Genomic DNA, 143,569 nt, shown 5'->3' with positions numbered 1-143,569 from the left:
GAAAGTTATTCTCACATCAGACCAAACTGACTGACAATACGATCCAGGAACGCTTTCTTAAACAGGATGTGTGATTGCTCAATTTTTGAAGGATGTCATGCATACTGAAAGTGGCAAAACTGAGACAATTGTGAATTTCATACTAAACTCAGGAGCCTGTTCATGTTCATGCATTCAGGGTGGTAAAGTATTCATCCTGGTGATGTAAAAATGTAAAATCCCAAATGGTTACACCACACTTTTGGTACTGTTTGAAGTCCAAAATCCTGACTCAGGAATATATTGCTTGCTAAGAGGTGGATTGTAAAATTTAAGTGCCCTCATGCAGCACCAGTGGTCTACGTACAGAATGATCCAAATGATCTGGAGAGGATCCAGACCTCAAATGACCACAATCCTTATAATGCTGAAGAATTTCACTCTGAGGCATCTTTAGGCACGATCAAACCTAACTTCAAGTCTTCTCAAGAATTGCAAAGCCTATATATGTGGTTTTATATACAAATCTAAAACAAAAGAAAAACACTCACATCCACCCAAGAAGAGTAAGACAAAGAGCACCCAACTAGCATCAAAGGCCAGCCTGTGCAAAAGAAAGACAGGGAAACACAAATTGCTGTGTTTGAAACAGATGTTACCACAAAAATTCAGGGTTGCAGTAAATGTAATTTCTTTTATCAATAATAAAAAAATTCAAATATTTACCTGAGGCTATGGTGTGGTTACTGTGTCTTATTGGAGACGAACATAATATTGTTATAGCCTAATATAAAGATATCAGGTGAGTGTATACTTGTTAGTAATCTGACCAGAATTTATTCAGTGAACATTTTGACCATTTCAAAATGAGGTCAATAACTTTGTCAAATAAAGCCCTAAAACCTTGCTGTTCCCTGATTTAAACTAAAACTATGTGAATTTGAATTAAAAGTTCTTCTAATATTTGGTGTGTGACGAACAGAGGAATCATGATCTGTTCTGCTTATTACGAACACAGGGCCTCCCTTCGTTTTATCTTTATTTTCTGAACGTTCTGGATCAGATGATGTGGAAGTATTCTGTAAGGGGTGGGGTGCAGAGATGGATCAATGCTGTGTTTTACAACATACTGGAGCATGCAGAAATAAATGTCCACATCATCTTCGAGAAATGTACTGAAGCCCGAACAGCTGAAAGGAGTTCTACAGCAGCTGGCAAAGGGATGTGGAAAGGAAAACAGCTGGCAAGGCAGGTGGAAAAAGGTGGACTTCTGAACATTCAACAGGTGTGTGGCAAACAAAGCTACAACTGATGCACTGAGTAGTACCTTGCTCCTTTTCCCTAATGTATAAATATATGACAGTATTGCCATCACTAACACATTTCTTCTTTTTCCGCAGGTCTTCCTGAATAAAAGCTGCTGTACATGTTGATCTGTCTTTCTTGTCCTTTCCAACCCAACCAGTGAAGGGAGACGGCTGTCCTCCCTGAGCCGGGTTCTGCTGGATGTTGTCTTCCTGTTAAAAGGGAGTTTTCCTTCCCAAGTCAAGATTCGATGCAGTCAGTTGGTTCCCATTAGCAAGGCTATTTATGAATTCACTTGAATTGATGTGTCTCTAAAGTGCTCTGAGACAACATTGTTGTGAAGTGGCGCTACACAAGTAAAGCTGAATTGAATTGAACTGTTTTTTATACTTTCTTTTTTAAAACTTTACTTAATTAGCCTGCAATTAACATTCTTTTTTCTGTAAAGAGAATTAGCTGAAATTTAAATATTGTTGTGCTGTCAAAATACAGTGGTGGCCATTCTAGTGCAAAACAAAAAGATAGCTAACCAGTTTTTGATTTTCACGGGTTCCAGTGTGGCGAGCATGATAAAGGCAGAATATTTTCTGTCAGGACAGTGAAGGAAAAAAATTAAATGTATCACCAGTCATCACAACCTCCCTGTGGTGTGTCTGAATGAACCAGTACGGTCTGAAAATAACTCTGGCCCTCTGTCAACAAAACTGGCACGATGGCGTGAATTTCTCTTCCTCCGTTATGTGACGCTCCATAAGCAAGTCTGATTTGTCCAAATGGCGCCGGTTTTGTGGTTATAACAAGTATGAAAGCGTGCCTGTAACTATAAAATGAATCACTGTGAATAACATGTTGGTTTTTAAAACATTGCAAAAAGTGTCAAAATCAGGCTATGAAAATTAAAAATTGTGTGAACTGCTAATTAAGTTGAAAAGCATGCAGTTCAAGAAGCTTCTGAGAACAGATACTTTTAAAAGAAACGAGTGGATAGCAGATATCATTAAAGATCCTCAGAAAGAGGATGAGGGAGATTTCGTTTCATTACATGTGGAAAAATAAAGCAATTTCATCTGCAAGTTGAACTTCCAACAGTAGTTCTGCAAAGCTTAGGATTAAAGCAGAACGTGAAGCATCCCTAGTAAGACCTGCAGCAATGATAAAAAGAACCTGCTTGGAATTAAAGAAAGAACAAATGAAGAACAAAGTTAAAACTGAACTTGCAGCTTTGACTATCAAATGAAAGTTTTAATGGAGAATTTGAAGATGCTTATGAGACTGGATGATTTTCTTCGGCCTCTACCAGGATCAAGAACAAAATCTGTGTCTCATAGACAGGGAAATTTCCCCAGATGTACATTATAATGATCATAATGGAGCTAGTAAGTCTACTTTAAACCCAAAGCCAACTGCTCATGTTGATGCCTGAGACAGAAGCAAACCTTTTGCAAGATTTGATGCTGCCAGCAGTGCACCACATCCAGTTTGGCATGGCCAAGTTGATTCTCTATCTGGAGCAAAGCCTGTATGGTAACCCAACACATCGAAATTAAGTCCCAGAGATGATCATCAAGCAATAGAGTTAGTCTCAACATGCCTCAAAGGAGCAGGGAAACATTTAAAGATCTACTGATTTACAGATATTTAATAAGGGCTTTTGAGTACACAGGCAGCCATCAAGATCAATTGTACCTTAAATAGTTCACGAGTGGCGAGCCACTTGATCCCATTTATAGGTCTGAGCATAGAAACAAGACTGCTTGGTTGTCGTTATGGTGATGAGTTGAACATGTATGAGAAACACCAAACCACAGATATACAGTTAAGAATATCCATGACACAGAACTACATTTACGGAGCTCAGAATGATATTTACTTCATATAGACGCAACACAACACTTGTAGTGAACAATGAAAGTTTTAAAAAATAGTAGCAAGCATAGCGCATACATCCTAATAAATTTGTATAATTGCATGTACAGAACAGATACAGACATTTGAAAATGAAAACTTTCAAATCTTAAGTCTATATTTGCAATTTTTATGTTTTAATACCGTGTGATATGTCAAGATTATTGCAGTGTAGTTTATTCTTCTTTCTAGAATCCATTGGGGACATGAGACAAGTATCAGATTGTGTACAACAGGGATTTGAACAAAGTTTCAACCATAAAGTGATACAAAAGTTCTCAGCAACTGTATGTATCAAATATTATGTCTGGCTTTATAGTGTTAAAGAAGATTTGACTTTCAGAATCTGTTTAAAGAGCACACAGATCTCTGCATTATATTGAAAAGTTAATAAAGGAGACAGACTATACGTCCTGTGCTGTTTTTATTACTGTGATGCAGCTGAATGAAAGCTTAGTTACCACAGATAAGTAATCCGACTATTGGCAGGATGACCCATGTCACGTAAGATTATATTCTACATCGAAACTACATTAACTGTGACATAGAAAAAAGTGTGATGCATCTTGCGCTCTCCCAGTTCATATGTTTTAAGTACATGAACAGTTTGAAAGTAAACTTGCAAGACTATGGTCTGTGGTAATTCCTCAAGTTCTTGTTTTTTTTCAATAAAGGGTGGGGGCTATTGAGGTTATCCAAAGCCACCAGGTATAAACAATTTTATTTCCTGTCTAACTCAGAAGTAGACTTGTGTCCTATCTACACATCCTTGTATAGCTTACAGAGGTCATCTCTCTTATTTTTTTAACAGTGACTAAAGTCAAGGGGTGAACAGCTGTTTTCTGTTCTCAGCCCCCGATGATTCCAAGCTTCTTTGAATGCTCGAAGATGATGCTGAATGTGATGCAAAAAGCGTCTGTGCTGTGCAGACAGATTAATTTCTTCCCCAGGATTTAGTAGTATCTGAATGTCCCAGACACAAATGTTTAAAAAGTCAAGGACATTTTTGTAAAGACATACATAATTAAACTAATTATTTTAAGTTTTATTATGATTACAAGTTAATTTTCAATAGTCCAGATTACATATTGGTACATTATCTCAGTGTGATGTACTGACAATGTTTTAGCGAACAAAACTTAATGCCTCATTAATTTGTGCCAGCTCCAAACATGATTGTCTGACACAAGGTGCAACATGGTCTGTAACACAAACAAGCAATGATGACCTTAACTGAGAAAGAGTGATATTTTAGGACTTCAACAGCTTCTTTTGAAATGAAAACATCAATGATGTTACGTCCAAATGATAGAGGAAGAATTAGTGACGCTGACCTGAATCGGCCTATTGGGATACTGTAAGGAGGAATGACACAGGCAAGTTTCAGCTGCCATTGGAACAGCACAAAGTATCATTTCCAGGGCGTTGCAAGAATGGAGTGGCCAGTGGTCCTCTGACCGCATCCCAGTTGAGCATGTTTGGGCTGAATTGCAGAATCGACTGAGTGCCTATCTGGCCCTCTAAGAACCCGATTTGAGCTGTGCACAGCTTTACTGGAAGAATGGCTAGTCATACGCTCCACACGGCATTTTCAGATGCATTTTCAGTGACATTGTTTGAATCACTAAAGCTCTGAATTCACCACTCTTTTTTTTTTTTTTTTTTGGTCTTTAGTATGGTGTGACAAGTCATTTTGCTCTTTGCTTCAAATAATTTTGTCCGGTGATCATTACAGTTACTGAAGCATGACAGTCTTGGTCAAAAACATTGCAGAGATATCAAGTTATTTAAATTTTATATTATATTTATATAGTAAATTTAGAACTAAAACATTATTAATAAACTATTTAGAAATAAAAATAAAATATTGTAGATATTTAAGAATAATGACCTATGTTTTACAATATTTCTTATTTTACATTTTCCTGGTGATGTATAAATATGTCTGTTATTAATAAAAAATAATAGCAGACAGGACACTTGTCAAAGTGTTTTTATTAACATCTCTCCATTTATTTTATCCAAACTTTCACTTTAAACTGGAACAAAAGTGGAGACGCAACTTTAATGACATTCAAGAAAGAAGATAAAGGGACACATTTTCAGATTTAGTGAAATTTGGTTACTATCTAGCAAGCTTTGCAAATTATTCACTGTTTGGAGATGTAATCAATTCAACTTCAGGTGGTCTAAAAAGTTTTTAAATGAAACACTGCAAGTTAAAGCAGAGTCTGAATGAAACAGTTTTGCTGTTGGTGTTTGTTTAAAAGAGAAGGACTCAAAGTTCGTGCTGCAGGTTACTGTTTTCATTTAAAAAAGCAGCCATAAAAATTCAATAATGAACTGGATATTAGTAAAGCAGAGAAGTACAGAGGAACAACTATGAAACTAGAAAAACACTTTTTTCTTCTCAAATTTTTTTTTTTGCAGCCTCTCATCTTTTTCTTCTCTCTCTCTCTCTCTCTCTCTCTCTCTCTATACATATATATATATATATATATATATATATATATATATATATATATATATATATATATATATATATATATATATATATATACTTATGACACAATTAAAGAATAAAATTTGACAAGCAAGCGGAGCCTCATATTCAAAGGCTCCTCTTGGAAGAGTAAATTTGCTCAGCAGAGCACAGCATTTAGACCATCATTCTGCTTGCTTCAGCACTGGACAAGACAAAAAAAAGAAAGAGGGCGGGGCTGCTGGGGACACTCCCATTTACCCAGCTTTTTATGGGGGAGGGGCCATGCTACATTTTCCTTTGTGATGTCATAGTGGGCAGGGCTAAACAGCTTTTAGAATATAAGAGTCAAGGTTCTATTTGGTCAAACAGATTTTGGAAACATGGCAGGTAAAGTAAAGAAAGATTGCTTTGTGATGGTTTTTCTTTCAGCCACAATGAGGAGCCTGGAAAAAGAAAGTGAATTTTACAAAGAAACTTTGCAACAGCTGGAAGAGAATAACACAGCATTGAAACAGCAAAACAATAAGCTTTCTACTGAGATGGCTTATCTTGAAAAAATATTTTTTAAAGCACAGGAAGAGAGCCACCACCACAAGACAAGAATTTATGATCTGAAGTGTCAACTGCAGAGTCCAAGTCAAAAGTCCAAAGACCAAGAGAGGATAGCAGAACTGGAGCATCGGTTCCCGAGTTCCGAGTCCCATAACAAGAACTTGATGTCGGAAATACTGGATTTACAAGAGGATGAGATTTTTCTGATCAATGAAAACAAGAAAATCAAAAGTGAACTAGCCTCAACTAAATCCAAATTGGATGTAAAAATGAAATACATAACGGAAATGACTGAAATTCAAGAAACAAACGAGGAGATTATGCAGGAACAAATCAAAAGCCTCACTGCTGAGGCAAAAGTAAACAACAATAAAGACCAGATGAAAAATGATATAAAATGGCTCCATTACCAACTGGAAGATGCATGAGAAATAAGCTTAAAGAAAGATGAGTTTATTGCAAAACAAAACCAGGAAATAGCTTACATGAAGAAAACAATAGATGAGCTGTACTTGATCAGGGACAGCTTAAAACAGCGAATTCAAGATAAAAATATTCAGCTGGAGAAAATGCAGGAAGAGCAGAGTTTATGGTGTATACAAAATCTCCAACAAAGTGAGACACACAAATATAATACTGCATCTCTATTTGTGGAAATAAATAATGCCGAAGCACAGACAAACATTTGTGATGACACTGTTACAACTCAGATCGGATTTTTGTGGCGTTCCTGTGCAAAATATCTTTTTAAAGTAGTTAAATATGCTGTAGTGGCTGGTGTTTCTTCTTATGTAACAATACAAGTTCCTATCCTGATGGAGACGCTTTGTGACACACAAGGGTTGAAACCATTTTGACATCAAATATATATTAATTAAAGCTGTGAGGATATGCTTTTTTCCTGATTCGATTCGATTCCGATTTTTTTGGGTGGCGATTCAATAGGGCTGGGCCATTAATCGATTTAATTGATTAATTCGAATTTGCTGTTTATGAAGATTTATTTTTATGAAAATCTGGATTTTTTTTGCCCCACCTGCGCCTTTTGGGCTTCCGTACCTTATAGTGAGAAGTGCTGGGAAACCAGCGGGAGTGCGCTGGTTTCCCAGAAATGCATAAACACAACATGGCAGCTAGCGACGAACAACAAGTGCTCCCTCTGCGTTTCCATTACATTTTTTTTTGCAAAATAAAAACGACATTTGTACATTTTGACAAACAAAAGTTGTGATTAGTGGGTTTTTCCATTGAACAGCGTTTTGCACATTAGCATCATGTTTCGTAATTGAGGTTTATGCAAAGTGGGAGAATTTGCTTCGGATTTTCAAAGCTTTCTCCCTCACTTTCTTTTCTAAAACTCTGAAATTTGCTGTTGTTTATTCCACACCATGCCATCTTTACCGGGAATTACCTGGTCACGACCCCCACGTCACGTCTGGGGACATGTAAACACAATAAAAGGGTTTCCATTACACTTTTGCAATATATTTCTATATCAAAATGTCTGAAAAACCACCTCTTGACATCGTAAAAACTTATATAGCAGCTGGTTTTTATGGCGATATTTAATTTTTGCGCAGTTCTAGGTGTAATGGAAATGCAGGGTTTTCAGTCTGGGAGGGGGCATTGTCACATGCCACAGGGGTCTGAAGCAAGAAGCAGTCAACGGTTTTCGTCTTACTGCAGATGGGTTGAGCCCACTCCACTTAAACGTGGATGCCATCCTGCGCCTACCTGAGCCCACCTCTGGCGCTGCACAACTGTCATCTTTCTTGGGCATGACCGCCTTCTACCTGCGTTTCCTCCCACATTACTCCAAAACCAATGCACCGCTCCGTGCCCTCATCAAGCAGGATGTACCCTGGTCTTGGACCACAGAATGATCTGCCTCAGTCCGTCAGCTTAAATCACAGGTTACTGCCCCACCAGTACTCACCCACTTCAACATACTGAGCCCCACGTTCGTGACCTTTGATGCCTCCAACACTGCGGTCGGTGCCATCCTTTCACAGCTCCAGCAGGGCACGGAGCGCCCAGTGGCCTTTGCCTCGAGGTCCCTCACCCCAACTGAACAGAAGTACTCGGTCGGGGAGAGGGAAGCGTTGGCATGTGTCTGGGCGTGTGAACGGTGGCATATGTACCTGTATGGGCGCCACTTCACACTGCGACCAGACCACCAGGCGCTCACAGCACTGCTGGCCACGACCGGATTTGGACACAAACCTCTGCGCCTTTATCGTTGGTCTGACAGGCTGCAGGTGTATAACTTTACCATGCAGTTCACGCCTGGCAGGGAGAACATTGTAGCAGACCTCCAATGAAAGGCCACAACCAGCTCTGCAACAGCAGTCGTTCAGGCCCCCTCAGAGCCAGAACTGGTCCTCATGCTACACGCTCCCCTCCAAGCAGCTATTTCCTTGCAGGAGCTCCGCGCGGAGTCGGCACAGGACTCTGTTTTCACACAGCTCTGTGCTTTCATTCGTGAGGGCTGGCACCTTTCCACCGGGTTAGAAATCACCTTTCATGTTGGAATGATGTCTGTGTGGCGAGGGGACTGTGCACAGTCGTTCCCATTGCCCTGAGAGCACGTGTCCTGGCAATGGCGCATGAAGGTCACCTGGGTGTAGTCAGGGTCAAGCAACGGTGCAGAGGTCTGGTCTGGTGGCCGGGCATCGACAGGGACATAGAAACCAGGGTAAAGGATTGCTCAGCCTGTCTGACAGGTGGAAAAACAGGTCCGCCACCAACCCATCCCTTACAGAACTCTGCCTTGGCCACCGGGACCCTGGACCTACATTCAGATCGACATCTGCGGTGAGCTTCATGGCGTCCCTCAACATCAGTGCTCCCTCCTGGTAGTCTATGACCTGCACTCCAAGTGGCCGGAGGTGCTGCCGGCCAGTACCATCAGGGTGGTCACTGATTTTCTCTCCTCCCTTTTTGCCCGTTGGGGCGTGCCGGACACCATCACCACCGACAATGGACCCCAGTTTGTCACGGCTGACTTTGCTGCCTTCATAGAGGGACGAGGAATCAAGCACATCAGAACTGCCTTGTATCATCCACAGGCTAACGGCGGCGTGGAACGGTTCAACCAAACCCTCAACAACGGACTCAGAGCGCATCTAACAGATAGTCTCCAGTTTGGGTCAGCATTGCAGAACACCCTCCTCCACTATAGAGCTACACCGCACGCCACAACAGGCAGCTCCCCAGCGCTCTTGATGCTGGGACGGGAACTGCAGCTTCCCCTGAACCAAAAACAAAGGCGTCCCTCTTTGCTGCCCTTATTCCATCCGCTGTCTGCAGCCAGAGTGCGGAAGTCTATGGCATAATCCATAACCCGGCGACTCCGCTATTTAAGATTCAACAGCAGCCGAGAAGCATCCTGGGAAGGAGAAGAATAATCAAACAGATGGGAGAGAACTTGGGAGAACGCTGTGACATTTCAGCAGACAATAGCTTCACGATCCCACACTGCTGTTGCCCAAGCTGCTGCTCATCCAGTAAGATGTGAGATCATGAAAGTGACCTTGGTTTGATCATACACAAAAGAACCAGGATCATGTTTGAAATGCAAATCACATTGAACCAGGAGTTGTGGTTGCTGAGGAAGGAAGCAGCTTATCCAGACGAGAAACCATTTGCTGCATCTGCAGAGCCAGGTGGTTGATTTGGGTTGTGACGGTGGATTGGTAACCCCTCTGTCTCTCGGTCAGGTCCTCCACTCCTCGACTAATGGATAAAAGATGCGCATCGTGTTGGGTAAGTTTGACCTCCGGAGAGGTTAAGGTTTCTCTAACCTTGTTGGCGTCTGCTAGGTCCATTTGGTCAGATTGGTCTGTTAGGTTCAGCTCAGGCAGTGGACCCAAATGCAGGACTTCAGACTCACTAGAAGTTTCAGACACGATTTATTCTTCCAGTTGTAAATCAGATCAGGCAGGAATACAAGATCTCACATGAGATGGTTGGTAACGATCTGACACTGGCTGATGACAAACACACAGACTAAATACAGACAAAGAGGAAATGAATACCAGGTGAAATCAATCTGGGCTGGAACAAAACACAAAGGCAGGAAGGACAAGGCACATGAAATGAGAGTGTGAAAACTTCAAAATAAAATAGAAATCCAAATCACGAACCAGACTAAACAGGAAACCTAACAGACATGACGGGACACAACAGATGCTTCACAAAGAGTTTTACATGGTAGCCTAATTATCTCCACCAAGGAGGTTATGTGTTTCCTGGCTTTATTTGTTTGTCTTCAAGATAACTTAAAAAGTTGTGGATGGATTTTCATTCAATTTTCAGGGCTTGTTGGAAATGTGAAAAGGAAGAGCTGATTTAATTTTCTCTCTGAGGCATCTGGCTGCGGTCCACACACACCCTTGACTCACCACCTCCTGGACTCTGTGTTGTCTATCGTGTGAATTCATGCTTATGTGTACATGAAGTGTTTTTTTTGTCTCTCCAGACTGCACCCCCACAAGACACAGTCCAGTGGTACCTGTTTTTTGCCATCTACCCTGAATCCTAATGTGCCACTGTTCTTATCTGTTTAAAGACACAATGAGGAGCCTGGGACCTGTGGGGTGGGATGCTGGCCCTCTGTGCAGCCCGCGCTTCGGTACCCGGCGCCCACCGGGCTGGCTTGCCATCGCCCTGTCCTTTCCGGTGCCCCTGCCTCGTCGTGCCGGGTGGCGCCTGCCTGGATGCTTCCACTGCTCTGGGCGCAGCGGACGGCGGCTCTCTCTGCTTTGCCTGCCTGGGCTCTGTGTGCAGTGGGCTTGCTGGGCTCTGGGGGCCTTGGGCTCCTCCCCAACTTCTCGGGTCGTGGTCGTGCTCCCCTACAAGCACTCACGCCCACAAAGCACTCATCTTCCCATCTGCTTCCTACTAAATGTTGCTGATGACTCTCTGTAGATGTGTTTGATAACGGTTGGTATTGTAATCGTTATTTTATTAATGCATTCACTTTTTTAAAAACTTTTTTTTGTCTGTTTTTGAATATTGTCACTATTCTACTTATGTCTTGTTGTATTTCTGTAGTAGTTTATATTGTTTTGCAAATACTGTAACGTTAGTGGCTTAGACACGCCTTTCTTTTCTCTCGCTCTTTTTCTCCCATCATCTTCCTCTTCCCCTGCCAGGTCCAGCTCAGCCATATCAAGACTGACGATGATTGCAAAATAAAAAAAGGAAAAAAAAAATAAAATAAATAAATAATATAAAATAATTATCATAATAATAAAAATATTCAGATTATCAAGGGCAGCTATATACATGAGATGTCTCCCTTGACAGAGCAAATCTGTCTGGCAAATATATGGCACGCAGATTGCTGTTCTGTATGCCGAGATGCTGGACAGGACAGGTTAAAAATAAATAAATAAACAAATAAATCAAAGTTTAATTACTGGCACCATTTTCTGTCATTTAAAAATATTTTTGTGTCTTTTTGTGGAAGAATGGGATCAGTACTTAGATGAACTTGTCATATGCAGTTGCCAGGCAACAGAGGACTGGAGCACTATGGGTAATTCTCGTCCACTAGAGAGGCCGTCTCATTTTACTGGCTGTAAGCGTACTTCGGTGTGTGCAGATCACGTACAACACTTCGTTGCCAACGCAGTCTGTGCACTTGGAAGTGAATTGAGAAACACCCTACGCTACCATGAACAATTCAGAGAGGGCGGCGTTACTGACTACACGCCCCTTTTACAAAGGGAGTTGGGGGAGGAGCCATGACACATTTGCCTTTGTGATCTCATAGTGGGCGGGGCTTCACATCAAAGCTTTTATAATATAAGATGTTAAGGTTCTATTTGGTCAAACTGATTTTGGAAACATGGCAGGTAAAATGAACAAAAATTGCTCTGTGATGGTTTTTCCTTCGGCCACAATGAGGAGCCTGGAAAAAAACATTGAATTTTACTCGGAAACTTTGGAACAACTGGAAGAAAATAACACAGCACTGGAACGGCAGAACAAGGAGATTTCTACTCAAATGAATCATCTTGAAAAAATATTTTTTAAAACACAGGAAGAGAATGACCACCTGAAAACAAGAATTTATGATCTAGAGGGGCAGCTGCAGGGTCCAATTCCAGAGTCCAAAGTCAAGAAGATAGCAGAACTGGAGGATCAGGCTAAAAAATTACAGTCCCATAGCAAGAACTTGAAGTTGGAAATACTGAATTCACAACAGAATGCACGTTTTCTGCTCAACGAAAATGAAAAAATCAAAAGTGAACTAGCCTCAGCTAAATCAGAATTGAATACAAAAACTAATTACACAACAGAAGTAAGTGAAATACATCAAACAAATGAGATTATGCAGGAGCAAATCAAAAGCTTCACCGCCAAGGCAAAAGTAGTCCAGATAAAAAATGATACAAAATGGCTTCATTACCAACTGGAAGATGTACAACAAATAGTTTTAGAGAAAGATAAGTTTATTGCAAAACAAAACCAGGAAATAGCTCAAATGAAGAAAACAATAGAAGAGCTTTACTTGATCAGCTCAAAAGAGCCAAATCAAGCTGAAAATATTCAGCTGGAGAAAATGCAGGAAGAGCAGAGTTTGTGTACACAAAATCTCCAACAAAGTGAGACACCTGAATATAATACTGAACCAGAAACTCCAGGTCAATATCTATTTGTAGAAATGAAAAATGCTGAAGCGCAGGCAGAGACTTGCGATGACACTGGTACTACTCACACCAGATTTTCACGGCATTCCTGTGCAAAAAATCTTTTTAAAGTAGCCAAATATGCTGCTGTTGCTGGTGTTTCTTCTTATCTAACAATGGAAGTTCCTAAGCTGATGGAGAAACTTTGTGATCCACAAGGGTTAAAGCCATTTTGACATCAAATATATATCTAAAATAAACACAACTAGCATGAACCAAAGTTTCCAACTTGGTGACTTTTTCACTAAATCTGGTCACTTTCCAAACCTCCTTGGCAACTTATTTTATTAAAAGAGACTAGCGGCGATTGCAAAGTTTTTCACTGTCACGCCAAAATAATTTACATTTGATGTGACTCACAGCCTCACTTTTTTTCATGTTTTACTTTAACAAAAAAAAAAAAACAAACAAACCTAAAAGTACAAATTAAAAAAAAAAAATTAAAATGAATAACTCTGCCAAAGTGTCTCTTTTTGGGTCACTTTGCCGGTCCCAAGCCCAGATAAAGGAGGAGGGTTGGACATGCAGCAATTCCACAAAACATAACAGTCCTTTGGTTAAATTTAATATTCTAACACTGAACAATGGAGGAAAAAATTTATGCAGTCTAAAGGTATTCAAAATCTCTTTTTCAAAGTGATAGCCTATTTGAGCCAGGTCATGATAATGCTCACGTCAGATGTAGATTAGTTCTTTTTTTTTATTTTAGATGCAGCCATCTATGTGTAAAGATAGAAGTCTGGCTGACAGACTGGCTCTGCCTAATAAAATTGTTTATACATATGGAAGAAAGATTGGAGAACAGACCTTGATTAGAAACTTGAGTATTAGCAGGCAGCTGGTCAGCATACTAACGCAACCTTTGGTCAAACCTTGAAAAAGAGAAAAAAAACAAAAATCACCTACTTACCAAACAGTAATTGGCACGCGCCAGAGTTAACAACTGTCCATCTGTGCTATTTGTGGGCAGAGATGGCAAGAGTACTGAAATTTTTAATGTAAAATACCCATGTAAAAAACGACTTAAAGTAAAAAGTACAGGTTCTGAAATGTACAAGTCAACTTTAAAGTAAAATATATATTGACTGCATGAATCACTGGCTGCAAAGCTATTAAACACAGGATCATTTATCTAGATTCTACTTTAGCAAAGTTACTGTTTGAACTACCACTACCTGTCTAGTATCGTAATGTATTTTATCATATAATCCTTTTGTATTATACACTTAATTTTAACACATCACACTTCTGAACATTAAACATCTGAAACAAAAACATCTTAGTGTTCATACAAACAAACACTCTGACAATAAATACACATTCACAGTTTTAAGTGTGCATTTAAAGCTTCTTTAATACATAAGTATCCCTATACTTGATGAGAGGCTGCCCTCAGGTACTACACGGAGGCTTTCCTAATCACACAACACTGCCCTTACTTACATTGTCTGGCCAGCCTGTGGAAATGGTTAGAGCGAGTTATAGCCTAAAATTATTGGCCACAACTAGCTCTGGTAGGTGCTCCTTCCAATTCCTCTTCTTTCCACAGGCAGTGTATGCAGCATTTTGTGCGGGGTACGGTTAATCCTTTCACACTGGCTATTTCCCTGAAGGTCATATGGCAATGTATGGCTTTTAGACACTGTACAAAGGCCAAATTTGTACAGTTTCGTGATTTTCCAGTTCTTTGATGATGTTGGTTTTCAAAATCGCAGACTTGGTTAGAGTGGAACTTGGGGAGGACATCTTTCACCAAGGCATCTTCAGACATGGAAGGCCAGAAATAGTCACGTTGCAACATGCCTAATGTGCTCCTTCCATGAAAGAGCCCACCATGACTCAAATACACAGTGCTGTAAGACTGTTCCACCAACTGATAGATCTCCTCACCATCACAATGGTTCTTTTCTGACCAAAGAGACATTCCCACTGTCTGTACAGTTTTTGTTGGGTTTTGTTCATTTGTTTTATCTGCTGCTTAGTAAGTTGAGCACTTTTTACCACTGATAATACCACTGCCTTGATTTTGGGATCCTCTCTTTGGAGTTCACACATCTCATCCCAGCTATGATCACAGATAGTGCTCTTCCTTCATTACATTTTTATGGGCCACAGTTTGCTCTGTCCACCAGAGCATGTAGTGGATGTTTTGCTTGCTTGTATGTAATGGGTAACAGTGGTGGTAAATCTATAATCATTATCAACAACAGAGAATATTGCATGATGTTTCTCCAAAAGTTGATCTAGCATTTGCACTTGAGTATCACCAAGACCATCAAGGTTAACTTTAACTTAGATTGCCAGATGGTCAGGAGTGAGCCGGCTATTCCGGCTGAGGACCATGGTCTCAGATTTGGAGGTGCTGATTCTCATCCCAGCCGCTTCACACTCAGCCACGAATCACTCAAGCGAGAGCTGGAGATCACGACCAGATGAAGTCAACAGGACCACGTCATCTGCAAAAAGCAGGGTTATGAACAGAATCGATGACAAAAAGGCAGCCTCGGAGGATGCAACCCTCACCGGAAACAAATCCAATTTACTACCGGTAATGCGAACCAAGCTCTGACACCTGTCGTACAGGGACCGGACAGCTCGTACAAGGGGGTCTGGTACCCCATACTCCTGGAGCACCCCCCACAGGAGCCCCCAGGGGACATGGTCAAACATCTTCTCCAGGTCCACAAAGCACAGGTAGACTGGTTGGGCAAACTCCCATGCCCCCTCCAGGACCCCAAAGAGGGTATAGAGCTGGTCCACTGTTCCGCGGCCAGGACGAAAACCGCACTGCTCCTCCTCAATCCGAGATTCAACTATCCACCGGACCCTCCTCTCCAGGACCCCTTATTAGACCTTACCAGGGAGGCTGAGGAGTGTGATTCCCCTGTAATTGGAACACACCCATCCAGTCCCCCTTCTTAAAAAGGGGGACCACCACCCCAGTCTGCCAATCCAGCGGCACTGTCCCCGATGTCCACACGATGCTGCAGAGGCATGTCAGCCAGGACAGCCCCACAGCATCCAGAGCCTTAAAGAACTCCGGGCGGATCTCATCCACCCCCCGGGGCCTTGCCGCCAAGGAGCTTTTTCATCACCTCAGCGACTTCAGCCTCAGAGATAGGAGAGTCCACCCCTGAGTCCCCCAGCTCTGCTTCTTCATCGGAAGACGTGTTGGTAGGATTGAGGAGGTCTTCGAAGTATTCCTTCCACCAACCCACAACGTCCCAAGTTGAGGTCAGCAGCTCCCAAATCTCCATTGTACAGTGTTGACGGAGCACTGCTTCCCCCTTCTGAGCCGCCGGATGGTGGACCAGAATCGCCTTGAAGCCGTCAGGAAGTCTTTCTCCATGGCCTCGCTGAACTCCTCCTATTACCGAGTTTTTGCCTTGGCAACAGCCGAAGTTGCATGCTGCTTAGCCTGTCGGTACCTATCAGCTGCCTCCAGAGTCCCACAGGCCAAGAAGGCCCAATAGTACTCCTTCTTCAGCTTGAGGGCATCCCTCACTGCTGATGTCCACCAACGAGTCCTGGGATTACCGCCACAACAGGCACCAACGACCTTACAGCCACAGCTCCGGCTGGTGGCCTCAACAATAAAGGCACGGAACACAGCCCATTTGGACTCAATGTCCCCCGCCTCACTCGGGACATGTTTGAAGCTCTGCTGAAGGTGGGAGTTGAAGCTCGCTCTGATGGGGGACTCAGCCAGACGTTCCCAGCAGACCCTCACAACAGGTTTGGGCCTGCTAGATCTGACCGGCTTCCTGCCCCACCTTCTGAGCCAACAGTTGACAGTTCCGCCCCCTCTTCACCCGAGTGTCCAAGACATGTGGCCGCAGGTCCAATGATACGACTACAAAATTGATTATCAAACTGCAGCCCAGGGAATTCTGATGCCAGGTGTACATATGGACACTCTTATATTGAAATGTGATGTTTGTTATGAACAATCCATGATGAGCGCAGAAGTCCAATAACAAAACACCATTTGGGTTCAGAGGGGGTGGACCATGCCTCCCAACCACTCCTCTCCAGGTCTCACTGTCGTTGCCCATGTGAGCATTGAAGTCCCCCAGCAGAACAATGGAGTCCCCATAAGGAGTACCCTCCAGCACTCCCTCCAAGGACTCCAGAAAGGGTGGGTACTCTGAACTGCTGTACGGTGCAAAGCACAAACAACAGTCAGAACCCGTCCCCCCACCTGAATGCGGAGGGAAACTACCCTTTCATCCACCGGGGTAAACCCCAACGTACAGGCACCAAGCTGGGGACTGATGAGAATGCCCACACCTGCTCGGCACCTCTCACCATGAGCAACTCAAGAGTGGAAAAAAGTCCAGTCCCTCTCGAGGGTACTGGTTCCAGAGCCCAAGCTATGCGTCAAGGTGAGTCCAACTATATCTAATCAGAACCGCTCAACCTCGCGCACAACCTCCTTTCCCACCAGAGAGGTGACGTTCCACGTCCCTAGAGCCAGTTTCTGCAGCTGGGGATTGGACTGCCACGGTCCCGGCCCCTTGCTGCCACCCAGCTCACACTGCACCCGACCCCTACGGCTCCTCCCGCAGATGGTGAGCCCACGGGAGGTGGAGTCCATGTAACCCTTTCGGGCTGGGCCCAACCGGGCCCCACGGGCAAAGGCCCGGCCACCAGATGCTCGCTCTCATACCCCACCCCCACCCCTGGCTCCAGAGGGGGGTCCGGGTAACCGTGCTTGGTCTGGTCCCTCCCCTAGACACCTGTTTGTCATGGGTGACCCTACCAGGGGCATAAAGCCCCAGACAATATAGCTGCTAGGACACACAAACCCCTCCACCACGACAAGGGGACGGCTCAGGGAGGGGCATTTCAAAGATTCCTGGGATAGAATTCTGTATCTGGGATGACATTGCAGAGGACAAAAGCCCATTTTCTAGTTAACTTTTTGCCAAAACACTCAACATCTATATCTTCTACTTCTTCTTTGGCCACTTGATTCCTTGTGGAACATAGTGCCGCAACAACACTACTCCAAGCACTCTGTTCTGGCTGGTCCTCCTTAGCTTCCGCAGAGTGTGGCCAATCCAGTTCCATTTTCGCTTTCTAATCTCGATCTCTGATGGAGTTTGGCTTGTTCTCTCCCACAGTTGTTCATTTGGGATCTTCTCTGACCATCTGATGTTTAAGATGTTCCTGAGGCATCTGTTGATGAAGGTCTGGAGCTTGTGGGTGCTGGTCTTGGTCACTCTCCATGTTTCTGAGCCATAGGGCCAGATTGATTTCACGTTGGTGTTGAAGATGCGGGTCTTGCTATGGAGTGAGTGGGAAGTTCATCTCCGGATAGGTCTCAAGGTGTTGAAGGCATGTCAACCTTTGTTTATGCAACACTGGATGTCATCGTCTGTTCCCCTGTCCTTACTAATGATACTGCTTAGGTAAACAAACTTATCAGCTTCTTTGATGTTTTCTTCACGTAGTCGCACTGGGTCTTGCTGCTTGTTATTCACCCTAATGACCACAGTCTTCCCGATGTTGATTTGGAGACCAGTCTTCTCATCTTCTGCTGCCACATGACATAGCTTCTCTTGCGCGTCTTGTTGCCTGTGGGAGAGAAGGCTAATGTCCTCTGCCAAGTCCAGGTCTTTCAGCTGTTTTGTGAGGGTCCACTGGATACCTGTCCTTCGGCCTGCTGTAGACTGCCTCATGATCCAGTCAACCACCATCAAGAAGATCGTCGGTAAGAGCAGACACCCCTGACGGACGCCGGTCGACATGGAAAAAGGTTCCATCAGTTTCCCATCGTGGATTATTTGACAGGTGGCATCTTCATACAGCTACTGTATGATGGTCACAAACTTTGGTGAAAATCCATAGTGATACATCAGTCCCCAGATGACCTTTCTGTCGACGTTGTTTAACGCCTTCTGGAAGTGAACAAAGACTGTGTATAGAGGGGTCTGCCACTCTAGGGACTGCTCGATAATAATGCGCATGGTTGCAATATGATCCGTGCATGACCTGTCTTGACGGAAACCTGCTTGTTCTTCCTGAAGGTTCTTGTCCAGAGCGGTCTACAGCATATCAAGGATAATTCTGCCAAGTATCTTGCCTGGTATGGATAGCACTATGATTCCTCGCCAGTTGCTGCAGGATGAGAGGCTGCCTTTCTTTGGCAGCTTTACCAGATATCCTCGCTTCCAGTCTTCTGGCACTCGCTCTTGCTCCCAGATCTTAGTGAGGAGGGGGTGTAGCATCTCAGTTGAGGTCTGGATGTCAAACTTGAGGGATTCGGGTGGTATTCCATCCGGACCTGCTGCCTCGCCAGACTTGAGGGACTTGATGGCCTGATGATTTCTGCCTTGCTGGGGGAGTTTGTGTTGATGTCCAGGAGCTGAGTTGGCATGGGGATATCTGGTAGGGCTGATGGTGCTGGTCTTTTGAGCATTTCTTTGCATTGCTCTGCCCATCTTGCTCTCTGCCCTTTGGATGAGATGGTGATCCAGTTTTTGTCTTTTACAGGGCAACTTGGGTTGCTGACTTTCTCAGAGAATGTCCTGGTGATCTCATACAACCGCTTTGTGTTGCGTTGTGCCTCTGCAGTCTCTGCCTCCTTTGTGAGCTCCTCCATGTGCTATCTCTCCTTGTGCTGCGCTTCACGTTTTTGTTTATCTCCCAGTATCGTGCCTATAGCTCCTTCTTCTCTGCTTGGTCTCGCATTTGGTTGATATGGTCCTTCTGGTGTCTTCTCTCGGTGATGAGTGTCCAGGTGTCTGGCGTCATGGACTCCGCTCGAGAGGACCCTTCCTGAACCAAGAAAGCTTTAGGTTCTGTTGTTGCGGTTTCTGTAACAGACTTTGTTTTGCAGAATTGAGTTGTTTGCTCTATTCAAACCCCCAACCTGGAGGACCAGTGAGTGCTCTTAGTCTGGCCTCTACCCTTCAACCTGTCTGGCATGGGTGGCCCTACCAGGAGATGGATCTCCATTTTGGCTCAGACCAGTGTTTCTTAATTCCAGTGCTCAGGCCCCCCTGCCCTTAAAATAGGCAACCCTACTTTAACACACCTTAATGAAATAAAGGGCTCGTTAACAGGCTACAAAGAACTTGATGAGGAAGTTCAATCATCTGAAGAAGGTGTTTTGGAGGAGGATTATGTCTAAAACATGTAGGGCAGGGCGGCCTGAGGACTGGAATTGAGCAACACTGGCTCAGACAATGGGAAATGGGTGAATTAGACTGTTGAATTGATGGATGTTTCCATATCAGATCAAGCCAAACTTATTTTATAAGCATTTTTCCGATGACAAAAATGTAACAGTGCTTACACAATGTAAAAGCACAACAAAGAAAATTATCTGCCCCACCCTTCTCACACACTCAAGCGTACACACGCACACTCACATCCACAGCCACCCAAGAGCCATTTCCAACACGTGTCTTAAACATCACGCATACACCTACCAAATTATATGTTGTACAGCACTGTCAAGCCCAGTAATGAAACACTATTGCATTAGACTGTTGCATTGATGGATGTTTGTATGGTGACATTGTGTCTCGTCCATGGGGTCACCTGTCATATACATTGTCTGCTGTGGCCTACGTTTTGTCTTTGTGCAATTATGACTGGTGTGACCAGGCTGGTTGCAGGTGTAGCATGTTAACCTCTCATCTACATCACGCAATGGATCTGTGGGAACCTCCAGAGGGAGCACTTTGCTGCATACTGCTGAGGTATCTGTGGGGGAGCTCTGATCTCTTTAAAGCTTGGAACAGCTTTTCTTGTCCTTTTGACAGATGTTTAACTGATTCCTGTAGGGCTTTTATGGCTGCTTGTATGGTGGTACTGGTTGTCACTAACGTGGAATTTTCAGCCACTGCTGCACAAATTGAACCACAGATAAGAACCTTAGGAGGAGTAACTGGAGTGACCTCTTCCTCCGACCAGTCAATTTCTGCTGGCAGAATGCTAAATGTCAGTATTGGTTGGAGTCATTCCTGAGGCCCAACACGCATTGCGCTTTCAGAATGTCCTCTGCTCCAGGATCACGAGCGGTCCTGCTGTTTAAGGTGACAGAATTTCCCTCTCAGATCTGATGAAATTTGTCCAATCCTCTGCCCATGTGCTTGGTGTCTCTTGTAAAATGTTTTGAGATGGGTGCCAATACGGACTTTATCTCCCTGTCTCTTCTAGGACCTTAAACACCACTTCTGCATCAGTAGCAGTTTGATCTGGGAGCAAGCAGGGTGAAAGTAAGCAGGGTGAAAGTAGCAAGGAGGCGTGGTAATGTATTGTGTGGTTTAAATGACAGTTTGTGAACTTTGTAAAGTTGGATGACCTTAAGTCTTTGTTCAGACTGTTGAAGCCAAGTCACTCACCCTGGTTGGTCTTGGGGAGGTTTCCCTTTTTTTGTATATACTCTTTTTATTGTGATTCTTTTATCACTTGTTTAAGTACTTTTTGTATTTTACTGTTTTATCTATTCTTTTAGTGTTCTCCTGCTACACTGAGTCACTTCTTCCTGCCTGTTGACTGAGTGATTTTAGACTGGACTGGATTTTAGTGTTTTTATTCCATCTACTTTTGGCATTTTTATTGCTTTTTTATTCGGTTTGCAGTGTTATGTACCAGTTAAATCATAATCATTCTTGGAATCAGTACAGATGGCTGTGTTACGGCTGATGGCCGGAAATCTCATCAACTCCATAATCACCATGGGAATTGGCTACACCTGGATTCCCTCTTGGCGCCGCCCTCAGAGTAAATTGCTGGTTGGTGATTGGTTGCAAACTCCTCCCCACCTACATGGGACTGGTTGGATCTCTGTAGAGTGCCAGCATGAAAACCTCCCTCAAGCTTCAATTGTCGCAGCTGTGTTTGGTTTGGACTTTGTGCCACAGCGTGCCACTCTGACTCAGCCTGCGACTGAGTTCTGGAGTGTTGTGACCTTCTGTGTTCAGTAACTGTTGGGTTTTGCTTCCTTTGGTGAATGCTCTGGTTTATGTTTTTGGTTGTTTGTTAAAACACCAAAAGTACCTGCCTTACTCCTGACTGCTTGTTGTGACCTGTGATCTATTGTTTAGTGTATGTGCTTTTGTGCAGTGTGTGTGTGTTCCACACTACCATTCACAACTCAGAGAGGGTGGGGTTACTGGAGACACCCATTTAGCAAAGGTAGTTGGGGGAGGAGCCATGACACATTTGCCTTTGATCTCATAATGGGCGGAGCTTCACATCAAAGCTTTTATAAGATGTGATGTCGAGGTTCTATTTAGTCAAACTGATTTTGGAAACATGGCAGGTAAAATTAACAAAGATTGCTTTGTGATGGTTTTTTCTTCAGTCACAATGAGGAGCCTGGAAAAAAACATTGAATTTTACAAAGAAACTTTGGAACAACTGGAAGAAAATAACACAGCACTGGAACGGCAGAAGAAGAAGCTTTCTTTTGAAATGAATCATCTTGAAAAAATATTTCTTAAAGCACAGGAAGAGAACAATCACCTGAAAACAAGAATTTATGATCTGGAGGGACAACTGCAGAGTCCAAGTCCAGAATCCAAAGCCGAAGAGAGGATAGCAGAACTGGAGTTTCAGGCTAAAAAATTACAGTCCCATAACAAGAACTTGAAGTTTGAATTGTTGGAATCAAAACAGTATCAGAGTTTTTTGATCAACGAAAACAGGGAAATCAAAAGTGAACTAGCCTCAGCTAATTCAGAATTGAATATGCAAACTAATTACACAACAGAAGTGAGTGAAATACATCTAACAAATGAGATTATGCAGGAGCAAATCAAAAGTTTCACCTCCAAGGCAAAAGTGGTCCAGATAAAAAATGATACACAATGGCTTCATTACCAACTAGAAGATGTACAACAAATAGTTTTAGAGAAAGATAAGTTTATTGCAAAACAAAACCAGGAAATGGCTCAAATGAAGAAAACAATAGAAGAGCTTTACTTGATCAGCTCAAAAGAGCCAAATCAAGCTGAAAATATTCAGCTGGAGAAAATGCAGGAAGAGCAGAGTTTGTGTACACAAAATCTCCAACAAAGTGAGACACCTGAATATAATACTGAACCAGAAACTCCAGGTCAATATCTATTTGTAGAAATGAAAAATGCTGAAGCGCAGGCAGAGACTTGCGATGATACTGGTACAACTCACACCAGATTTTCGCGGCATTCCTGTGCAAAAAATCTTTTTAAAGTAGCCAAATATGCTGCTGTTGCTGGTGTTTCTTCTTATCTAACAATGGAAGTTCCTAAGCTGATGGAGAAACTTTGTGATCCACAAGGGTTAAAGCCATTTTGACATCAAATATATATCTAAAATAAACACAAACTAACATGAACCAAAGTTTCCAACTTGGTGACTTTTTCACTAAATCTGGTCACTTTCCAAACCCCCTTGGCAACTTATTTTATTAAAAGAGACTAGCGGCGATTGCAAAGTTGTTTTTTTTTGTTTGTTTTTTTTTTTTGTTTTTTACTTTAACAAAAAAAACAAACCTAAAAGTACAAATTAAAAAAAAAATTAATAACTCTGCCAAGGTGTCTCTTTTTGGGTCACTTCACCGGTCCCAAGCCCGGATAAAGGAGGAGGGTTGGACATGCAGCAATTCCACAAAACATAACAGTCCTTTGGTTAAATTTAATATTCTAACATTGAACAATGGAGGAAAAAATTTATGCAGTCTAAAGGTATTCAAAATCTCTTTTTCAAAGTGATAGCCTATTTGAGCCAGGTCATGATAATGCTCACGTCAGATGTAGATTAGTTCTTTTTTTTTATTTTAGATGCAGCCATCTATGTGTAAAGATAGAAGTCTGGCTGACAGAATTTGGAATCACATAATTAAAGAAGAGAGGATTCTAGAATCTGAGTGTTCAAAACCTGGTTGTACCATCTTTGCTGATACTTAGATGCCTGTACCTGCATTTCCATTACCTTGATGGTGCAAAACCTGAATATCACAATAAAAACTGGTAATGGAAACAGACATTAAAAAACTTAAATATTGCTAACAGGTTTTAACACTCATGACATGCTTATCCAGAAGCATCGATATAGAAGTACATCACAATAGGGTGATGGAAACACATTTTCATGATGTAAGGCAGGCATCACCAATCCTGGTCCTCAAGGGCCTGTGTCCTGCAGGTTTTCTAAGTGACTGTGCTGGAAAATTCCTGTCTCAGACAAGCTCTGGTCATGTCTGCTAAATGCACATTTATTTGAATTAAGTTGGGACACCTAAAAAATCCAAAAATATGATCCTCACATACTTCCCTGGGGAGTCAAGGTGATGCAGGATGTACTGCAGATTTAGTGATAATAGTGAAGAGTTTTCAACGTGCAAGTCATTAAGGTAGACAAGGAAACCCACTAACACTTTTATTGTGTACCTGGGTGAACGGTCATAGTAGTCTACCGAAAAACTCACACATGAAAGCTCGTATTCAGTCTGCATTTCAGGATCCATTTTAACAACAGGCCTGTGTCGAATACACATCAACCCCACAAGTAAATCATCCTTCAAAGGCAAAAGGCATTACACTACAATAAGCAGTTTTGATCAATTTATTATATCCTCTAAGGCACTAGACTCAGTCCGATTGGGGACTTGGCTCAGTAGTAAGGGGGTGTATCCATTCAGGCCGAGATTGCATTCACGCTGCACTTTGGTCAAACGGGCCAAACCTTTACAATAATATATCCCCATTTCCACCAAAGGTGGCGCTGCAACGGTATTTAGCGCCACACGGGCGTGTAGAAGAAAACCCTGTCGCAAGTTAAACATAGAGCACAAAGCTATTGCTGTTTTGTGTTTTTCTATTTTGTCTTATGCAAGTATACTTCAGAAATACACTGCAACGATTACCTAGTATGAACAACAGAGGACTCTTAACGCGGTCGCTGTGTATTTACCCTCAATGCAATTCTACGTCAAATGCAGGAAGTGTCTTTTTTTTGGAAGGCCGCTTCCTGTATTTGGTCCACTTGAAACGGGCAGAGACATGCGTTTGTATGTGGGCCAAGTCTGCTTCTTTGGTCCAAATCAGAATTCATTTGGCACTTTCACAGCTCCCCAAACAAAGTGGACTTTCCAGGCAAATGGACTTGGATTCAAATCAAATTTCTGATGTGAATGTGTCCTTAGATTCCAGCACACCTGAATCAAAAAACTGAATTCCCTTTTCTGCATGTCATCCAGCTCTGCAGATGCCTGGTAAGCAGCCATTAATTTGTTTCAGATGTGTTGGACAAGGGTTGCATCTAAAAGTTTCAGATGGTAGCTCTCTGGGACCAAACTTGGGCACCCCTGCTTTAAGGATAAGCAGCAACACACATACTCCATGCAAGGTAACAGAGATCATAGGTTTTATATGCTTTCCTATGTCTCACTCAGGTTAAGTTCTTCAACCAGCCGTACAGCTTTAGATTTACACTTTGATAGACACTGCTTTGCAAAATTATTTTTACCATTGCATTTGCACACTTCTTGCCATAAGCAGGACACTTTATGGGCTCATGTTTACCACCACACCGTTTAAAGGAGTACATCACATTATCTGAATTTTTGTTTTGAGCCACATTTCTTTTTGTCTTGTTCTTTACAACAGCTACCTTTGCACTGTCATGGGCCGCTGCTACATTTAATTCAATGAATGTTTCAGCATGCGGCTGAGCTAACTCTTGTAGTAAAGTGTTCATGATTGATTCTGATATGTGATCAGTTTAAGGATTTAAATCACATATGAGAATGAATAAAAAGGGAAACTTCAGTCAAACCTATCAACAAAAATCATGTAGGCTACATTAAACCAGTTAGTGAAAGGAGATTTAAGACACAAAGAAGTGCATCTGGAGTTTCTTCCTGTGGGAAGAGGGGTGGATCTGTCACCCAGAATGTATATTCGGGGAGGATCAAAGCAGAGTTGCCGGGTCTCTCTCCTGGCGCCGTTGAGTCTTATCTGGAGGTGTAAAGGTGTCATTTTGACAAGAGCCAGTTGCTTAGTTCGATGTGACATTCCGTATCTATTGACCTAAGGGACTGTAAATTGTGTTAGAGGTTTTGTTCAGACCATCTGGTTTGGGGTCTGCAGGAGGTCCTGAAAGAGAAATCTGGAGGTAAATGTGAATTGTGTGTTTATCTGGGGGGAAAAAGAAAAGAAAACTAATACACCCGAAGCCGTCCTCCTCTTTCGGGTCACAAAAGGTCATTTTCTCCAGTCCTCTAGGATGACACCCCCTGACTGCAAGAGGAGATCAAGAGCCCATAATTTACTCCTGCCAAGGAGAAAAAGAAAAGGAAAATAAAAGTTGTTTTATTCCTCCTGGAAGAGCCTTGGAGGCTACACTCTGTAGCATGGCACATCCTCTCAGCCTCCTCCAGAGTTAGCTGCGCCTCCCTCAGCAGTCTCTCCCTTGTTCGCTGATCAATTATGCCGTACACAATCTGGTCACATATCATAGAGTCTTTCAACTGTCCAAACTCGCACGATTGTGCCTTTAGCTTTAAATCTGTGACAAAGTTATCAAAAGTCTCTTCAGGGAGTTGCACATGTGACTGAAACACATACCTCTCGTAGACGGTGTTCTTCTGCAGCCAACAGTGTGCATCAAACTTTTCAACAACTTTGTCATACTTTTGTTTGTCATCCTGGTGTTCAACCTCGAACGTGTTGAAGACTTCAATGGCTTGGGGACCAGCTACGGTGAGTAGTAAAGCAATCTTCCTGCCGTTGGGTTTCAACTCCAATCCCAAAGCGGCAAGATACAACTTGAACTGCTGCTTAAAAGACCGCCAGTTGCCATCCACAGTACCTACAAGCTTCAGTCCCTCCGGTGGCCTGAACGACTCCATCTCGAACAAGATACCGCACATGCCTGCCGTTTACCCCTGGTACCATGTTTTGCTCTGTGAATGAGAAGGCATCATTCCAGCGCAAACAAGCTTACGCTCCAAACTTTATTGTCTTTTCACTCATCAAAAAGAGCCCTACTTCCTCGTACCTTTCAACTTAAATAGACTCAGCAGCAGGTCAGCTACATAGCGCCCTCTGCCATCAGTCTCTAACACTACATACATACATCATATTATGACATGGTGTGATCAACAAAGCAAGCAAAAAACCTTAGAAAAAGACTAGATAGCGCCCGGCAACCAAAGCTCAAAAAGGTCAGTCTGCAGACAGTTTAGCCCAGACGCAAGATATGCTCAAAGTGAAAAGAAGTGTTTGAATGAGGCAGTGCCGTCTGCATGAGCTGTTTAAGGTAGGTGGCAGGATTGCCGTAGTGAAATTAATGCTTTTGAGGCGTGCAGCCCATAGTGAGACATCGAGCGAAATATTATAAAAGAGAACAAATGCTTTGACAAGTACAATATTTTGTTGCTTACAAAGAAAAAATACAGGAAAAAATAGGAAAAATACATCAATAATATGATTACATTTCACAGCTGGTTGCTTTTTGGTGAGATAAAAATAAAACTACACATATAATTTGATTATGGAACTCAGTATTTTTCTAATACTTTAGTAGTTCTAGTCTATTAATTTAAACAGTTTTTTTTTAAATTTATCCTGATGCATGGAAGGCAAAAGTAATAGTTTGTCTCTAAGTAAACGAACACTGTTCATGCAGATTATTTAATCTGTGAGGAACTCCCATCTGTCAACAACTGGAAGTGTGTTTGTTGAGCCTGATTATGGCTCAACTTGATCCTTTTTTCAACAACTCAAAGAGGAACAGGATGGAGGCGATAGATGCATAACAACCAGAAAATGGTCAGCCACTGTTCAAACCAGTTTGTTCAGCCTTTGTTTCTGTGACACTTTGGGTGTCACCAACAAATGCAAACAATTATTAACACCAGCCACTTCATTTCTTCTTCTTTTGTTCTTGCGGAGCCTGCTCACGGTTAATGTGTGAACCAAAAACAGTATTTTTTAAAGGATTGTAGCCCATATTTATGTTCTTTGTTATGAATATGTCATACGTCATGCACATGAATGGCAGATGATGTGGCGATTGCAGAATTTTTGAAGGATGCATTCACCATTGCTTTCTCAATTAGAGTCTTTGTTGTGGTAATCACACTCACGACATCTGGGCCTCGTATTACCCTCACTAGTCCTGATTTAGCTACATCACCTCATCATCTTTTCTTATCTCTCTTTAGTTGAGCTTGAGAACAGCAAGTACATAACACTGGGTAAAAGATGCTACCTTAAAAAACATCCCTCGTGTGCAAGACAGGATTCAAAATCAAACAACTATTGTATGATTTAGTCTGACAGTTCATGAAAAAAAACTGTCTTGTTTTTCTAATTCTTATTTCTATCTAGTCAGGATTTTGACCATTTTTTTTGCTAAAAAGTAGCTGTGTTGTGTTATAAAGTAATGCTCTATTTCAAAGTCAAGCAACAAATCAAAAAGGACTGCAGACTAGAAACAGTGCTTGGTAAAAATGTATTCGGATTCAGACAGCTTACATTATTGTTAAGCAAGAGCTAAACAGCTAGAAAAATGATAATAGCAATAAAACCATCTTGGATTTGCCTAACAGCAACCGATTACTGTTTAACTCTGGGATATGTCAAATTATTCCAGAAAGTGAAGATGGATTATAAACTTACTGGTCTGTCACTGCAACCCGCCAGTTGGAAACATTACACTGGATGATGAAATCACAGCAACAGGTGTTACAGAGTGTCTCGTGAAAGAAACAAAAAGGAAATAAATCAAAGAAAGGGTTGAAATAAGAGTTGAGGGTATGACTGCACTCCCTAAAACATGGTCATGTGTTGTATGTATATACACAGACATACAGAGGATCATTCTAGACAACATCCACTTCCTGGTGAATACAGATCTGCTGTTTGCATGTCAGCCATGAACTGGTGAGGAAGATACTCTCATCTACCTGTTGCAAAGGTAGGAACACTGTGAGGGTTATGTTTTTGTGTTGTTTTGCTTTGATGGGCCCCAGAACATAAGACCTCATAACTTTGAGTCTAATGTCATAGTTCTCAGTAAAATGTCCTCAGAGGAAATAGTCCTTTCTCTCTTTTCCTCTTGATATTGTACACATGGAATATTTGGTGAAATATAGACAACTGTCACCTCCAAAAAAATCTCTGATAGCACAGCTGTCTGCACGAGCATCTGATTGGACTGACCAGAAAAACAGGGGACTCATCGCAGCTTTGGTTGGCTGCAATGGGTGAAACCTGATCCGTCTAGACACCAGTACTCAATATCCAATGAGTGGATATATACATGGATGGGTAACATACCCTCATGTTCACCTCAAAAACAGATTGGACTTGGTCAAAAAATACTGAAATTAAAGAGAAGCAGATAGATCAGTTCAATGTGTTGATGTGTTGTACAAGTGTGACACGGGGACATTCTGTGGTAGATTGTGTAGCATCTGGGAGCGCCTTTTCTAATTCTGACAAAGCAGTTTTAACATCTAACAACTGGGGGGGGTTTACAATTTCAGGTCAGCCAGAAAATGAGTTATGATGTTAAGTGATGTGTTTAATGATGTTTATGTGACGGTGCCCCCAAGCAGGACTTCGGTTTGCGAGGAGCTGATTTCTTTAACCTTGAGGTTTTTTATTTTAATTTTGTTTTAACTTGTTTTATTTTCTTTTCAAAAGAAAAAGAAAGATATAATGTTATCCCTCTGTCCCAGGTAGTTTGGTCTGCTGATGAAGGGAGAGAAAAAACATTCCAGTGCTGGTTTAGCAACAGACAACCAAGCAGTGGACATGGGACCGCTGTTTCCACACAGCTTGTTGATAATGACGACCGAGGCAGGCCCAGCAGGTGTTTTTAGGCCTACAACAGGGGTGGGATTATGCAATTAGCTCCCCAGGATGATGAAATCCCGGGGGCAAATTTAAAAAAAAAAACGTGTTTGCGAGACTTAAGCCTTGTGGACAGTTTTGCTGCGAACAAAGCAACCAGACGGAAAAACTCGACTTTCTTCAAAAGAAAGGCTTCCAGGGATGTTAACACTTGGGTCAACGCCAATACAAACGTTTTATCTTGGAAAAAGTGCAATTTCCAGGTGATGACCCCTTTTAACATACTTGCATTTTGCCCTCAGTCATTTAGCATTTCATCTCTGAAATATTGCCCTCCTCATCTGAAATTCCAAAGTTATAGTAGTCAGTGTGCAACCACTCAGAAAACGGTTACAAACACTGAAACAGTAGTTGCAAAAACTAACAGCAGCTGTGCTAGTGTTGGTCAAAGGTGGTGATGGCTGCAACCTGAATCTGCCAATGTTCTGAACATGGTGGCATGTTTTATAAACTATTGTGAATGATGCAGAGATAAGTCCTATAGTTAGGGATGGTTAGCATCCCTTAGTTATGCTGCTATAGGTTTCGATTGCTGAGGGGCATTTCCTGATACACTGAGCTTCTATCTCTCTCTCTTAAAGTTGAATTGAATTGAATGTATAGCTCATCCTTAATGTGGTTGCAGCCAGTATCCCCTTTAATGATAATGGTCGGGAAAATGACTGTTCGCAACCAGTCCATAAATGGTGCGACGTGAATCCTACAAATTCAAAGTTGCGAGCACTCTGAATGTGGTAGTAGGATTTATACATTGTTCTAAAAGCTGCAGGCCCCTAAAAATCTGTAAGAGGCCATTTCACTAAGGCAAGCATAAATCAGGTAAGCATGCTATGATAATACCTTATTACATGAGCTATGGGTAATTTTACAAAACTGCTACAGCTCTCTTGTTTAAGTTATTAAACAGAAGTAAATTAAATTAAATTTACAATAGTCCGAATATTTACAGAGAAACCTGTTAACTGTGCCAGTCCACAAACTCATGCTTTAAAAAATATCCTGAGAAACAAAGAAAAATAGTGTCTTACAATTTCTGTTTTTTTTTTTGTTTTGTTTTGTTTTGTTTTGTTTTATTTCCTGTCTATTTGGGCCTTAAAAACACCTTACATTTTTCTTTTTTTAAAATATATTTATTTCATTTTCACAGCATATCCACTAGATGACAATGTGAAAATGGTACTGAATTTAAAAAATGAAGAAAAAGCAGATAATATCTTTAAAGTGATTTTAGTTCCAAGAAAGCATTCAATTAGATTTAAAAAAAACAACTCTATCATTCTTCTGTTACTTGTTTGCAAGGTCAAAATGTACGTATAAATACATTGCAATGTAATGTAAAACTTGTTTTCAAACTATAAGAGAAAAAACATTAATAGTTTTGCTTTCCTTCTTCCTCTATTAGCTGTGATAATCCTGGAAGCAAACATTTTCACTCTGGGATAGCCAAGGCAGGCAATGCTATGGCCAGTAGTGTTCAGTGACACTGCTGTAGTCTTTGATTTCTAAAAGCTTCTAGATCTTAAAAGATTTTGCTATCAATCTGCGTATACTGGTTAGCACTGTGGCTTCATAGCAAGAAAGTTGCTGGTTCGATCCTTGACTGGGGGGAGGTTCAAACAGTGGCCTTACTGTGTGGAGTTTTTCTCTGTGTATACGTGGGTTTTTCTCTGGGTACTCCAGCTCTCTCCTACTTTCCAAATACATTCGAGTTAGATTAATTGGTTACTATAAACTGTCCCTAGAAGGAGAGTGTGGATGGTTGTTTGTCTCTCTGTATTGGCGCTGCGATGGACTGGCGTCCTGTCCAGCGTGTACCCTGCTGCTTGTCCAGTTATGCTGGGATAGTCTCCAACTTCCCCCATGACGCTTAATCGGACTAAGCGGTTCTGAAATTGAATGAATGAATGTCCTGTGAAAAGTACTAGATTGGACTCCAGTATTCACAGATTTTAGGATCATCTTGACAGGCAGAATCTCAGGTAGCACAGGTGTGAATCTGTTATGATAGATGAAAAAACAAATAACTACAAGTTAATAACTTTAACAGTTAATAACAGTTAACTTTTTTAGGGTTAATGCAGTCATTTCAGTGTCATGGATGTGATATCACTCCCTATTGACCAGCTTTAAACGCATATTTATACTTCAATATATTTAACAGCAGACACACATAGTACAAATATTGCAATAATCTAACATGGTAATAACATGTAATACATGTAATTTTCTGCATCTTGTCCTTTTCCTTCATCATCATCATCTTCTACTATCAGAGGCTGATACTAATCCTCCTCATCCTTTTCCTCATCTGAAAGCTGAATCCCCGTCTATTTTGTGGTTTAGAATTCTGTCTCCTTCACTTTTTTCTCCTACAACAATGTGCAGTCATTAAATATATGAAAAAAGTCTTGGTGTCCACTAAACCACTAAACGACTGTTTTTTCAAACAGAAATACTGAGACTGATCTCAGATGTAAAAATATTTTTATTTACATGTTAGTGAGCAAGAATTAAAACAATAATCATAGTAAAAATAATAATAGATAAAGAAAATTTGACTTACCTCTCCTCTTTCCATAAAATGCGGTTGTTGGTATGGCAGCCATCTTGATAGAGAAAAAAGAGCAAAGTTCTCAGGATGCAAATGCATCATATGACACACACCACTGAAAAAAAACAGAATGTCCTCTACAGAATGTTATCAGGCTTAATAGGGTAACTTCAAATACTTAAGGAAGATACAGGTAAACATAATGTCCATTGTAAAGGACATAAAAGAATGGGCCGGGTCTCAGGAGGTTAAAACTGCTACTATGTATGATTTTCAGAAAAATATTTTAACAAATTGACATACACAGTTCTTCACCTGATACTTGAACAACAAGAAAAACAATGCTGCGAATCTTTGGTTTGAAAAACACAACTACCTACTCAGCCTGGAACACAGTGTCTTAATAAGCACCCTCCAGTGTTTCCATGAAAGCCATCTCTGCAGGAGCTTTCGTGTCAATTTAAAAACCCTCCTTTACTTGCTCATTAGAAGAGGTGACAGGCAGAATAAGGGGTACAAATCTGACATTTCCTGCAACACAAGCAATTAATAAGGTAATAAGGAGGAAAATATTAGAGAAGTAAATCCAATCAATCTAACTGGCTTCGGTAAGTCTTTTTATTCATAAGCTGCAAAATATATTGCAAGTATTATATTTTAAAGCCTGACCACAAAAGGAAGCTCAGCTGTTGCTGCTGTGGAGCTCTATTCACTAACACTCAGCGTTAAGATGTAGAATTAGGTTTTTGCAAATCTCTCTGGGTTAAGGTCACGTGATACACCATTAACAATGTTAATGATGAACAATTTATCGGGGAATGCCATGCAAAAAAAAGGATGACAGCTGCAGATTTTTTTTCCCATAATTTTCATGAATGAATAGCTCTTATGTAAACCATGAGACCTGGGATCAACACAGAAGCCAGCAGGGCAGTGAGCTAAATGAATGCATTAGATATTCACTGCATGAATCACAGAAAAAAAGAAACAGAAATGATGAGAGGAATATCATACAAAGGTACTAAGTAATAATTCAATTGGCAGGGTTGTTGCTGTTTTTCACCTCGATGAGATGGAAAAAGAAGAGTTTTAACAACGTCTGTGGATGAATCACTAAGGAGTCCAGTCAATGAAATGAGACATTATGAAACCATCTGAAATAGATTCATAAAATGTGTAAATGCCTCAGTGGGCTGCATTGATAAGTTGCCTCAAATGATGTCTCATGTAGAAAAAAACGAGTAAATACTGATGCTTGAAGCATGACATCAGCAGAGACGTGCAAAAAAAAAAAAAAAAAAAAAAAACATGCAATAAGTTATTTTACCCTTAATTTCAAATGTGGAAATGACATTGTCTCTAAGAAAAGTCTAAATGTCATGCAAGCAACTTTTCTGTTAGTTCAATGTTACATTTTTGGGACACAGACGCATTCACACTTGAGTCAAACTTCATATGAGCATTATATGTGACTGGAGTTATTGGTTAAAACTGTGAATGATTAACAACCAGAAGCTGGATGTTTAGAGTTGAAAAACATGGTGTGAGCTTTACATGGGACATGAGTAGCCATAGTTACTCTTGTACTTACAATTGGTGTTGACATTTTTTTAATATCAGCCTCAGCATGATAAATGTTTAATTGTTTTATCAATACACCATTTAATCTACAATGTAACACGGTTTTAGTTTTACTGCCATTTTATGAGGGGAAATGGGAAGTCAGGTGTCATCAGTTCAAGCTCATATAGATTTTTTTTAACCTTAATCCATAAGAACCCAGTGTGACATCTATGATACATACACTTAATGGTACAAACTGCTCAAAATCCTGTGGAACACAATCAGATCATTGTTTTCTGCCCCTTAATGGACACCAGAAATCAGAAAATTACACTATAAAAATGTTGACATATCACATGGTGATAAATGTGACACTGAAATGACTGCATTAACCCCCCCAAAAAAATGGTACTTTTGATTTTTACCTTTGTTTGAGTGACAAATAAAGACCTCATCTTCAAAGAACTGGAGTTATATGGTTATCTATGGGTGATATATATATATATATATATATATATATATATATATATATATATATATATATATATATATATATATATATATATATATATATATATATATATATTCTGAAAAAAAAAACATTTTGATTTTTATTACTTGAAGAAAGGTTAGGAGATACTTTCCAGAAGCATTTTTTAACAATATTGCTTAAAATCTAGTTCACACACTGATTTGAAGACAATTAATGAAATGCTCTAATGCATAAATAAAAGTATTTAGTCACTGTGAAACAGATTAGAGTCTGAAGAAAAGGATTTGGACTTTTTTGCATTGTCAGCCATTTCTGAGTAAATAAGTAGTTAAAATGTCTTTAAAACTGGCTGCGTGATCAGAGAGATTTTAATCTCACTCCTGGCATCATCCGTTTTTGTGAATAAAACAGAAGTGGAGTTGCCAGAAACTATCAGATATAAATATATGCTTAGAAACCTGCCAGGATTCCCTATTTCAAAGGTTTCTCTCACCCTTTAAATCTGCTAAAAAGATATTTTGTTACATTGAACCGTGCCAGATTTTGTCTAAATACAAAATATCCCTCTCACCTATGTAATCCGTTCCCACTTCTGCAGCTTCTTTATCTGACACCTGTTCATTTGAAAGCAAATTCTCTTTGATTTTATGGAGGCAGCTTGCTGATAAAGGGCTGGGATAACGCACTGAACTGGTTGGCCATCCTGCTCTTTCCCTGCGTCTCTAATTAAGATCCTGGTACTGCAGCACTAATGTTAATTCACAGGTGTCTGCTGCCTGACAGTCACCATGGCAACCTCAAGGTATGCTGTCTAATCCGTAACACACACACACATACACACACTCATACATTTTTATTCCTGTTCTCTTATCAGGGCTGATTAATCTGGACGACAAACACAGCTTGCTGTGGCGTGGGCAACCCACCACTGATTTCGGCGAAACAGGAAATTGAGGCTGTCTGGTAAAAGTCAGATCTTAAAGTGCATTCCGGTTAGTAAACAAACTGCTGAGGTTTTGTTCATGGAAAAACCATTAAAGACCCCTCAGCCCTATTGATTACCCAGCCCAGCTATATTTTGTTTAAATCCAATCATACCAGATCAGTGAGCACACCATCGTGGGAATTCAGGACTGATTGCCACTCACCTAAAGTTCATATCAGCACACACTTTTTCCAGTTTTATCTCCCTGAAGTGTAGCAGTGCATGTATTTGTTCCATGCACACAGAAGGGCTTGGTTCAGAGGTAGACTGCTCTATTAGATGTGCTCAGTGATCCAAGCAACTATGCAGAGGTCTGTTTATGTCTGTGTACTCACACTCAGAGTGGAAATTCAAAGGTTGATTGAGGCACATCATCTTGTATATGTCTACAGCCAGACTCTGAATTCAGTCTACTAAGAGACTAAATGACATTTACTAAAATATTCAAGTATTTCTTTTCTGCTACATCATGCTTGTAATTTCTTCTTCTTTTTTGTATGTTAAGTATGTTAATATAAATGCATTAAGCAGATACTGTAAATGATTTATGATGTCTAAATATCACTAGTAAGCTGATTAAAATGTGATTCATGTTGTTTTCTAGACAGAAATGATTTGATCCATACATCAGCTTTTGGCCCTGAAAACTCTTAAATCAAACACAAAGCGCCGTTTTAGTCTCCGCTTGTATGGTGATGAAAACGATTCATGCTCCTGGCTCAAAGTGTCAATCAAAAAGCCATGTTGATGTGACAGGGAGAGGTGGAGGTGTAAAGAAAAACATGCAGTGGGAAGTTGAAGAAAGCAGGAGTGATGGAAATGAAACTGTGTCGGGTGACATTGATGATGAGGGCATCATGTCAGGGTCCCGTCACTCTTATAAGAGATGATTTGCTGCTCTGAGAGAACAAACAGCTTCTATCAGTAGCATCATAATAAGATTATGGAAGAAAATTGCCCTGAAAGAGTAGTTAAGATTACTATTCTCACTTACCGTCACCCAGTTTTTTTCTTTTTTCTTTTTTAATGGCAAACAGTAGCATATTTTTATCCTATGACTAAAAGTAATATGTGTTTCCTTTCTTTGACAAATAAATAAGAATTGTTTTGCAACATATGTGTCATGGTTTATGCTTTCTATTTCCAGATTTTGTTTATATTATAGTAGTTGGGTTTGTCTTTCTTGCCTTTTTATTGATAATTAAATCCTGGTCAAATGCTTCTTAAAATATTTTGCAAAGATGCTTTTGGCACCGCAGACAAAAATGCTTTCTGTGAGCGACATGGAGTTTTCATCAATGCCACAACTTAGTGTGTGATTGATTACATCACATTCTGTCTAGAGAGTATTGTGTCCACAACAACAGTGAGGCGTTTTCTCAATAAAACCCAGTTTCCCGGTGATCTGGGAAAAAGCTGTTCAACATATAAAGAAAACCTTCAGGGCAAGGGAAAAGGAGTTATTGAAGGCATGAAAAAAACTGTTTAAAATGAAGATTAAAAGATACAAAGAGAGTCCAGGAAAAACGCTGAAGACATGCTTCAGCAGACGAAAGTGAAGGATGTGTGGTCAGAAATGAAAAAGATGTGAAGCATAGACTTCAAGGTGGAGGAGGATCACACTGACGGACCGAGAAAATGAGCTGAATTTCCAGGATGTAACAGCCATCATACTACAGAACCATAACTAATTAATGAACTTTATTGATAAGTTAATGGTTTATATCCTTTACAATTAAACAAAAACCTTCAGGGATTTATGAAGTTTTTTCATTCATTCATTTTTATTCTGTAGTTAGTTTTACTTTCTTTCTTGGTTTCTTTCTTGTTCTCCTTGTATTAATTTTCCGACTGCCACGTCTGTGTTGTGTTTCTCATTACCTACTCAGTACAACCAGTACCAGTCAAAAGTTTAGACACTGGTTCTTTTCTGTACTCTGCACTAATATCATGTTCACAGAAACACAGACATTTGAAGGTTTCATGTTTCTGACACTAACAAAAACATTTTGAGAACAGATAATTAAAGAATTTGTCCAGACATTTTTGGATGTAAACAGCTATGCTGGATGGCAATTTCAACAGGAATACTCTCACAAGACACACATGTACAGGCACACAATCTCTCGTTTCATTCCTTCAGTCAGAAAGCACTCTTATCTGTGGTTGCCATAGTAATCCCAAAGCCAATAACAGCCCTAAACCTTCCTCTCTCAAGTCAAGAAAGCAGAGGATGAAAACTGCCCCAATCAAATTTGCCCAAGAGAGTATAGGTTCTTACAATGTGTCACCAGGTCTCAGAACCATATACCCACTCCCAGATCCTCAGTGCCCACTTGTGTTTCAGCAACCCTCCCCCCTCAACTTTAGACGAGCCAGTATTATGAATCAATTTACAAGCTGCAAGAGACACTCTGCAGAGGATGGAAATGAACAATGGCAGATGGAGGATATTGGAAAACATTTTCTTCCCCGTCACATACAGAGGTAGCATCTTGTGCAGCTGGCAAAGGAAACCTAATAGTGTATTTGTGTGTGTGTGTGTGTCTGTGCATGTGGGTGATGAATTAGTGACGGTTGGGATAAAGCAGACAACAGGGTTTATGAGTCTGCTACTTGTGTCACATTCTAAATAATGAACAATATATTCAGCCACAACAGGCCAAGTTGTTTGAGGTACCTCTGGCTGAATGAGAGGGTGGAAGAGGAGACAAAGAGCTGGCACTTGAACCTCCTGGACTGACTGATGCTGACACCTTGTTTGACACCTCTACATAAAAAAATGGGATTTTTAATGAGGTTGTGTGCACATTCGAAACTTTAATTATTTATCATTACCGTTGACACTAACAGTGTGGCACACTTAGAGCAGTACTTATTGCATTTTGATATAAAATTATTACATTTCATAAATAAAAAACAGGGATGTCCCCCCTTTCAAACCGAATATTATTTGTAAAAAGGTAAAATACTGACAAAAGAGTTACTAAAAAAATTATCATTTGTTGCACACAAAATTTCAGGCAATTGCAACGTTATTCCTGGAAAGTTTGTTTAAAAGAATGTGACAGATGAAGGTGTCAGAATTTTTTTTGCAATAAATTAGGGATTTGCTTCATCACGTTTTGCCACATTCTGCTTGAGAATCATTGTAATCATAAGAAATTTTTTTTTAAAAACTAACGTACACAAAACAAAAGATTCACAGAGTCTTGATGTGCAACATTGAAAACCAGATGGATGAAGAAGACCTTCAGGCCAGCAGGCATTATTATCTGAGGATCTACCTTGATTAAAATGGTCACATGGGCTCAGCTCCACTCAGTTTTCCACTGCACCCAGAAATGTAACCTAACATCAGGAGGAAGACATCATATATTAATATACAAGTACAAGAACTGTGGAAACAGACAGGAGGAAAGTTGAGGATCTAAAATCATGTGTTCAATAAGAACGAACATTGATTCCTTCTGAAACAATGCAACAGTCAGGACCCCCACTGTTCAAATGAAAAGCATCATTAAAAGGTATATTGTAAAGTCAGGCAATGGTAAACTTTCGCCAGGTTCAACCTCACATCATGTTTAAATCCTGACACTCATTTCAGGCAATCACACATTGTGAAATTATGTTAATTTGTTGCATTTATCGTTTCTTCTTTTGAAAAGCTGATTCTCTTTGAGGTCAGTAACTGAGGGCTTTTGTGAAACAATGTTGTTCTAATATAATATCTACAGCCTTCGTTTGCCTGTGAAGCATTTTGGAATATTTATCCGAGGAAGTATTAATTTTACTTTACATTTTATTTATTACATTTTATTTTACTTCATTTTACTTACTTTTGTTTGGGTCTATTACACAAACATACTAGAAATTAATCTGAAAAAAAGATTAAAAATCTGAAAAACCTAATGGCCAAAAATCTATTAACCATCTATGTTTTTATAGTTGTTATATTATGGTTTACCCAGTTGAAATTATATTAGAATATATAATTTAGTCCACTCCATCTGTGATTAATGAAACCAATGAATAGTTGGGTGGTGTTACAGAGGGGACGAAGGACGCAAGCTGAGAAAGAGAACAAGCCTTCAAATTCTGCTAGGCATTGTATTTAAAGTGGGAGGATGTCATGAACAAGCTGCAGGATTAGTCTCAGGAAGGAAGAGTGTCACATTACTGTGGTGAATTTAGTAGTTATAAAAGAGAGCCTAGAAAAAAAAAAGGACAGCAGTGAGGATGCCCGTCTGAAAGAAAATCAGGAGAATTTATTCAAAGTCAGAGACAAGACTTGAAGGCCTTAAAAAAAGCATCCATCAGGTCAGTCACAAGCATTGTTTCATCACTTATTCAGGATCTTCAGATTTTCTGCTTCCCTGTGGAAGGAAAAAGCAAAACATGCTTAACCTTTACCAACCGTTAAACTTCAGCTGGAATTCAAGCTCATGGTGGTCCTAGTTATTCTGTTACAATACGGCTATCTAAGTCAATACATCGATCCAATGATCAACAAGCCTATAGAATCCATGCAAAGCATTAAAGAAGTAATTCCCCAGGGTGAATGTTTCGATCACTTATGGCTATATATAACAGGTACCCTCTCCAGGGTCTGAGGATGAGCTCGAGATAAACTCCCATGTAGGTGTGAGGGAGACCCAGAGCTCTATAGCGGTATTTCTGAACAACAAAACAGCAAACAGTGCTTCATATCTATAAACAGGCAGCTCTTTACCTGAACGCTGCTGATACTCCACTTGCACAACCACCAAATCCAATGCAACCCAGAAAAAACGAATGTTATATGAGTATATAATTATGATCAGTAACAGTATTACTTTCATCATGATGGTTACTTTTGTGAGTACCAGTACAAGCTTGTGATTATAGTTGTTTCTAATCATGGTGTGTGTTTATTGTATTTGTTGGTATCTTTTCACATTTTACAGCCCTATATTCATGTCTGAATTCTGAATGGAGTTATACTCACGGTATTACAACATATCCACACACACAAACAGATCATCTCACTGTGCTGTGTTATCGTAGTGATGCATGTGTGTGAAATCATCTATTGATCCTGGACCAAGTCCAATTGAAACCATATGGTTGAGGAATTTATAATAAAAATTGCTAGGTGGCACAAAGATCATCAGAGTACATGAAAAATAAAGATTAACGACATGGTTGGAGATTCCATTAACTTTTAATGAAAGCATTTCACCCATTAACACAGTAACTGGAGATTGAAGAAACATAGTATGAAAGTAATTACCTTCACAGAAGCACCACAACAACACGAAGGACATGAAAACCAATTTCAATTATTAATCTACATCTGGAGAAAAATGAAAGAGTCAAAAGTCAAGTATGAGATCGGCACTTTTCAGCTTCATTCGTCTGAGCACGCCTCTTAAGACGGGAGAAACACCAGCATATGTACAGTATATTTAAAAAGAAATATCAACATGACATTTGAATAACAATTGTCATTGAAATACAATATCTAAACAATTTCTCTCTCTCCCTCTTATTTCACACACACACACTCACAAACACAAAGGTATTGACTCTTTTCTTATTAAAATGCTATCAGTAAAGCCTCTTTGGCCTATATTTAATTAAACAGCTACTGAGTGCAGAAATATATGAAATGACTTGCACCACACCAGCAGACAGGATACTGGGAATATTAATTGTGGGAAGTTAATGCTGACAATACTGCTGCAGATCAAACAGCCAACAGAGGAATATCCTGACTGCTGTTGACTAAACTGTCAAAATGTTGCTGATTCACAGAAGGTCTTTCTAGATAACTTATTTCAGCTGTCTGAATAAATTATTGGCAGTTTTAGTTTTTGCAAAGCACTGATATAAATAATGATAATGTTTCTCATTCCCATCGTCTCACCGATTTTGTGTCGAATGGTTAAAGGTTGTATTTGCAACCAGAAAATGACTGTTTGCTCCTTTTAAACAAGTCATTTTGTTTCCCAAATGGTGACGGAAAAATAGATTGATATATAAGTAAAGTCTCTCTGGAACAGCTGTTTTCACTTCTTCACCATTCACATTCAGACATATGTTGCTTGCATTTTTAACACACAGGTTACCTCCCAGAGCATCATGTTTGGACATCCAAGGTTTCCAGAGTTGGTAACAGAACAGTCAGAGGCACATAGCCATGGCAATATCGAAAGTGTTAGTGTTTCTGCAATAACATGTCTGTCCTTATACATTTTTTACATCTAACCATCAGGCTTTCCAAACCTTAACCAAGCAGTCTGAATGCATAACGAAGTGCTGGACTACTAAAAAAAAAAAAAAAAAAAAAAAAAAAACCTTAAAAAAATAGACCAACAATCAAGATAAAGACTAAACGAAAAGGAAAAAAAAAAACAAAAGAAAAGAAAATCTTTCCCCTTCCTCCTTTCTGATCTCTTTCCTTTGTCTGTGTCAATTATTGAAAACCAAACACTATATAATGTCCGTTTTCTGTTTCTACTGTTGCCACAGTGTGTAAATCATTTATAGACATGAGGAGAGGAGTGATCATAGCACCTGTAGAGAAGGTCCCTATGCTTCAGAGAGTAAATCCAAATGTCTTGTCTACCTGTTGCCAACTGACCAGAAGAAGTGTCGATCTATTATCAATATTTAACAAGTTCCAGATAAGTGTGTTTCTAAAAGCTTTTGACTTCAACGTCTGCGGTGAAACTGATTTAACATACAGTCCTCTTAAACTTACTCCTCCATCATGCCTCCATCCACATTTGACAACATCTGTCACTCATTCATAAAGCCGACACTCCTGCATGTCATTTGCTGTGGATCAAAAATTGTTGCAATCGGTTTTCAGAAATATAAATACGCAACGTTTTACATTAGATTTCCAAGATGTCCAAAAACGTCTCTAATGCAGAAGATCAACAATTTCACTTTGTTGAGACTGGTAACAAAAATCAAAAAACCTTTCTCCCAACTACGTCCTAGCAGCACGACTGACTGACAGGTGAAAATAATCCAGAAAAAAATCAACAGAAAGACCTTTTATTTTCATACAGACTGATCTGGATCACCTCAAACAACTGCTGTATATTTCTGGAAAAGAAATATTACACATCCTCAGCTCTGTTTAGTCAACTACAAGAGGAATAAACTATTTCATTAAAACGTTATTGCTGCAGAAAAGGTATAAACTCTCCAATTAAGCTTCTTTATTTAAAATGATAAAGCTGTGACCAAGATAGGTTTTGTGTCAAACAGCCAGATAAATAACTATATAATCAAAATTGCATTTTGTTTTGATGATTTCTGTCAGGTACACAAGATCATTTTCAATAAGAAGAATCTGATTCAGCACAGACAAATGACTGAAAAAAGAAGTCTGCCAAATCAGAAAGTCAGATTTAGAAAAATTTAATGATTAGCCACCTAAAGCAAACTGGCAAAGCACTAATATGACAATATAAAAACAGGACACAACCTTTCCAGCACGTATACTATGTATTACTTATATTAATAGAAATATTTGTGACTGTAGCAAAGTTTCACCTTAGAGCACAAAGAAACCCACAGTCAGAAAGCACTGAAATTTTTGCACTGACAAAGCTGAAATATTTTACCCATGCTAGAAGAGACCTCACTGAGGGTTAACAGGTTCAAGTACAATGTTGGAAGTTGAGTAAAAATGACATTAAATATACAAGTACTTGTGCACAAGTATTGCAACTGATCACCAACAAAACAACCAGCAGTGCCACTGTGTAGTTAGTATACATCGAGCTTAGCAACAGCATTGCTAGAAGCAGGTGACCCTGCTTTGGTGAGAGTAACTCTTCATGACTCAGTGGAAGCTTTGGAGGTGTGTCAAAATGATATTTCAGTCATTTCCATCACTGTGACGTCTCTAAGTAGCTGATTTTGTTTCTGAAATCGCTCTCCGCTGAGCACTTGACGTTGTAATCATTTGCAATTTTTTCTAGTTCCTCAGAAGGACCAGAAGAGTGCACTAAAAACGGAGAGACCTGCTGCTCGTCTTAAAATGGATCCTATTATTTTCTTCCTTGCCTTGTTTTCTGTATTTCACGTCTGACATTTGTGCCTCCTCCCCCCGGGCTTCACAAAACGTGAAAGTGAGACGTTGCTCATCAGCGTTTCTTACATGTTGATGCATATGTAGCATTTCACTAACAGAGAAACGACAACTCCCAGGAGTTAAATACAGTACAAACCCAACATTTCAAGTCATTTCATTATTACAAAATATTAAATGTTATACATAGAAAATTAACTCGACCAAACCCCACCAGTTAGTGCACACACACACGCACACACACTCTCTATCTCACTTTACACACAAAGTAAGGCTTTAGGGCTTCATTAAACTTTAAGCATGTCACACAAACACCAGAGATGTTCATGCCATGCAGCTGGTACTCGTTGATCTAACCTGTTCTTAAAACAATAAAAACATTTAAATGCACGTTGCTTCACTACGACTGAAGCTGTCAGTGCAGCTGAACACTCACAGCTGAATTCTGTTTACATGTAATCTACACCCACAGTCAGAGTGGAAAGCTGACTAAATCATGTGACCAACTGACATATGAGAGCAAAAAAAGTTACTGTCCAACTGGTCTGGAGATGCCAACGATAATGGCTTACCTATTTGGCAAATGCCTGTTGCTTAGTTGCAGGAGATTCAATCAGCTAGCCTGCATGGGAGGGGGCATGTCGCCATGCTGCAGCTGGAACATCCACACAGTCCCCTCATGTGGCTCAAGAGACTTCAAGAACCAAATAAACATGTACATCAAATATACAAACTAAATTCTCACTCATTTCTGCTGCAAGCATCGCTTGTTGGTTATTCGTCAACTCAGAGCGGTTTCAAATGCAAAATGGATTCCACCGCAGTCAGATTATCTCTGGATATGATTTTTGTTTTAGTTTAAACCCTGATTTGTTCAGTGATGCATCACATAGCTGAACGACAGGGGTCATTTTAATAAAGTCGTCTGAATTTTTAAGTCTAAAGTGGTGCTTTTGCAAGAAAACATCTGAAAAATCCTTAAGATTTGACTGGTTAGACTGTTAGAGGAATTTCAACAAAATGGGCAATTTAGAGGTACAAAACACTAAATAACCTAAATGTATATTTCCTAATATGAAAAGTCCCTGCAAGCAGGTTTTTTTTTTTTTTGTTTCTTAGTTTTTTGTTTTGTATTTGTTATCATTTATAAATGCACTTCCTTTACTTTTACATTTGAGGCCATCATCCACATGCAAACTCTGTTTAGGACATTGAAACTAAACTTTAATGAAGATGCGTTTCAGGTGTTGATGTTAACTAACTCCGACTGAAGCATTAATGTGTAGACTGGAGTACATAAGTACATATGTACATAATTAAAGTACATGAATGAAAACCTTTGTTTTATGACTGTGTTTAGGTGTACTCGTTCTCAGCTAAATTTCTGCTAATCATGTCGGACACACAAGACGTACTGTATGTTGCTGCGTATCGTTCTGCAGAGAAAACAGACCTCTGCTGATATTTTTTCTCATTTTTGGGTTGCAGTAAACATGTTACATTTTCATTTTAACCATGATGAAACTATTAACCACGCCACCAAACTTTTTTTTTTTTTTCTCAAATTCCCTAAATTTGTCCCAGTAGGTCACTGGAATTATATACAGGTGAAATGCTCAAACATTATGTTTGCACTAAAAGTTATCTACATTTTTAAGTGACTTTTGATGTGAAGCAGCATTTTGAATTTCATGGCATAGTACATAAATATCACACTACTTTTGGCATGTTTTGTCTACAACTTCTTATTTGGGTCTTTTTAGTCACAATATGAGACCCAAACTGTGTCGGGTTAATATAAATATAGAAGGCAGGGTCTCAGATGTAAACTAAATGGTGCAAAAAAAATGTAAAAACAAAACAATTAGTAGAAACGTAGATGTTGTGACTTTAATTTAATGCTTGATGAAGCAAGAATGGTTTGTGTGGATTTATTTTGTTTAGTTTTACAATTATTTATACAATCTGTGGAAATAAAATTTCGCTGAGGGTTTTGCATGTTTTACTAACTGAAGATTTACAACATTTTGAATGAGAAGTTTTCAGGCAACTTGTAGCTCAAACCAGCATACAAATAATGTGTTTGTGGTGAATATATCTAAACTTATTTAAGCAATCATATTATAATTCTATTTTTGATGTGCATGTAAATGTGGCCACTCTTTTTGTCCCACACTGTCCCCTGTAGATCAAAGGGTCATTTGCACATCAGGATGTAGTGCCACTTCAAAGCTGGCACTCATTCACAAAAGCATCTCGCTGCCTTGCAGATGATGGAGAATCCTGTGCTGCTGTGGATTTCTGTCACATTACAATAATAAAACCACGCCACACAGGAAACCACTACAGGCAAAGACACAAGGCAGGCTGATGTACAGGTGTCGCCCAACCTTTGAACCAGGCCTGGCTCAGGAAGCTGGCTGGGAAATGTGTTCAGAATGAAAACCTTTTATCTGTCAAATCCATCTGTTGCTGTGGAGCCTGGGTTGGTTTAATGAGCAAACCTTACTAGGAGAGCATCCGTTGGTAATGAAGGAGGCTGCATTTTCTGTGCTTCATATTGTTTCACCCCTAAAGTTTAAAATCTAAAATATTTTTTGGATGTCATGTTTCCTCTGCCTTTTTTTTTCTTATTAATTGGCCGTTTTGAAAGTATGAATTAATAAATCATACAAAAACCAGTGCAAAAATCTAGTTTAACTAAGAATCTTTTTTTTTTTTTTTGCCTTCTTTAACCTTAAAGTCCTGCAGTTTCAGAGGCTTGAGAGCAGTTTGGTCAGAGGTACCTCCCTCTCACCCAGAAGAGTGTCCCTCTTCAGGCTGGTGCCTTTGTTCACCACCTTGAACTTCACAGAGAGGTTCTTGACTTGAATGGAGCTGATGGAGTCAAAGAAAAAGTCCTCGTTGAAGACTGGGTTGCGGCTGTTCTTGATGATGTTGCTCCTTTGCTTTTGCAGTTTTCCGGGGTTCAGGTACACGGACACGCAGCAGTTGATACTTTTGATATCAAAGTGCTTGTCATACAGACTTTCAGCTGCCAGGACGCGGATGAGCAGGCGCGAGGTGCCGGAGTCGTAGTTGGCGCAGATCCTCACCGTCCCACCTTTGTGCAGGTTGATGGTGTGCTCCCGCTGGAGGCTGTGGTGGTCGGACCCTCCCGCGCCGCCGTGGATGGAAGGGACGTGGAGTCGCCGCTGGATGTTGGGGCTGGGCTCGGCCGAGCTGCACTCGTCGGTGGAGAGGGAGCTGTGGCGCGCGAGCGTGCGCTTGGCTTTCACAACTTTGGCCTGCGTTTCGTGCGTAAAAATCTTGAGCAGGGATGCGGAGCGGGAGAGTAGAGGGGAACTGAAGGGAGAGGATTCAGCTGAAGAACAGGTGTCACTTTCTCCTCCACTGAAGTACCTATAAGGGTTCATGTGGGACGTATTGTAGTCAGCAGGGTTCAGGTGGTTTCCCGTTTCGCTGCTTTTGCCTGGAGTCTTCCTCTGCGTGTTTGGGGAAGTGATGGGACTGGTAATCTCGCAGTGGAACAGGGACTCTTTGCGGCGGGTGTGGGGGCTCTCCTTTAGAGTTGCAAAGCCATACGACGTTTGAGTCTTTGGAACATAAGGCAGGGACATTGCAGTCTGGGACTGGGGGTCCGCATTGGTGTCTCCAGCCACAACATCATCGGCACTCTCAATCTGGATGATGTGGCGGTTTGCAGCTTTCAACAGGTTCTTTGTGTCTCCAGCAATCTTGGCCACCAGACGCGGGCTCCTCGGGCTGCTGATCTTCCTCCCGCTGCCAATGGTTTGCTCAGAAGTGGACGGCTGCAGCCCCTCTTTGGGCTTTGTGTTTGGAATCTCTGGCTCTGTAGGACAGCTGACTAGTTTTGGAGGGATAAAAAAGTCTGGGATCTTGTCGGGAGTGAGAACATTACTGTAGGTGGGAACAACCCCCTTCTTGTCTCCTGCACTCTCCCCCTGTCGCAGAACACCAGTCTCCACCGACCCCCGGATCTTATCCAGAACCCACATGGTCCCACCAGACAGCAGGGTGGTGTGTGAAGAAGGCTCAGTCAGGTGCTTCTGCAATTAATAACACACATGGGTGGGGAGGGAGGAGGGAATGATCAGAGGAGAGTCACTCCAAAGAGGACGGAAAAAATGATCCCCCGAGGTGCTGAAGCGCAGAAACGCTCCCTGCAGTCATCAGGAAATATCTCACGTCTGCTAGACTGAATCTGAGCTCAACTTTCAGACAACTGTCATGGAGAAAGACACGTAAAGGCTACTTCAATTAAAAACGGAGGTTTCTTTGAGAAGCAACAGTTAATGTGACTGATCTCAACAAGGAAAATGTTCAATCCTTAAAGTTAAACGTCAACCGGGGGGGGGGGGGGAGGGGGGAGAAGACTCAAATAACCTGGAAATAAACATTTGTTTACCCCTCTATTAGCTATTTTCAACAAACAAAGAAGCTAAACTTGTTTACGAACATATACCTGCAACAGTCTCCTTTAGAATAACTGTATTTTAAAGGTGACTGTTTATGGCGATGCAGCCAAATGATAAGTTTTCCTAATTATGCCGTAGAAAATCTGTTAAAATTAGGCTAATTTTTAAAAAAAATATGAATGAATTCTTATGGTTTAATGGACTATAAAACTTTGAACAACGACAAAGTTAGAGGAAAATGCAGTTCAACAAGTGCCAGAGCGTGTCCTCCTTTTTGCGCAGCGTTTTCTAAAGTGCCTTCAGGTCCGCTGTGCTCCAGTCTAGTCTATACGCTGTTAAGAATGAATAATGTACTTACAGAGATAAATAAAAGGACCTCCTCTTCTTTTTGCGCTCCTTTGCATGTGATCCTCCAGTAACAGGTGTTTTCCTCTGATAAGTCTGCGCGCTCCGCGGCGCCACTGCTCTGCGCCCTCACACGTCTCCTCTCCGGAACTCATGTCGTGCATTTTATCGACGGCACAGAGCTGCAGCTGACCAATAAGATCAAACTATGCTATTCCCATCAGAGCCAGTTAGAAATACACTGGCTGCATCTGAAGTTACATTGGTTTCCCCAGCAGCTGCTTCAAATGACTCTAAAATGTGTTTAGGAGTAAATATGTTCACATCAAGCTCTTTGCCTCAGAAAAAAAACCCAGAAATATTAGTCTTGTCAGTCCGTTGCATCTTTATAATTTAACCTTTTATTATTCTTCCTCTGCTCCTGGATTTAATCTGACTCATGTTTCCCTGGAAACTTTGCTATGGCAACCAAACATCTGTCTAAAATAGGAAAGGCCCCATGACTTCATTGATTTGTAGGATAAAAAAAAAAACACTTTAGTTGTCCAGATTGCCTGGTTTTAGGTTTAGGTGCCATGAAACCTGCAGACAGAGTGGCACAGTCCGCTGTTTGCACACCAAGTGTAACATTTACTTGACAAACAAGAGCTTCGAAATGTGTGTTTTCAGTTACTGAGCATCTCATTGCCTGATAGCAGGAATAGACTGCAAACAAGTGCTCCAATAAAAGGGATCATGATTGGACTTGGTAGGTGCAGCTATTCATTACTTTGATGGAAATTAGCTGCATGTCTATTGTTGTGGAGGTTGTTGTTCTTCTAATTTGGAAATGGCTATTTGGGGCCAGCCAGACATAAATCCGGCTGCAGGCTCTAAAGACTTAATAGATTTAACATCCACTTTTATTGCCTCCATTATAATGAACCTGTCACTGTGTGCGATCTGTCATTCCATGTTCATCAGAACATTGAAGATAAAGATGTTCACATTTAGAGCATGTTAAGATAATATGAACCCTGTGGAGCCAACAGCACATCTTACATCAGAGGTCCTGCTGGATGTAATCAACCTGTGGAAGTACAGTCTGTAGAGGCCTATTTCAATCCTCCCCCACTGATGTCTGTCATCTGAGGCCTGCAATCAGGACTCACTCAGCAACCCACCATACTTGCCCTGTTACTTTAAGTTAAACATGGAAAAATCTGATGACTCAGAACGTCAGGTTAATCGGGTGCAAAAGGCATCATTTCTTTCATCCGGAAATAAAAAAATAAAAAAAAATTATATGGCAATCATTTTCCTGCAGAGCTTATAAGTGACATGTAAGTTTGCACTGAATTTAGATATAGAATTAGAGTACATATAGATAAATGTTTTATGTTTCTGCATATTTACATTTAACAAAAACAACAACAACAAAAACATATTGCAGCTGCCAAACTCAGTGAACATGAAAGAGAGGAAGAAGAAAAAAGGAATAACAGTGCTACAAATAGAGCAAAGTCTATATCGGTCCTTTAAACTTTCTATCTGACTCTGGCTTTAAAATACATTTTTAAGAACAAAAAAAACTTTTTTGCTAAAGTTTTTGGTATTAAAACACAATTAAGTTACAAAACACTTGATGTTTTTAGTACAATTGTTCTAAAATTGTATAAGCTGTAAAGAATGAAAGAATGACTAAATTAATAAATTGTTCAAAAAAAGAAAAAAAGACAAATTGAGCAATTTTACTTGAAAAGTAACAGATGATCACCAAGATTCTTGTTAGCTTACCAAATCAATTAAAAAAAAAAGTGGAAGTGTGAATAGAAGTTTATTAAAACTGAAAAGATCTACTGGGGAATACATGAATGTCACATCACGCTATGCAGGAACTCCAGGCTCACACTATTAACAGCTTCCTCTATAGAATAATAAGATCGATACCAGAGAATCAGAGCTTCTTCAGAGAAAAGGTTAATGTGTCTGTTCTGCTCTCATTAAAGGGCCAGCCCCAACAACTCTGTCTGAAAATGAGAGGAAAACCAGAGAAATTACAAACCAGAACTTACTAAAGTGCATTTGTTCTCTCTGGTCAACAGATCAGTCAAAGTCTCTGTACACATCAGAAATTACAGGAAGTTATTGTGCAGAAAGATAAAAATATTTTTTTTTAAAAAGATCATTTTAAGTATTACGTCTGGACTATAATTACATCACTTCTGAACATTTTCAATGCAGACATCTGCTTGGCTTCTTGGAAAGATGGGAAGAAACGAGGCTCAGCAGGAGCTTCACAAAAACACAGCAGGAGTTAAGAGTGTAGCAACTCCAGGTTGAAAATATGTTCCTTTAGCATATGTGTGCGTCTGCATGCACATTTAGTCTTCAACATTTGTGATCACTCTATAATTGAACAAGAGGTGTGGGGGAAAAAAAAAAAAAGATGTCTGATGCATTATAAGGTCCATTTTTACCCTACTCCCTCTAATTGTTGCCATTCATCTTTATTCCTGCCTGCCAACCTGCTCCAACCTTCATCGCAGCTTCTGTTGCCTTGGAGACATCTCCTACACTGACATATGGATCACCCCACCCCTTCCCACCCTCAATCTCACATTTCTACACCTCCTCAGTCTGTTGCAGTTCCCCCCGCTTGTTTTTTTTCTCCTGCTCTCCACAGCTAGGAAGGTTTGGATTCATCTGCCTTTTGGTGGGTTTGGGTCCGGTCATTTCTGCCAAACTGCCAGCTGGAGCAGAGGAACATCGAAACACGTGTAACTCGCGGTTAGTGGTGACAGCCACTGGTTGGATCCTGCCGTTGGTTTTCACATAGTGCAGAACATTATTAATTTAGAAAACACGCTGTAAAGTATGAACGAATCCAAAGAAGAGCAAAGTAATTCTGCAAATGCCAGCACCATTTGAGTGTCTTGCTTTCTCTGCTTTGCCAACTGGCATTTGGATTGGACACACGCAGGGCAAAAGGTCACACCTGTCGCCACAGGAAACAAATTTGATGGACTCTGCAGCAAATATGGTATATTCTTGTGAGGGGAGACTGGTGGGATGACTTCAGGGAGGGTTGGTAGAAGAATGAGTGGGAATAGCAACGATCACAGAGAGGACAGGGTACTTCTGTGTGCACTCATTGCTGGCCTGAAGCACCAAAATATGGTATATTGATCTTTAATTTTGTCAGATAAAATCACATTCAAGCCATTTCACAGATTAATGATTTTCATTTTCTGGAGACAGACTGTAGGCTGCCTTAGGTGGGCCAGCATCAGCGAGAAGGAATAAGAATATGGAGACATGAGCCGTACGATCCAGAGCAGCACTTAAAGGCACAGCACTTCTATACAGTCGCAGTGTGACACATACAGCCCATAATGATCTATATTTCTTTATTCTTCAGAGTACAGCTGGTAAGAGGTAAACATCCTCAGCTTCTGTTGCCGATAAAATCACAAAAGGGGGGGTGGGCAAACAGAAGACAGACACTTTAATGGTTTGTTAAAAGTGGAAAAATCAAAGTAGATAATAATTACATCCATATTCAAGCACATTTTCACTCAAATCCCCTGTATCGCCGTGGTTACCCAGGCTTGTGAGCGTCGGTGACAGAGAGCTTGGTGTACTAACAAGTTGTTGCTGCCCTCTACAGGTATCACACAGATACAAGCTGAAGTCCAAGTAGTAAAAGAGTGGGTCATGGCTGCAGAGGAAAGCCTTTAAGTCATGATCTACTATCCCTGTAACTTATAGATTCTGCCTTCTCCCAACACGCCTGAATCAAAAGAATAGTTTGTCACAATGCCTCTGCAGAGCTGAGTGACATCCAGATGAGGGAATTCAGCCATTTGATACAGGTGTGCTGCAGAAAGGAAGTATCTAAAAATAGTAGGGCAGCAGATCTCGAGGACCGGACTCAATTTTTTCTGACTGTTTCTGTCAAGTTACTTTGAACATACAAATTACAACAAGACATGGCAGGCTTTCCAAAACGTTCCTAAAGAAGTGGCTGAATGCAGGTGTCCTGATGGGAAATGCAATTTTATCTGTTAAAACTTAATCACCCATCAGACATATTCCCTTACCATAGTTGTTGTGCAAGCTGGATGGATAAAAGAAAATAAAAATTACATGAAACTTTTATTTCATTTTAAGTAACTAATAATGAGTTGAGTCAAAAACTAACTCAACTTCCTACTTTTATGTGTGAAGTGAAGCTGCACAGGCTGTTTGATTCAGATAAAGTAACTTACCTGTAAACCACCAAGCTGCATTTTGAAGATCCAGTGTGTATAAACCACTGACATCTAGTGGTAAAGGTGGGCATAGAAATCCCTTTAAATGCCGAGCGCTGTTGCGAATGGATGGTAGCTGTCAGCAGCCAAAACTCTTCCAGACATTATCATTGTCATCTGCTGTGGGTCGAGTGTCCTGAGGTGCAGCAACAACTGCGCTACATGTTTCTGCTACCAGAGGGTTCTGAGGGGTCCCACTTCATACGCAGTTGTTTAATCAGAAACCCCACAGAGAAAATAGAGGCACAAATATGGCATCCATGGCAATATGAATGGCTCAATCTAAAGAAACTTAAAAACATAACAGCTATTTTATTAAAGTGATCTTATCCCGATATAAAAGTTTTGCTTTGTTACACACTGCACCTTTAAGTACTTTGAACCGTCCTTCTCTTTCAGCGTCAACAGTAGCTTGTAGTCAAAGTGTCTATTAACTTCATCTCTCTATAGAAAAATGCAAAGAAAATAATGCACTGAATTAGAATTCTGTGTTCTGCATAAAAATCAAACAGAAAAATCCACTTGTAGCCGATTATCTTTGTATCAAAACTTCAAATATTTGAGTAGCTTAACAAGCATGACCATGTTAAGTTACTTTGTGCTTTACTGGTAGGCTGTTAGTATATCATACTGGCCTCTTCTGAGAAACAAAGCAGATTAGTTTCTTTGTTTACAATCAGACTAAAATCCATCTCTCTCTCTTCCCTAAAGTATAGTTTCAGAAAAGAAATGCAAACCAGGTTGTTTACCAAAAAGACCGCACATCAATGAATAACTCCTTCCTGTACTCTCGATATCATCCAAGCAAGTTGTATTTGATCTAAAATATAAAACAGATATGCGCAGTGCATTTTCCTAAAAGTAGGAAACTAGTCAGCAACAGTACTCTTTGGAAAGCTAAAATACTGTTAAATGTTGGACTGACTTATTTTACCAGTTTTAGGACATTCATACCACACATGGGAAAAGTAAAAAAAACATTTTTTATGATGACATGTACATAAAATCTACAAGACTTTCCAGAAGAAAACTGAACATCTAACTAAATAGTTGCTAAAACAATAACATTACCTCTGAAAACTTTAACCACACAGATATAACCTTTGTCTGGCTTAGTCGTTATCAATCTTTTAGAGCCATCACCCCCAACATAACACATGTTGGTGTTTGCGACCCCCCCCCAGCCCCACGTGTTGACAGTGAGTCATCACGTGGGCATGACCAAAGGGTCATCTTGCAGCCATCCTCTAAGTGTAAGGCTGAAATCTTCATAAATGAGGATAAAGGGGTTTTTCATGGATTTGGTTCACTGCTGTGACAAAGCATCTACATGTCCAAAGTTAGTTTTTCTGGCAGAGATGATGCCAGTTTCAGATTTTTTAATAACTACACTAAATTTGTTGCTTATGTGTTAAATGTGTTAAAAAAAATTATGGTACTAATTTCACCCCTCACGGGGGTCCTGACCCCTAATTTAAGAACCACTGGTCAAACACATGCACAACTGTGAGAACGGCTATGGGCCCACAAGACATGGTTAAAAATCCTGAGAAAGGATCAGACTCTAGATCAAAGTTGTCCAGGTCCAGATCTCTGGGGCCATGATCCCACAGGTTTTTCATGTTCCCCTGTTCCAACACACCTGACTAAATCTAATCAGTCTTTGTGCAGAACTTCATTGGCTATTTAACAGAAGCCAAGTATGTTGGAACAGGGATACGTGGAAAACCTGCAGGAAAGCGGTCCTCGAGGATAGACTTTGGACATCCCCGCTGTAGACTGTAAATATATTCTGCTACAAAATCTGTGAACAAAACTGAATGGAAGAACTAAACTTACACTGTACTTTTCTGTAGACAAGCTGACTAAAAAAAAAAAAAAAAAAAAAAAAAAAAAGGCCATGGAAAAGTTTTCTTTGTGTGTGCAGCCCAGGAAAAAGCAGATACTTCTCTCAATAAACTCAGTTAACTTTCTGTACAGATTACAAAACACATTCGTTTTTAAAAACAACTGTGTATAAATAAAAATGTGTGAAATAAAAAAGCCAGAGGCTTACCTCTTAGAGCACAACAGTTTCTTACACATTGCAATGTCTGAAAGAAAACAAAAAATAAAGATAAGAGCTTCAAATCTACTAAACAGACAAAATAAACTAAGAAATAAAAGGTAAAAAAGTCAGCCAATATCTAATAAAGAGCTTTATTTCAGATTTTAAATAGATTTACAAACCATAAGAAAAAAGAAAGAAAAAAAAAACAAAACAACTGATCGTCAAAATATCCACATGTGCATATCAAGGTAGAGATTGTAAACAGTCCTTTGAAGCCAACGTCCCCCCAGGGTCATGTTCACTTAGCTGGAAAAAGATTTGTTTGTTGGTTGGTGGTTTGTCTTATTTCTTTTTTTTTTTTTCCTGAGGTTCTTTTTGTTTTCTTTACTGCTGGGCGTTTCCTCAGTGCTGCTGCCACCAATCACAGCTCAAACAACTTGGGGGGGGGGGGGGGGGGTTAGAGGAACGTAGAAGGGAAAAACCGCAGTGACAAAAAAAAAAAAAAAAAAAAAAAAGAATCCCAAACTTAGACATAAAAGCGTGAGTGGGTTTACAGTCCACATAATGGATATAAATGATCCAGTATTGATAATTTCTCATGGAACATTCAGAGCCACATAATCATTACAGCAAAGTTTGGTTCAAACATTTTTCTTGTCAGGAAATCGTGTAAAATTGGTTCCACGCGTATTCTTCCATGAACAATCCTGGTTTCTGATTGATCAATTCAATATTCTTAATACATAAAAAATGAGTACATTGCAGCTCACACCACAATTTGCCAATCAAAAAATATGACGCCAACAAAGAGAAGCTGCCCCTCCCAAAAAAGGAAAAAAACAAAAAAACAAAACAACCCTCAGCCGAGTCACAATGCAACAGTTACACGTAAAATCGAGTTTGAGAACCTTTATCCTGCACACAATCCAAACCTTTATAGCAGATCTAAAAATCACAAAACACATATCGGCATGCTCATGCTCGGAGAACAACCCAAACCCAGAAACTTCCCATTTTACGCATCTTCTATACTCTTTTCAGTTCATCTTTTAAAATGATCAGTGAATATTCACAACAACGGAAACATGGCTTCAGTGATGTTGAGAATTTCTTTGCAAATACTGTTGGATGGTGGTAATGTGTTTAAAAGTGTGCAATAGAGCACTGCAGGCAGGAGAGGGCCTCAGAACGTGCACAGCACTGAAAAAACACCATTAGACTGCATATTTATCATGCCATTTTCCTTTCTTCTGCTTCACTCACTCTGCAACCTGATCTCCTCTGAGGTAACAGGGTTCATTGGCTCAGGTGAGTCAAGATGGCTGCAGTCTGGGAGAGCAATTCAGAGTTAAAGAAAAGTTGCACACACAGACACCAGTAGGAAAGATTAGTGTACAACATGACTCCTCTGATGAGGTTACTGGTGCTACTCTGTTTGGAAACCACAAACCTCTGATCAACATCGAGACAGATCCAGCTGCACATGTCCACCTCTAAGGGATGCCGGTCACTCTGAAGCCCTCACAGACACACAGAGAACTAAAGCTGGACTTCCTGTCAGACTGACTGCAAGGCTCAGCTTTGCTGCCACATTTAAAGCACTGCATATTAAGGAAGTTCAAGCACTGACTGCATAGTTTTTTTGTCCTTTTTTTTTTTTTTTTTTTAAAGTACAGTACATTGGATTACACGAGCAGCAGCAGGCTTTGCTAGATGTTTAGAACATCCAGGCCACTTGTAGCAAGTGCTTGTACGATGAAGGCTGGTGGCAGCGACTGGAGGCTGATTGCTCTACATTCCATTCTTTAGATCAGCTGTTGGATTCTACGTTTCTACTCACACGCCCGACTAATCTGACAGGTGCTACTATATATAAGTAAGTCTTTGCACCATCAAGATGATGCTGTACACACATATTGTGAGTTTCAAAAATTGCCCTCTGCCACCTTTGAATGTCTAGCTGGTAGGGTCTTGCTTCAACTGGTCACCCGGTTGCTCAAATATGGGGCATTGGGGATACAAGGAAGGCACAAGGGAGTGTGAGCAGCTTTCTGAAACTGATAACTTCCCCGTTTGGAGCAGCGCAAGCCCTGCGGCTTTAAAGGTCAGAGGTGAAGTGTGACAGGGCTTTAAACAGCCTGCTTACTGGAGGTCCTACACACTGCTCAGGCGGAAATTACCTGACTTGTTATAACTCAACTGTTAGCTTCTCCTGGAAATGCTTTCTTCTTGTTTTACGGTGATCTGATCTGTGGCCTGACATTCCTGCTGCATGACTGGAAAAGAAGTGAGCGCTCTAGCTTTAAAAGCTTTGTTACACTCAACACTGGTGAAAGAAACAAAGTGTTGCAGCTGAATATGCTTTTAGGCGATTTTAAACAAGTGAGGGGAGGGAGGGGGTAATCAGTGCAGATGAACATTAGAAGATGAAATATTGAAAGCATGTGACATGACATTATGAAGCTGTCTGCATGTCATGTGTAACTTCTATTCAGACAAGTGAAAAAATAAAATAAGAAAAGGCTCAAAGACAAAAACCAAAATCAAGTCTCCAGCTTTCTTTTCTTCAACAGATCAGGCTTCGTGTGCATATTGTGACTGCACATGTGACAGAGGACTGACGAGGCCGTGCTGTGAGGACTCGGAAGTAAAGGGGAAGAAGATAAAGTTCAGTCCACGTGTGGGTGAGAGCAAGAGCTGGTCTGGGGTGGTGGGGGGGAGGACATGGTAGGTGACATCACAGGGAGGCGTGGTCAGGAGTCCTCTGTGCCAGAGTCATCCTCGTCATAGCAACAGTCTTCATTGTCGTCCTCATCATCTTCCTCCAGCTCCTCGTCGTCGTAGTAGTCATCGTATAAGAGGTTTGAGCCATCATCTGTGGGTGGGACTTGGGTGCGGACACAGTATTCGTCCAACGTGACAGGAACCTTGACGCCGTCCCTCTCTGCATCAGCTTTGGTAGCTAGCACTTGCTTCCTGTGAGATTGAAGGGGAGGAGAAGAGCTTCAGTGCCAGAACTTTGTGTTTCCATTGTACTGACAAGATCCTTTACCAGGAGTGCTGTGTGTGCCCCTTGTGGTACCTGATGATCTCAATATATTCTCTGTCCTTGCCCTTGCTGTCCCTCCACTTGCGGTACATGACGGATGCGTCCACATTGGCTGGAGAAAACGTGTTGGGTTCGTTCAGCAAGGAGATGACACTGAGCAGGATGGTCCTGGGAGAGATGCATAGGAAAGAGTGGGGAGAGATTAAAATAGAGGAAGGCAATACAGGATGTGAAGGGGAAATAAAAAATGCAAAGAAGGTTGAGAAAGATGGAGGTAAGATGAGACAAGAGACATTGAAAGTGCAGATTTCTATCTATGTAGCAGAGGGCTACATAGATAGAAAGACACCAAGACAGAAACAGGGTCAGCAAAGCAGCCTTTCCAACTTTTAAATGTCCACTTTTATCATTGTTAACATCGGATTTTAGTTCCAGGAACTGATTTGTGTATTATATCTCTAAAATAAGGAAAGACAAGAAAATGAGAGAGCTGAAGTGAACAATTCCAGCTGTATCAAATAAATATCTAAATAGGAGAATAAATTTTAGATTATGTTCATATGGATTACACCTTTTAAAGACATTATATATATATATATATATATATATATATATATATATATATATATATATATAATATAACACATTTTACAGCTTGTAATTGGCTGCAAAGATTGGAACATCACAACAATATCTGACAAACTAAATATTACTGTTATAGTAAACTGCATGACAAAAAAAAACCCCAAAAAACAATTATGTATGTGTGTGTGTGTTTTTATATATATATATATATATGGAAATGGAATATGCAAATACAAATTTGCATATATATGCAAATGGAATAGACAACAGGTGGAAAGTATAGGCAATTGGCAAGACACACCCAATAAAGGAGTGGTTCTGCAGGTGGTGACCACAAAACACTTCTCAGTTCTGATGCTTTCTGGCTGATGTTTTGGTCACTTTTGAATGCTGGCGGTGCTTTCACTCTAGTGGTAGCATGAGACAGAGTCTACAACCCACACTAGTGGCTCAGGTAGTGCAGCTCATCCAGGATGGCACATTGATGCGAGCTGTGGCAAGAAGGTTTGCTGGGTCTGTCAGGGTAGTGTCCAGAGCATGGAGGCGCTACCAGGAGACAGGCCAGTACATCAGGAGACATGGAGGAGGCTGTGGGAGGGCAACAACCCAGCAGCAGGACCGCTACCTCCTTCATTGTACAAGGAGGAACAGGAGGAGCACTGCCAGAGTCCTGCAAAATGAGCTCCAGCAGGCCACAAATGTGCATGTGTCTGGTCAAACAGTCAGAAACAGACTCCATGAGGGTGGTATGAGGGCCTGACGTCCACAGGTGGGGGTTGTGCTTACAGCCCAACACCATGCAGGACGTTTGGCATTTGCCAGAGAACACCAAGATTGGCAAATTGGCTACTGGTGCCCGGTGCTCTTCACAGATGAAAGCAGGTTCACACTGAGCACATGTGACAGACGTGACAGAGTTTGGAGATGCCGGGGAGAATGTTCTACTGCCTGCAACATCCTCCAGCATGACCGGTTTGGCAGTGGGTCAGTAATGGTGTGGGGTGGCATTTCTTTGGAGGGCCGCACAGCCCTCCATGTGCTTGCCAGAGGTAGCCTGACTGCCATTAGGTACCGAGACGAGATCCTCAGACCCCTTGTGAGACCATATGCTGGTGTGGTTGGCCCCGAGCTCCTCCTAATGCAAGACAATGCTAGACCTCATGTGGCTGGAGTGTGTCAGCAGTTCCTGCAACATGAAGGCATTGATGTTATGGACTGGCCCGCCCATTCCCCAGACCTGAATCCAGTTGAGCACATCTGGGACATCATGTCTCGCTCCATCCACCAACGCCAAGTTGCACCACAGACTGTCCAGGAGTTGGTGGATGCTTCAGTCCAGGTCTGGGAGGAGATCCCTCAGGAAAACATCTGCCGCCTCATCAGGAGCATGCCCAGGCGTTGTAGGGAGGTCACCCAGGTACGGGGAGGCCACACACACTACTGAGCCTCTTTTTGACTTGTTTAAAGGACATTACATCAAAGTTGGATCAGCCTGTAGTGTGCTTTTCCACTTTAATTTTGAGTAAAACTCCAAATTCAGACCTCCATGGGTTGGAACATTTGATTTTCATTGATAATTTGAGTGATTTTGTTGTCAGCACATTCAGCTATGGAAAGAACAAAGTATTTAATAAAAATATTTCATTCATTTATCTACAATGTGTTACTTTAGTGTTCCCCTTTATTTTTTTGAGCAGTGTATATATCATCTATAGAACCACCTGGACAAACCAACCAAATAGCTAAAAGCTTTCTGTTGGATAATTACTGCATAACCCCAACTGATGCAATGAGCAGCTTTTCTTTTCTTTTAAACTACCACATTAAAAAAACATCCTGTGGTTGCAGAAAAGATGTTAAGATGGGTTCCAATCATTGGCAAGCATCAAGCAGAGAAGACATCTGTAGTGATTGCAGAAAGGACTCAAATTTGGTTATGGATTGTCCAACACAGGAAGATCTGGAAGAATAGTGGGGAACCATAGTCTTCCAGGAAGAAATGTGATCGGAAAAAAAATCCTGAATAATCGACAATCTTAAATGGTTGTTAAAAGTGAATTGAAGAAACACAAAAGTAGAACTCAGAGCTATGGTTAATAGTGAAAGTAAGCGCATCCCACAAACACAATGTGAAGGGACCTCAAAGGATTGGGAGAAAACAGCTCTGTAGCCCCAATTAGAAAACCAATAAGCAGAGAAGCTCAACGTTGGACTCTGGAGCAATGGAAGGTCATGTGGTTCTACTGTACAAGCCTTGTGGGGGCAGTCTATGATCTGGAGTTCCTACAGTAGGTTGGGTTTAGGTTTAGCAAAATTGAAATGGATCAGCTGAATACGATCAATAACCTGGTAATTCAATTAATGGATTTTTCCTTCACTGATATAACAATGCCCGTCTTAAGTTGTGGCCACCACAAAGCCCAGACCTTAACCCCATTAAGGGGAATCTTTGGGATTTGCTGGAGAGCGCCATGAGAGGTAATTAATAAAAAAAAAACTAACTTCAAAGAAGAAAAGCAGCAGTGATGATTTGAGTACAAGATTAATTATTGAGTACACTGTATCTAATAAGTACCTGACATTCTGTGTGGGGTTCCACCTCTCTGAAGGCAACTCGCCGCTCTGTGGGTCATCTACTGGTGGATGCAGGATAGAAATGCACACATCCCCATTCTAGGGATACAGAACAGATCATGTTCAAGACAAGCAATTTTATGGTAAAAATATCAGTACACAACTTAAAACTCTGTGCTTATGATCGTTTTATGGGCACAGTTACATTTATTATGGACGTTTTTGGAGCCATTGTTGCCCTAGTATCCTGAGGATTAAAAAACCGTACTTCACAATTTTTATTTCCGTCTCAGTACGTCACTTTACAGCAGCATTTGACTTTATTGCGCAGCATCCCAATCGAGCAACTGGATATCAACACAACAGTGGTTCTGAACGTGCACCATAGCTAATTCATTAAATAAACCCAAAAGGACATTATTGAAGGAAGAGAGAAAAACACAGAGCAAGATGTAATACAAGCATCAACATCAAACTGACTGTTACTAACTAGAGGAGCTCAGAGAGAATAAATATGCAAGACAGATGCCGCATTAGCTGTTGTTAGGGGATGCCTCAGTGAGAAATCTGCCAAAGTTCAGAAGTGGTTTGTCATTGAGATACTTAAACTTATTCCAAAAGAGCAAAATGTGAACTTTTCAATAAAATCCCAAACAGCTGGTCATGGGGTTGAAGGGAAGTGCATTACATAGCCACTGTATCAGAAGATTTAATAATTGATTGATCAGATTGCTTAATCTCTCTCTTTTAATGTTCAGCTATAAAACTAAACATGGTGGAAAGCTGGAACTTAGTTATTTTCACTTTGAAAAATGAAAAAAAATATTGGTTAAATTTCCCCCAAAATCTTCTGAATTTCTGCTCATTTAAATCTCAATGTAAATTTGTATGGATCATTAAGAGCTTTAGTTGTAACTTCAAAAATACACAGAACGTAAAATTAAAGTCTACTGAAGAGAGATTCACTAGATTTAAGAATTTTGTGTTTAAAAACAGTAATATGATGAAATAAATCCCTAAAAGAATAAAAAATACCAGGATAAGATACTGTGCACTGTCATCAACACAATCATTTCTTTTTTTTTTTTTTTATAAATTACCTCATAGATATTGGGGTGCCACATTTTGGTGAGAAAACGAAAAGCAGGTGGAGAGTACGGGTAGTCAACAGGAAACTTGATCCGAGCCTAAAGGGTGAGAGAAGACGTGTATTAACAACGTGGCAGGAAGTTTATTTACCACTCTCAGCAGCAAACTTGCAAGTCTCAACTACTTTCCATGAAGCCGTTTTGGAAACATTTTCACACATTACCCAGATGGATTCCTTTAACCAAAGTTAAACATCTGCATTTAATTAGAACCAACACCCTGTATCATTTTATTTTACACTTTAGAAATCAGCTTAGCTGGTGGCACAAGTACGACTGTGTTTGAGACAACTAGTTTCATGCAAAGACAGCCACGTGGCTACACAATGAGCACACACAGCTGACAAGAAAAAGGTGCTTCAATCTGAAAGCTGTATTTCCTCTGTAATTATTGAACCAGTGTCAACACACAGCTGCTGAATGAAGCGCTACAATCACAGATTAGTTCTGATAGCAATTTAAAGAAACATATAAATAGAAACTGTGGAGTCACAGCAAACCTTTCCGTGGTGGCTGAGCATGGTTCAGTGTAATGACAGTGTAATGTAATATGGTGTGGAGGAAGGGAGGGATGGAGGATCACAGTGCACTCAGCTGCAGTTTATGGAGCTCAGAAACACCGATGATCAGGAGGGGGTTGGTGGTATGAAGACACTGAGTATATCCTCTCCAGCAGTCACTTCAGCCTAAAACAATCCACTACTCACAACCGTGTTCTGCTATTGTATGTCCCAACACGGAAGCGCAACTGCATATACACTGTGTCAAGGATTCCTCCTCTCTTTTCCATTAGGCATGTCACAGAAGAGATGGGGATGGTGGGAGAGCATTCACCGACTGGGACTGATTACACACATGCACATCACTCACAGCAGGAAACCGCTTCATGATCCCCTTGTCATATACACACACACGCGCACAACGCACAAATGCACACTTGCTTGCATTTGCTGATTCGGCATGGTCAGCTGGTCTTTACTGAAGTGATGGGGGGGGGGGCAGCTGCATGTGAGCAGAAGGGTGGAATGGCAGCATAGGGGAAATAAAGGGGGTTGGGCTGTTTATGAGATTTTAATACTTCAGATGTCTTTGACAGCATTGTATCAGTAAACGTAAACAGATATTTGTCATAAAAAGGTGTAATGACCTCTGCAGCATATCGTGCACATTTAGTGTTTGGCATGATATATGTTATAAAGAGGGATTACATACCATCAAAACTGATCTGATCTCAACCCTGTAAAACCATATTGGGGAAGAAACACAGACAATATTGAGAAAAAGTCAGAAAAAAAAGGGTTTGACTGCTCCTGCCAAAAAGCTGGCAGACAGGCTGAGTGCAGAGTTCAAGCCAGCACTGTACACATTACAGTGCTGGCAACAGTACAGCACCCAGCAGGCAGCCAGGGGGTGGTGGAGTGGGAGGAAGGCCATGCAGCAACAGTGCCTGCTTGCTTTTTTCCCCAAAACAATAAAGCATTAACATTATATCTGTCCATTGACTGAGAATGATGAGAAAGAGCCACTGGAGGCTTCTTATTTTTTAAATAAAAACTCACACGCGCCTGCAAACAAGATATTTGCCAATAAATGTGTCCTAAATTGGGTTTGAATCAGCAGTCATTCAGCATGACTTAAAAAAAAAAAGCATTTGCTCAAATACACAGGAACATAGAAATGTAAAAAACAAGTCTTCTTCAAGTCTTCAGGTAAACCTGTGGCAACAATTATACAGGAAAAAAAGCTGTCTAAGCTTTTTTTTTTTTCTTTTTAATTAAATACCATGTTGGTGAAAATGTCGTTGAACAAGCGGAGCTACCTGACTCCTTAATGATATGGAGGGAAAAGAGAAAAAAAAAAGACAAACACATGGGTCCTGAAACAAAAAAAATGTTTCTCTTAAATAGTATGTCACATAACTGGTGGGTTGCTGGGTGTCCTATGAAACAACAGATCGCTCTATATGTCCAGTAAAAGCCCAACTCGTCAGTCTTGCTTGTCTGAATGCAAGCACACAGTGGCTACGGCTACATGATGTTTTTTAATTCAGAATTAATAATCTGGAATTAAATAATTCAGAATGAACGTATTCTCCTACAAATGTACATGAAAATAATAATTCTAAATGAAGGTTTACATTAAACAAAACCTTACCTAAATCCTCTTTAGAGCGGTGGGAGTCAAGGGTTCTGATTGGACAGAGGGTGCACGTGACGTATAACGCATACCGGAAATAAACAAAGTTCCCTCCCTGCTGCTTGTCTTTTCAGTCGTAACGTGTAAAAACTAAATTAAAAAAGATACCAGTTTTGTTGCTATCTTTATCATAATTTTGCACTACCAACTTGACAAGAGCATACTACTTCACTTTTTGCAGCAACTGAGAAGGAGAAGAAAGACAGACCACCGAACACGGGAACAACGCACATTATCAGGACAGGACAAAGCCCATGAGCATGTGCAGAACAGCCAGAATTAATTTAGAGTGGAATTAAGGTTTACATGACAGAGGAATTAAATAGTTCAGAATTACTAAACCAGCCACTTACATTGGAATTAAGTTTAATTCCAAAATAAATTTGCATTAGGAATTAAGTGTTTACATGGTCATTTTTTTATCAGTTTAAAGCGGAATTAACTTTTATTCGGAATTAAACAGGAATGAATACTGCCATGTAAACGTAGCAAGTGTAGCAGATAGGGATATGCATTAAAGGTGGAGTATGTAAGATTTTCAATATTTTCAAAATAAACTAAAAAATAACTACAATCATAATTAGCTATGAACCCTCTGCCTGTAGTAATAGTTTCATGCTTTAGCATTAGTTGAAGCTTAAAAAGGCTGCTCTGCAGTACACAGTAGTTTGTCTTCTGTCTCAGTACTGTGCACAAAGGAAGATGACAAGAGTAAAGAGGAAGAAGGGCAAGAACAAAGCAGTGGGGTCTTAAGTCAATATAAACTTTAATATATTTACTTCTTCAGTTCTGTTATCAAACCATTGCATTAACCTTTACAGTACAAGACTCATTCGTCTTTCCGTCTGTGTATACACATACAGCAGCTCAAACATTATCTCTACCTGTCACAAAAAAACCTCTGCGTGTTCATGTAACAGTCTGCCACTGCTACACGTCATGCCTCAGAACAGGACTGAGATCAGAAACAACAGAATCCACAGCGAGAGGGTGACTCACTCTGAACTTCTCATCTGAGCAGCAGAAACGACATTTTGCCAAGCATGCAAGATACACTTATGAAAGACTTGTCTTGTTAACCAAAAACAGAATGGAAGCTCACTTTCCTCATTCTACGAAAATCTTTCTGGACTGTGACCTAAAAAGCTGCCTTTGGGAGAGAAACAAGGAATGAGAGAGAACACGCCCACCCTGTGGAAAATGACAGCAAGCTGAAGTAAACCAGGTCAATGAAAAGACCCTGAAAGGAACAAATCATGCTGTTCTTTTGCACCTCTTTGGAATTTCTGGAGATTTTACAACTTTTACACACATGCACACACACACAGCTTAACTTGCACTTATCCAGAATGACAGGAAAAAAGACCTCGAGTAGAGCCTACAAAACAAATACACATGCCAGGGTTTATAGTTGTGCCCAATAAACCCTGTTCTCATAATCTCTAAAGTGAAATAAAAGAATAAAAACATAGTTATGTCAAACTGATTTTTGTTTTATCTTAGCTGTTGGAATAATAAAAAAACAAAGAAAAGCAAACAGGGCCTTGAACGAGGAATATGATTACCACACCGGTGGCCCGAACAGGAAAGAAAGAACACACTCCCAGTGCTTCAGGGGATGGTTGTAACTGTCTGCTTGGGCCTCACACTTGCCTCTGCTCCCAACAGACTCTCCTTTCAGAGAGGGACCACTGCAAAGAAGTACTGTCTGATCTTGATCTGGCTGTTTCAGTTTTCCCCCTTTTTTTTCCTGGGCCCTGCTCTTGTTTCTCTGTGACACAGCCGGAGGGGGAAACATGACTCTGGCAGCTCAGCTTGGCCCGGCCCAGTCGAGCCTTATTCAGCTAGGTTGGGTCCTCTGGCCTGTACCTTCTCCTTCTTTACAACTGGAACACTAAGGTTGAGTCTTTATGCATGAGAATGATATAAGTCAAACAAAGCATGAATATCGCTGCTTAACAGGACTGGGTCTCTGTCAACTTGCTGCCACGACATGACAGAAAGGTCCAGGCCAACCCCAAACTACAAAAAAAAGTCTTATCAGCTAAGAAAACCCCTTGATTGATATATGAATGGTACTTTTTCCATGGCATGAATTAAGGAGACTTTGACATCATAATGTCAAACATCAAAAAGCTGAAGCAGCCATCTTAAATTTTTGAGTCCACACAGGCGTCATTTCTGATGTACGTCACCATGGCAAACTCTCTGTGGGCCCTCACTTATCGCAAGGTTGTGTTTGAGCTTCACAATTCACACACATTTTTTACTCCTTATGTTCTGATGCATGACACGGGACAGAACAGGTCAAAGCACGTCAAATGTGAAGTGACAGTCTCTGGGGTCACAGAAGAAGCAATGTCAAAGTTCTGCAGAGTACCCAGACCTATACCAGTCCTTATGGCTGTCCTTGCTCCAACAACAGTATAAGTTAAGCAATGTGAAGAGCCAAGAGACACAGCAGATGTGGATGGCTTTGAGCTTTAGGAAATTTCAGTATACAAGTGATAAATTTATAAAATAAACTCGCAGATAAATTAGAAGAGTATAATGACAACCAAGTTACTGACTAGTAAGGAGTTATCAAATTAGTTACAGCTAAAGTTTAAAAGATTTCCTTTTTGTGAAACAAAGACTATTTATGAATCAGAAGCTAAGCTAAAACACTTGGTCCTTATGCTCTGTGGTTTTGTTCCAATCTCTGCGGTGCACCATCTCACATCGGTGTCAAACGAGAGGACAGTCTGCTTAACTGGATCTGTGAGATCACAAAATTATATCTATATGTTAACAAACTCACCTTCCACTCCCAAAACTGTTGATATCTCAGTCCATAATTTCATATTTCTATTGTTGTCATTTAATATCTTGTGATTGTCCACTTCCGGGATAAATATCTCAGGTGTCTTTCGTAGAGAAAAGAAGAAAAAAAAAAAACTGATCGACTGACTTTAACCTGGCGTCACTGTGTCACAGTGATCGCAAATCTACATGGGGTCTTTTATTTGGAAATTTAAAAGACGCTTTATGCTGCTCCCATGCCGGATTTTCTGCCTGATGCACATGGTTGAGCCTAACCATTGACTAAAATGACCATTTGACTAAACTGGCAACCCAGTGGAAATCTCCCTAGCATAAGGGAAAAGAGAAACAAAAAAATAGTAAGAAAAACATTTATTAATCTAAACATAAAAGGTAATACAACCTAACTTTGCGTAAAAATATAAGTCCAAAAGTGCTTGGTTAAAAATGTAAACACACACAAACAAACCACACCTAAATATCTAGAGAAAAGATCAAGCTGAGACAGCAGACCTCCACTAAGCTGAGAAAAGGGACATAAAGAGAAAAAAAAAATCCAGTTCAACATCAAACATCAGTCACTCTTAAGTTATACAATGCCCTACCTCTAAAAGTTGGCACAAACAGACAAAAAACGGTATCAACCCAGAGGACTGGAGTCTTAGAGTAGTCAGTTCTGTTGGCCTGCTTATATATCCCAAGCTGAAGCCAAACTGGCCCTCTGCCAGCAATCAGACACCCAGAACCAGAAGGGACACTTCACGTGACAAAGCAGGCAACAAGCACAACTTTGAGATGTCTTGGGGCCACCAAATGAACATGGAAGCTGCAAAAACTACAGCTTAGTTTATGGTCAGTTCTTATCTGATAGAACTGTTGTGCAGCATGTATCCAGGTCAGTTAACCAATGTGTCTGAGTGACGTTTCAATATGTCTCAATCTACTGTGTGCCTGCGGTCATGATGGGACTCTGAATACAACACCCATGTGACAAAAATACCTGACTCACCCAGGTTTCGTGCAACGTCAGTATCTGAACAGGCAGCTTCAGTATGTCGCAACTGTTTGGTTGAGGAATCTGGTAAAAGAAAGAATTCTTTTTCTTTTTGATCCTTCAAATAAGGCAAACTGGTTGGATAGAAACCTGGACCTGAACAATGACTCACAACCATGCAGTGGATTTCACAGCCGGGACGTGCATTCCTTCCTCGACAAAGGAATCCTGGACACAGCACCCACACTGACACACTGAGCACCATCCACACAGTGGCCAGGCGGAGATCCTCTGTTTGTGCTCACAGGTTTAAATAAAGACCAGAGACTAAATGAACTTGCTTCCCAGGAACTGGAATCACCACTGAAAGCTCCACACAGTTGAATAGATGTTTTAACAAACAGTGCCATAACTTTATCTTTAATATGAGAACAAAAACAGCTTAGTATTATGAACAACAGAACAAGCTGATTAGGAAATGAGCATTTTACTGTTTGTAACTATTGCTAATAACTGAAGTCTCCTTTTGAATCAATGACCCAGATTATTCCAGTTTTATTTCACCTCAGTGTAACCAGATAAGTCATTTTCATAAAATCTTTTTATCTTTTTATGTGATGTACAACAAATTGTCAATGCCAAGTTTCAAGCTGAATTTCCAAGAATTTTATTGCTTTGCCAGACAAAGTGATTAATTAAGGGTTCCAACAGGACAAATCACCACATTAGTAAAACAGCGTCTAACAACTCTCCTCATTGTTTGGCAACAACTCCAGTTTAAATCAGAGACAAGTCAACTGTAGGCTGTCTGCTATGGGAACATATGCAAGGGGACTGGGCAGTAAGGGTATGTAGCTTCAAGTGGGTCCTATCGTGAGACAGAATCTACAGTCTCGTATTTTAAGACAAAAAACAATGAACAGCACATAATCTAGAAGTAGAGAAAATACACAAACAAGTGCTAAAACAATATTTTTTGTAACAAAGACGTTAATTCTTATGATAAAATAGTCAAAGTGTCTAAAATTGGAGTGTTCGATACATGAATATTAAAACAGGCTCAACATATCTGAGAAACAAGCCTTACTCTCTAGGAGGAAATAAAGCAGGAAAAAAAACAAAAACAAATGATGTATAACTTACAGTAACAGACAAGCTTAGACTGGAGACATTTGCATTTCAAAAGCAATGTTACACTGCATCAGGGATTGGTTCCTTTGAGTAGATTTGAATATATAAACCAACAGCCTGTTCAACACAGGGCCGGCGATTTATAATGATGAACACAAAGGAAATGATTGAATTAGTTAGCCAGCTCATGAGTTTGTGTATTCAGAGTACAGAGTTGGGTAGTAACAGATTACTTGCAGATTACTTGTAATTGTAGTTACCTAATCAGATTTCAAGAAGTAAATAACCATCATCAAGCCTACTCACTTGGGGAAAATTTAATGTAGCTGCTTTGTCAAGGATAACTTGATTATACATACAAAGAGGACCATGAAAACATTAAGATTTTCAACAGTTCACATGGATGAACTACCCATGTGTTCATATAAGGGCAGCTTGATTTGCCCAATTCTCAAGCTTCCAGTTTTGTTAACACCTTATCTGACATTTGACTTTGCTTGGTAATAATTGTGTTGTTTTTTTGTTGTTGTTTTTTTTTTTTTTTTTTTTTTTTGTTATTACATGTATTCTAAGTATTTTAAGGAAGATGTTTATGGTAAACAATCTAACCCAACCCGTACCATGTTTGCGAAGACAAAAGAGAACATGACTATCTCAAGTTAATATTACGGTGGTTTTGTTTAATCTTTTGTTTGTTTCAAAGTAACATTAAAATATCCTATATGGATACGTTATCATTGCCACAAAATGGTAAATTTATCTATGTTTTACTAGAAAAATCGCCACAACACAAAGTTTCTGTGTGAACAGGCAGACAGGGCTAAAACTTATATAGTGACTGAGCAGAGTTGATTTAAAGTTGAACAAAGAGCTTTGTCTCGCACATAAATCATCAATAGGGAACTATTAGCAATTAGCTGAGTTAATGTTATCAACTTCTATCTGTCTATGAAGGCAAGAGTTAAAACACAGTTTAAATATACGGACAGGATTTCTTTTATGTGTTAAATGTAGGCTAAATTTACCCGCTAAAGAACAATAGATCTACTGCTAGCTAACATTAGCTACTCACCTTAAAATAACCACCCTCGTAGTGCGTGTTTGGGGGTCCGAAAATCGCTACTTCCCAGTTGTACATGTCTGATTCGTCCACCAAAGTTATCTTGAATCCTTCGACTGGCTCATCTTGGAGACTTTTCATCTCCAGCATTAGTGCTTTTTGGGAACTGGCTACATGGTGTCCATGCTGAGCCATATTCCACAACGGCTTGTATTAATATATCAGCAACCCAGCACAGCTGTGACTCCGAAGGACAAAGCTAGGTCGGTTCAAACAGTAGCTACCCAAATCAAACTCAGCCCTACGCTAAGGAACTCGGCGATGTTAGTTTCCGCTGGTAGGTCTTGAAAACAGGATCTGAAATCGCGACGGCTGGGCTTTATTTGGTCGGACCTGGTGCGCCTTCCTCTGTTGTTGTGAATAATCCCGTGGAGCTCCGTTTCTGCCGACCATCTAAACCTTTTCTTATCAAGTTTCAGACGAGCTTTAAGTAACTTCCGCCCTGGGACGACAAAATAAACTTTTAATGGATTTTATTTCCTTTTCCCCACACCATTTCTAATATAAAAATATATTTGATAGAATCTCTACGACAAAGTTTCAGTGACCTTTTATGTGAGACACCCTTATACCGCTTGATTTTTTATTTATTTATGCATTTTGGCTTATTTTTTACAATATATCGGTTAGCATAGTTTTAAATGGTTTCTTTTGGGTAATATTACCTATTAAGACGGCGGCTCAACCTGTTCAACTTTGAATAGCTCAGTTATATCGTGCTCCACTCCTTTCCACTTTTAAGGCTTTAGAAAAACTCTTGTTCTGAAAGTCTGTACAGGAAACGTCAATTTCCTGACGCTGTAGTGTAGATTCTGCCAAAAGCTACCCTGCCTGCTCATTTGGGTATAAGCTAAAAAAGACCGTCTGAACAACATTGGAGGTTAAATAAACTAGCAGTATAGAAAATATTTAAACCAAACTATGGAGTTTTGTTAGTTTAACTTTGCTCATCTAAATTTCTCGCTGTCATTCACAGCACAAGTCTCGTTTACTTGAGCTACACCGCACGGACTTGCGGGAACTGTAGTTGAGGAAATATCGCCGTCTCAGTGCAAATGGCAACTTTGCTGGTAATATCTTACATAGAAAATACTAAAGTCCACACATCTTCAAACGAGTTGATTTCTAATTTGCGTGATTACAATTATTAATATTTTCTGTAACACAAAGAAAGACTACAGGATCTTCATACAGTCTTTATTTCTAATTTGGGTTGACTTTCTTTAAAGGGAGTGTAGATAATTATGTTGTCCCCTTTAAATAATGACATTGTACATCGTAAGCATGGTAGCTGAATGTGGATCAAATAAAAGACATTAACAATAAAAAATATGCCATTTTGAGAGTATATTTCAATGTCACAAGCCAAACTTGGTCAAATAACTCACTACAACTGAACAGAGAATTAAGACAAAGTGGGTTGTCTCTCAGTACACTGCTTCATGGGACCTGCTGCACTTGTCCTTATCTTCTGAGCCCCACGCCCTCGGTTTCATGACACCAAACTTAAGCCCCTTTCCTTCCCCTGTGTTTAATAATTTAAAAACATTCAATGATAATCACTTCTTTTTAATTGTCTGAACTTAATATAGATAAAAACACAATACCATCAAAAATAGAGAAAGGTCAAGTAAACTTAATATAAAAAAAAAAGGACAATATGGAATGACAAGTTTTTCTTTAAGCATGTCCATGAAACCAACAGGGAAATAAAAAGTGAACATTCCTAATCATGCAATTTACAAATTTTAATCTAATATTATGCAAAGAATGATCAGAATAAGGACAATGAATGATTAAATGAGTTGTTTCTGGATTTACTGATATCACTCATTTTCAGGAACAAGGAATACATACAGAATCATCTATTGAAATTCCTGTTAAACAACTGATCACTTCTGTACTCAGACTCTACGACTAGACTGAATAGCGAGTGGAATGGCTGACCTGACCGTCTGGTCACAGACATTATTATCAGAGTTATCTCCAACTGCAGATACAGGTGAATGGGCCTCCAAGTCAGTTTTAATCTTCCTACAACGAGGTTAGCTGGACGGGGGCAGTGGCCTCAAACAAAAATGATGCAAATTAGAACTACCTCAGAGAGGCTTCTTAGAGGAGGCCAACTCATAAGAAAAAAGAAAAGCTTTTTTCACACTCCTCATGATACGCTAATGCACACACAAACACACACACACACACACACAAAAGGCAAGGCAGTTTCTGAAGGGCAAAGAAACATCAGGGGTCATCTGGGTTACACATCAGCTGGCGTGAAGCTACCGTTATGTTAAATGTTTCCCATGAAGACAGAGTATGCTTTCTTACAGAAAGCGCCAAACCAACTAATACCGATTCAGATGTAGCCTGAAGAGTCTGCTAACAGAAAACTTCTGTTTCAGCTGGTGGAGAGTAACTATAGTGCCCTTCATTTAGTCACAAGCTTACTTTTTCCAGAGAGCAAAGAAGACGGGTGCAGTATAGGCAACTCTCTTTATGCCTTTCTCAGTGTGTAATCCAATTAGAGTTTCCTTCTGTGTGATGTTGTAATAATACCTGCTATGCAATTTAGCCAGATGAGGTAAACAGAAGAGACATGACAATCAGAAATAATACTGTATGCTTACACTCCAGATCCAGTCGCACTATTACACTCCTGTCTTCAAATGATTTGATTTGTGTAGGATTAATATGTTGAAAATCTCTGGGGATAGCATGATCAGATCAGAGAGTTTTACAAGACTTATGGAGTGCTGGAGCAGGTCAGACTGTAAGGGCTAAGGCACAGAGCAAAATCACTGAACTTCTACACAAATCACCAGCAGTGGCAAACAACGAGTCTATTTAACACCAGCAGATCTGCTCTGAGCCTCCCCAAAAGGCAAAAGAAGGCGACAAACCCTGCCTTTTAGTGTGTTTAGCTTTGGTTTTCTATCTGCTCTATCATCAATGCAACAGTCCAGGATCTGGTCTACTCCAGGCACCAGGTCAGTAGTGAGTGTCGATGTTAGAGGGCTTTTCTTTCCCCAGCTAGGACCAGGCTGAAAAGGAGCCAGCCACATTCTTTTTCCAGGCCTAAGCAGATGAGCAGCACTGATGTTTAGTGAGCGGAAAGAAGAGGGTGAAGCAAAGGCGCAGACGGGCTTCAGAGAGAGAGAGAGAGAGAGACACAGACAGACAGACAGACACACAGACACACACACACACACACACACACACACACACACACACACACACACACAAAAGAAACTAAAGACAAAAACATAAAACATCAAACTGTAAAAATACAATTCAACCATCAACGGCAAATGTCTAGTTGTCAACGTTACATTACATGACTGCCACAGACTGAATGGCTGACAGTAAATGGAAGGGAAAGGAAACGAAGGGGAGAAGCAGAGGACGTGAGGCATCCAGAAACAGAAGCACAGTGGGTCAGGGAGGCTGAAAACCAGGAAGTAAAAATTAAAGTGCACTGAAGAGAAGACGGTGCATGTACACTGTAAGTCTGTAAAACAACATCAAGTACAAAACAGTGACCACAGAGCTCAGAGTGCAGAGGAGAAAAAATGTGGGGCACTGAAGTAGAAGTAAGAGGAAGGAATCTTGCAAATCTGAGGACTAATAAATAGGGCGATGCTGGAATTGCCAGCCGCAGTGTTTCGTAACATATTATGTTGTGTTTCAGTGAGGGAGCCGGTGGCATGGAGGGGTCAGGGGCACCCTGGGGCTGTCGGACACAATCAGCAATGAGAAAAGGTCTGCTTGATCTCATCCAGCACATTCCCAAGCAGCGTTGGTTCATCACATTTAGCGTCAATGGACACCGTCTGACCAGACTGGGAAAAGAAAGCAACAAAGTCAATATCTGAAATTTTTTTTTTGCTCATTATGAATCAGTTGTGACAACATGATTGATGTAAATGAGTCTAAATCCAGCAGTGTTCTGAACCAAAAAAAAAGAGGGCACGTCACTGCTTCACTTACAGTTTTGACCAGCAGACATACATGGTGACCCTGGATAGACCTGCTGTACATGGAGGCACAGGAGTCAATCCTCTCCACAACTAATCAGGAAAGACACAAAGAACATGAGTGTCAGCACAAACCTAATAACATCATGTGACTATTATTAGCCTTTTTGGAAATTACACTCAATAACAAATCACATGCTTGGAGTTAATCATACCGAGTCTCAAGAAACGTGAATTTTCTGGAAACACGGTATCACAGTGCCTGCATGTGAATTCATTTAATGTTTTAAGACAAACTTGTCACAGAAAGCAGAAAAAAATTGTACCAGAAAAGTGGTGGTGGAAACAGATCCTGGCCAGTAGATGATGGAAGGGCATGTTAACTCCTTCCAGTTTGATGGAGCTGCTCTTCAGGTCTCCCGACTCCAGCAGCTTTGCAAACGCATCACTGGCAGGAAAAAAACAACAAACATTCAAGAACAAAAGTTTTAGTAAATGTTGCCAGAGTTTTGGGGGTTCCCGCAGAACAACCTTTAAGTTAAAAGAAAAGAAATTTTCTAATAACATGAATTAAAAAAAAAACAAAAACAAAAACAAATGTAAACCTGATAAAAAAGGAAAAACCCTTTTCATCCTGGGCATTTCAAATATTTAACTTTTGTTCAAATGTTTCATAAATAAATGAGTTTTTAAAAAAAAAAAAAGAAAAATCACTACTAAATTGACTAGAATTCCCATAGTGAGTTTACAAGACACTAAAAAGACTAAACAGCTTAAAAAAAAAAACTAAAAAAAAAAAAAAAAAACAATAAAAAAGTTCCTTTCAATGAAATCACTCACCTGTAACAAGGAGTAGTGATTAGGTAGGAGGTGCAGCTAAAGTGCAGTTTGAAGTCCAGTTTCTCATGAGTAGAAGATTCTTCATTCTATTGAAACAAAGCATGCACAATTACAGGCCCATTTCCCTCCCAATTCCCTTAATCTCTTTTTTTTAAACCACAAATTACCTACATTACCAATTGCCTGTCAAAGCTTCTGCATAATGGAAGTGTAGCAACAGTGTTTTGGTACCAACCTTTACAATGAAGGTGAGCGTTCCCTTCAGTTTCTGTGGCATTATAATGCTTTGCACAGTGAAGACAAACCGTGCCTCATTGGACACTCCTAGAAAACAGAAGAGAAGATCAAAGTGAAGCAGACCAACTTTACTTTCAAGCTAGTTTTAAATCTCAAACTAAATATCAGTGTAGTCTAGACAGAAATCTTTTTTTTTTTTTACTCTCAACCTTAGCAAAATCAAAGATACAACTCTTTTAAGAAAAGTAAAACCAGTAAAAACTATCCAAAACATGAGAATATGGTATGTATGTAGTACTGACCAGGTGGAAGCTGAAAGGGGACAGTGAGGCCATCATGTGGACCTGAGCCTTCTGGCCTCTGCAGCTTGGAGTTCAGAGAATCCAGGACGTTAAACTCCATGGATTTGAGGAAGCTGTCACACTTGTTTTCAAATATAACAGACACCACAACCTGACTGCCATCCTGCAGGTTTCCCTGGATGTCATTCACCTTGAGAGGAAAAAAAAAATTGTAATAGAAATGACCAATCAAAGCTGTGATGTCTAATCTCTTTCCCATCCATTTTAAGACCAAAGCAGTTATTAGAAAAAGAAAGTATCCCAGAAAAGCAGCCAATATAACTTATTACACCCAACATTTACAACAGAAATGACTGTTTCATAGTATCAATCTGAACACGAGAGGATCAACACAGCAACAGAATCATTCTCAGAAACAGAGGCAGCACTGCTGCAGAGGCACTCATGTGTTCTGGTTCAGAGGACAGACTCAAGAAAAACAAGAGAGAAGCACATCTAGGAGAGAGCTTTAATATTCTGTTAAGACAGAATTTAAACCAATACCTGATCAGCATCCTCATTCATCTTTAAGACAGGGAGAGAAAGGAAGAAATCTAGATGTCTTTTATCAATATCAAAATTCTTTATAGCTTATGTTGTATTTGATCAATTCTACAATATAAAAAGCATAAACCACCACTATAATTGTTGAAAAATAATGAATAGATAATTCACTCTGTTTTCGGAAGAATTGCAGGTTGTCAAAAGTTGGATTTATTTTAATCTTTTGCATTTATCTTATCAGTTTTATTTTTAAGGAAAATGGATCTGCTGAGCTGCAGGAACACTAAAACAGCAAGACACGCAACAAAGGTTGAATATCAAGATCTCGATCAGCTGCAAAAGAATTTCAGATGATTAAATGATCACAATTATGCTTGAATAAATAGAGCTGTGTCATTCACAAGAGGAATAACCTTGTTGAAGAATCATGGGGACATATAAGAAATTAAATCAGCGAACTGATTGTTATAATCAAAATAAGGCAAATTGTGGACGCATTTATTAAAATGAAAGAAAAAGCTTCAGTATCAGTGCTACAGTCACTCTCACTCACCATCTTGATGTAGGAGTTCTCAGCCAGCAGGCAGTAATTGGACATGGGCTGAAAGAAGAGAAGAGCTCAGGTCAGAACAGCCATTCTGTTACTCAGTGTACTAACCCGGCAAGGAGCTCCCTCGACGTAGTGGACATACATGTATGTGTGTGTGTTTGAGTCACCCAGTCACTGGGTTTAAAACAGAGTTGTTAAGAAGAAACATGATTTAATGCCAGTGACCCATTTTTCTTCTGATGGAGTCAAAGCAGCACAAAGTGACACCAGGGTTCGATTACACTTAAGGCCCATTTATGCTCAACGCAGAACACTGATAGGCAGACGTACGGACAGTTTGGTCCGTGTCCTGCATCGGTTAAGCACGTAATTTGGTCTGTTTTGAAGGAGCTAAGCTATCCGTCACTTGATAATGAAACGAGGCAAAACCACAGGAAATTGCGGGGGCAGTATTGAGTTGCATAGCCTACAAGCAACTGGCAAAAGGAACAAACCAGAGAAGAAGAAAAGGAACAGGAAGAAGACGCCACAGAAACCGCCAAATAAAAAAGTACTCAAAAAAAAAAAAGACACAGAAGAAGATGACAATAGCAAGAGAAAAAACTGTGGTTTTATTCTTTTGGCGTTTTTGGACAATTATGAACGACTTTAAAGCAGTGTATTACTGTTACCAACCGGTGTCAAAACCATAGATTGTATATAAAAAATACAGAGTCTCCGTGATGTCACCAGTAGGTGTCAAAAGAGTTTAACTTAAGCTCAGTCACCAGGTGATGCTGCCAACTTGGCACCTGTGTCATCACACTGGGAAAATACAAAAATGGGCAAAGACGTGGAACTGAAAGGAGGGCTGCAAATACCTTACAAAATCCAAGTTGCCTGTAGCTAAGCACTAACCAAGCTAATAGGAGCTAATTAGCAAATGGAAGTAGATGGGCGAAAGCTACAGTGTGCTGTTGGCCAGATAAAAATGATGCTTGAGCGACCATCTGCCTTTTTACACATTGGATATCAGATGCCTGTGAATCAAAAGGACACGTCCCTTAAATATGGAGAATTTCAAGATTAAACAACATCTAAACTGTTTCAGTCACTAAATAAATCAATCCTCCCAGAGTTTTCATGAAAGTAAACTTGACCTTTTTTTTTTTATTTTTTTATCTGAACCAGGCTGTAAACATGTTTATTTCTGCTGTGAAATTAGTCTTTTTAAACACTGGAATCTAAGTGAATCGACTCCCATTTGGAGCCCCTAGTGGATTATGGAGGAACTGCAAATTTAGGCACTTCTGCAGAGGCTTAATTTTTAACCATCAGAGGTTCCCGTTTGGTTAAAAGTTTGTCATGAAATCCAAAATCTACACCACCCTTTAATGATTTACTGACTTGAAAACTCTCCAAACATAAAAGATGCATGGAAGTATGAGTGACAATGTATAAAAACGTTTGAAACTGACGTCCCTATTTACGTGCTTAAGGGAGCATCAATAGGGCTTTAAACTTCAGCATTGGAAAACAACACAAACCAAACTAAAAGAAAAAAAAAGAAAATATAGCACATAAGTAAAAGACACATTAATGACACTGAACTCTTAGTTCTTGGTCACATCTCTTACTACCTTTCGGTTATAAAACACTAACCGGAAGGGGCTCTTCCTCTTCAATGGTGCCATTCTGCACAGACTCATCTCCACCTCCGTCACTGTGATGATGATGGTGATGATGCTTCTTTTTCTTTTTCTTCTCCTTCTCTTCTTTCTCCTTTTTTTGCTTCTTCTTCTTGTGTTTGGAGGATTTCTTATAACCCATAAGAGACAAAATACCAGAAATTCACAGTATAAACAGGTAAATCAGTCAAAATGCACAATCAAGTAAACTAGTAAACTAGTAGGAATTTTCCACTAGAGTCCACTGTAGCTGGCAGGTTTATGGCACATAATTTACACAAATATGTCAAAATGAGCTGAAAACATGCTGCATCCTGTCAGAGCACAGAGAACTGGAATTTCAAGCACTGCAGCTAAACTTTTAACAATTATCACATTGGTGGCAACTCACAGTCTCCTCCACCTCGACATCTTTAGGCTCGTCAGGCTCAGATTCTGGTGCTGTACCGGAGGGTTCCCCAGGTGAGGGGGCTGCTTCTGCTGCTGCTACTGTTGCTGCTTCCTGCTCAGACACACAAAAAACACAACCAAATGAATTCATCAGCCAACATGGCACGCAACACATGTTGATATATTTACCATCTCTGCGTCAAAGGATCTAAGTCAAGTTAGGGAGATCGCTCAGTGCATCAAGAAAAGAAAAAAATCTACTGAACTTTGCTGTGCTATAAATATGATTTGGGTTAGCGAAAAAAAAATCTCACACTCAATAAAACTAACCAGGCTAAACAGCTTATCAGTTAACAAGCTTACGTGACACAAAAGTGTTCATTAGGTCTGCATTTACTTTTACATGTAGAAAAGCTTGTTTTGGGATAAGTGGACTGGCTGCACCAACCGGCTATACACACTGTGGCCTGCAAGTTAAAAAGCCTCGTGACAGCAAACATATATGCAACTGTAAGATCTGTCTTGTTAGAAGTGACAGCTGAAGCAAAAACAAGTCTTTCACTTTTGTGCTGAAGTTTGTTACTAGGTCAATGAGTCAACACCTCAACACCTGACAGGCCTGGCTTTACTGAACATATCTTCACATCTGAAGGTACAAAAGACAGAACAACTAGTTCGCATCAGTAATAAATGTCAGAGGTTTCTTTGTATGGTTGAATAGCATGATGATTTCTCGTTTACTGCCGACAGCCAGACTAGAAGGCCTTAGAAGCTGATTGTGTTGCATTTAAAAGGTCTAAATATTTTCATAGAATATATCAATCATAAAACAATAAGAGAATATGGAAAGGTAAAGGAGTTGTCTCTTAAAAATCTTGTTTATGCCATTTATTCTTCACTTGAAAACATTTATCAATTTATTTTTGGTGTTACATGAATTCCATATTATTTAAAAAAAAAAAAAAAAAAAGTATGAATTGTTTACATGCTTGTCCCATAGACTATCTAAAAGATGAACGGAACCTCTGTGACGTAACCTGTAGGTTAAACTGAATTGAAGCTCATCAAGTCACTCCCAACAACACAAAAATGGCAAAGAGGGAGAGCTGAGAGGGGGGATGTGAGCGTGGGGCTGGATGATTCACATCTGACCAACTCCAACCTGCCCGTAGACAAGACCTAACCTAGCTAACCAGGAGCTAAGCAGCTAAGGAAGGTAGGCAAGCTAAAGCTAAATTGCGCCGGCTAAACCGGCTAAAAACCATGGCTGTTCTATACTTTGCCTTTTTGCAGCGGGATATCAAGTACCTGTCAATCAAAAGGACACGCGATATTTATGCCAAATTTCAAGGTATTACTTCTAAATGGAGGAGTTAAAAAAAAATTCCCTCCCCCAGGAGTTGTCGTGAAGGTAAACACGACCTATAAGACATAAACTGGTTATTTGTACCAGGCTATAAACATGTTTATTTCTGTTGGGAAGTTGGCCTTTTTAACATGGGAGTCAATGGGAATTTGCTTTGAGCACCGCTTGCTTTGTATGCATGCACATACAAATAAATCATACACCCCCACTCCAAAGGCATGGTCCATCACAACGTTCTTGTCTTTTCAGTAACAAGGAATTAATTTGGGAGTTCATGACTAAGGGATTCTTTGTTTTTCTTTGCCATGTTCTGGCATTTGTAGGAAACAAAAATGAACACGAGTCCACATAACTGCTGAGGAAACAGCCAGTGGACAGGTCATAACACAGTAGGGAGGACAACAAAACAATCCAGACCATACTTCTGATCACTTGTCATCAATTCACACCCACGTTGACTTAAAAAAAAAAAAAAAAAAAAAAAAAAACACCAAGTGAGCAAAAGCTAAAAAGAGCCAGTCCCACAATGTGACAAATACATGTACTGGGTGAACACATACATGCTAGGAAATAGAAGCAGCAGCTTGAAAAATGTGAGAGAATAACATTAAGTGACCTGTGGAATAGAGGTTAAAGATAAAAACAAAAAGGAATGAACATGAGGAAAACACTGCAACAGAGTGTAAAACAGATATATGAGGTAGGTCCTAGAAACACAGAGGAATGAAAAAGGAAAGTGTGAATTGTGGAGATGAGGGCAGGACATGAAGAGAGGGAGGGGCAACTCAACCTGGGTGTTAGAGGGTACTGGAGCGTTTGAGAGCCAGAAATCCAGGTCCGAAACCTAGAAGAGGAAGGGAAGGAGAGGAGTGGCAGGACGTGAGAGGGGTGAGGGCCAAACAGGTTCAGTATCTTACTACTATTCATGAAAAAGGATACAGAGATTACACTGCACTATTTCATGAATAAATCAAGTATTTGCCAAGAGACTGCACAGTCAGCTACGAGGAAAGTGATACTTGATTACTAGAGCTGATTGAAAGAGAGGCTGGGAAGAAGCAATGGAAGCGTTGAGCCAATGAAAAGGTTCAAACATCTCTGTTTGCATGTAGCCTTTCAGTGGACACTTTACTCAGCGTCATGCTATTCTTGGTCAGGAGTTTAATGATTGGATAGTTTATTCAGGTTTATTTTGCCAAACTGTTGCTAGGTAGAAAACAGCTCTACTTCAACATGCTCTGATCCATACCTCAGCAGTGGTGGATGTGGGCGGCGCTGCCACCTCACTTGTCTCTTCTGACTGGACCACGGGTTCATCATCCTGACCCCCAAGAAGATCTGCCTCCTTTTCTTCATGTTTGTGTTTTTTCTTTTTCTTCTCTTCTTTGCTCTTCTGCAGACAAAGGGCAACAAAATCATCAGTATCAGGCAGGCAGGTTGAGGAATACACCTTAGAAATCAGTGTCCAAGTGGTTTGACAACCATTTGCTGTTGCTCCTTAAATCTGACTTATTGGTTTCAGATGCAGTTCCACAAACAGGACTGAAAGGTCATTTATTACAGTGAGAAAACAAAAAATCTTCATAATAAAAACAGCATTCACCTTCCTGTCCCTGTCTTTATCCTTCTTCTTCTCCCGCTTTTCTTTGCTGCTCTTCTTTTTGAGTTCTTGTGAGATGGGCTTTTCTGTTTCTCCTTCCTCTGCTGGGCTTTTCAGGGCTTCTGCTGCACGATGTGACCTGACTGGAAGCTTCTCGCTGTCTGCAAGTGGTCTGAATAAAAAAAAAAAGCCATAAAAAAAAACTATGTTTACTTCATTGGTGATAATATTTATTAGCTTATGGTTCATGTGGATTTAGTGTCATGATAAACACTTTCCAGCATTCCCAAATTTTGAGTCTGAGTTTATTGCAAATGGCAAACGAGGCATGTCAGGTGCAGCAGTCCACTTAAGTCAAGCATATACTATGTGATATAAAGCAGCTGGGTTTCATTCGCAGCACTGAGCTGTCATTCCTCCAGCAGAGCCCAAAGCAATGGACATTCCCAGACAGCTAGAAACCTGCTGTAAACATTCCTCCATTACTGAACTGATGAGCTGTGAAGGGTTTTTCCTCTAAGCTTGGCCCTCAAAGTTAGTTAGAATCACTGTGGCCCCCTGCTGGATATATTCCATAAACACAATGCTTTTTGTCCGTAGCCCCTTCTTTTGCTAATGCATTTAATGTATTTCTTTACCTTTCTTGGTTTTCAAGATATATGCACCATTTTAAATGTGTGTTTCTGAGATTAAATAATTGTAATTATAATTTCTTATCTCACTCTATCATAAAATTAAACAGCCAGAAAGCTTTAGGGCCAAAATGGGGTTTTGCAGCATGACTGATGCATTGTGAATCAGCAATCTCAAGTTGGACTTGGCTCACATGCTACAGGCAAAACTAAATTTTCATGCACACGTCCTCATATAAATTACTTTGATGCATAAGTTGTGATTCTAAAAGTATCTGAAGTTGAATTTGTTTGTTTAGAATAATTTCTTTCCAAAAATAATAGCATCCACCAAAACACCTTAGTAATGGTTTATGGGTGCATCATCTTCCTATTTTTCATTTTTCCTCCCCTACAAAATAGACAACAACATGTATCCATTTTAAAGCAGTTGGTAGGAATTTATAGTATGCTGGATCTGCTGAGCTCCGCTGAGGAGGACTTGGGAACTGTGGGCAAAAGCATCAGTGTATCCAACTGGGTGAGTCTTCTAAAAGCATGTTCATGCTGATTATTGGTTCCAAGAAAATGAGTCAAAATGCTTTTAGGAGTCTATTTCAGGAGGACTGCTGGCAACAGATTAAGTCCTGAGAATATCAGCATCATTTTCTGAAGTTTTGTGTTTTCATTTTCAAACGCTTTTGAGAACAGTTTTCTATTAAAAGGACAGATGAATATAACTTTGTTCAGAGACAAAGATGCTGATATATTCAAGCTCAGTGAGAGAAAAAAAAAAAATCAGGGCCAGAGAAACAGGACATTGACAAATAACAGGTCCAAAGCTATAAAACACAGATATTAAACATACAAGGCAAGAAGAGGCAAAACAGGAAGCAACTACAACAAACTCCAAATGTTGTGAGAATAGATAATTATTTAATAAAAAGTACAAAGACTAAGATTAGGAGAGGTAAAACGGCCTGTTTACAGTCGGGGCCCAGGTCCTGTGGCTGGAGTGCTACTCACCTGCGCCCAGCCGATTCCATCAAACTGCCAACAGACAGAGGCAGTGATGGGTGTGTGCAGGCACGGAAAAGAGGAAGAAGAAAGCAGAATTCCATGAGAAGAAGTGTAAAGGGAAGAAGAGTCAAGTCACACTGACTTCAGTGCTGAAACCAGAAATCTCGAGGAAAAATAAAACACTTTTCAGACCGTTTAAAATTTTTGTTAATCCTCATGTCATTTTAAAATGGATTCAGGTGAATCCCCCCCCCCTTTCCATTAATAATTCATGACCATGGTAAAGCAAGCACAATGTTTTTGGGAAAAAGCAAACATTACAGAAACATTAATATCTTGGTAAGCTTCAGACTTCACAGCAGTAATCTTACTGAAGATTAAGACACTTTTCCTTTGTAAATTTCTCTCAATCTTTTTGACAAAAATACTAATTCAAGATTGAAAAGTGGCCCCGAACCATTTTTAGGTCTCCTCAGTACTAGATTCATGTATAAATCCTAGCAGGGACATTCAAAACATTTTTATCTTGACTACAGACAACTGTAGCCACGCTGATGTCATGCTTCTGCTGATGTCATCACTGAGCATGATGATGTACAATTATGCTGCCATAACCAAGTTTGTCTAAAGAGGTGGTATAAAATGAGGTCACACTTGAGTGTCTGGTTTTCTACAACTACTGACGGGACCGGCAGTAACACAGTTTAATCTTTGTTTCATGAGATGTAAGAGTTGTTGAGCTGCCTGAAGGCAATCTCTCAGCAGGCATTCATGTGGCTTTTAAAGTGTACTACTTTCGCTATGGTTACTCTAAAATGAAGGCCTGCTGGATTGAATGCCCCAGCAGAGCTGTCATTTTATAAGATTCTGGACAAATTATCTTGGGATCTGGGAAGCCAGATTTAGATCCGTTTTGCCAAACTTCTTCAGATGGAAGATTTTGAGCTTGTGCTTTAGGGTTCTCTAAACAACTTTTTTACCCCAATTTATAGAAGCATCAAGACCCACTGACAGATGCAGGATATAAAAGAGCAAGAAAGCATTGTGAAAAAATGGGAAGATGCTAACAGCAATAATACTTTCAGAAATAATAAATAATAAAAACAAAAAAAAAAAAATCAGACTGTGGAGAAAATTGTGGCGTGTTATATATTAGCATAATGAGCGGGGAAAAAACTTAATCCATTCTAAGACAAATCTAATCCGGAAAATGTGGAAAGCTCAAAAGGGCTTGACAGGATCCATCCACATTGCAATCAGGAATAAAACGGAGTCAATTCATATGCAAAGTAACTCCTGAGGGGAAGGGAAAAAAAAAAAAAAAGAAAGAAATCTGGCCAGTAAAATCTTAATTCCGGTAAACAGTTTGACAAGTTCAGCCAATATTTCAAAAATTTTAAAATACAGTATTAAATATAAAGAAAGGTCTGAGCATTTGTAGGACTGGCATCAATATAGTTTGGGCTTACTTGTCCAGGTCGATGTCCAAAGCTTTGTGAGGGTCATTGGGGTCTTTGTCGTCATCATCACTGGGTAAGGCATTCTAAAAAGCAGAAAATAAATACAATAGAGTTCATAAATATTTAAATAAATCTTTAAAGCGGATGAACATTTATGCCTGTATGATCCTCACAAACTGTGCTCAGCCATTTTCATGAATAGACATATTTTGCTATGACAAACTGCACAACAGTAGAAACTCATAATTAAAGTGGTTGTGATGTAATATAATTGTCAAATTAATGACCAAAACACTAAATTACACTGCAATCAACAATTTATTCATGGGTCAAGATGAAATGCTCTAATCAAAATAAATCACTATATATCTCTCTGGTAGAAGCTCTTCCTGCTCTTATAACACTCATGCTCCTTTATAAACTGACAGCGACCCACCTCTGGCATCTCCTCGGTTACAATGTCAACCATGTGTGCAGGTGTGATGTCCTCTTCGCTCTCAGGACCAGAATCGTGTTTTTTCCCTCGTCCACTGCGCTTTTCTTTCCTCTTCTTCTTCTCCTTCTTCTTCTTCTCCGCTCTCTCTTTTTGCCGACGCTCCTCCTCCAGCTTCACGTACTGGTCAGACATAGGCAGCCCTGAAGGTGGGGAGGGCGGCAGGTCATGGCAAGTAAAACTAAACGCAATTTGAATCATAATTAATAATGAGGAAAATCTTACAAAAAAAAAAAAAAAACAACAAAAAAACCCAAAAAACAACGAAACAAAGAGGAAATATTGAAGACAAATGGGTATAATGTTTTCAGACTTGTCAATTGTGTATATGAGTATTGTTAAATATCTATATGTAGGAAGGTACATATGATCGTACCAAGATGTACATAATCATGAGTATATGTATGTATGTGTGGACATACATGGATGTGTGCATGTGTATATAGTAGGTGTGTATATAGGTGTGTATGCGGGATGATTTGTGACGTGTCTGACATAAGTAAATAAAAAAAATAAATAAATAAAAACATCGGACCTGAAGAAATGTGGGAAATTAATTATAAATATCACAATTTCTGATAAAACTGCAACAACGGTCCAACATCTCAAGTCTTTTTTATTTTTCCATATTAATGAAAGGGCAGAATATCCTACCTGGGACTTTGAGAGGCACACTGAGGTCAATCTGAACAACTGGGATGTGCTCCACTCCAGGAGCATCCTGATACACCTACAAACACATATTCCATACTCAAAGTCAATACTGTGAAGAGGCAAAAATGACTGCTCTAACTAAGTGAGGAAACATGATAAAAATACCTTTTGAGACGACGGGGAGGCTTTGATGTAGAACGGGTTGTTAGCTTGTTCCTGCTTCCTGGCTTCTCTCCTCTGGGAGAGAGGAAAATAAAAACATCAGCATGAATTAATAACAGCCAGGGATATGGGAAGCTGGATTAATCACACTAACACTCTCAGAGGATCGGTAGTGTTTGCTCACAAATATGGCTACATTAAAAATATTACTCTCATCTTTCAGTGTCATGTTTATGTATTTAATCATTTCCAGTTACAAATGACACTGTGTTAAATACAACTGTATCATGTGATTAAATGGTTGTGCCGACTAAGTTCTTTACATCTTAAAAAGTGATAAAATTACAGGATGTCTTCTTGGATATACAGTACAATGGGACTCCTCCTTATGTTCATATTACAAACACTCACCCTTGCCAGCTCTTTCTCATCCACCTCTGTGTGACTGGGACGGGAGTGTTTGGGTTCTTCCTTTGCAAAAATTGCCTTTGGTTGCTCATCCTCAGACTCGCTTTCAGAGGGAGGCTCATTGATCCAAGCATCAAGGTCAAGTCTAAACAAACAAACAAACAGTAAAAGATCATGTCAAAGATTCAAAGAAACATCCAGTTTGTTATTACAGCAGTAGCTGCACAAAAAAATGGCTGCCATGTTTTTCAAAGCAGAAATTGTAAAAATTATAAACATACACTTACATATATATATATATTATTTATTTATCTTATTTTATTTTGTCCTTTCTTTTCTATCTAAAGCCATTTATATGCTGAGCCAACCCACCCTTCAGGAACAGGGACTTTCTTCTGTGCCTTGGGGGCCACAGGGTTGAGTTCTCCAGCAAACAGTGCACTGACTTCCTCGGCTACTTCAACATCCTTCTGCTGAAGTTTCTGGATGTACTTGACCAACTGCAGGATGCAAGATGCCTGAAAACAGAGGGTGAAGAGTGGCAGATTAAAGTTAATTTACTGATTTTAATGAAGTACATGCCTGGTGATTTGGAAAACATTTAAAAGGTCAGCACCTCTAGTTTAGCTCAGGCACAACACGTATTCCTTACCCTCTCCTGCACCTCCAGGTTGGCACTCTGGACAAACAGCGGTAGCCTGTCTATCATCAGCTGGCTGGTTTCCTGTGCTGCCGTGCTGTCTGTGTTCCCCTCCTGGCTTTTTAGCACAGTGGCAAACAGCTTGGCTGCGTTCTGCACATACACAGCTTGGATGTGGCCTGGTAGGGTGGCCACTTTGGGCCGCAGCATGGCCTCCAAGGTCTGCATTGGGTTCTCTAGATGTCTGAAAAAGAAAAAGAAAAAAAGGGGGGGAAAGGATTTCTGGTTAAATTAAAAAGACTTTTGTCATCTGGAAGTATAGTGAAATATTTTTCCATTTTCTAGTGTTACCCCTATTGTTTGTTTCTTCTGACAGATAGAAACAAAATATAAGTAACACAGGGACCAATCTGGAGCCAGATTTTAGCATTGACAGTTCTATTAAGTGTTGTGAAGAAAAGGAAATAACCTGGTCTAATCTTTTTCCGTAGTTGTTTTTCACACAAGTACTTTCGAGTGAGATGGGAAGTATGAGGCAATGAATGAATACTTGTCCATAGTTTTTTTTTTTGGCTGAACAGCTGTGTTATCTTTAAAATGCTGAAAAATAACAAGTGGGGCTTCCAGTTGGTCGCAGTTTTGTCAATATCACTTATTTTTTTAATACAAATGACCACACAACAGTAAACAGAGAGCAGAAAACAGGCAAGTTAAAACAAAAGAACAACAACTTTCACCAGATTGCACACCATAACAATTTGCTTTGTAGTAGCAAATGAAAATTGTGTTTTGTCATACGGGAACAGAAACATGGAGCAGGATCGAAGAACCTATTCTCATATAGCGCATCTGAAAGGAAATAAACTCACTCTGAAAACTCGCCGCAGATCCAAGCTGCTGCATACAGCACTTCACAAATGCCGTTTCGCTGCATGTTTCCAGTCAACAGGTGGGCATTGTCCAGCAGGGTGGCCATCTGGGCAACAGCAAAGACCCGGATGGCTTTAACCCGAATAGCCACATCCAGCATCTGGGAGGCGATGAGGTGGCCATGCCGTGTGCCCTCTAATCGGGTCAGCTCCACCAGGATGCTGATGTACCTGCCAGGCAGATATGGAGAGGGTGTGATTTCTCATTCATTGAGTGTGAAACGCCACCAAAACCAAAAAACAGAACTTAGGGTGAAACAAAAAAAACCACAGCAAGGAAATGGACTGACCATTCAAAGTTGGTGATGTATTGGTAGTTGCTCTGGCTGCAGATGTCGATGATCTTGGTGAGCAGCTCATCTCTGTAGGTGGTGCCTTCTGCTTTATCAACATGCAGCATCAACTTCTTTACAATCTCCATCAAGTTCTTCTTGGATACCTGAGAAGAGTCAAAGCCAAATCCAAAGTGGAAGCATGAATTTATGCTCTCAAAAGCCAAAAAATGTTTTGTTTTTTTTTGTTTTTTTTTTTGTTTTTAAGAACCGACTGAACAATTCTATTCATTTCTATATAAAAACAAGTGAAAGATTTAAGTTGTATTTTCTTGATTGAATAAAAATATTAAGTGAAAATCCTAAAATCCAAAATAACCAGTAATAGTGCCAAATAACCAGAATCTTTTAACGGAGGACTTGCATTTGCCAGTTTGGACAGCTACTGTTCTTGCCCTACAAATCTGTCTTACAGAGCTGAACAGATAAAAGTCTGATTGTTAAAAAACAAAAGAAAACACAGAAAGTTGCATTTTAACCCAGACAGTTAGTCAAAGCTTGAGCAAAAATGTAATTTCCCTGAATTCTTTTAGAGGCAGATAAATTGTTTTCACTGAGAATGATAAATACATTTTTAGTCAGGTGTCTCCATACCATGCCATACAGCAGGTCCAAGGCTCTGAGACGAATGGATTCATCCTTGTCATCCAGACACTGGAGGATGAGGTCCTTATGAGACTGCACCGACTTGGGGTGGGTCTTCAGGATCTTCGACATAGCGAGCAGGCCCAGATATTTCACTTCGTAAGGACAAAGCAAACACATGGCCTCAGCGTAATTTACAACAGATCCGTAATGCAATCCTTGGATTTCCATGTCTTAATTTATACCCAACTCTTGTATAACTGTATATCATTACATGTAGTGAGCAAAGATCTGTTTATCTACATAATCATTCTTGAATCTGACTGTGTTTACTTGACTGTGACAGAAGTAAAAATGCTAAAGCAAAATCTGGTTGCAGAGAAACTGCTCATTTTTTAGATCAAAGGTTTCCAGAATAAAAGAAAAATTCAGTCTATGCTTCACTAAATGGTTTTACTTAAAGTATTTCCCTGTAAATAAACAATAACTGATCTGATCTAGGGCTGGGCGATACAAATCAACATTCATACCTCATTATTTCGAAGATGAAGATACACACAATAAATACCACTAGTTCATATCAACTAAATTAAATGTTTTGTTGTAAAGTCAATGCCACAAATATGATGTTACACGCTCTTGTGCTGCTCCTCTCAACTTGACTCAACTGTGCTGCAGCAGACAGGGACAGAGAAGGATTGGCTTAGATATAACGTAATGTAATTACACTATCTTCAAATGGGTTCCTTCTTTTTGAAAAGCACTCTTTTCAAAGATTAACAAAAAATGCTCTAACTGGAAGTTGTTAAATCTAGTTGGCAACAATGTAATCCAACAAGATTTTCTTCCACGACTGCACTTTGATCATGTGGAAGTATGTTAAAGGGGACGACCAATGTAGTGTTTTAGAGACAGAAACAGAGGGTTCCAGAGCTTACATGAATCACCCCAGAGAGCTGTACAGCAGTAGATTTCACTTTTTAGGCTTGTAAAATAAGTGGTTTGCCAAATATTAGTGTGTCTTGTTGACCATTTTCTTTAAACTGTGACTGCTGGGTCAACCAGGAAAGATCTGGTTTCCCCCCCCCCCCAAGTAATAGAGCTGAAGTGTTGTTGGACAATCAGATGTGAGGGAGAAGGCGTTTATTCTTCTGTCCACAATATTCTTCTGAATTTTGACACATTTTATCCAAGATGTCACTTTATGTAAGGCTGGTTGTTTTTTTTTTGTTTTTTTTAAATAAATCCCTTCAGTCAACATAATAAACACTGGTAGTTTTACAGGGATGACAAACACACAGCATGCGATTATGTCTGTGTATTGTTTGTATTGTGTGGCTACATATCTTGGTTAAATAATTAAACATTTAAATTAAAACTCGGTATAATCGCCCAGCCCTAATACGATCCAAATATTCATTCACTTCAATTATTTATAACATGAAACTAAAACAAAATCCAGAGGGAAGGAAAGAAAACACAGAACACAACACAGAACGATGGAAAGGACAAGACACACACACACACACAGGACACAGTAGTTTTGTTTTGCTTGGCTTTACCCTTCATTGCAACCCTGCAGATCTTCACTAAAGGAGTTATGAAAATTCAGAAATGTGCTGAAGATGGCATTCTGACCATCATCTAGTCTGGCAGAGACTAATGCCTCTCAGCTTCCTGAATCAATAAGCAAGTGCAGCCGTGACCTTGGCGTGGGGCAAAGCTAAACTCTCATGTGAATAATTTACAGAAATGGATGGGGACACGTGCAGAATCCCCTTAAATCTCCTGACAAAATAACAGCACTATTATTTTGGGACGGGTATCAGAAAAAATCCTAATCCTGCACCATAAAGAGAGAAGACCAGCAGTTTCTCAACTCTTCCCCGTTTTGACGCTTTCATCAGTTTTAGGTCTAATCCTGTTCATTTAAAACTGCACGTGGCCAAAATGGAAACTTTTGGCTTTTTCGTCAATAAAGTTTAATGATGCTTCGGTTTCCTCTTTTAGTCACCAGTGTCATCACCTTAAGCTTCATACTGGAAGTTTGTCAATGACCTTTCATTTGGCAATTGGAATTAAATTTTTATATTTTCATTTTGTACCTAAAGCAGATCTATTTTTGCTTTTTTAATCAATAGAGAGCCAGTATAAATCCTAGGCTGGGAATTTTTCTATTATGGAGGTTCAGTACATCACTACTCCTGATCCTGGTTCAGAGGAGGGGCATCTCATTTTTAATTTAAAACAAATATTTTAGACTGTGTCAACTTTTGTGAACTGCCCGGAGTTTAAATTTTATAAAATAAAAGTTTAAAAAAAAAGCAAAAAAACAAAACAAAAAAAACAACAAAAAAAACCCCAAGCTGTGATAAAAGCCAACAAAAAGTGCAAAAGAGCACAAACAAAACCTTAAACTACAGGACAGTCTGCTCTACGAACACGATAATAATCTACGTTCTACTCCACAAACACACAGCTATCTATGAATGGAGGTCCAGATAACTCGAATGGCCAGATACAGCAATCTGAACTCCAGCTGGATGTGAACAAGGACATGCGTTTATAGAGCAAGGCCTGAAATTTGATAATAGCATGCCAGGTTTTAGTCATTTCAGACTGAAACAACAATTTGGTGGAAAAAAAAAACACACTGCAAGTTGTTCATTTTCTCTATCATACTGGCTTTCTGTGAGAAAGGGGGGATATTACTTCAGCACAACAGCAATCCATGCTGGCCTCCTCACAGTCCAGGGTGAAGAGGTAATAACGTTCGAGTTATCCAGAGTCAGGGGGTCTACGTTAGTGTTGTCTAAAAGGGCGGACTGTTCCACAGTCAGAAACACGCAGACAATGAAAAAATGACACACTGCAGGCATTGACAGAGGGCTCACAGTTCTGGTCCGAGTCTTCTATGAGGATTCGCAGTTTCTGCACACAGAGCTGGAGGAGAGAGAAAGAGAGAGAGCAGGAGAAAAAAAAAAAAAGAGGGAAAAAGCAGACATTAACACCATTTTACACCTTTCCACACCAGTTTTAATTCTGTCACGAGCATTTTTCAAAGAACCAAAATGAAACCAATAAAATGAGGGAAATGAGCCCTAACTGAGATTGTTGAGTTATTTTTGTGCATTAGGGAGATGTTGACTGAAAGCAAAAATGTGAATCCCTTGGCAATCCACTGTGTTTCTGCTCAACATATGTCTGATCAGACAGCATGCATTATGATTCAACTGGAGTGGAAAGGGTTATCATCGGCATCTATCTATGTGAATGTGCAAGGAGGACAGGATTTAGAAGCTTACCTGGATACTAGCACTGTGGTTAGGCATCCCAGAGGACAAAGAGATCAACACTGCAATGCATGATGAAGACAGTAACAAAATATTTAAGTTTAAAAAAAAAAGAAAAAATTTTAATAAAAAGTACAATGTAAATGTGTCCATCTGTAAATTTCATTATTCATAGACAGCAACACTAAAACATGCAAAAGGACACCCTGCTAGAGAGTATAAATTTTTCTTCATCTTTATTTGCACATTTTACTCTACCTAGAGGCAAAAAGATATTTGCTCAAATCAAGTTCACAAGTCATAAAATCTAATCAGAGAATTAATCTTCACATTACTACAAATTCTACATCATGATTCATCATCTAAAACTTGAGTGCAGAGCTTTACAGTAATCACAATTAAATAAGCGAGTCCACTATGCTCCCCACAGATTCCCAGTACTGACCTGCGATCACAGTGTTGACACATTCATACAGCAGAGACATGGCAGAGGTACTGTGAGAGAGGAAGGGGTGAAACAGAGTGCAGATTATTACTGATGCATTCATCACATAATCTTGTACTACTAAAGTAATATGATTGACAAGTTCATCTCACCTGTGGATTAGGTTTGTGAGAGGTTCAATAAGCTTTTTCCCCAATCGCGGTTCCAGTGGTGTTAGTGCCCCGAACTTAATATATAAAAGAAATAAAAAGTCAATCTTTTTGTACAAATAAACTGCTGCCACTGTAATGAGTTTTTTCTTTGTGGAGACAACAGAAAGAAGTGAACTTGGACACAATCTACTGACAGATTTCTATACCAACTAGAAGATTTAGTATGGGTTCTCCTTTCATTTGGATTTACACTTATATGTGCTTAAAATTTAAGTCTCAAAACATGACTTTTTGTGTTTCTATATGAAACATATTACACAACACACAAAAAAAACTAAAAACAAAAACAGTTGAAATCTTGATATCTGTGGTTCATATAAGCAGCTTCCTGTATCCTGCTGACTCACCAGCTTGATGATCTTAATGAGAACCCAGTTATTTGTAGAAGATGTCATCAGTTTAAAGAAAAGTGGAGCCAACGACAGGTAGTTCTTGGGATTTCTCCTGGCTAGCTCACAAATAACATTGACTGCTGCTGACTGGACGCCTATAAGGAAAAAAGTGAATTAAAAAGAAATAAAAATAGCAAGAGAAAAACTTTTATCCATAAGGACCACAATCTTGCAGCCTTTTAGCGTACCCCTGCTCCAATACACCTCATTCACATTTGATAGCTGACACCGGTGGAGTACTTTATTCACAAATAAAATATTCTTTCCAGAGACTGGCTTCCATCATTAGTTAACAAGCCTTAACTAACAGAAAGTTAATAATTCATGACACGACTGGTATGGTCTTCGCTACACTAACAGCAACAAGAGCAACACCCGTACAGTATCACTTCAGTGTCGACTGATTTTGTGTCACTTTGTTGGACATCAATGTATTTTCTCTTATGTTAAAAATTCACAAAGGTTTGAACTGCTTTTCAAATACGGGTAGCACAATGGAAACCTGATGCAACAAAAGGCATCGCACATTTCCTTTTGGAAATTCTAAACCAGGGGTGCACAGCTCCGGTCCTTGAGAGCCACAATTCTGCAGGTTTTCCATGTACTCCTGCTCCAACCCAGCTGACAAATAATTTTGTCATTGTGCAGAACTTCATTGGCTGTTGGATCCATTTAATGTAAACCAGGTGAGTTGGAACAGGGACACATCAAAAACCTGGAGGACAGCAGCTTTCTAGGACAGACTTTGGACACCTCTGCTCTAAACCTTAATTTCTGTCACACTTCTGCTCTTTGGTGATGGACTCTTTGTTCCTCAACATGAGTGCTTGCAAAAAAAAAAAAAAAATTGCAGATTTTGGTGATTCTTTAAGATTTTATTTTTTACTAAGCTTAAGGAAAAAAAAGCTGCCTGGCTTTGCATGTTTCTACTATTACAAAAAATCTTTCTGCCAAGCTTTTAGGGACTTTGAGCTCTCTCACCAGTCAGTATTTTAGTATCTCCACATGCTTTAATGTTTATAAATGTCACTTCCATCCAACTTTCTGTAGCTATGCATCACCACTTTCATACTTCTGTTTTATCCTGTAAATACTCGTCATCATCTTAGCTAACCAGAAGTGCTTTATCTTTCAGCTGGTGTGTTCTGTGTGCCTTTAACTTTAGCCCAAGCAGTATCACAAGTCTCATATCTCAGATTCTCCCTCACTGAATAATTCATAGGGGACAGAATATGGCTGTCCCCGAGAAGCTGCAGATGCATTTATCATTTACTTTGCATTAAAAAATTGAATACAACCAAAACGAAAGTTGGAACCAAGATTTTGAGAGGTACAAAAAAAAAAAAAAAAGTAAATAAATAAATAAAAAAAATTTAAAAAAAACTTCTTTCACACATGACAGAAAACTGGACTGATGCTTTCCTGTGTAACTAACTGGACATAGTGTGTTTCATGGTACCTGGGTCTGGGTCCTCCAGTTTCTCCTTAAGTCTGGGGAAAGCAGGGCGCAAGGACTCTGGGTACTTCAAAAACACCTTATACATGATGAGCACAGCTTTCTTCCTGATGTATGGTTTAGTGTGCGACATCTAAAGTGGATAAACAGCTAAATCAGTGGGGACACTCAGGATGAAACTGAAAAACATATCTGCAAAATTCTTAAAAATAAATAAATAAAAACACAATAAAGAGAAATAATCAAGGGAAAAACTATTCCACAAAATAAGCCCTGCGGGTAAAACTGATATATTCAGCAATACGCACCAGAGTCATGATGTCATTTGCAAGATCCCGAGCCAGGTCAGGGGTCACAAAACAAGACAGGCCTGTTAGGGCGACACCTGTGTCATACTGGTTGGGACTACTGAGATCCTAGGAGAAAAAAAGGCACGATAAATAAGGTCAACAGCACAGAAAAGGTTGGCAGAGAGAGAGAAAAAAAAAATAGAGTCTAGAAGTAATCACGGGGTGTACAAAAGAACAGAGCATCCCTGACCTTTCGGATCTGATTGGTTGTCAGCATGATGACATCTGTGCTCTCATGAAAGCACTGTGATGCCGCCAAATAGCCAATCCTCTGCAGGGGAAAAAGCATGCAGGAAAAATATATTAAAATACAACAAACATATCCGATCTTATCAGTGTAATATGCAGCAGGTATTCCTGCTTGCTGGTTGGCTGACTTTCCATGTGAATACCGAGCTGAGTCTAATAAACTTATATCCTAATTAAGTATTTCCTAGCTGGTTCAAACCCTGGTGCATACCGAGACTTGCGCTGAGTTAAGGAAAAAAAATCCAGTTATACCTTGTAAGTGAACTTTGAAGAACTCATGACTTCAACAATGTTGAATGCAGCCCAGCTGACATCATAGCCCAGCATCTGAAGCTGTAAAAACAAAGACAGACTGCATTTAAAATCAAGAGGGGGTCAGAACTGCCCCAGCAGAGCAGACAGAAACAAACTGATTTGAACTGAAGACTAACATAAAACCAAATAGGTATATTCACTTCAAGTAGAACGACTCACTTCATTAAGCAGAATTTGCACAGTTTAGTTCACTTCCTGCTGTTTGCTGGATATAAACCTTTTTTTTAAGCTATAAACCATAATATAGATACGTTGTCTTGTTCCTGTTTGGCAAAAACTCATTACATGCGTGGGATTCAGCATTATTCTGTTACTGTATTCAAGACCAAAATATTTGTAGTGTTCCAGCTACATTCATAACAACCAGAGTTACCTATTCATATCAACTACCATGTTTAAAGTGAATGAGATGAATTTATATCAGTGGAAGATCAACAACAGTTTAAGCCTGGCTGGTTTAAGCATTTGAATGATTGAATATGGACTACATTACCTAGAGACTAGAACATATTCATAATTAAAGCTGCATAAAGTAAATCCTACATCACTTCTGATTCATTCGTGTCATCTTTTTTCTTTAACAGATTCAGTTCCACATATCTAAGTTCGATCCTATTTCACATAATTTTTAAACAAATAACTGTCATCACAAACCTTTTTCATAACGCAACGATGGCTGAAATTATTCCACAAAACCAATCCAATTTGGGATTTTCCACTCATGCAAACAAATCTCAAAGTTAGCTCCTTGAAGTCACTGGAGGGATCGTTTTTCTGAAATGAACTGCAGTATATCCCACTTTATCTAATATGACAGATACGAAAAGGCCACTGCTCTGCTCTTTTTGGAGCTTCACTTCATATACTGTGTGTTTGTGTGTGTGTGTGTGTGTGTGTGTGTGTGTGTGTGTGTGTGTGTGTGTGCGCGCATTCGTCTCACAGCTGGCTGCACACTCAGACTAATGCTGCATGTCCTGGATGCAGGTTGGCTTGTTTCAATAAAAACTGCAGTGTACCTCAATATCTCGCTTAATGCAGCTGGGGGGGTAAAGTAATGTCTACACTTCAACACAAGCTTGTCGATTGGCCATTGATCCAGAAGGTTTCAGTTTGTGGATATTCTGAAGCAGGTGAAGTTTACATCAGGGAGGAAGTCAAACTGTCCCGTTGTGTGGGCTCTGTGTGTGATTTTATCTGTGTAGCACAAATTAACTAAATTCTGAGGCTTTGAGCCCACTTTTCTTCTGTAACAAGCTACAAAGGAAAACAAACTGTATGGGACCAAGAAATTAACAAACCTATAGTCTGTGTGTAAACTGGAACTCCACAGAACTGGAATTAACCGTGATGGCGACTAATAATCCAATCGAAGATGCATTTTATAATGTTAATACAGTGTTTATTAGCAACAGCAAAGCCTTGGTATTTTTCCCACAAGTACAAGCCAGTTTAAACTGACAGATATACAGTGTCTCATGTGTCCCAGTTGCTATGTACATACAAAGTCATGCAGATAGAGTCAGGTCTTACGTAGGTGAGCTTGCACACAGCATTGGCTTTGACAGCGATGTTGTCTTGCTTGAGCTCCTGTTTGATCTCATCGATGCATGTGGAGATGTACTTGGCCTGAGGGCAGACAAAAGAGAGGACAAAACAACAGGCATCAGATCAGATTAGGCAGAGTTGCATCCGTGGTGTTGGGCTGTTAATAAGCACCAGAAACAAGTTGGCAATCCTGGTAGAATGGTTAATATCTAACCGGCAGAGAGAGAACTATAATAGTTTGCCTTTTTGCTCATAATACTTCCTGTATAGCCTTAGCAGGGACACTGATCATATAACATAAAAGCTCTCTCATTCAAGAAAAAATATCTAAACTAATTTGCATCTTCTGTGGCATCATGTCTGAATAAATGCGATGAACTGGCGACCTGTCCAGGGCGTACCCCGCCTCTCGCCCAAAGACTGCTGGGATAGGCTCCAGCTCCCCTGCAACCCTTAATCAGACTAAGCAGTTAAGACAATGAATGAATGATTTCAGAAAAACACAGTAATTATACAACATGGCATCTGAAACATTGGATATGTGTTTTATTCAGCGGTGTAGAAACAGCATTTGTTAAAACGCACAACCTTGCAAAAGAAAGAAAGAAAAAAAAACAGATATGGCCATGCAGAGTGTGAGAGTGTGCTGGTCATGTGTGAGCAGTCATGAGACAGCACAGTGACAGGAGGAGGGGAGGGGGGTGGACTGAGCTCTACCGCTCTAGGAGAAGCTGTGGCCTATAGAGAACTCGAGAGCATACTGACATACTGTCAACACACACTGCTTCTCAGTCACAATCTTCTATTACAAATTAAAAACGTACTGAAATAACTTAAATAGTTGATGTTAAGCCAATGAGGAGCATCTAGTGTATGCTGGAGGGCCTGTCATTTCCATAGTACTATTCAAAGCTAACTAGTGCTAAAGCTTTTATTTTAATAGAGCACACATGGGTCTAAACTCAGCTGCATTCTAGTCACCTTCCTGAATTATACTGAACACATTTTTGCACCCCTCTTCAATATGTCTTCTGTTCTAAAGGCGTGGGAGAGAGGGAATGAATGAATGGTGCAAAAGCTTCCACACACGTATGAAAAACAAATAAAGAGCATGAGAAAATGTGGGCCAGCCAGGAAAAAAAGTCAACACATACTTGGGAGTACACACACAGAGTATTAATATTTCAGCAAACTATCCATTGTTGACTGGGCAACCACCACCTAATCTAGACAGTCCAGGTTGGGTTACCACTGACGCACGCCGCAGAACCATACACTGAATCAGGAGATCAAGTGTAGATTGCCTACAAAAAAAACTCCAAAAAACTCAGCTGATCAAAGTACTTTCTTTTTAAATTTCCCAAACACAGACAACTGCATTTGCAAACACATTGCTGTTTATATCTGCTGTTTAAGGTCCTGCTTCAATACAAGTCTTCCAATGAGACAATAAATTGGACAAATCTGACTGGACAGACCACATTTGTACTTCACATCTGGCTAGCAACTTGTAATAAGTGTACGAGGCAGTTCTTAGACTTTGCCTAAGAACAGAATTTGCAGTGTAACTAAAACAGCATAGTTGTTACACCCAAGTTAGACATGACCAGCACAAGCCTCATTAAAGAAAAAAAAGGTTGGGAAACATGTCTGATCTAAACAGTGCCCTCTAATGGACCCTCCTGCTTTGCTCCCATTCAGCTCTGATGTTGCGATGAGCTGGTCATCTCCAACAGAGCTGGATGATCTCATCAGCTGCTCATCGGATGGTAAATGCAAACAGCCTTTCCACTTATTTCAAGTATATTTAATCTACAGCTACACGCAGAATTTCCCCTTATTTTTTTTTTAGTAACACATTAAAATTGTGTTATTTGTAAATTTATGTCCGCCATGACTTCATTACCTCCATTTAATTCCTAAACAAGGCACAGAAAAGACATAAGGTAGATTAAACAGTGGTTGTTGAGTGGAAAGAGCCCTCCCAGTTCTGCATAGCTACTGGTAAACAACTGCCCCCTATAAAGTATGTATAAGGCCCCTCCATCAGAATTAATCCACTTTTGGCCCCTTGGTTCCCCTAACTAACCTGTCCCCTAGGCCACATCACTAACCTTTTAACATCTTTTATTTGATCTAAGTTATGCTAAAGAGATATTTCCTGGTAAATTCCCCACCATCTGCTTCATCTAACAGGCTTTTAGCTAGCTGTTAGTTATATACAATAATCCTCCTTGCTCTAAACTGGAAATAATATTGCTCTCAATACCAGTATAATACAGCGGTCTGTCATTAAGCCAACAGCATTTATTACTGTCTGGAAGCAGCTGCCTAGTTAAAGGCTAGCTGGCGACTGAAATAACCGGGCTAACCTTAACTAACCCTGGGTTAGCTTTAAACATGAGTTAGCTAGTCACGGTTAAACGGTAATGGCTGGATAGTTTGATTTAAACGTTTCTGATTAATGTCAGGATTAAAACCTGCAAGGTGACAGCGCGTGGTGGTTTTTTACCTCATCTTCCTTGTGATTCCTGATGCCACGTACTAAATCCTGAAGATTTTTATCGAACATCCGATCGATGCTCCCTTTGACAATCTTCAAAGCCATGTCTGTCTGTGACTTGTACCGCTTCTGTCCCGCGGGGCAGGGCGCCTTGCAGAGCTCTGGTGGGTGCCAACCGACCCGCTGGACTGTCTCTCATCCACCCGGGTATGGCGTGTGCGGGGTCTGCTCCTGTTTACCGAGCCCGGGCAGATGTAGCTGCTGAGGCCAGACGGAGCGTCCTGAGCTGTGCAGAGACGCTGGCAATGGATCAGTGTAGGAAATGGCTGACAAAATGGCGTCTAAAGTCAGCTGACTGGAGTATTATGCGAGATTCTCATGTGGGAATCTGAGGAATTAAAGGTCTAGTGCTCCAACATCACAGGAACAATCTGCCGTCTGACACCCGCTTTTTCATTGGACATAATATCCCCTTTAAACGTTCAGCTTGAAAAATAAATTAATTTAATTTCATTTTAATCACTTATAAAACGATGTTTTAATTATCTAAAACTTAATCAAATTTGAAAAAATAATTCTATAATTTCAAAGTTAAGAATTTTATTTTTATTTATATTTAATTTTTTTTATATTTAAAAGAAGAGGTTATTATTCTAAATAAATGAATAAAAATTAACTAAAATAGTTTTTAAAATGTAGGTCTGATACAAGAGCAACAGAAGAGATTTTTTAAGAAAAAAGAAGCAAATTCTGTTTAACCCTTTGCTGCTTGTGCCTTGTCACATGCTTTTGTTCCTGTATGTCTGCAACTATAAGGTTTATCTGAATTTAATTGCATGCATTGTAAAAAGATTTTTTTTTCTAAATGACAAAATGTAAGTATATATGTTAAAAGTGAAAATAAAAAAAACGATGCACATATCAGAACTGAAAATTTTCTTAAAAAACAAACAAAATTTTTTTTATTTTGGGGAGATCCAGCTGTTCGTCCAAACCACCATCAAATCACAGTTCATATAAACATTATCTCTGCATAAAACTGTAAAATGAAGTTTAAGTTGTTTTTTTTTTTTTTGTTTTAAAAACTTCAATAGCATTATTACTAGTTTTCTGCACCTGCATGGTCAAAAATATGCACCACAAACTAGGTGTAGAATGAAAATTCATATTATTGAACAAAGCTTAAAATATAGACAAGTAATCCTGTCAGTTTCCACTTTAAACACGTGCAATTTCAAATATTTTTCTATGAAAATGTTTCTCCTGTAGTACAGCTGGACTTTGACTTCTAATCAAGTTTCATTCGGCAGGAAATGAGAGCAACAAAAACCATGCTGAGATTTTTATTCAAGTCTCAACTAAGTGATAGAAATGCTTTACCAATTTACATAGCACTAAAAACACATGTTGTATGCACATGACAAGAAAATGTCAAAATAGGCTGCAGCTACAGGAGATCTCAATAACTCTTAGGGGCAGTTTTGAGTCTGTATTGTAATTCACTCAATTATGCAGGTTACTGAAAGCACACTAGAGCAGAGAGAGTGTAAGGTGTTTGAACTCCACAGCAATTATTTTAGACAAAACTGTAATCATATGAAAACAAGGCAATAAAAAAGTTGGTGGATCTCAGCTGGAAAACAGTTTTAAGTGACTTTTTACATTTCAGACTGGATTAACTGAATCTAAACCAGATAATTAAAAAAATATTTAACATAAAAGTCCCACACATATTACCTCACCAGTCTCACAATGCCATACACACAGAGAAGAGGCCTTCATAATGTTTGGCAGGCTTTATAAAATGAAGCAAACTGTTGCAAGAGCTGCACAAAATCCACAGAGCAACGGATCAACAGCTTCACTATTTCTTCTCAACCTCCCTGGAAGAATCTGTGAAGTTTTATCTCATACTACCTCGGCCTAAAGTCTGGTTAGAAGGGCTAAAAAAAAATCTCATTATTTAATATACGTACAGTATGAAAGAGTTCATGTGCTGCACTGAAAGAAACCTGGAACAGGATTTGAGGTGATGATCCAGGACGGGTGTTGTGTCATTCCAAAGTAGAAACACATTTCGGAAACAAAAGAAATAGGCTTGTGCGGCGCCTGAAACTATCATGCTAGGAAGCTTTCCTTTTGACGGGACAAACGATGGACAAAAACATTTCGTGTGGATGAGCTTTCTGCTTTGAGACCATTGTACCACAAAACGTCCAAAACATCAACATTGACAAAACAGATGCTGCAGAAGATTCTGGATGCGTGTTGTGATGTTGTTGGGCCGGGAGCACTATGCGACGTCGAAGAGAGACTACCATCTTTAAGCACTTGGTCCGCTGCATGGGGTTGTGAAGAGTCTTTTAGCTCTCTACAGCAGGCGGTTCCATCTCTGCTGAGATGGAGCTGTCTGCTTCATCATACGTGTGTGTCTGTTGCTCAGCTGGACTGTCTGGGCTGTGCCTGCAAGGAAAGCACACATTAACCATTAGGAACAATTGCTGCATGTGTACAGATGACACCGTGCGTTGCTTCCTCTGTGATGCTCACCTGTTTGGACTTGAAGTTGTGTTGTTGTCGTTCTCCTCCTGTGCAGGTGATTTTGGTTTTTCCTCCATTTCTGTATCATTTTTCTTCTCCTCTGATTCACCGTTCACTGGAGTGGATTCTACATCACAGGAATTTAGATGCACAGTTTGTAAACATGCAGGATAATCTATTAAGAGGTAAACAAGCCTTAATAAATACATGAATAGGCTAATTGTTACCACCTAAAAAAAAAAAAAAAAAAAAAAAAATTTACCAGTGTTTTGTGTCTCATTCACATCATTCTCTGCTTCCTTGTTCTCTTCTTTCGGTTTAGCTGCCACCTCCGACTTGCCCACGAAGCGAAGTTTTAATTTGTTGTAGACATCACTTGCTTTCTCCATGACTGCAGAGCTGGCTTTATACCGCCGAATCTATCAAGACCAAAAACAAATCGAAATGCACGTTGCATTTTATTTAAGAAATACAGATGCACTGGGTTCTATTACAATGTTGAAGCCGGTGGTGTGTGTTAAGGAGTTTCATATTAAATACCACAAACCAAGATTTACAAGCTGAAAATCACTTCATACTGATGTAAGTCAAGAAACCCGTAACCCGAGGACCGCCTGTATATTTAAATGGCTATGAATAATCTTATATATTTAAAAAATTCAATATGACATTATGTCATGGTATAGCTGCTATTTTCATTCATGCAGTGCAGTTCTGAAATTTTCTGGAGGGATGAGATGAGATTGCAAATATAAAATGCCAGAAAAAACAAGGCGGTGGGACCATGATATAAACAAGACAGTGAACCAACAGAATACACACTCTATTGATTTTGACACAAAAACAAAGTCAAGAATCCTCATTTTGCATTCTTGATATCCTGTAAAAGTTGCTCCCATGTACACTCATTCATGTTTCACACTATGAGAGCACATCTCAGGTAGAAACTCTTCAACTCTGAAAGATGTGTGGAAAACTGTGGACAAATTCTGAACCAAACCGCCCCCACTTTTCATCTTATGCAAGTTTTCCTTCCTCAGAAATTTTCTGACTCAGAAAAATGAAGCACAGCCAAGTGATCGATAGAAGAGTGTACCTTTTTTAGCGTGGCAATAACCTCAGCATTCTTATGCAGGATCTGGCTGGTGACGGGTACAGTCTCGAGCTCTTCCAGTGCTTTTAGACATCGTTCAATGTCCTAGAACACAGATAAAATAAACTTGTTACCGTGCCACGAACAACAGACCGGCAGAAGGGAAACTGTATTTGTAACTTACTGGGTTGTCCACTTTGAGTGCAAACTTAATATCTGTATGGAGTTTCTGTAACCTTTCCTCGGGTGACGGCTCTGGAGAACATTCAAAACACTCAATTACGAATTTACTTCGTGAAGATTATGACATTAACGGAGCTTGTGTGGAAATAATTGATGGTCAGCTGCATTGCAGGTGAAACAGTGAGTGCAACTGACCCTTTTTCTTTTCCACTTTCTTCTCTGGCAGTCTCTCTGGTCTGCGTTTGGGTTTTTCAGGCTTAGACCTAGGCAGGAGAGAACCCTGTGATCCGTGTCTTTCAATATTTAATGCCGTTCCTCTAATGAGGTTTGCTTACTGCTGTCTGCTCCCCTTTTTGTGCACTCACCTTGCTCTGGACTTCTCCTCTGACCGTCTGGCTTTCTTCTCCTTTAGCTCTTTCTCTTTTCTTTCTTTTCTCTCCTTCTCCTTCTTTACTCTTGCCTTCTTCTGGTTGTCAAGCTTCTTGGATGATTTCTTCACCTTTTGATGGAAAACGTATGAGATGTTGCTGAGGTCCATCGGAAATCGTATTGCTCTAAATAAAGCTGGATGTGATCTAGGGCATTTTCCAATTTAGATGACTGACATGTTTTCAGATTTACCTCGGCTGGTGGTGGAGAATCCGAGTCAGACGGCGCAGGGATCGGAGGAGGAGGAGGTTTCTTCGACTTCTTCAACGGGTGATCGTCGATACCTTCATCAGAGCTACTGCTGCTGTCACTGTCGCTTCCTTTCTTACTTCTCTCTTTGTCTTTTTTCTTTTTCTCCTCTTCTTCCTTCTCCCTCTCACGTAGCCGGCGCAGCTCTTCGGCCTCCTCTTTTTTCCGGCGCTCCTCCAGCTCTCGTCGGCGCTCCTCATCGCGTTTTTTCCATTCACTGATGCGATCGGGTTCACTGTCACTAGAAAAAAACAATATTAGTGAAAACTTTCAAAGGTGCGATGATAATATTTACATCTTAAAAATATGGAGGATTACCTGTCACTGTCTGAGGATGATGATGGTGCTCGTCTTGCTGGGGGAGGTTTGGGTTTACGTGCACGAGGCTTTGGTGCAGGTTTCTCTGTGAATCAAGTTTAAAAAAAAAAAAAAAGCAAAAAGCATGAGGTACAAAGCAATAACTGGGACAAATAACATGAACCACAATCCAGCCACTTATCTGGGATTCTAGATAAAGCTACAACCAGTGAAGGAACCAGACTGAGTCTGTACCTTTCTTGCGAGGCTGTGGACCTTTCCGAGCTGGTGGGTCTGAATCTGACTCGGATTTTGAGCCAGACTGGGATTCTGAGCCAGACAAAGCTGGCCGAGGCTTCTCGTCCTCCGAGTCGCTGTCAACTACTTTCTTCTCTGACTCCGATCCCGACTCAGACTCCGAGTCAGAAGAAGCCTTCTGCAACACAAAAAAGTGAATCAAGAAAAGGTTGGAGATGAGAGACAGAAAGTTCAATGATAGTAAAAATATTCCAACAACACAATTTTTTTTTAACCTTTTTCTTCCCTCTGCCTCCTGCTTTCTTTCCACCTCGTCCACCAGATTTCTTCTCTGGAGTAAAATCCTGGTGAAGGAAAATTTTTTAAAAAAAGTTAAACACAGACACTTTATAGGCAGTTTGGTGCCTTTGAAGTGTAAATGACACACATGCTTTTACCTGGTCACTGTTTTTGCCAGAGTCGGACTCTGAGGGCGTGGGTTCTGATCCAGAAGGCGATCCACTCTCCTCGTCTCGGTCGCTGGAGGAGCCGCGGGCCTTTTTTGGAGGAGGAGGCCGCTAAAACGCAAACAAAAGTTATTTTTGATTTGAGAAAAACAATGTAACCTGTCAAACTTCCCTTAAGCAAACCTCACCAAGCTTTTATTGTTGCTACGGCACCTATTGATATAAAGAGAAAGCCATTCTAAATAAGAGTGTTTTTTTTTTTTTTTTTTTTGCTGCCTGCTGTTGACATTCTTGTATAAGCTAACAGATTCAATGCAGTCATGCAGGACAAAAGTTATTTTGATAGATAGATATATCAGGAGCTGCAAAAACTTGCTGCCAGCGGCCCGGCGCATAGCAACCAAAGTACTATACTGTACTGTCATGTACTGACAGCAGCACCTAAGCTGTCACCAAGCATACCACGTTTCTATTCAGCTGATTGATTATTCACAAGTCAAATTACTGAACAGGCTGCACAGTTACAGCGGTGAGGAATTTATTCTGAAAATTAAACCAAATGTTGACACACATCGTTACCTTGGGGGCCTGCGGCTTTCGCTTCATTCCACCTCCTCTTCCTCGGTCTTCACTCCCAGAATCAGAGTCATCCTGGCTACCTGAATCTGCTTTCCGAGGAACTGGAGCGTTCTCATCCTCGTCTTCCACATCATCTTCATCACTTCCACCCCCAGCATTGTTGCCCTCGCTGTCAGATGAACTAGGTGGCTGCAAATAATAGGAGGACCAAGACATATTTCTCAAAAAGAGACAAACAAAAACAATGGTACTTTGCACACAACTATCATCAAAAAGAAATGCAGCAGAGTTTCCAGTCAAGAATTACACGCAGCAGTCATCAGTCTGTCTTAAACCCTGAGGTATCATGACAGGACACAGGTGTCAAACTCCAGTCCTCGAGGGCTAGTCTCCTGCAGGTTTTTTCTTTGTCTCCATGACTCAACACACCTGACCGAAATGAATGAGTAGGCTGACAAGAAGTTGTTGGATCCATTTGATTTGAATCATACCAGCCCTCGAGGACTGGAGTTTGACACCTCTGTAGGACAACTATAACTGGTACCACACAATGAAATGAGAATTGAGAAAACAAATGATAGCTAAAAGTAGAATTTGTTTTGATTCGTGAATTTCAGCTATCAGGTTGACTTACTACAGGTGGGGCACTGTAGGAGGCATGTGGATTATTCTGGATTTCCCATAAGCCTTCATTGAATCCCTTCCTTTTGTTGGGCTTTCCATAGCGTTCTCTGTATTTTTCGTAAGGGAAGAGGTCTTTTGGTGCAAGGAATGCTCTGGGAAGAAAGAAATAAGAAAAAAGGTATAATTAATAAACTGAAAACAAGCATATGTCTAAAGTCTTCTCCAAATAACAGGATGTTTACAGATGTAATGAGGAAGATGTTTGCTGGCTCTGGACTTTAGGACGGCACACTATGCCATCTAGTGACGGGTTTGTGTACTGCACCTGTCATCTCAATAAACACCTTATCTCTGAAAAACACTGGATGCTCAAAGTGAAAGAATTTAAAGTGACGTATAAAAATATTTCATAGATGAGATTTCATGAAGCAACTGTCTCAGATCATTTTTGTCATTTTACATTTAAAAAAAAAGCCAGTGAAACCTTGGCTGAAAAAAAAACCAAGAACTCATCTCCTCCCTCAAATTACCATGGTAAATTATCTTATTTACTAATTTAGAAACAATAAACCAGAGAAACATTTTAAACCTGCTTTCAAAATATTTTTCTTCTAAACAATACACATTTTTTTACAACAGCAAACAGGTCCACAGTGTAAATTCAGCAGCTCGTTTCTAAATTTGTGTTCCCTGAAACCAAGATAAAGAATCTTCATCCTGTCTTAACATGATAGGAAACAAGAATAAACAGCAGAAAAATACCAAATAAAAGTAGAAGGAGAAATTAAATGTCTGAAGATAACTTGACACTTACGTTTCATGTGTTCCAAAGAAAAAAATTGGGATTTTGTTTGGAGGGGGTTTCACTGCTCCATCAGCCACGTCTTCAATCTGTAAACAAGCATGATCTTCATCAGCAAGCCAAGTCAGTCAATATGTTACAGTTTGTTAAAGACTCAAACATGACTGTGCCATGTTTGAAAATCAAAATGATGGAAATCCATTTGAGATATAACCATTTATAGTCATGAACTATATGTGTTTACGTGAAGAGAGGCTCTGATAATCCAGAAAACAAGTCATAGTTATTAGAAACGTAATTTCCACCATAACAGCGTTAGCTTCGCTGGTAAATGTCTCCAAGCAGATTAGGCCAGGAGCATCTCATGCAAATATAACCCCCTGTACGTTTTCTGTACGCCTTTAACGCTGCCTGCTTCCCTGCCAGCTAACCCAGAGTAAATTGGGTTTCTGTTTATTGATATTTATTAGATAATGCAAAGATACAGAGGGAATCTTCTGCAGCGTCCCATGCCCAGCAGCAGCCCCCTCCTCCGCCCCTTCGGTTGCTGGTAACGTTGCCTGCTTACCCGAGCTGGCCAGTGGGGGTATCCCTTCATTTTAGCGAAGACCAAGTCTCCTGGCTGAAAGTTGTGAGGCATTGTCCCCCTTCTCTGTGCAGCCTGGCTTTAAAAAGTATTCAGTTCCGCAGCGATCCCGTGTCTCTCTTGGTTTGATGTTTTCAGGCAGACACGAAACCTGGAAACGATGGAGTTAGCTAGCAAGCTAGCAGCATACTAACCGATAGCAACGTTACCGCGAGAAGAGCCGATGCTGCGAAGATGGACGTAAAACATCAATTACTTCCGCAGGAGACCGCGTTCAGACTTCAAAATAGAAGAACAGGATTTTTTTTTTTTTTTTTAATGTAGCTTACATTAACAAGTTACTATAAAATACTGTTGTATTGACATTATGTCATGCTATAGCTACCATTTTCACTCATGCAGTGCAGTTCTGAAATGTTGTGAAGGGATGAGATGAGATTGCAAATATAAAATGCCAGAAAAAACAAGGCGGTGGGACACATGACATAGACATGACAATGAGCCAACAGAATACACACTCAATTGATTTTGACACAAAAACAAAGTCAAGAATCCTCAATCGCCTTTCTTGATATCCTGTAAAGGTTGCTCCCCTGTACACTCATTCACATTTTACACTATGAGAGCACATCTCAGGTAGAAACTCTTCAACTCTGAAAGATGTGTGGAAAACTGGACAAATTTTGAACCAAACCGCCCCCACTTTTCATCTTATGCAAGTTTTCCTGCCTTGTTAAAAATAAAAAATCAGGCAATTATTATCACAATTATTCGAAAAGTAATGCAAAAAGTTAGCCAATTTGTGTTTAGTGATTATTTCTTGAATTTAACTTTGCTTTTGATTAGAAAATAAAACAAAACACAAAAGACATTTTAAAACATGCTCATTTCCCTTTAAAGCTGTATCATATTTGAAAGGAAAATGCATTTGTTAGAAGAGAGTTCAGTTTGTGGGTTCCATGAGAAACTTATTAAATCTTCCCTGCCAGCCTAGTTTGCCGTTGACTGTTGTTTGGTGATGTTTATTAGATTGGATGATTGAAGTCTAATTAAAACAAAACATACTGGCAATTTAACAGTTTATTAATTTAAAATGTAAAGGACATGGAAGAACCATACACAGCAGCAATGGCCTGGAATGTCATCATGTTGGGCAACAACTTGGTATCACACCGTGGGATGGCATCCCATTTGTTGCAAGTTGGTTGATGTGATGATGTTAGTCACTGGCATGAAAAGCGTTCCCAAGCTGATCCCAAAGCTGTTCAGTGAGGTTATGGTCAGACTGCAGGCAAATCGCTCCACCCTCCCTACTCATAAACCCTTGAGGTAGTTTCTGATAAACTGTGCTGTGGGAAGAGTATTTTAGAGTTCATTCTCCAACTGTAGAGACATGGGATAACTCCTGGATACATAAACTCAACTTGACATCTCTGCATTGAGATTGCTTTCAAAAATGTCAAGCCTTGGTTTTATAGTGAAGAAGATGCTGATACTACCAAAAGATGTTGCCTAGAGCAACATAGCAGAAATCAGCATGGTATTTACTGTATCTTCCCACAATTTGACCCTATGATCCAACTGACAGCTGTAGCTGTAGGTTCACTGGTGGTGATTTCAGGTACCAATCAAGCATCTGACTGTCAGCAGCCAGGGTGCCAGTAGCCGAAATTGAGAGACAATTGTTAGTTAGTTTTTTAGTTAGTTGTTTGATCCTAGCAAAGAAAATTGGACAAATTTTTCATTTTACGGACTCACACAATCAACCATGCTACTCATCCCACAAGTGAGTTTTCCTTAATGTGTCACCATTTAAGTCTTTCCAACAGTATACAATTTAACTCCAAAAAGCATTGTTACAACTCGAAAAGCACTCAAAAAGAGGAGATCTACACCAAACAGCTCATTTCCATCCATATTGTGATTTCCACCGCATGTAATTGTCCTACGTTCATTTTATATGCCTACACTATTAGAGTCCTAGATATACTAATAATGAATGCAGTGGCTTGACTATATTGTGGGATTTGTTACATGTTTATATTATATATATATATATATATATATATATATATATATATATATATATATATATATAAATATATATATATATATATATATATATATATATATATATATATATATATATATATAAATATATATATATATATATATATATATATATATATATATATATATATATAAATATATATATATATATATATATATATATATATATATATATATATATATATATATATATATATATATATATATATATATATATATATATATATATATATATATATGTATAATATAAACATGTAACAAATGTAGTCAAGCCACTGCATATATATATATATATATATATATATATATATATATATATATATGTATGTATGTTCTCTTCCGATGATGAAAATGAAAAAACCTCCTTTTTTTTTCTGCTCTGGATCGTTTTATCCAGAATTTCACTAGGATCCAGATGTATCTTGATATCATGTAAAACCCTTTGGGAGGTTCTGTATTTTTGACCAAGGATCCTGATCATTTACTCTGGAGTTACATGCATATGTCTAGATGGTGATCCTGATCATTCCCAAAACTTAATGTGTTCTAAATTAGACGAAGACACATTCTTAGAAAAAAAAAATCTCTCTGGTAGTTTTTGTATAAAGTTGCTAACAAACTGCAGATAAACAGTGGTAAAAACATAACTACCTTTGTGAAGATAACAAGAAAATATTGATCCAACAAACAAAATTTCTTACTTTTTTTCCTTACTAGTTTATATGTTTTATAAATGAGTCTCAGTCCTATAGTGTTTCATCCAGTTTCATCATTGATACAGTAATGGATAAATATACTGAAAACATGAAAACATATTAATATGATATTTTTAAACATTATTTGGGACTGTGTTCATTGCACTTGATCTTTGCAGTTGTAAATATGTGATATTTGATCTTTTTTTTTCCCCCATGTTTTTGTTTTTCTTTGTCTTGAGATGCAGTTTTAAAATAGTATTTTCAAACTCTGGCACATCTACGGTAGTGTCTAATAATGTGCATTGTCACTCACTGCCAAAATTCACCAATGAATAACCATATTAATATATTAATTTAACGATTATGCCTCTAATTTTAACATTTCCTGTACCATAGATTTCACATTGTGACAGAAGTGTGAAGTCAATGTTTATTTGATTGATTATTTAACCATATGTTTTGATCATAAAATATTTCGAAAATAATTGGATTTTATTTTTCAAGTGGTTTAGCCCTTGTTTTAACATCGGAAATAAAACCTCTTAACATTTTGGAAAACTTTACAAAACCGGATGTAGCAACTTGATCTCTTCCATTCTATTGGACAAACGTAGCGGAAGTCCCGCCTTTTGTACATCACGATTGGCTGCAACGCGATGGAGTTTCTTCCTCGTCCAATAACGCGTTACAATGTGGGTAGCTGCGTTGACCTCCCCCCGGATTCACCTCTAATGCGAAGCCATGTTTCGGTCTTTAAGAAGTGTCCAGCAGTTTAACTGCAATCTCCTGACTCTACAGAAGCAACAAATTAACTCTAAACTCCTTATCTGCACATCCGGAATGGCCAACTCGGAGTACAGGATTGAACGGGACACGTTCGGTGAGCTCAAGGTCCCGGCTGACAAGTACTACGGCGCTCAGACTGTCAGATCTACCATGAACTTCAAGATTGGGGGGCCAAGTGAGAGAATGCCAATTCAAGTGATCAAGGCCTTTGGTATTCTGAAGAAAGCAGCTGCCGAAGTGAACAAGGACTACGGCCTGGACCCAAAGATAGCAGATGCCATAATCCAGGCTGCAGATGAGGTTTCAGCTGGAAAGCTGGATGATCATTTCCCTCTGGTGGTGTGGCAGACTGGATCTGGAACACAAACCAACATGAACGTCAATGAGGTGATCAGCAACAGAGCTATTGAGATCCTGGGAGGAAAACTGGGCTCAAAAGATCCAGTTCATCCCAATGACCACGTTAACAAGAGTCAGAGTTCCAATGACACCTTCCCCACTGCCATGCACATTGCTGTCGCCACAGAAGTACATCAGGTCCTGCTTCCTGGCCTGCAGACTCTGCATGATGCTCTGGCTGCTAAAGCTGAGGAGTTCAAAGATATCATCAAGATTGGGCGCACACACACTCAGGATGCTGTACCGCTGTCCCTTGGACAGGAGTTTGGTGGTTATGTCCAGCAGGTGAAGTACAGCATAGAGAGAGTAAAGGCAGCCATGCCGAGGGTGTATGAGCTGGCAGCAGGAGGCACGGCAGTCGGAACAGGACTGAACACCCGCATTGGCTTTGCAGAGAAAGTTGCCTCGACTGTTGCTTCTCTGACAAGCCTGCCATTTGTCACAGCTCCTAACAAATTTGAAGCTCTGGCAGCTCACGATGCTCTTGTAGAGCTGAGCGGAGCCCTGAACACGGTGGCTGTCAGCATGATGAAGATTGCCAACGACATTCGCTTTTTGGGGTCAGGACCCCGTTCTGGCCTTGGAGAGCTTATCTTACCAGAGAATGAGCCTGGAAGCAGCATCATGCCAGGCAAAGTGAACCCCACCCAGTGTGAGGCCATGACCATGGTGGCAGCCCAGGTGATGGGCAACCATGTGGCAGTCACTGTTGGAGGCAGCAATGGACACTTTGAGCTCAATGTCTTCAAGCCTATGATGGTCAAGAATGTGCTGAACTCTGCACGGCTACTTGGCGACGCATCCGTCTCCTTCACTAACAACTGTGTGGTGGGCATCGAGGCCAACACTGAGAGGATTAACAAGCTCATGAATGAGTCTCTGATGCTGGTCACGGCACTCAACCCTCACATTGGATATGACAAGGCGGCCACCATTGCCAAGACAGCTCACAAGAAAGGATCTACACTGAAAGCCATGGCTGTGGAGCTGGGCTACCTGACAGAGGAGCAGTTTGATCAGTGGGTGAAGCCAAGTGAAATGCTGGGGCCAAAGTAAACCAAGAACTCTTTGAAACAAAGAAAGTACACTGAGTATTATCAGTTGAATCAAAGTTAATAAACACAATCTTGATAATCCTGTTGTCTAATGCTCATTACTCAAAAACCTTTGACAACTTTCAGTTCATTTGATGTATTAGTGCATGAACTTTAAATGCAGTTTCTCAACATGGTTCAGTTTCTTCACCATTACAGCAAACATTTGTGTAGAGAAGTGGAGTGAAGATTGTGCTTGTGGCACCTTTACAGCTCAGATATGTCATCATCCCAGTTGTTTCTGCATTGATGGCTGTTCCTTGTGTCTTAAAGTTTTTAAATTTTGTGTCATTTCTTCCGTGTTCCAGTTTATTGAAATGTTTCAATTAAAATGATTCTGATTTAAGTTTTGCTTCTCGTATACATTGGGACATTGTAGTTCAGAAAAAATGTTATACGGATGTATGCAGTTAGCAACAAACACATGAAACTAAACGTGTAGATTTTTATTGTTCACAACAGCAATTACAATGGAATTTACTTATTTCAATGTCAAATATATAAAGCAAGAAAATTGAAAAAAAGAACAACGTGATCTGTTTCTCTTCTACTTGGTCCAGCTGACTTTGGGAATATCATAATGCTCTGTCAGGGTGTCCAAGTGCCGGTTGAAATCCTGTAACAAAAAAAACCAAGATGCCTTTAATTATGCTTTTTTTGTCCTCAATGTGTTTAAAACAGCAGTCCGTAGAAATCAAAGTTTAGACAGTGACCAGACATGACTGAATGGCGCTGACATGACTCACCTCAACTCTGTGTTTGTGTGTCTTTGATGCTTTTTTCAAAATCCGCTCCATTTGCTGCAAGAAGAGAAAAAATTCAAGAGTGAAGAATTAGAAAAGTTTAAAAAAAAAAAGAGGAAAAAGCCATGTTACACCAATTAAACATTTAAATACTTTACATTGTTTTATTGCTGTACAACAAACATTTGCCTGCTGTAGCTACATGCTTATTACACAAACATGCACAACAGTTCATAAGTTAAATTGATACAAATGACTTAAAAAAAAAATTGATGGTGGAATTATGTCAGGGTCATTTGGCACAGCACATTATGTTGCAAACACTATGGCAAGGATAGACCCTTATTCTTTGTATTTATAAACGCTGACACACACCAGAAAATGTTGGTGGCAAATTAAGATTTTATGACCCCTGAATTAAATATTTAATGTAGGAAACATTATTAATTATTCTGTTGTAATAGGACTATTGACCACCTCTCTAAGAAATCATGTAATCATAAGTTTACTGAAATAGCAAAGTGCAAAAGAGCTGGAGTCAATGATCAACCAATGTTCACCCACACAGAGAAGAGTGTTTCTGTTTTACTGCAGCATTATTGGTGAAAAATTGTGAAAACTACAGGAAACTTCCATATTACAAATTGTATCACTGAAAAGACTTAATTACATTTTAGATCTACAAATTGCCTGTTTCATACTGATAAAGCACTATAGTAATGATTTGATGTGACCAAGTCAGCAGCAGCACAAACTTTTTAAGCAGTGCTAAAAGCTCCGGTTTTACAGTTTAATTCTACTTTTGCTGAGCACTCACACTTAAACATTAGTTTTAAAGGCTGAAATGATTTGACTTACCCTTTTCTCTTGTGTCTTGTCAAATGCAATTTGTGCTGGCGTCCTTTTGTCAACGTATGCCTTTTTGGTTTTCACCTCCTCATCGTTTTGGCTGGTCACCACCTGCTCCAGACGATGCTTACTCTCCTTGTTCTTCTTCTTCTTTCTTTAAGATGGGAAAATAACAAAAACAAAACATTGGATTGCCATTAAGTTGATCAATTCTTGTGTGGATCACAACTTCCTTTCTGCCAAGCAAACACACTCTAGCACACAAATGTCTATTTTCTATGAAGTCCCTTATATTTGTTTCTTTGTTTGTTATTATTTTATTTATTTATTTTGTGAAATCTTTTGGGCATTTTTATCTCATAAAAGTCTAAACTTTTGACTGGTAAATATAAAATATTTTTTTCTTTTTTATTTGTTTGTCCCTTTTTCATCCTTGTTCATGCAACAATGAATATATTTATTAATTCTTTTAAAAAGTACCCTGTAAGAAGAAAATATGGGGGCTAAAGACTTTAGCTATGTTTTAACTTCTAAAAGAACTGTCATAAGATCTGAAGTACTGAATAATCATAAACTCGAGATTATATCCATCATAATATCTGAATAAATCTAATACCATTTAGATTTTCTGTAATAGTAAAACGTAAAATATATCAACAAGCTTGAAACTGCTATCCAGAGCATGTATAATCATGTTTACAGCAGATATTTTACAGATGGCTCAATTTGGAAATCAATTAATCAATTTAAACGCCAAGCCCTGTCCATGGAGGGGCTTTGCAAAAGTTAATAAAGCCACATATTATATATATATATATATATATATATATATATATATATATATATATATATATATATATATATATATATACACACACACACACACACACACACACACACGTTTGTTGTTGAATAAACGTAAATTCAAGTATTTAAGTTTACATGGATTTATATCAAGTGCAGTGGTCTACCTACTGCTGTCACTGCATACAAAAAGAGTTATGGAGCACTCCAAGCTGAGCTACATCTTCAATCTATAAATAAGACAGAGCTTCTTTTGTTTTCTTAAACTCGTGATGCATTTATTTCACATCATTGAATATATTTAATAAAAGCCATCTACAGATCGATCACCGATCTAGAATCTTCTGCAAGCTTCGCGTTTTGCTGCAGCTAACGCTAGCTTGTTAGCTAACGTTTTGTAGCCTTAAGTGAATCACCCGTATAGTGAAAATGAATTTAGGTTCCTCGTAAAATGAGAGAAATGGGGTTCAAGTGTAAATGAAACACCTCTATCACAGCCCCAATAAATCATTTTATTATTATAATTTCTAACTTAGGTCTAACGTGTTAAATCTGACAAGATGGCTACCATATCTTGCGTTATGTTTTGTGTTATAAATGTGAACTCGATTAAAACCCCCTTTTGTTACAATAGTAACAAAGTAACGTAAACACTTACTTTTTTCCAGCTGAAATTTCTCCCACACCTTTTAATTTCAAGGCACTCTTTTGAATCGTTGCGTATTCAGACATTTTCAAGAACTTGTCGGTCGGAACCTTAGCTGTCGTCTTCTTCAGTTTTGTTATTATTGTGGAAGGTGTTGATATGTCGGTGCTGCCCCCTGTTGGATTAGAGGGGAAAAAACATGCAGTGTATCTTCCCTACCACAAGGGAGCACTCCTTTATTGTTACGGAAACAAACACGAAGCAGAAAACGGAAGTCGAATGAACTGAATGTCACACTGTAGCATGCTGCTTATTTAGCTACTTGTTTAGGTAACCCAGAGTCAAAATGTTTGGCTGCATTTTATTTCGACTACTACCCTCAACACATTGTATTACAGGCAATGCTGCAAAGTTTTTGTGCAGATCAAATTCGTTACACAGAATGCAGACATGTGGATATGCGAAGAAAGTTGGTGAGTAAAGAGAACGTACACAATCTGCGTTTTTATCACCTCTAAATATTTTTGCTGATAAAACACGTGTTCATCTTAACTGACAAGTTAATTGTGTCTATTCGCTGTGTGCGTTAACAAATTGAAAATAAGGTATGTTCATAAGGTCTGGGTTTATTGCGATCGTCCCATTGTTCCCCGTCTCATCGTAGATTATGTCAGTAAAAGTGACTACTCGTTTATATTTTATCTCTTAGTTTTATTTATTTAGACAATGTATCTGTCCTTCTTATTTGTATTACTTTGTTAATATTTCCCTTGTCATTTTTTGTTTCAGCGGCCAAAGGAAAGGGTAAAGGCATGGTGAAAGCAGAGTTTAAAGGTCCAGAGGTGTGTAAAGACCCAGACAGACTTACATCTTATGCAGTGGGAGTGAACATCTTCAAACAAGGAGAGGATCCCAAACTAAAGCCACCCGAGGAATATCCTGAGTGGTGAGAGCACATATTATTTTAATTTAGTCCAAGGGCTTTATAAAATCCTTTAGAAGTGATGTACAATTATATACCAGTATTTGACCTTGACCATTAATTTAAGACGTTTTTAACTTGATCTTTTCTGTATTGTTGATCAAAGTCTTATTCAGAGTTTTCTTTTTTTTTCTGTCTCTCTCTCTCCAGTCCAAACCTAAATTTTAGATAAATTACACCCAGTAGTGTTCAGTCAGGGTAGGCAGGATAGGCAGTGCCTACTAAAGACAGAAAGAAATAAGCATAATCACTCCATTTTAAGCTGCCTTTTTACGTTACTGCAACAGTCTCAGTACGTTCACATATTGGTTCTTCACTCTCCAAGTTGGTAGATGTTTTCATAGGGAGGGATGAGCCTGCTAGAAAGACTTAAACACTTTTCAAATCTTTCTTTTGATGTAAAATTGAAAAATTTGCTGGATTGGGTCCCCTGGTCTAAATATTGACACCTAATCTGGAGCACATCTGTTCATATGGTAGAGTAAAATACATAAAACTTTAATTAAATTTACTGAAATGACTAAAATGTAAACATTAATAGTTCATTTGGGGTCTATCAGTTATAAGTCATGTGGCTCTCATTTTTACAGTGGTCCTTTTCAAGATATTTTAGGGAAATCCTTACTTTTTCCACAATTTGACACCTCTCAATATAAATAAATGTTATCTCCACCTAAACAGAAATTGCTGTCAGAATTCAACGTCTTAGTAACTATACGTTCAATGTCTTAATAACTATGTGTTCCTGGAAATGAACTATACAAGACACTGAAATTGAAGGGTGAGTCATGAAGTAAATCAGTTATACAACGCTACAGAAATATCACTACTTTTTGTTTTAGTTGAGTCCGTGTATATGATACATCAACTCTTACGTGAAAGAGAGAGTACAGTTTGAGACAATAGTCCTGATGTTTTTAACTTTGCTTTCTTCCTCTTCCTCTTTATTTTTGACTCAGGTTGTTCCAGTTGAACCTGGGAAATGCCAAAAAGTTGCATGAGCTAGAATCGGATACCTGGGAGTATTGGAAACGTTTAAGGAAGGAAAATATTTGGCGTGACAACCGGCTACATAAAGGGAGAAAGTTGTAGGCATCACTGGACTGACATAAGGCTTCTCCTTCTACAACAGCTGGCTTCATACTCTGAACAGATGTTATGTCAATGATCTATGTTGACAATTTAATTTCCTTTTTAAATTTTCTCTTGTGCATTTGGGATCTGAAGTTGTTTTAAAAAAATGACGTGGTGAAAGCTGAAGAGGTATAACAGTTTCAGATTCAGCCTTTTCATTTGGGTCATATCTTCATAGAGCTTGGCACAATCTTTTTTTTTTTTTTTTAAACAATGTTTCAAATGATGTCTTATACTGAACATGATGGGGAGAAAAACATTTTAAAACCAATGTCCTCTCAGACTGCAACTCATCAAGTTCATTCTTACTCTTGGAAGTAGATTTAGGATTGCTTTTCATGCTGCAAAGCTCTTTTGAGGAATTTTCAAAAGTTAAAACACTGAATGATATAACTCCAGAACCGATGATAAATCACAATTTCAGGAAAGTTACTGAAGAATTGAACTCATGTATGACATGGAAATGTGATAAATATTATGCATTTCATAAATCCCTTTGTATACATATGTTCCAAATAAACATGACTGATCCAGTATATTGGGTATAAATCTGTCTTAAATTGTCTCCAGTTGGTCAATAATGTGGTTGATCAGTTTCCACGCGGTTTAACATTCACTATAAAAGTTGGCCTCGGAATCGCGTTGCCATGACAACCATCCATGCAAATGCTCCTGTGGCAGCATCGATGTCAGAAATGAGGAACCGAAACGAGAAGCAAATCGTATCTGGAACCCAAAAGAAGTAAGATTGGAAAATTAATTTGTTGCAAAATGCGTCGGAAATCCCTCTAATGTGATAGTCACGGGTTACTTTCTTTTCTTTCTTTTAATTCTTTTTCTGGATCTGAAATTCAAGCTCCGACTTGTGCTTTTTGTTGCTTTGGTAAGTTTTCTTCGTGGCGCTGAAAACGCCTCGGGGTCATGGCGGAAGCGCAGCTTGAAGTCAACCTTCTGGTGTTGTTTCCGAATGTGTATAATAGTTTTGTCATCTGTTGTGAAACGTTTTTGTCTGTTATTATTGCTCCTTTTTGTTGTTTTTTCCCCCCGTCTACTGTACGTTACAGCCGCGAGCATAATGTTCATAAGCTGGAATGTGGGGAAACCCGACATTGTGTTTACAACCTGTAGCTTTGCGGCGTTTACGTCGACGTCGCACCAGTAGTTGTTAAAGTGGGACGTTCATTCAACAGTCACTGCGGTTTCACATGTTAGTCACACCTCGTGGGAGATCATTTCAGTGTCACTGCTGCGTAGTGGTGCATGAGAGGAACCCTCTGACAATTTAACACATGCTACTTTAATTTGACGCCAATATTCAATACACTTTTGGTTTGTTAGCTATGACAAGTACAACGATGGAGGCATGGAAGATGAGTATTGTCACTCTGAACGAAGAAGTTTTAAGCAAGCTGTCAAAGATGTTGGACAAATCCACCTGTGGATGGAGACAATTAGCCAGCGCAGCGGCTGAGCAGCCACAATTCCTCTGCAGGTAAGAGACACTGAAGGCATCACAGAAGCTGTGTGAGTCTATACATTATTCAAGCAGTTTTCATAATAGTGTGGCACCCATAAGAACAAAACTAAAGATTCTGGGTTTATCTAACATGCAAGTATTTTCTTTTATAATTTCCATGTTCTGTACGTTTGCTGGGATCGTTCCAGCAGCTCTGACTTATTTCTAACACCACTGCCTATTAAACTCTCCTTGCAGTGAAAAAGAACTGACCACCTGCTCACTTCATGTCCTTGAAGCTGCAGGTAGCCCAGCACGAACCTTGCTGGCTTGGTTAGCTGATCGTTCCTGCTCTCTGGACTTCCTCCACTATTGCCTGAGGAAGATTGACCACCAGGAAGCTGTGCAGTTCCTCACCAACACAGGCAAGTCAGAAGTAACTTAGTGTCATATTAATGCAAATGTATCCAAATGTGTCTTTCAGGAAGTAAGCCTTGAATAAAAAATTTAGAGATCTTAGTTTGTGTGTACTGCACTTTTATTAGTGTCTGAGACATCCAGCGGAAAATGTAATTCATTGAATATAAGTTTTCTGCACGTTTATGTCAAAGGTCAGGTTATGAGCAACACCTGTTACCACTATTTCCACTACAGACCTTTGTTCAGTGTGGACTTTAGAGATAGGTAAATTCAGCCAGGGGGTTTTACTGTTGTAAAACCTTTAGTTTGTTATCTTGACACCCCCATTTTGGGTTTTTGGAAGCAGATGTGGTGGCTGCAGCATCCACCTGTCATTATACACAGTCCATGTGCAATTTTAAAGAAGAGGAAATTATAAAAACCTAATTTGTTTTTTTTCAAGGGAGTAACCCTAAACTGTATATAAAAGAGGGAACTTGTTTTTTTCTGTCCAAAGTAAACCCACTGAGGAAGTTTTATAAAGGCCACTGATGGCCAGTATGGTTTCACTCCAAAACACATCACTTTCCAAATGACTGTCTTGCAAAATAACTCAGCCTCTTGTAAAAGATTAAGTAAATAAATCTGTCCCGCAAGTTATTATGGTATTTACTTGATTCATTCCTTATCTGCATGACGCATTTCCATATTTTAAAAGATATAATGTCCCAAAATTACATATATTTTATCCCAGCCAGATTTCAATCATTCACTCCTGCACCTTTTCGTCTAAATATGATTAAATTAATCAGAGTTGCTACCAGTTCTTATTTAAAGGGCATACAGTGGTTGAATAGTTTAAAAAAAGTTCTATGGTCTTTCTGAACCACCTTTTCTTGAACTTAATATATGATGAAATTACAGAAGCATGATTGGAGTCGTTTGTAAGGACTTGGGAAACCACAGTATATAGTAAATCTAATTATAATTGCGCTGAACTGTGACGTCAAATCATCTTCTTTCACTTAATAAAGAAATTTTTTTATGCAGAAGAAGACAAAGGAAACATAAAGCACTTCTGTTTTAGAATTGGGTTTATTTCATAAGCTCTTATCATGGCTGCTACTTTGACTATTCAAGAGAATTTTTCTTAATTAGGAGTTTGTAATAACCAGGCATTTTATTTGTATATTTTCATGTACGCCTTGCTTTGGCGTCACTCTATAAGGCATGTGTGCAACTTGTTCACTTTTCAAACCTGGTTGTTTCAGCCATGTTCTATTTATCATAGCATATTGTATGGACATTTTCACTTGTCATAACAGATGCAATCTACAACATACTCGGGAATAATTAACTTGTTGTAAATGCTTTCATTATTTCTTTAAAGAGTGAAGAAATTAAATGATTCAAGATCTTTCTGTTGTATAATTTATAGAACAGACTTTTGAGCTCATGTTAATATTGGTTTTATTATTCAATTTAATTAATCTTTTATTGTCATTGCATCAATGAGGCATTGAACAATAAATTTAAGGTGAGGTTAATTTGGTTAAAAAAAAAAAAAAGCATTCCATAAGACACAAAAAGTTTAAAATAAATAATTAAATAAAATGGTCCACTCTGCTGCTACATATATAGATAGAAATACCTGACATTTGTTCCTTCTTTTCTTTGGTGGTGATTGTTCATGTTGTGTGTGTGTTTTAGTGGCAGAGCTGATCCAAATCACAGTGCAGCCACAGTCTCAGCAAGCAATTCAAGGGAGCAGGGTGGTACTGACCTGCAGGGCCTCTGGTCCCCCTGGACTCAGCTACCAGTGGTTCAGAGGAAATGAGGAGGTCAGTCCCACATTTTATAATTGTATGATTTATAGAAAATAAGATTTCAGTAAAAACCTTTAGAGTATTTATGTTCTGTATTCATGTAGCCTTATTGGCAAAATCCATTAGTTGTGCATCACATTAATGTGATTTAATTAGTGTAGAAATTAGCTGATAAGATCGTTTTAGGATTTATTCATTATTTTCTTGCTTTAGGTTTTGAATGACTCTGGGAGTTCACCAGAGCTGGTTCTGTGTCCTTTGAGTCCAGTCCACCAAGGTCACTATATCTGTAGGATCAGCTATGGAGAAAAATATGTTTTCTCCCAGTGGGTTCACATTCACTTGGTCAGCCAAGGTTCCAGCCCAGGTACCCTCTCCTCTCCTCTCCCGTTCCCTTCCCTTCCCCTTTTTTTTTTGCTGTTACTTCTCTTCATGTCATGTGATGCAACTTCTCTGTAAATGTTTGCTATTTCAGGTTGCAGCAGCAGCCTGTTTCCAGGCTCAGTGAGTGGGCTGCAAATCATCCATCAGCCCCAGTCCCAGGCAACATCTGAGGGAGAAACTCTACTCCTGGAATGTAAAGCAGAGGCCAATCCACCTGCTCAGTATGAGTGGTACCACAACAAAATGCTCTTGCCTCAACAAAAGACAAGTGTACTTAAAGTAAGTCCATTCACAGAGACTGCTGTAAGCTGCTGCCCTTGCTGTGCGTTATTCCTTGCAACATCAGCATCAAAGTAACTCATCTTACTTGGGTCTCAAGCAGCCACAGAGACATTATGATTTAACATAATGTGGTTTCATTTACCATAAAACACTGGATCACAGCTGTCTAGGTGAAGTTAGATATTCAAATGTCAGTTTGTATCATATGAAATCATGAAAAGTCAAGAAAAATGCTATTACATGAGTTGGGTTTTTCTAAATGTTTAATAATATTAAAATGTGAGCTTGAGACCATTTAGCACTCCAAATACAAACATAAGGATTTTAAAATGGACTCTTAAATGCACTGTCTCCAACTACTGTCTGGAGAGGAAAGGTTGAGAGGAAAGGTTTAACCTTAGCCAGTTTTCTTAAATGATAAAAGCTTTGTCTTAGCAAAGGCGTTAATATCACTGACCAATTTAAAATCACTGTTCATTCTAAAATCAAGGTTCATCTGTGCCAGAGCTTCCTTGTATGCTAATGAACCAACTTACAGTAAAACATTTTAGAAGAGTGGAGAACTGTCAGTCCTCTCTGTTGTACTTCTGCCCCTTTTGCTTGGTCTTGTCAAAATTTAGTCATCATCACATTTTTGTGCTTGGTTTCCATATGAGTTCCTGGAAAAACCAACCTCTTTCAGATCTTTTTTTAATCAGAATACAAGTAATAAGGACATTTTTGTCAACTCAGTTTACCGTACCGTGCAGCTGGTGTTTTGCAGCTACCGTGTGTGACCACAGAACACAGAGGAGAGTACAGATGCAAGGTGTTCAATTTGTATCATCAGGCCTGGAGCAACACAGCAACAGTCACTATTGGTGAGACTGAAACACTTCATTTGTCAGATCTCAATTAGGAATGTACATGAAGGAATGAGGAACTAAATCTGTTTGATAAATGAGTAGAAATGTAGTATTTGACTAATAGTTTGTGTTTTGCACTTTGCAGGCCCCAGTTCAGTCATAGAGGCGTCGTGGGTTGAAATTGATCGTGGACTAGGTATAATTTAGTTCTGCTAAAATATTCAGAAAGAATGACATAAACTACAGTTCCACTGTGTTTTTCTACACTTTCACTTCAGTTTTTGTCTGTACATTATGTTTGTCCAAAGAGGTCATCTAACAGTTATTTAGTTTGTTGTGTTGTAATTTCTTATCCTGGTTGCTTAAAGAAGATATAGCGCTGGCAATGCTTCAGTTTTTATCTTAACATATTAATATTGCCAGAGTCACAAGAAGTCCACAGGTCAACCTCTGGATTAGAAGCACATCCACTACAAAAGATGGCCAATCTGCCCTCATCAGCCAAGAATTACTATGGTGAGTTACATGGATGAAACGCTTATACAACGTCTGCAAATTAAAATGTCTTCATTTCCTCTCCCCAGCCACAGATAAAGTTGCTCTTCTGATTGGCAACATGAACTACCTCTACCACAACCAGCTGTGTGCTCCTATTTCTGATGTCCATGAGCTGACCAACGTCCTCAGACAGATGGACTTCAAGGTGGTTTCACTGCTCGACCTCAACTGGGAGGAGATGCATAGCGCCGTTACGGAGTTCCTAATGCTGCTTGACAAGGGTGTTTATGGTCAGTACTTTATCCATGTGTGTGTCACAGTATAGCCCTTATCTCAAGTCTGGGTCCAACTGGATTAAATAATGTATAAATATAGCAAGATACTCACTGAAAACACATTTTCTAGTGATAGAAATGAGTTTGAGCATGTCTGGTCGTCCTTGCTTCTGCAGGCCTGCTGTATTTCGCTGGTCATGGCTACGAGAACTTCGGCAATAGTTTCATGGTTCCCATTGATGCACCAGCCTCCTACACGTCAGAGCATTGCCTCTGTGTACAAAGTATACTTACCAAGATGCAGGAGAAAGAAACGGGCCTCAATGTTTTCCTGCTAGACATGTGCCGCAAAAAGTAAGCCTCGTCATTTATTAATTCATGTTAATGAAATGATGACCTGCGGTGCATTTTGTGCTTCTAATGTTTTCTTTCCCCAGAAACCCTCATGATAATGTAATTGTCCAACCAGGCCTCCTCAAAGTGACTGCAAATGTAGTGTTTGGTTATGCCACGTAAGTTGCTGATCCATAGAAAGTTCTTTTTTAAACTCTGTCAAGATAAGCTCTGATTTTGGTGTGTTTTGTTTGGTTTTGACTCCTCCTGCTTGTTGCTTGTATTTTATGTAATTTCTTATGTTTAGATGTGTTGATGCAGAAGCGTATGAGGTGAAACGGGAAGATGTGTCAAATGGCATCTTCATAAGCTTTCTCAAAAAACGAGTGTGCAAGGACGAGAAAGTCACCGTCATGCTAGACAGAGTCGCTGAAGGTAGTGTATAAGAGCAGTACAAATGTGCTCTCTTACTTCAGCTGTCTCACTCGCATCAAGCTACAGCACCTTCATATCTCTCTTGGGTTGATGAGTGTCCAGATGAGTGACTCTTTAACAGAACCAATTCTTCTTGCTGCATTTTAAAGATTCTTTATTTTTCCCAGACATGGGTCGATGTGAGATCACCCGAGGGAGGCAAGCCTTGGAGCTGCGCAGTAATCTGTCTGAAAGACGTTCACTCACTGATCAGATCCAGATTTCTGAATGCTCTGCATCGCATTCAGCTCGAAACCTGCAGTGGGCTGTTTCACATGGTAAGCTTCAAAGTTAGTAGATGAAGTGATGACATTCAGTAAAAGTTTTTAAATATGTAGACCACCCTTTAAATTTTTTAATATTTTTAGTTTTCCTAACCTTTGCTCCCTTTTTTTCAGTTCTTCCTGAGAGTCGTAGCCTCCAGTTTGAGTGTGGGGTGAAGGTTCAGCTTGGATTCGCAGCAGAATTCTCCAACGTCATGGTCATCTACACTCGGATACTTGAGAAACCAAAAGAAATAGTTTCTTGCTCTGCTCAGCTCACTGACTTCCCAGAGGTGTGTTAGCTACAGTTACATGTAGATCTGTTCTTTCCATGTTGGAAAGATGGGTGATTCAGTTTTTCCAGGATTTCTCTGCTCTTCCAGCATAGTTGTGACAGCAACTTGTCGGGATCAGGGTGACAAATCAAATCAAATCAAACTTTATTTATGAAGCATTTTTCATGAAATCAGCAATACAATTTTTTTTACATATTAAAAACAATTTCTGCATATTAAAATAAAGCAGTTACACACCACTTTATTAATCCCAACTTGGGAAATTTAGTTGTTGCAGCATCCATGTACATCTGTGTTTATAGCACAACCAACAGAACAGTATAAAGTTAAAAAAATATATATACAAAAGTTACAAGAGAATGTATATAACAATGTACAACGGTACATTGTAGATAGCCTGGAATGTAACATGGTACAGTGTAGTATATATTGAGATATGGTAACAGTCGTGATGTTTTCTATGACACAAGAATGATGCATTAAACAATCTTATTGAGGTGGGCAGGAATGATTTCCTGTGTCGGTCCTTACAACACCGAAGCTGTCTGAGCCTTTTGGAAAAGGCTCCGCTGTCTGTCCAGTGCAGGGTGGAGAGGGTGATCAGCGTTATCCAGGATAGATAACAGTTTGGTGAGAGACAGAACAGCTTCAAAAGTGTCCTGTCTGCAGCCAATGACAGAGCCAGCCTTCCTGATCAGTTTGTTCAATCTGTTGGTGCCACTGGCTGAAATGCTGCCAGTGACAGCAGACCACAGAGGAAAACAGTGCGCTGGCCACAACAGAATGGTAAAAGATTTCCATAATCTCTTTCACACATACCTTGAAAATCCATGTAAAGTCATCTGATTTTGTTTTAGTAAAGTATATGTGTTCTGATTTTATTGATACATGTTTATGACTGTGCTGCTGTAAACTTGTCGTCCCTGTAAGTGAAAGAAACCTAAGTTACTCATGAGTTAAAGTAATAAATAATAATAATAATAATAATAATAATTTTTTTAAAAATAATAAAGCTTAAAACATTAGCTTCCACTCTTTGTTTGGTTAGGTTTAGAAATAAAAACACACTTGGTTATATATAGGTATCAAAACTTATTGGTTAGGAATTGGAATCTTTTTAATTATTAGGTAATTTTCTCTGGATGCTGTATCTTTGTTTATCTTTGTTTACAAGATACAAAAAAGCACTGACAAGGAGGCAGTGACAAGTTGCCAGGGTCAAGTCCAAATTTTTATTGGCTCCATGAATTTGAACAGGCTTCTCTCACAACAATCCAGGAGCACAGAGAAAAGTGCAAAACATTCTGTAATTCTGTAAAACCTACGTAATTTAAAAGAGTGAACTGAGTTTTGACAGAGCAGTACAACATTTTTAGCTTAAAGCCTGCTCTAAAATAAAATTATGCCAAGGCACTAATAAAGCCCATCGCCATGCAGTTATTTGAAATGACTGGTTCCTGATGCATTCATTAAAATTTGTAGTGGGTTGTAGGAACCCAAGTAACCAATGCCAGGATTAGCCGATTCATCTTGGATCTCTTAATTGCTGTAGAGGAAACATAACCTTTCATCTTTCAGTATTCTACGACACAGACAAACACCTAATATTGTAAAAAAAAAAAAAAAAAAAAAAAAGATTTGTAATCACATGTACTTGAAGCAAACAGAATCTGGGTTATTACACTTAACATTGCTTTCATGTTGCTTTGGCAGGATGTGGATGTTGATCTGAAGATGACAAATCAGGAGACTCTGCTTGAAGCTGGCATTTTACTGTTGATTAAAGAAGAGCTTCCCTCACCAGAGGCCCCGAGCCTTTACACGCGAATCCGCAGCCTGCAGAGACTCAGGGTCTGACTCTCCTCTTTGTTTTACTTTTTATAGTTTCTGTCATTAGTGTGTATGTGTCATGTGTAGATTATGTACGTGTGATCAATCCAATCAAAATCAAAGATACTTTATTCATCCCCAAGGGGAAATTTAAGGTTCATAGATAAAAGAAGATAGATTTTGATAGAATTAAGAATAGACTATAACCACTCAAGATAAAATTGAACTTATCTTGAAAAATATGTGAGGTATTTAAGTTTACTTGATACCATTTAACAGAGTTTTAGGCCTTCTCCTTTCAGTGAATTATTAACAATCCATCAAATACCTTTTCTCTTATGGTATATAGAGGTTTTTAACATTTTCTTTACTCTATAAAAACATATTGTGTTGTTTGTTGTCTTTATAGAGGGAGCTCACATTCACTGTCTGCCTCCATTACACTTATTCCAACATGGATGAAGAAGTACAAGAAAGGCTACCAGTAACAGTGGGCAAACCGCTGGTCTCTAAACTCAACCTCCACGAACCACGACCATCTCACAGCTGCTCTGCCACCTCGTCTTTCAGCCCTGACTCCTTCAACTTCCCTGTGTGCTCCAGCTTTAACGAGGATTTTGCCTTAGTTGATTCAGCGTCAGATACATGGTCACATGTACAAACTGACCGCCAAGTTTCCCATGCCAGCTCTCAGACTTCACCCAGGAGTGTGAATGTCCCAGAAGAGACTTACTGTCCAGAATTATTTGATTCCTCCCCTACCCATTGTTCCCAGCAAAAGCTTGCCTCTCAGCCAAGTGAATGATACAAACTACAAGTTTAGTGACATGTACGATTTCCATTCCCACTAAGTACTATTAATACATGCCCAAAAATAGACATGAATGTTCTACTTAACTTAAGCTGCCCAAAAACTGTTCTATGTATGAGTTTGTTTAGCAGATGTCTTTGTCTTAGCTGTGCACTAAGCCTTCTTCTATAAACACATTTTTTAAAGAAAAAAATGTATACTAAAAATATGGATGAACAAATAGTTTTAAAAACATTTTGAATGTCTTTTCAGTTTTGTAAATTTAATACGCTCTATGTCTTCATCAGCTGTGTTACTTTCTGTTCCCAGAACCCATTCGGCTCATTATCATAAATAACTTTTCACCTGTTTCTTTACCTGAGCTGGTCACATTAGTTGGCCAAATGAAGGCATCCTCCTGTTCTCTTAATGTTCTACCTACATCCTCATTTAAAGATGTCTTCCAGGCCATTGCCCCTTGTGTGCTCAAAATGATTAACACTTCTCTTCTACTTGGCTAAGTCCCTGACTTTTTTAAGAATGCTGTCATGCGTCCACTCTTAAAAATAAAAACTTCTTGATCCCTCTCTTTTTAGCAGCTATAGAGCAATTTCAAATCTGCCTTTCATCTCTCAAGATTTTAGAAAAATAGTTGCTAAGCAGCTTACAGCTGCTTTAGAGACACACAAAATCCCAGATCATTTGCTGCAAAGTTCAAGTACTCTCCATCTCTTGATTATGGCGTTCCACAAGGTACTGTTCTGGGGCCTTTTATTGTTTTTATTTTTATCATATTTTTATTTTTTTTGCTCCCCTTTTTTTTTTTTTGCTCATAGGCTCTTTTAAAGATATTTCTTACTAACGTTATGCAGATGTTATCCAGCTGTATATTTCATTTAAACATCAGGATGATTTTAAGATTGGTTTTCCTTGGGTGTTTGGATGCTGTCAAGAGCTTGGATGATAACTTTCTTCAACTAAATGAAGCAAAGACTGAAGTCCTTGTTTGTTCCCCAGATAGATTCTACCCTAAGATTGCTGAGAGTCTTGGTTCACTTGCACCTTTTATCAAGCACTTAGTGAAGAACTTCAATGTAATTATGGACCCTGCACCATCTTTAGATGCTAACATAAAATCACTTGTCTGTTCCTGTTTTTATCATTTAAAGAACATTGCCAAGCTGAGTCCAGTCATTTCACCATCTTAGATGGAGATGGTTATAAATGCCTCCTCTAGGCTTGACTGCTGCAACTCCACCTTCACTTGCTTAAGTAAAAAAATCACTTTGCCATCTCCAGGCTGTCCAGAATGCTTCTGGAAGACTGTTCACTAAACTATATAAATTCATTCTTGTCACCCAGTTACTGATCCAACTGCACTGGCTCCCCATCATTCAGAGTGCATTTTAAAATTTTGGTTAGCCCTACACGACCAAGCACCTGGTTATATCAGGGACCTTTTGGAGCCCTATGTTCCCAGCATATCTCTGAGATCTGCTGACCAGGGTCTGCTGGTTGCTAAGCAAACACTGCTTAAAACTAATGGTGACAGGGTGGCATCTTCCTCTCAGCCTGAGATCTGCGGAAAAAGCATCTAAAAATACATATTTTTAATCTTTCTTTTACTTAGTTTTATTTGTTTTTATGTTTGATGATTTTTTAAGTTTTTATGTTTTCTTGTAAATGACTGATTTTTTTCTTGAAAGGTGCTACACAAATAAACATTTAACTTACATATTATATGAGTGCAAAATCATCGCGTCTGACTTTCGCTGCACTAAGGTTTTTCCTCTGAAAGCTTTGTTTGCAGCAGCACAGGGTTTGCAGCACTTCTGCAATTATTCCACTGCGCAAACAATGAACTGCGCATGCGCAGTGACGTCAGGTTGTGCTATCCGCCATTTTCTAGCCGTTTTGCAAGCCTGCTGCCTCCATCCGTGGTGCAGCGCTGGGTTTTACATTTTTGCGTATTTGATCGTTAGTTTAATAGTCAGATATATTTGACTTGCAAGGCGATGGCGAACTCAGCAGCAGACGTGGAGGTTCCGGAGGGCGCAGAGGTCCGCAAGCTGTCGGAGCTGCGAGTCATTGATTTGAAGGCCGAGTTGAAAAAACGAAACCTGGACACGACTGGCGTCAAGAGCGTGCTCTCTGAACGTTTAAAAAAGGTCCAACATATATTGTCCTGTTTAGAGATCACGAATAATGTTTTGCTGATTGATGCAAAATATAGAAGTTTGAAATTCACCTGGCTTTGTCAAAATAATGTATTTCCATCCAGCTATTTCAAAACTAGCTTGTTAGCTTACAGCTGTGTGCTAACTGCTCGCAGAGGTTTGCGCTAAATTGCTTAATAAATACAATTTTTTTTGTTCGCTACACTGAAGAAATCTTTTCCTTAACTAACAGGCAATCGAAGACGAGGGGGGAAACCCAGATGAGATTATAGTCGTCCCGGAGTCGACTCCTAAAAGAGCCAGCGTTACACCCAAACGAACAACCAAAGGTAAGATAGACACGTGACGCTCGTGTTGACCATCTTATGCAAACACTTGGAGTAAAATGATGCTCCAGTCACCTGTGGGTGAAATTACCTTTATCGTAGTTGTATACATGTTACTATTTCTTGCACAGGTTCCTAAACGACCACACTGTGGCGTTATGCAACAACAGCTATTATAAGGTATTTGCAGGGTTTCATGGAAATCAGATGTGCAGTTAGTGGGTCCACAGTGCACATATTGAATTTAATATGTCTGATTTACCGTTTTGCTGTTGCTGCTGTTAAAATATAGAACTCAATGCATTTAATCTTTTATTTTGGAGTGTTTTGATCTACAGCAATATGAGAAATGGCCTGACCAGTTAACTGTTACAAGGTAGTGACTTGTCAAACTATCCGATTGACAAAAACTAATACATTGTTTCCTCATCTGGGATAGTAACCATACACAATGAGTCCATTTATCCAGGCATGATGAGGGCATGCAGCGGCTTATTTTTAAGCCTACATCACGGGTTCCAAACGCCAGTCTTTGAGAGCCAGAATCCGGCAGGTTTTTATGGTTTCCCTGCTATAACACACCTTATTCACATCAAATGGATCCAGCAGTTTCTTGTCAACCTACTCATTAAATATGCCTGTCTGTTGGAACATGGAGACAACAAAAACCTGCAGGATACTGACTCTCGAGGACTGGAGTTTGACCCCTGTGGCCTAGATCTAGGGACATGGTTCAGTTAAGCAGGGCATTCAGAAAATTTTGCACCTTTGGTTGGTTTGCTTTCACATTTCACACTTGATTCGAATGGATCAAACAGCCAGAACAAATTTGCAAGGTTACAAGTGTTTGCTGGTGTTGATATTCCCTGAAACGACAATTAACCAAGTTGAAAGAACAAAATTCAACTAATGCTAATTTCCTTTTGATGATAATGTTTAATATGACTTTGTAGGCTGCTGCTGATACAGACTGTATGGTTTTCTTTGCTGTCTTTAAATATTTAGATGATTTTTATCTGAAATGGATTTTATTTTCTGCAGAAAACAGGCCAGAGAATGATGAAACAGAAGATGGTACTATGGAAGAGGATTCCCGTGATGGACATGTAAGTTTGAAGAATTTATTTTAATCTGGATTCAAGTGCTGCAGTGATGTGTTTAACTTTATTTTTTCCTCATCAGGAGGACCTGCTGGATGATCATGAGAACATGCAGGACATGGACATCCTTGACATGAATGTTCTCGATGATACCGAGAATGACAGTGGAATACCAGCTGAAGATCATATGGATGATGCAGATAATTTTGACAGGGATGATGATGCTCTGTTGGATGAAGAACATGACTTCAGGACTTTTGAGTTAGAAGATGAAGCGCAAGGTTTAGAGGTATGACTCTTGATGTAAATTAGCCAACAGAAATTGGTTTCGTAATATTCTTAATGTTTTAATTTTTCTCCAATTTTATGTATTCTTCCAGTTGGACCAATGTGAGACGTTTGACAAGGATGAAGATTTGTCATATCTGTCTTCCAATATGGTACGTCTGCTCACAAATGTACTTGGCACAACTAGTTCTGGTCTTCAGCCAACGTCATTAAGGTTTCATTTTTCTCTCTTCAAGGATCCCAATGCAGGGGATATGCAAGAACAAACAGGTACTGTAGAAAAAAGTTTATCAGAAGATCTTTTTTTTTTCTTTCTTTCTTTTTTCTTTCTTTTTTTTTTTTTTTGAACAGTGTTGAGGTTGGACATTCAAACACTTTGTTTAGTTACAACAAGGAGGAGAGACTGGAAGCCCAAAGGAAATTGCTGACTTTGTGCTGAAATTTTGTTGACCATTAAGTAAAAATATTCTATTGTAAATAATATTCATGTTGCCATTTGGGTTCTTGCACGCAATAATAGCTTTGGTTAACAAATTGATGCACGATGACAGCAATTACTTTTCATGGTCAGGGAGGTTTGAGCTCTTGCAGGTGATTGCAGTGTTTTTAGGTTACCACACGAAGATCAGAAGACAAAGAAGAGCCATCAAGATTTATCAGCTACTTTGACTTCGTAATCCCTGTGACGCATAAATCGACTGGAATTGAAACTTCTGGACTTGAGCTGAAGTTTTGGTCAATGCAAATGGACACTGGAAATGGAAAAAGCTGAAAGAAGAAGGACGGCAGCAAGTTCCTACTGCTGTGTGGCTGATCTTGTGGCTCTCTTCAGCTCTGAGCTGAACTTGTCGGCTTTGGGTCAGGTGAATAGACTGAAGTGATTCATCTTGAGAAATGAGCCAAACTGTTTGCCCCCTTAGTTGCTTGGTTGTCTTCCAGCCTTTGGGTTCTTTTCCAGTCTCTTCAGTAGGGTCTGCTTCGTTTTAATACATAGTTTTAGGAGCACAGGCCAGTGGTCATGACGTTCCTAATCCAGGCCTTGCCAGTTCCTCGTTAACCATTGATGTGTTTCAGAAGTGATTAAACTCTGTGCCATTCTATTCCTGTTAAATCCGTAGAAAATGACAAAGTAGCCGGGTCTTGTTTATCTGAGCCGCTTAAAGAAGATCGCCACGAGAGCCATGGGACGAGCCCTGAAGAAGAGCAAGCTGTCACCGGTGGAGGGGAAGACAGTGTGTCCAACACTGGTGCCAAGTCCAGCGATGCTGCCTCAGGAGATGTGGACACCGACAAGGATGTTGTGGAGACTGGTGCCGAAGATGTTGGGGGCGAGGGGAACGTCCCAGAAGAGACATTTGACACTGAAAACGAAAGCTCGCAGGCTGTTAGTGTAAGCGAACAGGGCAACATGGGTGAAACTGTTGATTCAGAAATGGGGTCTAAGAAGGGTGAGGCGGATGAGAAGACGGAAGAAAACGCTGCTGCGGATTCAGCCCCGACGTTGAAAGAGTCCTCTTCTGTAGAGGGCGATGATCAGAAAAAGAGGTTTGTTGCTTTCTGTATCCTAGAAACCAAAATGGTTATCTCTTTTGCATTGGCCCCTTTGTGCTAGCAAAATTTGGATGCTCTTTGGAGGTAAAAAAAACAAAAAACAAAAAAAATTTTGCAAATTTTCTGTGGTGTTTTTTCTTTTCTTTTTTCCTTGTGTGATTCTTTACACTCACCTATTCCACTTTGTCATCCATTAAAGAGTAACACGCTGGGATTTTAAGAGGTTATAATCACATATATACTCACTGTTAACTGCACTGTGGAACCTGATGGATGGATGGATTATACTTTAATTTAAAAAAAAAAAAACAACCAAAAAAAAAACAGTTATTTTAGAAGATTCAAAGATTCCTCTGTGTTGTTTATTCATGATGTTTATTCTTTGTTTCTAGCTCTGAGGAAAAAGATGGCAAGACTGAGTCGAAAGATGAGAAGGGTAGGTAAAATTGTTTACTTTTCTTGATCCCAGTTTTGACGTCTAGGTACTCATTCCATGGGTTGTGTCTGTGTAGCCGCAGGAGGTGCTGCAGCAAGTAATAGCAAGAATCTGTGGGTCAGTGGTTTGTCTTCAACCACCAGAGCAACTGATCTGAAGACCCTTTTCAGCAAATATGGCAAAGTGAGTATTTAAGGTCATCACATTGCAACGCGAGCAGGGTGAGATCTTTTTTCCCATTTAGTTTGGATGAAGAGGTTAAGTATAATGGTTTAATATCTTTTGTTATATTCTGCAGGTTGTTGGCGCTAAGGTTGTGACCAATGCTAAGAGCCCTGGGGCTCGCTGCTATGGCTTTGTCACCATGTCATCCACTGAGGAGGCCACCAACTGTATCAGCCACCTTCACAGGACCGAGCTGCATGGCAGGATGATCTCTGTGGAGCGTGTGAGTGGTTTGCATCTAATTGGTTGGATTTTTTCTTTCAGTAAAGTTTCTGTGGGGAGTATGAATAGTGTCAGTGTTAATAATAATAAAAAATCTAATTATCTGACTAATAAAAGTTGACAGTTTTAATTTACTTAAAGAAAAAAAACAAAGCTTTGTAGGTAATCCAGCAAACTGTGTTGTGGCTGCTAATGTTCTTAAAGTGCTTGTGGAGCTCTAAATGTTTGGAGCATTTTTTTGGAGATCAGAATTGGAAGCTTTTATTGCTTTTGAACCGAAGTCCTGGCTCAACAAAATTACTTTTAGTATAACCTGTCTGTCAAGCAGACTGAGGCTTTTTTTTTTTAAACGTAAGCGGACCAGTGTAGTCAATTATTTAATTTAGCAGATGTTGTTAGTTTAATGTGTGGCACTGCAGGTGAAAAGGGTAAAGTTTATAACTGATTTCACAACAAAACGTTCCTGTTTTTTTCCCCTCAGACTAGGACTATTATTTATTGCAATTTTTCTTAAATTTAATGTTTTAAATATGCAAGTTATTATATTGCCAAAAATGCACTAGTTTGCATGCATTTATAGGGAAAAAAATCTGAAAATTGTATTACAGTCAGCTTTAAAGTTCTTGCATTTTGTTGATGGTAAAGTTTTTACTAAAAGGACTGGATTTTCTATTTTTCACTTTCACAATTTAGAAAATGCTGTCAACAAGAAAAACCTCAGTTTTCACCATGTTTTGGAATGAAATAAATCAGACTGAGAATGAGACATAAGAAATTACTTCTAGGTAGAAGCATATCTGGAAAGTTTGTGCTCCTGAAGTGGAGATTTTAGACCCAGAGGTTGAGAAAAAAATAAGTTTGGCTGTCTGTGTTTAATTTTATTTTAATGCTTTTGAATATTATTAAACATTTGGCTTCAGTCAAAACAACCAGATGCCACTAAAGGACATATTTTTAATAACTGTGCAAAATTTGCCTGATCACTTAACTTCTGTTAATAGGTTCATTTTTAACATTTTAGGCTAAAAACGAGCCTGCAGGAAAAAAGCCAGCAGACAAGACTGACACTAAGAAGTCAGAGAGGAGACATTCTACTGACTCCAAGTAAGACGACCAGCTGAACAAGCTTCATTCAGTGTACTGTGTTCATGTTTGTGTATTGCAGAAGATGATGAGCTATCAAGTTGAGAGAAGTGAATGGGTGGTTTTAGGGCTGGGCGATATGACCAAAATCTCATATCCCGATGTCGCTCATTTTATATCCCCATAACAATATAAAATTTTGTGTAATTTTGTGTCAGTCATCCGTTGTTTGTCAGATGTACTTGAAAACGGCAGCAGTGATCTCCATCCATCTGAGGGAACTATGGCCATATGATGTTCCTGCTGCGGTGTTTGTATCTGGAATTTATTATGAGCGCTTTCGCCACCACTTGATGCTGCTTTTGCTCGTTGATTCTATTGTTTATTCAATTCAATTCAACTTTATTTTTATAGTGCCACTTTACAGCAATGTTGTCAAAGGGCACTTTACATAGACGAATCAACATACAAATAATTTTAAAGGTGGAGTATGTAAGATTTTCAATATTTTAAAATAAAATTAACTAATAAAATAACTACAATTAGAATTAGTTTAAAAAAAAAAAAAAAAAGTAGGTTCCAGTCTGTCCATATGTGATGTGTTATTAAATTACAAGTTTAATCATGACAAATGACAAAAAGCACTTTTTTTTTTACTGGTAGGCAAACATTTAAGAAGGGTCTTTGTCATTAATTTAACTTGTAATTTAATAACACATCAAATAGAACAGACTGGAACCTACATGTTTTAAAAAAAAAAAACTATCTAATTATGATTGTAGTTATTAGTTAATTTTTTTTTTTTTATATTGAAAATCTTACATACTCCACCTTTAAGCCAATTCATACATATCCTATAATAGAAACCAACTGATTGCATCAAATCATGACTTCAATCCAATCCCCCATCCTGAGCATGTACACGGCGACAGTGGGAAGGAAAAAACCTCCCTTTAACAGGAAGTAAACCTCCGGCAGAACCCGGCTCAGGGAGGGCAGCCATTTGCCTCGACTGGTTATTCTGTATTTTTGATGCTGATTCTTGCGCAGGTTATAAAATGAGTTACCAGTAGTTGTGTCGGAGTCCGTTGTTGGAACTGGGAGCTAGTCTGTTGTTGGTTCCACGTCGGTCTTTTTATATCCAAACTGCATCCATGTGACAGAAATTTCCCCTCTTTTGTGAACAAACTCATCAGTTTTGTTGGCTGGTCATCTTTTAGTGAATAATCCTGCTCTGAAACGCTTCTGCTAACGTCTTTCTCTGTGTGTGTGTGTTTATAGATTGCAGTGTGCATGCTGTAAAGCACATCATGACTTAAAATACTTCAGTAAAGCACCTTATTGTGGCGTAAACGAGAGAGCCTCATATGAAACGAAAGACATTTTCAATCGTCCAAACAATATACATCCTCATATTGCCCAGCCCTCGGTTGTTTTACTTTATTTTTAATGTATTGCTGATGTCATATTGTACTCCTTTCTCTAGGTCTGATGGAAAGGATGACAAGTCAGAGGGTGAAGGGAAAGACGGTAGGGGTGAATTTTAACTGGCATATAATTAAGTTTTAAATGAACTATCCCTCACAGAATTTAAAAAAAAAAAATCAGCAGCAATTCCCAGCTGTCTGATCCCTCAGTTCTCCTACTTTTAAACATGTTCTTACAAAATCCTTGATCTATTGATTGACAGGACGAAATGAAAGAACTGTAGTTATGGACAAGTCCAAGGGAGAGCCTGTTATCAGCCTCAAAACCAAAAGCAAAAGCAGAGACAGGGTAAGTATTTATCTGGCATGGAACATTCCAGCAAAAACAACATTGTCATTTGTGTATAATACATCAAGTTCCCCTAGAAATCAGTGAAAGTTAATGGGGTTCTGTGGAGACAGATTTCTTTTATCTGGCATTTAGACGGAGTCTTTACTGTTGTTTGACTTGTGTTTTGTCAGAGCACAAAGAGTCGGGATCGTGCATCGTCCAGTAAGGAGAGAAAGGACATCCTGACGTTTGACCAAATCAAGGAGCAGAGGGAGAGGGAGAGGCAGAGGCAAAGAGAGAGAGAGTTAAGAGAGGTTGAAAGACGCAGATATGTGTGAGTATCATCCCAGGCAGAGAACCTGCGCATTGATGCTTGAATTTTAAATAAATTACAAATAAAGATAATTTATTAAGTCTTTTGCAATATATCAAAAGAAAAAGAATCATTTTACAACCATTCACACACTTGTCTTTTGTATAAATGAGCTTCGTATTGAAGTCGGCTGTTAAATGGGGATTGTTTTTGTCCTTTCAGTGATCGTGACAACCGTCCTGACCGTGAGCGCGAGCGAATCCGTTTGTTCCGTGAAAGAGAGGAAAGGAAGCACTTGATGCGAAAGCGACACTGGTTGGAGGTACAGTCGTGATTTGTTTGTGGTCAGGGATATGTATCCCCTCGCATCACTGCCTCTGCTAACAGTCCTGTCGTGCACCTTGGAAAACATGCAATACTTTCACTTTAAATACCAGATAGCCTTTGCTTTCATTGCCACCACTTTGAAAAATTTCACTTGTAATTTTCCTCGGATAACTTCTCACAGTTGTTGTGATTTCATTGTCAGACTGAGAAGCAGCGCTTGGAAGCAGATCGCATGGAGCGCCAGTTCCTGGAGCGTGAAAGACTTCGTATAGAGTATGAGAGGAGGCGTGAGCAGGAAAGGATCCTCAGGGAACGCGAGGAGCTGAGGAGGCAGCAGGAGCAGTTGCGCTATGAACAGGATCGACGCCCTGTGAAAAGACCTTATGACATGGACGGCAGGTACGCCGTAATCAGCAGTGATATCCTGCTGTCCTCAAAACGTTAATGATTACTAATAATGAATACTAAATTGCATATTTGTCAATATGGTATTGAATTGTATTGAACGATCATTGCTCCACAGGAAAGATGACTGGCCCGACAAGCGCATGACCATGGATGACCGCTACAGCCGCTCAGACTTTGGTCGCCAGGATCGCTATCAGGACTTTGATCACAGAGATAGAGGTCGTATCCAAGACAACATGACGATGGACAGGCGAGACAATACTCGTGGTATTGGTGCTGACAGGGATGGACAAGTAAGAGACAATCATCTTACACGCTTTAAAAATAAGCAAACAAAAAAGTCCAAGCTTTATATTTTTTACTGCAACTCTTTACTTCTGCACGTGTGACATGACTGCAATAGCAGTTTACTTCAGAGAGGGCCAGTGTCCTGCAGGTTTTAGTTTTTCTTCGACAACATACCTGTTGCTGTAGGTGAACTTCTAAAAGCTGCCAAACACCAACCCTTAAAGACCAAGATTAAGGATTAGCATACATGTTCCACATGCACACTAGATCCGAACTAATCACTGGGGTTTCTGGATCGCTGTAGGGGAGTAAACCCACTACTGTGTTGTTTCTTTTTGTTTCACAACTGTTAAAGAATAAAGATCAATTAAAATTGGTTGATAATATCTGGGACATGAGATAATCACACTGGGTTTAACCGCGGGAAACATTATCAGTCCACATAATTGAGCATTGTGTGTGTGAACAAATAAATAACAAGCTGATTTTTTGTGCTTCTTGCAGCACTTCTCAGACAGACATGGCAGAGACTCGTGGGGAGGAGGCTATGACAAGCGTATGAATCCCAGGTGAAAATTGCACCAAATATTCATGTACAACCCTGTTTGATGTTGACTTCTCTTAAAAAAAAAAAAGGAACAAGAAATTAAAAATATATTTTCTTTGTGTTTTGCTTTTAAAGGGAGGGTGGCCGTGACTGGGACTCCAATAGGAAGATGGATGGAGACAGACCCTGGCAAGGTAGTCTTACCTGTGTACATACTGTTTTTTAAATTAAAAAAAAAAAAAAAAAAGGTCTATTTGAATCTTATGTATTGAGGACACGAATAAAACTAGCTTGCTAAATTAGAACAGTTGACAGTAATTATTGTCAACTTAAAGGCAAAGTGGAGTTGTAAGTAGATATTCTAGATGTTCTCCTTTTGCAGGTAGAGATGGTGCTATCCCAGGTCAGAGTCACATAGCGCGGGGAGGAATGGCAGGGTGAGTCGGTTCGATCTAAATTTCAGTATTATGTCTTTTCCAAAGTGAGGCCTTGAGAGCAACCAGCCCCACAGTTCTTTTCAGAAAAGGCTTATTTTGCATCTGTCTGTGTTCTGCTTTTCAGCCGTGGAGGCTACATGAACACAGGAACATCTCAGTCTCTCTCTGGAGCTCTTAATAGACAGAACCAACTAATGCAGGGGAGTGGACTGCAGGGGGGAGCTTTTGGTCGTCGCTACTGATCTGTTAAAAAGAGGAAATGTTGGGACTGTTCCAGGTGGTCATTTTTTCATGGATGTGACTCTTGGTTTTTGTACATTTCATTTTTTTTTCTAAACATTTTTCCTCCCAGTTGTCTTCCATCTTTGATGGTAGCTACTGCTTTTCTGCAAATGTTTTTGTTCTTTTCTGAAATAGTCATCTGCCCTGTATTTTTTTCATTCAGTCCTTCATGCTTTGTTTGTGTAACTCAGCCATGTTGTGTGTATGAATCAGCCCATGTTGGAGGGTTGAGTCAAAGCTGTAATAAATGTAGATTATAAGACACCCAGGTTGAATAACATAAAGTCACCATAATCCCATTCTCTACCCTAGTCTGAAGGTTTTTAGAAGTTTACTGTTTCGCAGTAAATGAGCACGATTCATCTGTATAGTTGACAGCTTCTGTGTCCATGTTAGACTGATTCTTTTTAAACACAGCTGCTTGTTTTTGCTGCAGATGATTGTTTTAAATTAAATGTCTTTCTTTGATCATTCATGTTTGTTTAGACCTTTTTTTATTATTTTCAAACAAGATTTGTGAAACTTTGAAATCTAGCGATAAGCTTAGTGTGCTCTTAGTTTTGTGCATTAAAATGTTTTATTTACTTTGAATTGTTTACTGCTGTGCTCAATTCAGAACAGCTGGTGTCTTGTAAAATTCACAGGGTGAAACTACAATAAAAGATTTTTCATTATTATGAAGTGGCCCGACTAAAATAAGCTCTCGGAGATTCATTTAACACTCAAAGCTGATATTTGTCTTTACATCTGTACCTGTTTTTTGTGTTTTAAATGTGCCACAGGAGTTGGACCCAAAGCATTTATAGCAAACTTTTAGTAATTCAGCTACCTGAAACCTGAAACTATATTAAAAAAAAACCCATTTTGCTTCACTTTAACTCATTTAAGCAAAACAAAGGGATACAATGAATTTTGGAAATCTTTTAATGAGAGGATGACTCAGTTTATGTCACGATGACTTGTGGAAGCAGAGTTTAGGAGGAAGTGGAGCAAAAGAACACAGTCAAGTTTATGGAAGAGGGCAGGAGAAAAAAAGGCCAAAATATGAGATTAATTGATTTAGTTTATGTGAAAGTAAATTAACCAGATGGAGTTCACTATGATTTTCTTAATTGTCCTTTTATACACACGACATCAAAAGACTGAGAATATGGAGAAATACTTCAAAAGAAAAATCTTAAACAAAAAGAAATGACAGACTAATGGCTGATAAAAGAAAAAAACGTGTTTACAGAATTATAGCACCAGGTGCCTTCATTATCTACACAATAACAAAGTTAACTGACTTATCAGTTTTAAAAATTTGCAGAGGAAAAAGAAAGCTTTGTAAATTAAAAGAATATGCTTTATTATTCCAAGATGTTCTTGGTTTTATAGATGTTTGTTTATTGCATAATCTATTAATTCTACAAAACAAAATTATACTTGTAAGGTTATTTTTGTAACCGGTTCATGATAATATACCTCTGAGAGTCTGCAGATCATTGGTCATTAAATGTCAAAAGTGAAGGATATTATTCATCAACATTCGACATTACTATTGTGCTGTTTATATCCACTGGAGATGCGTAAGTTCCTCTTGTGAACATTTCCCTAAACTGTCTAAAAATGTGTGACAATAGTGAAAACAGTCTGGCTGCATTTATTCTCCTAATCTCTATTTATACAGTTTTTCTCAGTCACTTTGGCACTTTTCTCAAAACAGAATTAACATTTTCATAACTATCACCCCACAATAATTACTACTATCTGCACATCAGAGTAGCATTTCTCATTGCATTGATCAAACCGCAAATGCTTTTGGACATGTAGCATTTACTTTAATACAATTCTCTGTGTTTTATTTTGATATGATTTGCTTTGGCCACATCAGTCAAAGTTATCTATACTTAGAACTGCAGAATAGTCAATCGCCATAAAGAGTTACACTAGTTATCAAGATTTTCTGCAGAGGGTCGATTCGCCGCTCATGGAGATACTCTTCTGGCTGCATTGCAAGGAATGATATCAGATATGATGTAGATTTATCTGGTAAGACAGACAGGAATGTCCTAATGCACAGAAGTGATTTATTTATTGATTTATCTTGTATATACAAGTATATATATTTATATAAAATCATATTATTAAAAAAAAATATATATATATGTGTGTGTGTATATATATATATATATATATATATATATATATATATATATATATATATATATATATATATATATATATATATATATATATATGTGTGTGTGTGTGTGTGTGTGTGTGTGTATTTTGAAAGACACTAATCATTAAAAAAAAGACATTTTAACAAGGTATTTAAAAAGACACCTATTACAAGTGTTATCTCATGGAAAACAAAGTTATACCATAAATAAATAAATGTATAAATTAGAGGGGGTCATATTTATTGAAGCCCTGTGCGTACGTATATTGACATGTTCTTAACAGATAAACCTCATTCTTGTCCTGCCGGGCACTAAAAGCTCAGCTCAACCACAGCATGAGGACAAACCAGATTGTAACAGGAATCTCTGAGAGCTCTAAATGACCTTTTATTTTCACTTAAGTGGATAATGTTTTTTTTTCAGTTCCATTAAATGTATGTACTTTTACAGCAGTATGTTGTTTACGGTTTTGATATAGGGTTGAAACTTTAAGTTGGTTGAAGTGACTGAAATGTGTGTTTTTTGCGTAATGCTGCGAATAAATTTCCATAAGATCGCAAAAAGTGTATGAAATAAAATGTGAATCAAATGTATTCTGTATCATGTATTCAGTTACTCTGATAAAGACAGTAACATCTAACTTCACTTTAGTTTTCAAATACCTGTACATACAATGTGTCAAGTTGTCTTGGCCATTTTTAAGTCGTGTCTCCAAGATGTGACTTTTAAGTATTCAAAAACACTTACAGACCAGACTGTCACAATGAAAACAGTAGTAAGCCATTTGAGTACATTGGTAATAATCAATAATGACGGGAATTTTCATTTGGAGGAATTAACTATCTTTTTTTTTTTTTTTTAGCAAGTGACACATTTTTGCAGGTTGTCCACAAGGTTCTGCAGGGAGAAACTAATAAAACTTGTTGCAAGCTAATTTTCCTGTTTCATTCTCTTTGTGTCCACTAAAGGGCACTACATCTCCATAAATAGACTCAAACAGAATGAACTCAAACAGTTCATTCAGGTTTCCAGTTTGGAAATCAGATTGATGCAATTATGTTTGGCTGCCGGTTCTAGAGCACAATTAAGAAAACAAACAAACAAAAAATGAAGAAAGAAATCCACCAAACCTTGATGTCAATAAAAGAAAAAAACAAGAACAAAAAAAACCAAAAACTGACCTACGAGAAATAAGAGCTGCACTCCCTGCATTTGTATTGTAGATGTGACGGAAGCATTCCTCCTGATGTGACAGGCTGTCGGAAAAGGAGACAGATGGGGGGGCCATAGAGGACATGAGTTGAGCGTGAGAAAGCGTGAGGAGATTGAATCAGGGCCTCCTCTTGTCCTGATTCAACTACAAATAGTCCACCAGATGTAGAACTAGAGTCAACATGACAACGACCACTGGGAAGAGGAAAACATCAGCTAGCTAGACACACAAGATGGCTACAGATGCCTTGGAGACACAAGGCAGAAACTTGTGTGTGAGGACCTGTGCATACAATCACACTGAGGTCAGTGTGTAGGAAGAATGAACACACACACCCAACTGATCTTTGGTGTCGCCCACTCGCTGTGCAACATCATTTACCCAGATTCCTGGTGTCTGGAAGATGATTGTGTTTATTTTCTCTGATGTTATTAGTCGTTTAACTGGGGTATCCTTGTG

General features: G+C 39.4%; 9 protein-coding genes across 11 annotated transcripts; 4 read left to right on the top strand and 5 right to left on the bottom strand.

Moving 5' to 3' along the window:
• Positions 1 to 46,226: 46,226 nt before the first annotated feature.
• On the bottom strand, positions 46,227 to 47,492 carry LOC306759685 (C2 calcium-dependent domain-containing protein 4C; the record flags this gene model as incomplete). The annotated part of the gene is made up of 1 exon (XM_079245398.1): positions 46,227 to 47,492. One exon carries the CDS (start codon positions 47,490 to 47,492, stop codon positions 46,227 to 46,229), a length of 1,266 nt encoding a protein of 421 aa, XP_079101524.1.
• Positions 47,493 to 54,740: 7,248 nt separating this feature from the next.
• Positions 54,741 to 70,592, bottom strand: cdc34a (cell division cycle 34 homolog a). The gene is made up of 5 exons (XM_079244456.1): positions 70,151 to 70,592; positions 61,908 to 61,994; positions 60,809 to 60,906; positions 57,682 to 57,816; positions 54,741 to 57,575 (listed from the first exon to the last, which is right to left on the bottom strand). The coding sequence occupies exons 1-5, from the start codon at positions 70,331 to 70,333 to the stop codon at positions 57,353 to 57,355; spliced, it is 726 nt and encodes a 241-aa protein (XP_079100582.1). The 5' UTR covers positions 70,334 to 70,592; the 3' UTR covers positions 54,741 to 57,352.
• Positions 70,593 to 71,427: 835 nt separating this feature from the next.
• Positions 71,428 to 99,885, bottom strand: ap3d1 (adaptor related protein complex 3 subunit delta 1). Of its 3 annotated transcripts, XM_079245737.1 has the most exons (34): positions 99,731 to 99,885; positions 97,204 to 97,299; positions 95,611 to 95,691; positions 95,300 to 95,380; positions 95,068 to 95,175; positions 94,763 to 94,892; positions 93,259 to 93,398; positions 92,852 to 92,925; positions 92,700 to 92,749; positions 92,267 to 92,316; positions 91,856 to 91,904; positions 88,971 to 89,116; positions 88,335 to 88,483; positions 87,985 to 88,215; positions 87,128 to 87,359; positions 86,848 to 86,993; positions 86,479 to 86,620; positions 86,071 to 86,142; positions 85,906 to 85,981; positions 85,195 to 85,394; positions 84,768 to 84,841; positions 83,305 to 83,328; positions 81,671 to 81,839; positions 81,317 to 81,460; positions 80,858 to 80,911; positions 78,703 to 78,813; positions 78,286 to 78,441; positions 76,648 to 76,695; positions 75,552 to 75,741; positions 75,248 to 75,336; positions 75,013 to 75,098; positions 74,499 to 74,620; positions 74,186 to 74,265; positions 71,428 to 74,037 (listed from the first exon to the last, which is right to left on the bottom strand). In XM_079245737.1, the coding sequence occupies exons 1-34, from the start codon at positions 99,824 to 99,826 to the stop codon at positions 73,942 to 73,944; spliced, it is 3,792 nt and encodes a 1,263-aa protein (XP_079101863.1). In that variant the 5' UTR covers positions 99,827 to 99,885; the 3' UTR covers positions 71,428 to 73,941. The 3 variants fall into 3 exon arrangements, with proteins under 3 accessions (XP_079101863.1, XP_079101865.1, XP_079101864.1); XM_079245739.1 differs by lacking the exon at positions 80,858 to 80,911; XM_079245738.1 differs by lacking the exon at positions 83,305 to 83,328.
• Positions 99,886 to 100,876: 991 nt separating this feature from the next.
• Positions 100,877 to 107,954, bottom strand: hdgfl2 (HDGF like 2). Its single transcript, XM_079244857.1, has 16 exons — positions 107,791 to 107,954; positions 107,235 to 107,311; positions 106,431 to 106,572; positions 105,797 to 105,985; positions 105,209 to 105,328; positions 105,047 to 105,115; positions 104,769 to 104,949; positions 104,535 to 104,619; positions 104,160 to 104,457; positions 103,904 to 104,037; positions 103,734 to 103,801; positions 103,540 to 103,610; positions 103,359 to 103,460; positions 102,525 to 102,681; positions 102,272 to 102,389; positions 100,877 to 102,184 (listed from the first exon to the last, which is right to left on the bottom strand). The coding sequence occupies exons 1-16, from the start codon at positions 107,860 to 107,862 to the stop codon at positions 102,085 to 102,087; spliced, it is 1,983 nt and encodes a 660-aa protein (XP_079100983.1). The 5' UTR covers positions 107,863 to 107,954; the 3' UTR covers positions 100,877 to 102,084.
• A 3,304-nt stretch (positions 107,955 to 111,258) lies between these two features.
• fh (fumarate hydratase) lies at positions 111,259 to 112,895 on the top strand. The gene has a single exon (XM_079245321.1). It carries the CDS (start codon positions 111,318 to 111,320, stop codon positions 112,815 to 112,817), a length of 1,500 nt encoding a protein of 499 aa, XP_079101447.1. The 5' UTR covers positions 111,259 to 111,317; the 3' UTR covers positions 112,818 to 112,895.
• Positions 112,896 to 113,286: 391 nt separating this feature from the next.
• fam32a (family with sequence similarity 32 member A) lies at positions 113,287 to 116,036 on the bottom strand. The gene is made up of 4 exons (XM_079245322.1): positions 115,910 to 116,036; positions 114,457 to 114,601; positions 113,602 to 113,655; positions 113,287 to 113,471 (listed from the first exon to the last, which is right to left on the bottom strand). The coding sequence occupies exons 1-4, from the start codon at positions 115,981 to 115,983 to the stop codon at positions 113,403 to 113,405; spliced, it is 342 nt and encodes a 113-aa protein (XP_079101448.1). The 5' UTR covers positions 115,984 to 116,036; the 3' UTR covers positions 113,287 to 113,402.
• A 130-nt stretch (positions 116,037 to 116,166) lies between these two features.
• On the top strand, positions 116,167 to 118,541 carry mrpl54 (mitochondrial ribosomal protein L54). The gene is made up of 3 exons (XM_079244701.1): positions 116,167 to 116,370; positions 116,687 to 116,843; positions 117,839 to 118,541. The coding sequence occupies exons 1-3, from the start codon at positions 116,244 to 116,246 to the stop codon at positions 117,969 to 117,971; spliced, it is 417 nt and encodes a 138-aa protein (XP_079100827.1). The 5' UTR covers positions 116,167 to 116,243; the 3' UTR covers positions 117,972 to 118,541.
• Positions 118,542 to 119,269: 728 nt separating this feature from the next.
• Positions 119,270 to 127,979, top strand: malt2 (MALT paracaspase 2; the record flags this gene model as incomplete). The annotated part of the gene is made up of 16 exons (XM_079244460.1): positions 119,270 to 119,505; positions 119,728 to 119,894; positions 121,579 to 121,709; positions 121,908 to 122,061; positions 122,170 to 122,357; positions 123,124 to 123,220; positions 123,351 to 123,401; positions 123,629 to 123,721; positions 123,790 to 123,993; positions 124,155 to 124,332; positions 124,416 to 124,490; positions 124,619 to 124,746; positions 124,914 to 125,063; positions 125,184 to 125,341; positions 127,058 to 127,195; positions 127,584 to 127,979. Exons 1-16 carry the CDS (start codon positions 119,354 to 119,356, stop codon positions 127,977 to 127,979), a joined length of 2,460 nt encoding a protein of 819 aa, XP_079100586.1. The 5' UTR covers positions 119,270 to 119,353.
• A 1,893-nt stretch (positions 127,980 to 129,872) lies between these two features.
• On the top strand, positions 129,873 to 140,416 carry safb (scaffold attachment factor B). Its single transcript, XM_079245376.1, has 21 exons — positions 129,873 to 130,132; positions 130,374 to 130,470; positions 131,509 to 131,573; positions 131,650 to 131,856; positions 131,948 to 132,007; positions 132,092 to 132,125; positions 132,974 to 133,400; positions 133,799 to 133,842; positions 133,919 to 134,025; positions 134,141 to 134,290; positions 135,311 to 135,393; positions 136,859 to 136,902; positions 137,063 to 137,148; positions 137,322 to 137,464; positions 137,666 to 137,765; positions 137,973 to 138,169; positions 138,294 to 138,471; positions 138,971 to 139,035; positions 139,149 to 139,207; positions 139,396 to 139,450; positions 139,575 to 140,416. The coding sequence occupies exons 1-21, from the start codon at positions 129,980 to 129,982 to the stop codon at positions 139,690 to 139,692; spliced, it is 2,472 nt and encodes an 823-aa protein (XP_079101502.1). The 5' UTR covers positions 129,873 to 129,979; the 3' UTR covers positions 139,693 to 140,416.
• Positions 140,417 to 143,569: the final 3,153 nt, after the last annotated feature.

This window comes from Telmatherina bonti, assembly GCF_933228915.1.
Source record: "Telmatherina bonti genome assembly, chromosome: 8".
Classification (NCBI taxonomy): Eukaryota; Metazoa; Chordata; class Actinopteri; order Atheriniformes; family Telmatherinidae; genus Telmatherina; species Telmatherina bonti.
Note: the sequence above shows the minus strand (reverse complement) of the source record. Positions and strands in the feature narration are given on the sequence as shown.

Bases quoted from the DNA above. Each gene is read 5' to 3' on its own strand.
- cdc34a (XM_079244456.1), bottom strand. From the start codon at position 70,333: ATGGCTCAGCATGGACACCATGTAGCCAGTTCCCAAAAAGCACTAATG. The intron at 61,995-70,150 runs GTGAGTAGCTAA...CTCACCCTTTAG, and splicing joins ACGAGGGTGGTTATTTTAAG to GCTCGGATCAAGTTTCCTGT. The intron at 60,907-61,907 runs GTAATTTATAAA...CTGTATCCCTAG, and splicing joins GGCACCCCAATATCTATGAG to AATGGGGATGTGTGCATTTC.
- ap3d1 (XM_079245737.1), bottom strand. From the start codon at position 99,826: ATGGCTTTGAAGATTGTCAAAGGGAGCATCGATCGGATGTTCGATAAA. The intron at 95,692-97,203 runs GTAAGACCTGAC...TTGTTTTTACAG, and splicing joins CTGTGTGCAAGCTCACCTAC to CTTCAGATGCTGGGCTATGA. The intron at 74,038-74,185 runs GTAAGTGAAGCA...TTCTTTTCCCAG, and splicing joins TATGTCTGCTGGTCAAAACT to TCTGGTCAGACGGTGTCCAT.
- hdgfl2 (XM_079244857.1), bottom strand. From the start codon at position 107,862: ATGCCTCACAACTTTCAGCCAGGAGACTTGGTCTTCGCTAAAATGAAG. The intron at 104,620-104,768 runs GTACAGACTCAG...CTTGATTCACAG, and splicing joins TCCACAGCCTCGCAAGAAAG to AGAAACCTGCACCAAAGCCT. The intron at 103,461-103,539 runs GTAAGTTACAAA...TCTGTGTTCTAG, and splicing joins CACTCAAAGTGGACAACCCA to GACATTGAACGATGTCTAAA.
- fh (XM_079245321.1), top strand. From the start codon at position 111,318: ATGTTTCGGTCTTTAAGAAGTGTCCAGCAGTTTAACTGCAATCTCCTG.
- fam32a (XM_079245322.1), bottom strand. From the start codon at position 115,983: ATGTCTGAATACGCAACGATTCAAAAGAGTGCCTTGAAATTAAAAGGT. The intron at 114,602-115,909 runs GTAAGTGTTTAC...CCCATCTTAAAG, and splicing joins GAAATTTCAGCTGGAAAAAA to AAAGAAGAAGAAGAACAAGG. The intron at 113,472-113,601 runs GTGAGTCATGTC...TTTTTGTTACAG, and splicing joins CACACAAACACAGAGTTGAG to GATTTCAACCGGCACTTGGA.
- mrpl54 (XM_079244701.1), top strand. From the start codon at position 116,244: ATGTTTGGCTGCATTTTATTTCGACTACTACCCTCAACACATTGTATT. The intron at 116,371-116,686 runs GTGAGTAAAGAG...TTTTTGTTTCAG, and splicing joins TGGATATGCGAAGAAAGTTG to CGGCCAAAGGAAAGGGTAAA. The intron at 116,844-117,838 runs GTGAGAGCACAT...TTTTTGACTCAG, and splicing joins CCCGAGGAATATCCTGAGTG to GTTGTTCCAGTTGAACCTGG.
- safb (XM_079245376.1), top strand. From the start codon at position 129,980: ATGGCGAACTCAGCAGCAGACGTGGAGGTTCCGGAGGGCGCAGAGGTC. The intron at 135,394-136,858 runs GTAAGACGACCA...TCCTTTCTCTAG, and splicing joins AGACATTCTACTGACTCCAA to GTCTGATGGAAAGGATGACA. The intron at 136,903-137,062 runs GTAGGGGTGAAT...ATTGATTGACAG, and splicing joins AGAGGGTGAAGGGAAAGACG to GACGAAATGAAAGAACTGTA.